Genomic DNA, 144,179 nt, shown 5'->3' on the forward strand with positions numbered 1-144,179 from the left:
GGTACACTTTAAAAGGGTCCCTTTGTGATTGTTAGTTAGTGCATTATTAAGCATTAATAAACTGTTAAATAAAGTATTAATTACGTAATGAATTACTAAGAAGACCCCCTCCTCCTGGCTCTTTGGTCTAACATAGTTAACAGTACTGAGAACCTTAATGAAGGGACCCTTTGTTTAATAATGCTTAATAAGGCTCTAAGTAACATCAATAAAGGCACCGTTATTGCAAAGTTTTACACATTGTTTCAATCTCAGTGACCTTTTCTCATAGCCTTAGGTATATACCATTTTTAAGACAGCACCATGGCATATCTATGTACTGTGAATGAAGTTCTTCAATGCCACATGGACGAGGAGAGGAGAGGCCAGGAAACCGATGATGAAGATGTCATGGAATATAATCCAGACCAAGAATTAGATGATGAGAGGGAATCCAGTGATGAAGAGAGAAGACCATGAATGGGACCTTGTCCTGGTCTTCACCCCCACCTGAGGAACAAGCTAGCTTTCTGAGGAACATGTCATCAGGATGACTCCAGGTAAGTGTACCTCGTCCCAGACAGATGACATCAAATCCTGCTTTGACTTGTTCCTGGCTGAGTCCATTGTAACCGCCGTAGTGAACGTGATGCTTCATGACTGAAATCTGTTTATGAGTTGTCACATGTGGCTGTTGAGGTTATGTTTTTTCGATTATCAGGCAAAAACTCATCTGATTAGATGGTTATTGTGCTTCTTATTTGCTTTTAAATAATACTAATACTGGAATTAAGTGTCACGTCCAGTTTTGGGATGATTTATTTTTTAGACAATTAAAACATCCATGGATGTTGTTGACCAGGAACTTTAACCTAAACCAAAGTAAACAGTGGACCATGTTTACTGTTTTCTAGAAGTTCACAAATTGTTAGAATCACTTAAAACGATTAAAAAGTCTAATATAACAAATAGAGATATTATGTATTAAAACAGTATTTATGGTGAATCTAGTGGAATGGTCATTTTTGACTGGGACCACAAAGTGGTTGAACACAACATGAGGGTTAATATGAAATAAGAAAACATTTATTTTTAAAACTCCATCCATCTTCGGCCGCTTATCCGCGGTCGAGTTGTGGGGGCAGCAGCCTAAGCATAGAGGTCCAGACTTCCCTCTCCCCAGCTACTTTGGCCAGCTCCTCCGGGAGAATCCCAAGGTGTTCCCTGTCCAGCCATGAGACATAGTCCCTCCAGCGTGTCCTGGGTCTTCCTTTAGGCCTTCTCCCAGATGGACATACCCAGAAAACCTCACCAGGGAGGCATCCAAGAGGCATCCTGACTAGATGCCTGAGCCACAACAACTGGCTCCTCTCGATGTGGAGGAGCAGCGGGTCTACTCTGAGCCTCTCCAAGAGGACCGAGCTTTTCACCCTATCTCTAAAGGAGAGCCCAGACACCCTGCGAAGAAAACTAATTTCAGCCACTTGTATCTGTGATCTCGTTCTTCTAATCGCTACCCAAAGCTCGTGATCATAGGTGAAGGTGGGAACATAGATCGACCGGTAAATCGAGAGCTTTGCCGTCTCGCTCATCTCTCTCTTCACCACAACAGATCGGTACTGCAGATACAGCACCAATCCGCCTGTCAATTTTGTGCTCTATCTTTTCCTCACTCGTGAACAAGACCCCAAGATGGCTGCGGGACATTATTCCTGACCTGGAGAAGGCATTCTACCCTTTTCCGACTCGAGACCATGGTCTCGGATTCAGAGGAGCTGATTCTCATTCCAGCTGCTTCACATTCAGCTGCAAACCACTCCAGTGAGAGCCGGAGATCATGTTCTGATGAAGCCAGTGGGACCACATCATCTTCAAAAACCAGAAACACAAGCATTAGACCACCAAATGGATCCCATCAACTGCACCAAGCAATCTTGTCCATAAAAGTTATGAACAGAATCGGTTACAAAGGGCAGCCTTGGTAGAGTCCAACTCCAAACAAGTCCAACTAGCAATGTGGACACAAACTTGTCATGTAAATAGCTGCATGTGCTCAGTGGTACCACGAAGAGCTTAACATTCAAATTTGAGCCGATCAAATAGGTTTGGGTTGCAGCATCCAGGTCTTCACAAATCTTCATTAGCAAAACACAAGTTGTAAAATACTAGCATAGTCACTTATCTGAATCTAGTAGAAAACTGGGACTGAAATTCATTATTTTAGGGCAAGTTTTGGGTTGGTTTGTCTGATTGTATCACCTCAGAATGCTTCCACGAATCAGACCTGAATAATAAGTGATTATTTTCATAAAAATCCTGTTATGTTGCTCACTACTTTGCGAAAAAGCAGATGCTGCAAACAAGAGACTCATCCACAATTATGTCAACTGACACGGTTCTCTCTCTTATCGATAGTCTTCTAAACGTGTAACGCTCATCTGTTAGACACATCAGGTTAGGGTGAGACATCAGTTCCCTGATTGGTTAACATTAAAGCTCGACTTTAAACAACAGTAAAGCACAAGTGTGACATCACAGTCTGAGCAGCATCACTCACGTTGATGATGAGGGTCAATGGTTCTCCTGAATGGTGCTTAATCAGCTTCTCCTTGTTGGCTGTGAAGAACTGAGGGTCCTCCACATATTCTAACAGGAAGTGACCTTTGTGAAGATCCCCATCCTCTTCCTCCTGCTTGTTATCAGAGGAGGAAGGGCCGTCTCCGGTGTAGAGGACACCGTTCAGGACAAACTGCACAGAGGTTTCCTGGGACTGAGTGGATGCCGGGGATCGACAGATGATTGTAGACGAGGAGAGCACCAAACAGTCCTGCTGCCAAGAAACCAGCCAACGTGACGCCAAAATTGATTTCACACTTTTAAATCACTTAAACAAGATTTTTCATGTGAAAAGGATAACTACTTGGCTGATCGCTCACCATTTGTCCAATTTCTCGCACTTGCATGGTGACACTCTGCACCAGATCAAACCCCCGGCCTGAAACGGTGATGGTCCTGCCACCGCTGTGACACGCAGGAACAGAAGCATTCAGCCATGACAAAAGATGCGTAACAGCCATAAAATGCATTAAATTATTGTTACTGATGCGGCCCTGGGGATGAGAGAGGAGCTGTTAAGTTCACCCACCTGAGGAAGCTCTTTTTCGGGTGGATGGAGCTGATTGTGGGGTTCTTCTCGTAGGTGTAAATAGTGCTGAGCTCTGAATTCTTACAAGGATGGTCTTCAAACTCCACACACACTGCCACTGACTCAGTGAGTGCCTGCAGGGCCGGTGGCATGACGCATTCAATCATCTCATCTGTTTTCCTGAGTTAAAAAATCAGATGAGGTAAACACTCTACTTGTGATTTCTAAAATCGTCTAACCCTAAAACATTTTCACGATTACAATTGGAGCCATGTTTATTGCAGCTTGGCAGACTTTCACAGAAGTTGCGGAGCTATTTTGGTATGCAATGTGGCGGCAAGTAGAAGTGCTGAGTTTAATCTTGCGAGCGAGATGTGCAGGTCTTGCAAAGCCATCCAGAATGAATATTTAATTATCGCCTCATGCATTCAAAATCCACCATTTAGAAAAAGAAGCTATTAATACATGTAAAGCAAATGAAACAGTAGAAATAATTTGTAAATTTAATGAGTGGAATAAAAAGTCATTAAGACTGCCGCTGGAGGAGTTTCGATGATGCTTACTCTGTGATGGAGCACTCCAGTGTGTCATTCACCTTGACTCTAACCTGAGAGCCAATATCCAGATGTTCCCCTCTGAGGGTCACCCTGGTTCCTCCAGCTCGAGAGCCCTTCTCAGGCTCCATGGACAGCAGCTTTGGGACCTGGATTTAGCAAAGCAACACAGCATCCAATAAACAAAACTTCAGATTCATCACCAGCCATCGGACAGCTTCCACCAGTGGAACAAGCAGACGTGTTCATGCTGATGTTTTCATCTCTTTTTGATGGCATCACTCCCTTCATCCTCTGAGGTTCAAATGTCCAGTTTTTACAGACTGACTGAGGCAGCTGCTGACTACAACGTTAGTGTGGTGAAGAAAACTGCGAAGACAGCCCAGGCTGCATTATGTTATCATGCTGCTGAAGCTAACAGGTCTTAGGGCTCGAGCCAGCAGGATAGCCCTACTGTAACTGTACCGCGGTTACATGAAATCCTGCACACACACACACACACAAAAGGTCCTCGAGCGAAGATGATTATCCCAATTCAAATCTGCAGCTCCCAGAATCAGCATTCCTGCTCTTTCTAAACTTTCAATCCCCTCCATGACTCTCCTCCTCCAGGGAGGCCTCTTATCCTCGCTGACAGGATTCACTTCCTCAGTGAGCGGTGATGGGGCAGACCTATTGTGTTTCGGTGTGTCAGAGTGGGTGTAAGGAGGCAGATGTTTCCTTTAAAATTTTTGGAGGAAGGAGATGCAGTTAGAGTCACACATCCTGTCTCCAAAACAGCTTTTCTGTTTCGTTCCCCCTACATCTACGTCCCGTCAGCCGCATTAAAACTGAGAGATACACAAGGAAAGCCAGAGAGGAGTTCCCACCGCAGCTCCCAGATTAATGTTTGTTGTTTTAGAGGTTTGTTCAGCCTCATGTTTAAAGTTATGTACCGAGATCAGGGTTATATCTCAGTGGGATGATTCACAGACAGACTGTTCCAGCTCTGAATTATGAAACACTCTTTGTCTGTGAAGAAAGAGAAACAAAAGGGCTTGCAAGGGTATTTCCACGGGTTAAACGTTCCGATGAGAGACTGTGTGGGTTGAGGTGAATTGCCCTCAACCAGTGAAATATTCAGAGAGAAGGACGGCCCAACAATCAACATGTTTGTTTCTGTTGGCGGAGAAAGCGAAATGACAAAAGTTCTTCTCTCAGATGGACGTTTGAAGATTCCCACACACTAGCATTCCTCTGAATTATTAAATGCATCTGTTAACACTCAGCTGACACTTGGGAAGGCATTCCCGATGGGGAGCAAGGGAAAGAAAAGAGCTCAGTAGAAGAACAAGCCAGAAGAGAAACAGAAAACCAGCAGGAGGGCGGAGAGGATGGAGAATACTCACTAAATATGAGAACTTCTCTTTGGACGCTCCCGTCCCACTCTGGTTCACATCCACGCGGACAAATTCCACGCTGTCACGTTCAGACCTCCCTGTGCGACACACCAGCCTGAGGACAGAAGCCCCCGATGAGGGATCAGTTAATAAAAACACAAAACGGATCACGCTCACACAGAACACGGCATGTAATTTTGATTTAACAGAGATTTATATTACACCAAATTACAAGCGAAGGGAATCTGATTGTGACACGAAACAAAGACGCGTAATACGTTTTAGCTAATGGTGGTCATGAACTAATTCATCAATCCCTATTGCATTTACATTTGGTATTAAATAAAGCCGGGGGGTCTCAGATATGAACAGATGTAAAGTTCAAAGCTCCTCTGACCAAATGTGTCTAGCCACAGAGGAGATCAGGCGCTGCTGAGGCTTGTTCTCCTCCTCCTGGCTGTGATTAAACCCCGTGCCACCGCTGCACGCTCTACAGGGACGCCTCATATTAATGGCACATAGGGGCATGGACACATGAGGACCTACTGTTCTGGGACCTGAGTGGGATAAACGTACCGAGGGTGGGATGCAGCCTTTATCGTCTCACACGATCCCCCGTCCAGCCTGACAGCTTGTCGGTTTACTTAGTCAGGTTCCTGCTGCTGCGAAGGTTAGAAATTCTCAGCTAGCGACCGCATGATTGACAGAAGAATCGCGGGGAATTTATAAAAGTCAAAGGAGCATCGCTAGGCGTAGAGAGGACCTGTCAGGATGAGCGGTGAGATGAGGCCAGGCTGGACAAATCTGAGCTCGGATGGGGTCAAGTTAGCAAGAGACTTGAGAGAAGTGTGTGTGTGTGTGTGTTTTTAACATTGGGCTTTATCCAGCTCACACAGACACGGGCTCCGTGATTACAGAATCTTAAACTGAACCACTGAAACATTTAATGAGACCAATTAAAGTGTAAATTTGGTTCACTGGGTCTGAGTAGCTGTTGAATAACCTGCAGTGTCTGCAGAGCCCGCTGAGGTCTGTGCAGCTCATTAATAACAAGAGCATCAGGCAAAAGGATGTCATTACCCTCAAATTAAACCCCTGACAGGTACCTGGCACGAGCGCACTCTTTGAGGCAAATGCATCGTTTTATGTGCTTTATTTTAGGGAGAAGAAAGGTGTAGGATGTAAAATTAAACATGAGTTTTCACAAGTTTGAGCCTGAAGGGAACACAAGACAGCGGAGCCTGAATCAGCCGTAACATGCAGGACTGCTCCAGGCTGCAGGCGCTATCACAGCAGCATCACATCGTATGCCGTCTGCTCCTGGAACAGATTCTGTGTAAAATCCTTTTTAGTTTGGGGGGAAATGGGATTAGGATTAGAAAACTGCAACAGAGACAGGCTGCAGCTTTGCAACACCTTGGGTTCATCAAAGTCTGATTTGTTTTATTATAAGAAAGCAATGAAAGTATTACATCTAGTCAGCAATTGCAGGCTGACTTAACCTGGAAGTATTCATTCTAAAGTTATTATTCTAAATGTTCACCGTGTTCTCTATTCATTGTGTTCTTCAGTGAAAGAAAAAGGTCACCTAATCGTATATCTAGCTCTGCTTTTGCCTAAATAACACAATAACAGATGGGTAAATGAAATAAAAGGCCAAGCGTTCCCTAAAGGAATGCGTTTTGATCTTGCATGATCAGTTAAGGCTCAGATTGTGGGATGAATGAGTCTCAACTGCAAATGTAATCTTATTATCCTTAAAATGACCTGAATTACACCCAATGATGTGTTTTTCTAAGGTCACAGCGAGAGCGGCCAACTTGAGTTGAGTTGTAGACACGCTGTTTTACGGTTGGGGTCATTGACTGGAATAGCACCATAATTGAGCTCAGTATTACTGAGGTTGGTGGACTTAAAGCATTTAGCTAATGTCGAAAGGCTACAGTTGCCATTTTGAATCGGTTTGACTCCAGACACGAGCCAGGTGTGAACGTGTGATCAGTGAGGTCCTTCTCAAACTAGCGTGTGTTTGGCCTGACTCTCAGCTGTTAGCATCCCAGATCTGACCTTCTCATCTGTTTCCTGACAGCATTCTCACCATGTTTGTGTTTGCTGATGTTGATCTTCTGAGACAGCCATCTTGAACTGACGTTCACTCACTGATTCATTTTTGAGTGTTTCATTAGCATATAAGAATCACTGATGTATTCGGTGCCTCGCTACATCTCTGCCTCAATTATAAAATTATTAATCCTAATTAAAATTAACAATGATTATCTGAACAAGTTAAATAGTTAAACTGCATCCTGAGTTTGTGCCGCCTGTGGTTCTGGCCTCCCCAGGTCTGTTGCTGGGGTAGTGTGAGTAAAACTCACCAGTGGAGTGACTGTCCAGCTTCCCACACGCTCACTCACTGTGTTGCAATCCTCCTACATTTTTATCGGAGCGGTGTTTCGTACAGCCAGCAAGCGCTAACGAAAAGCTGCAAAACTTCTGCTGGATCTGCAAAAACCCGGATGGGTATTTTTCCGCGTGATTCCAGTAAAAAGAACGCGCTGACTCCTAGTAGGAGCAAACCGAGCCAGGCCGACCCCTGCCCCCAGGAACTGTTGTGGGTTTACGAGGGCAATATTTGGGCAAATACTGGAGTGCTTCTCATCATTTCCCTGGAGTGGCTGGTGAGGATCATCAACAATCCAGTCTGTGTGTGTCGGGATGCGAGTGCTGTCTGGGTGTTGATAAACGGACAGGGCGAGAGCCACTCAGGGTTCATTTGAAGATGATGGGAAAGGTGGCATGGAGAATTTGCGCCAAATATCAAGAGACACACTTGAGTAAATGAGGTCCGCCCACGCTGACTTTGCCATTAATTAACATGTCAACACCGAGTGAGAGGAGAACAGCTTCTGCAGGGGAGCTCACTTTCCTTTGGGCACACAGATGTGAACTTTGACCTTTCTGCACACAAGCGGACGCCTGTCTCAACAGCTCTGGTGAATGAGGTCACATGTACAGGTGTGTGATTACCCCCTTGTGTGTGTGTGTGTGTGTTAAATTAGTAAAAAGGCGTGATTGGTTTAAAAATGTATGAATGACGGTGGAGGAGAAAGAAGTTTCTTAGGTTTGAAACGATGTCAGAGTAAAAGGGGAGGTAATGTTGATTTATTGAGTTGTCCCAGCAGCATGTGTGTGTGTGTGTGTGTGTGTGTGTGTGTGTGTGTGTGTGTGTGTGTGTGTGTGTGTGTGTGTGTGTGTGTGTGTGTAGGTCGAATGTGCTGACAGAGTCAGATGCTGCGATGTGTTATGATTTGTCGTGCCTCCTCCAGCGGTGAGGATGTGAGCCGCTGTCATCACTGCCAGCCCGAAGGAGCCGATGAGAAATGACGGCACGAGATGAGATCACCCTTTGAGTGAAACGTGGACGCTTTGGGTTTGGGGCGGGGGTGTAACTCGTCAGGCTGCTGGAGTGAGTGGCAGGTAGGAAGCGCAGGTCACCCTGGAACTGGTTTTAAAACAATGATCGGCTCCACCGGAGCGCGGCCAGATAAACAGCTCCTTTCAAGGAACAGTACAAATACTGAATAGAAGTTTGGATGTTAATTGTAGAGTAACGGACTTCCACTGAGTTCTGTTTCGCCAGTGTCAAAGCAGGGTCCTGCTGTCTCCATGGTGACAGTGTGATGGTCCCTGAGCTACAGGGTGATAGCGACAGAATTATTTAAATTGAGAAGTGTGCTGCATAATAATATTTGTGAAAATTAGCCTCATGAATACAAAAAAACGAAACCACATGCAGACGGCTGAAATTCAGATTCTAAGAGCTTCAGGACAGAAGAAGTTTAGTACCTGGAAAAAGTCTCAGGAGCTACTTTATCTTAGCAAGAACAGCCTAACTCACTACATCTTACATCCTTTGTCCTTGAAAACATTACCCAATTACATTTAGTCACTGGTTCACCTCGCGAGCTCAACTTGTGTTTCTTTTGAGGTAAAAACACCAGAAACGCTTCAGAACGTTGTAATTAATGCATTGATGTTACATTTAATGTGAGTTGTTTACTCGAGTTTTAAATCAGCAGCATGCTCCTTTATGCATTTCATTAAGATGAAAAAGCAAATTAAAACCTCTAAATGATGCTTCATGTGCAAACAGGTGAACTCACACTGGCTGCAGCTGTTTTTCTTATTATTTGCAGTTATTTAAAGGTCACTGCTGTCATTTTCAACCATGGACTTTCTGAGTTTGCCATTAATGATTGTTTCCTTATTTAGAAAATACCATCTGTTTCATGAGAACGCGTAATGAAATTCACTTTTATATTTTACCAGCAATGTGAATCAGAATAAAGCAGAAGAAGAAAGACAGCGAGTTGAAATAAAAACTTGGTGCAACGTCACGGCAGGATGGTGAAAATGTTAGAGATGAATTAAAACGATCAGCTGGGGATTGGCGTGGTTGGTATTTAGTATGATTGGGTTAACAGTGATCAGCTGATCTGAAACATAAAAGTCTCTTTTTCGTTCTGTCCATGAACGCACCATCCAATCACGTTTCCAGTCCATGAACGCTCTCAAGCACCAATTCCCTGTAGCCATGCCAGATCTTTCAAGTGGAAGTTTTTACTTCATAAATTGTCTTTTTCAAGTAAATCAGAGAACATCTGTTCTGTATAGATGAACTGGGATTGGCTAAATCAGTGTCAGCTCTGCAACTGGTAACGAATCAGTGCATTTATAAATAGGTGTTAAAGAAATTATCCATCAGAAAAAAGAGGTGATGATCCTTGAGCACTACGAAGGACACTGGCAGTGCAGAAATGAGGCTTTATTACTCAGAACGGGAGAATCATGAAGCTTCTCTTTAGTTTAAATAATATCACAATAATTTTCAGTTACATTACAATAAGGCTCATCTTATAATTAGCTAATATTTATAGCTATGCTATAATTAATCTGTAACACTTCATAAATCATTACCATTTTGCATTAATTCAGGTCAACAAAAGATCAAATTTGGATCCAAATCTTTATCTCATCCAGAAATATTAAAATTTTCAGACTAAGTTACTAGTTTGTGAACACAAGGAGCCTTTGCAAATGTGTTTGTTTTGGAAATAATATTGTACTTTATCACTGCACAATAAATATCCACTACTATCTAAAAGACACGTCACCATTTTTATGATCAATAATAAAGTATTATGTGTAAATGATGTTTTCCCCTCATGCCTCTTTTTCACTTTTCTGCCTGTAGATAAACAACCGGATCGTTGGTTTATGACATCAGAGGCTAATGTTAGCACCGAGTCTGGAACAGAAGCCGTTCACAGAGGTCTGGTGAGATCACTCAACACCCCAACCAATGTTTTTATTTATGAGTTTAGCAGATTTCCCACGGCTTCCGCTGAAGCCACATAAAGCTCCACAGCTTTAATGTTTCACTACACAGATCCACCAGTTTCCCCAAAGAACTGGGAGCACGGGATACAGAGTTCAGATTATCTTTGGAAACGACGGAAGGCTGAAATTAGAGATATTTGAACTTGGTAGCCAATCCTGCAATGATTTTAGAAGCTTTTCGTTTTTAAATATTTTCTGAAAGTGTGGGCGAGCTTGCTTCCTGTTTTCAAGCAAAGCCGGCAGCTCTGACCTTCCTCTCTGATTTAGGGGATTTCAGGGCCCTCAGTGTTATTACCCAACATGTCAGCAGTTCCTTCTGTTACTGTGGCTAATCTTCCATTTGCTTCGTTATTCAAATTTTATTTCCGTGCATGTGTGAATGTCTGTTTTCTGTTTGTCATCCACCTGAACACTCACCTGCCTGAAAGCATGTCAGGTTACCATGACAACAGGTAATTGTCACCTATTATCGCAAGTCCTGGCTGCAAGATTACTGCATTTTTTTTATCAGGTCTTTAAATAAGAATCCTGTTTTGCACACGGTGGGGACTTTTCTCACTTTAATCGTGCTGAAAATGTAATTAAATAAGTGCAAAGTGCTAGAAGTTGAACGGAGACACCAAAACACCCTCACGCTCGGGCAAACATGCACAGACAAGTTGTAATACTTACTCGACAGAGACGGTGTAATGCTGAGGAAGCAGATCACACGGAACATCTCCTATAAAGATCTTGACTCCTGCAGGCCTCTGACCCAGGTTCCTGCCTTGTACTGTGAGCAGCGTGCCTCCTTCTGTCGGACCCCTCAGGGGGGAGATCTGACAGGGTGAAATAATGAACAGAGAGAAAGACATGACTGTGAAGATGTTGTAATATGCACAATAAATTAGAGCTCGTAAGTAGCTTACCACCCGAAAATTACTGAAATAATGAAAGGTGATAATTACCACGACAGAGAATAAAGAGAGCGGAAACGCTGCGTCTGATTGAGATGCGGAGTGTGGCGCTGACTGAGACAGGGATCCAACTGAACAGACACATGCTTTAGGTGTGTATACGCACAAAGCAGACTCTTAGCTGTGCCTGTCTGATACTCTTCAGCCTCTAATCCTCTACAGCACATGCAAATAAAGAGAAGGCTAAGAGCCCCCTTCACATCCCACAAGAGACAGACGGAGTGGGAAAGTGAGGGCTGGAGAGGCGAGGTGTAGAGCGCTGCAGAAAGGTGGATGAGTGTGGAGGCAATTTAGAGAACCGAGTGTCGAGAGGAGAGCGAATGCTGATGGTGGTGGTGTGAGAGCAAAGCCTCAACAGGGGAATTAACGCACAGAGCTTTTCCCTTTCATCTGTTTTGCTGCGTCTGCTCCGTCAAATTCCTTAGCCCTGTCTCTGCGGCTGTTCAGAGGCACACTCTCATGTGTCATTTCAGCCCTCGCCTTTGGCCCCGCAACTTTCTGCCAGAGGGCCGTGGAAAAGATGTGTGTGTGTGTGTGTGTGTGTTTGTGTGTGTGTGGGGGGGATCTTCTTCAATCACTGCAACAACAAAAAAAAAAAAAAGAAAAGAAAAACCTTGAAAGATAGCATCTCCCAAACACGGACAGAAGAAATCTAGAAGGGTGTACCGCTGCAGCAGAGCTTCCTCAGCAGCCGGCCCATTTCTCATAATAAACTCCAGGCTGAGGCGAGGTCGCGGTGACCCCTCTGAGTTATTAGCATGGCTCCGGCTCTATCGGAAACCGGGCCCAAAAATGAAAACAGCGTTTGTGTTTGGTCTAGGTGAGAGGTCCAGATACCCATGAGGACCTCGCCGTTGCATCAGCACACATAAATAAACCAGCTGGAAGTAAGAGCTGCAAAGAAGGGATGTTTAACTTTTAACACAGTATGGAAACAAACAGCTTCTTTCTGTGTGACTGGCAGCACAGGAAATACGATGCTTATATTCTGGGTTTGTTTAAAAGTCCTGCATGTGCGACCAGCTAACCTCCTTCATGTTCTGCACCTGATCTGTGAAAACAACCCATTTTCATCTATGTGTGAGGAGAGTTAAAGAGGCACCTATTAAACCGTATATCTGTGGTACCGTTGGGCGCTGATATTAACATCAGACTGAGTGCTCTTCATTTACACCTCTCACAAGTCTACATGTCTTGATTTACAGCGCTAACTCTGCCAGGCCTCCTGGGAGATGGCGGGGTGTGAGTACACCTCTGCAAAAGAAACTTCCAGACTCAAAGCTGGATTTCTGTTAAACACACACATTTCTAAATTTAACATGCTATTAATGCCGCGCGCACACACACATGATGATGATAAAATCCATATACTTTCTTTTTCCTGTTCTGAAAAGATTGTTCCACTCAGCACTTTCATCTTCCTCCTCAGTCCGGTCGCTGGGCTTCGCGCTAATCAAGGCGGACGTCAAGACAAAAACAGGAAAAGCTCCTTGCTTTATGCTGCACCCTGTCCAACTCGCTCTCAGCTCTCAGCTCTCAGCCAGGCCCCTCTGCTCTCTTTCTTTGCGTGTTGTGGATAAACTGTGTTTGGCACTTCCTCGTTTTGGACGCCAAAGTATGTTTTCTTTTACAGCGGCAAAGTGGCCTACACACAACGTGAGAGCAAGGAGCCAGCGGAGATAATAAATGTGTCCTTTGTCTGCTGCTGGGGCGTTGAACAGAAAGCATTTTTCATAATTAGGTGGTGGGCACGAAAGTTTAGCAAATAATAAAGTCCTCCATTTTAATATTATAGTATGGCACAAGAATCGGGTGATGGAGATTGTCTGTGACGCTGGAAAGTGAAGACAAACACGTTTCATTATCTCTGCAACGCCTCTTTCACTACGACTATATAACAAAGAGCTGCTGCAGCGTGTGTGTGTGTGTGTGTGCGCACGCACGCGAGTTTAGGGAGATTGGATCTTTTTGCAGTAAGCTGGAGAACTTGGGCTCTAACCCCTGCAGATTCTCTGGGAAAACACGGCTGCCAAAGTGTTGCATCACACACCCGACTGAACCACAGCCCCTGAATCCTCTCCTGCGAGAGCCAGTGGGGAGAATGTGTGTGAGAGCTTTGCAGCAATGGTCTACCCACACAGACACACATCTCTGGCCAGCTAACGTCAGTCACGTAAGAAGTCCACATGAGTTAGGCACTCAAAGAGCATCCTTTTAGTCACCGTTTGCTGACAGCTACAAAGAAAGAAGGATGAATCGCGAATGCTTCAATATGGCCAGTTTGTGTGACAGATTGTGGGCTTATGTGTGTGTGTGTGTGTGTGTGTGTGTCGGCCTGCTTTGTTCTGCCTGCTTATTTTCCTGGGGCTGACCAGGTTTTATCTACAGGAAGTTCAGGCCGACTGGCTCTCATGTGAGCCGTGCTTCCCATGACCGCCTACCGTAGCTGCACTGATATAAGCTGCAGGAAAAAAAGGCTTGTGGGATCATTCTGAACACAGCGGTTAGACAAATAATGCAAATGAGCTCCATTAAAGGGAGGGGCCTTTAAGCAATTGTCTTGACATGACCACAATCAGATCCCGTGCTGGATAAAGGCACTTTCATTTCTTTTACTAATGTGGTTTTGCTTCTGTTGCGGTTAAAAGTCCTAAATCCCTCATGGCGCTCTTTTTCAGCTTTTGTGGTTTTGCACATCAAGGGTTCAGCGTATATAGCTCCCAGATCACAGTTCACACAGTTTACACACACATTTTGTTGTTACACAGGGCAGAAGGTGTTCCCATGACCCCCTGACTGACTGCAGGCTCTCTCAGCGGCGCCCCATGAGCGATGCGGCTGTGTGAACCATTTTAATAAAAATCTCCTCCAAAAGTCCCTCAACAACTGACACTGGACAGACAGGACATGGCATCGTGTGAGTGACCACACATGATGCACCAGTTAAAGAAATCGAACCCCAGCAGGAAACTGTGTGTAGGGGGAGGAGCCAGAGGATGAGTGAAGTCCAAAGTTATCCTACCTTATGGATTTCTGGAGCAGGACACGGATCCGTGATTGGCTGACAATCGTCCCGCGGCCTGCAGCTGTTTTCACACCAGCCACAGAGGTGTCCCTGGTCCTCGCGGCCCCAGCACTGAGAACAGTCTGAGCTACCCACTCCGCAGTTATACACCTCCACTAGAGGGACAAGGGAGACACAGAGACCAATGTAAAACAGCCAGAGGTAGACAGTAACTCAACACTGTTACTAAAGCCCTGTGCAATTTTGGCAAACTTGTACTTTAATTGAAAATCTGTCGGTTTCTGGCCAAGAGATGACAGCATTCTGGTTTTGTAAGCTTTTAATAGCATTTTAGAGTTCTCACTTCCAGGAAAAACTGTAGAAATGTCGACTTTCTTGGACTTTTACATCCCTCCTCGAAGACTATAAATTACATGGGAACAAACAGCGCCCTGACAGCAGTTCTCTGTGAGATTTTAAACATCGGCGAAGCGGTCTCCAACTTTCTCAGCTCCTGATGTCTCACAAAAGAGAGATGCTTTCTTGTTTTACACAAAACCATTTCTCGTAAAGCATTTCACATGGAATTAAATAGCTTTATTTATGCGCTCGGCTAATTATTGTGATTTTTGTGACAAATGAAGCGTGTCTAAACAGAGTTTGTTTGGACTAACTGAAGGTGCACTCATGAGGTCTTTTCTTTTATTGCTTACATGCACCATATGGTTTGCATGCTCTAAATAAACAGAATAAGCATTTGGAGGATGATATATGCGAGGCTGTAAAAATAAACTGGGGAAGAAAAAGAGTTGGTGGAGTGGATGAGAACAAAGCCAGCAAACACAGATGATTATGTTCTTGTTCCAAAGTGCCTCCCAGCCAGAGGTCCCATTTGTATTACTGCCTGCACATCTGCGCGTGTGATTGTGTGCATATTATGGTGTGTGTGCCTCTGCATGCATGTGATAAAGCGTGTGTCATTTTAAAATGTGATGACGGTGCATGCTGTGTGTGTAGCAGAGGGTCTGGCAGCGGCCCAGGCTTGCTGTTCACTGAACAGCGTATCTGGGCCCAGGACAGGTGGTAACTTTGCTTGTTGTAACTGAAGACGGGCAACGTCGCCATGGTCAACAACGCACGCCACCTCCCATCACCTCACTCACTGTTGTCATGGAGCTCAAAACTGTGTTTGCAACAATAGCTTTGGACGCTGCTTGTATAAGAGGCCGCGATAACACCTTAAATTGCAGCTCCTCATGTTCTGTAATTATTACGCGTAATTAGGCGTTCGCAGAATAACATTGCGGTAAATTACTGGTTGTTGGCAAATGATGTGTTGTAATTCCCAAACTGCTTTCATTACGAGCGAAAGACAGGCTAAAATGGTCCACTCGTATAAAAAACTAAAAAATTTACAGGTTTGATCACTTCCACCCATCTCATCAGAAAACATCTGTGGACGAGCGAGTTCAATTCTCAGAGCAAAGGGGTCGGAGCTGTCTCAGCATGAGGCTGTGTTCTTCATTCATGTCTATTTAATCATGGGGCTTACGGCTTACCTTTCATGGGCTGAGGGCTGTCCAGGAATATATCCTCCGGCTGACTGGTGAAGTATCCTCTCCTCCTGAGATTGAGGTGGTAAACCTGACTTCTCTGAGCAGTGGACAGCTAAACCAACAGAAACGTGGGCGGAATCAGCAAGACGGGTCGCACAGATCCACTTAGTGCTGCACCTCCTAATGACGGGTTCTTCTTCAGCTCAACAACAAGGGTTTAACATAATTACACAAGCTACAAATAAGTTTCAGCACAACAATAATGAGCAGAAAGAATAAGTAAATACACGGTAGATGAAACCTCACCAGTTATTATGCAGCTACATCATGTTTTTGCCTCTGTGCGTGTGTGTGTGTGTGTGTGTGTGTGTGTGTGTGTGTGTGTGTGTGTGTGTGTGTGTGTGTGTGTGTGTGTGTGTGTGTGTGTGTGTGTGCACTTGTCTTTATGGGTTTGTGTGGACCAACCCCTGACGGGAGACCAACATTGTGTGGACATTTACCCGGTCCACACAACCAAAATCCTAGAGGAAGCTTCCTTTGTCCCACCTAGAGTTAAACATAATTTTTGCACCATTCTGGCTATAGTGGAAGTCAGAGTCCACACAAACAACTCAGAAAACGTAGTCCACACAAACCCATAAAAACACGTGTGTGTGTGTGTGTGTGTGTGTGTGTGTGTGTGTGTGTGTGTGTGTGTGTGTGTGTGTGTGTGTGTGTGTGTGTGTGTGTGTGTGAGTGTGTGTGTGTGTGTGTGTGTGTGTGTGTAATAATCCACCTGGTGCATACTAATAAAAACTCTCAAGAGTAATCGTTGGATGAACATCTACATCTGATTACATTTTTGGATAAAACCCATTAAAGATGTCCGTCACAGCTTACCAACCTCAGCAAACACAAAAGTGGCTACAGCTCAGTTCATCTGACAGATTGTGAGCTGTTGAGGTCTCAGCTGAACGTCACATACTGATAACTGATTGCACCAGATCCTAAGTAAGGTCGTGCATCACAGTTTTTGACCAAAACAACAGCACAACCATCTTTTTCCAGCAGTAGATGATCCCTAATCTCCTTTGCTGGACCTTTAATGTTTATTCTCTATTTACTTACCACAACCCCGCTGCACTTGACAGTTGAGTTGTCCAGCCATGTGGCCTCATAGCGCTGATCAGTCCCAAAGTCACACTCCAGATCCTCCCTCTGTTGTGCAAAACACTTCTTACAACCCATATGAAGGATTTAGACAACAAACAAGTGATACTGTGCCGTTTCCACAATGAAACTATCCTCATGTTACAACAAAGTTACTCTCAGAACACTCATGTCTGGCAGCGATTGTCGAGTCTGAAAGAGCACCAGGAAAAAAAAAACCTCCATAATAATTCTGTCTGCCAGAAAAGACGTTCAGATTTCATATTCATAAACATCTGGACTCTCACACCTCGGAAACTCATCTGGGAGTCAGAGTAATGAGTGTGAATTTATTCTCTACAAAATAAGTGCCCAGAGTTTCACTGAGCCACGGAGAGGCAGAGACAGGTAGGAGCAGAAAGGATAAGTAAGTGGAAGAAGTCATTTGTCTGTAAATCCAGCCAGCTTAAAATGCTCTGCTTTGATCGGCCTCTCCGTGACTCCGACACCTTCCTGTGCTTCCTGACACCAGAGACAGATGATGTTTTTGGCTGCCGGCAGGTTATTGTATTCCTGCCGTACTGTGAAAATTTCCCTGGAATATCTTCGGAGTGAATGGGAATATAATGGATGACAACACTGAAAGTGTTTGCTTATTAGTAAAATGCAGTTTTATTTTATTTTCAGATCAAAAACTACATTTCCCCCTCCGTTGCTAACATATGCAACAATTTAGCAGGAATCCCAAAAGGAGCTGAGAGACGGTGATGAGAGGCAGAGTTTGATTGACAGCACATTTCCTGCTCCACTGGCTCGTACGAGATGAAGACGTTGGTCAAACAGCATCCGTTTGTGTAAACTTTCTTAATTAAGAGCAGCAAGAAGGGCCAATCACATTCAGGCTATCCTGAGGAAGTGTGTGTGTGTGAGTGTGTGTGTGACTCAACGTCTGTCACCATAGCAACACACCAGGGTACTTCTGGAAAGGCCAGCCGGGGTTAGGCGTGTGACTGACCACGCCTGGCAACCAGTCAGCACTGGAATTTTTAGCGGATCTGAGTTGCATCCTGTGCATCCTGGTTCTGATTGGTGTGGGATCACATTCTGAACTTCTCCATGTGGATTAACCACGAGAACGGGAGCTGGACAAATATAAACGAACGTAAGCGAAATGAAGCCCCTTCCTCGTGCGCTGCCTCGGACCGATGCTGACAAAAACACAGCTCAGCTCATCACCGCTAGATAACCAGAGACCCGGTGTGCCCAGACAGCCACGCAGAGAGCAGCATTTGCATAAAGATATATTTCAGCTCATTCTCCATCACCTCCTCTGTCTCTCAACACTGACGATACACAGACTCAGGTTTCACTCATTGACCCAAATCCCCCAAACAAGAAAATTCATCTGTGTTAAGCTCAGCTTGAAGCAAGCACACCATATGCTTCTGTTTTATTCCAATCATTTTCACAACATGCATGTTGGAGGACTTCCAATAGCCAGGGGCTGTCTGTCATACCTCCTGGATGTTGCTCAGGGACAGCGTGAAATCTTGGGCTGCTCCTGATGGTGATGGAGGAACATCTGAGGCAATCAGGCTTGGGCAGGAAGCTGCGCTCTGGTGGTGCAGAAGGGGACAGGAAGTGACATCCAGGGGTTAAAGATAACAATGACTCCCCCTCTGATACACACATCCACCACCAAAAATACCTGTCCTGTTTATCTGGGCGAGGAGGAAATGGGAGGGTGAAGCTTTGCTTTGAGGAGAGCAACAATAGCTTCAAATAGAGACGATGATGGGTTAGAAAAACAGACTCACCAGACAGAAACACACTTCCTGATGACCTCATGACCTAAACCTTAAAAAAAAATCTTATGTCTGTAATTTAAATACCCGGAGCAGCTTTAAAGCGCAGTCTTTACTTGCGTTTGCCTGTTTGTGGATCTGAAACATCTGATGGAGATTAGCTTCACTTGCTTTAAAGATGGAGTCATGTTTTCATGGAGCTGTGTAAAAGAAAGGATGTGTGATTTAAAGCTAATCATGAAACAGTCATGGAGCTAAAATGCTGAGAAGACCGCAGAGCAGCTGATCACTCAGCTGTGAGCTTTTCTCAGAAGGGTGAGTGTATTCAGAACTGGAGAGGGAAAAAAATAGATCTGCCGGGCCACACGGGCCATGGGACTTGGCTCGGTACTAAAACTTTAAACGGCGCGCAAATAATTTAATAGCTGATTTAATCTTGATGTTGTCAGAGAAATTTCCAAAAGGATGATGGTAATTTGTTTCAGTGAGGCCGAACTTATTTCGGATGAGCTTCCCTCTTCTGCAGACGTTCTGATTGGGCCTGTAGACTTCTTCCCCATGCTACGGTTCAACTTACTCAATACACATCTACAAAATCTATTTCTACAGGCGCCCTCTCCAAACAAAGGGATAAATACAAGCAGGCTCGACGTTTGGATATGGTTGCCTACACAAATATGGGCTCAGTGAATCTACTCTTACACTTCGTCTCACAAATCTGCCAGAAAATGAAACTCGAGAGCAGGTCAGAGGGGCTGTAAAGTGGCACATTACCATTGTGAAAACACAACCTCCTGGGATTTTATTGCTGGTTTCAGCATTTCTCCTTTTTGTAGCTGAGACATAGTAGCATCACAGTGATTCATCCGGGTTTGCTCAACCAGTCTGGAGTCAGGTTATTAAAGAAAACCTGTATTTTCCCAGAAGAGTCTGGTTTTTGTCTGATGACACTGACATCATGTACTCCTCCAAACTTCTGTCTTGATAGATTAAGATGAGAGCTACTGACCTCCAGCAGGTTTTCCTTTGTCTCATCTTTACTGGAGAGACAGAGGTGGTTCTCCTGGTCCCAGTAACACTTCCACCTCGTGCTCAGGCAGCTCATACACCTATCATGAAATAGACACACATGTCAGCGTTTCACCCTTCCCCTCCTCTTATCTCCCTGTGATTGTTCTTTTAAAAGCAGCGGAGTGTGGGGCTCATTCTGACTCATTTATGAAGAGCAACACAAGCGGAGAGGCTGAACTGATTACAGGCATCAAAGATAGGCTTTAATACAACAAAGTAATAATTAGTCACAGTGGCAGACGCACATTTTCCCCGGATACAGCGCAGTCAGTCGGCGGCGAGGTCAAAGCAGTCCAAGTGGGCTGAGATCAAACTCTCTAGTTGCTAAATGATGATTCATGCCGCCTCTCAGGCTCACATCGCTGCCGTATTGCTGACTGGCTTGTTTCTGCACTAAAGTTAGATGTGACACAAGGCAGCATTGGTGGATAACCTGAAGCTGATACACCACCTAAATAAAACTCTGAGTGTGTGAGAAAGAAGCGAGCATCCCTGAGTCGCCTCTGGGAAGAGACAGATGTCCCACACAGGGAGAGAGAGTGCCTGGAGTGATAACAGAACTCTGAGGGGGTCTCTAGATTATAAAGGGATGGGAGTAAGAGGATGCAGACGTGTAATTGAAATGCGTGTGTGTGTGTGTGTATGTGATTGTGTGTGTGTGTGTGTGTGTGTGTGTGTGTGTGTTCTGATTAGTAGCAGACGGACTCCTTAAGGCTCTTACTGACTGCAGCTTCTCTGTTTTTCCTGACTCCCTTTCTGTCTTTCTAAAACACCTACCCCTATTACCCCCTACACACACACACACACACACACACACACACACACACACACACACACACACACACACACACACACACACACACACACACACACACAGTTTGCATACACACACTCTTTCTGCTTGACCAAACTCTGAGTGCAAATACCTGGTGAAACTGCCTACCTCTGGTCATTATGACCATGTGCACGCACTTGTGCATGTGCATGCATGCACAAACACACACACGTACACACACACACACACACACTAAATACACAGACTCCCAGGGCCTCTCAGTGGACACAGCAGTTAAACACACATCCTCAATCAAGTCTCTGTCAAAGAAAAGTATGTCCAGGAGAAAGGATCACTTTCGGTGGGGCGGGTGCAGTTACCACAGAGCAACACTTGAGTAAAGAAAGAAAAAACACAAAAGAAATGTGCTAAACTTTGAATAAAAACTAATAAATCACAAAGGAACAAATGTGTGTGAGGTGGAGGGAAAGAAAAGACTGAGACGTTAGATGTTTGTCCTTCTGCGCTGAGAGGCAACTCTGGAATGCTATCGTCCAGTCGTTGCTAACACTTTACCCAGTGACCACTTCCAGTGTGCTGAGGGAGAGCTGTATAAACACACTCAGTTCACACACACGCACACACACACACACACACACACACACACAAACACACACACACACACACACACACACACACACACACACACACACACACACACACACATACGCACGCGCGCACACACACACACACGCACACACACACACACACACACACGCACACACACACACACACACACACACACACACTCAGAACAGTAAAGAATATTTGCTCTCTGCAGACAGCTCATCTTTAACATATTTGTCATTTTTATTACGGTTGGAATCAGTCAGAAGGAGATCCAGCCAAAAGTATTGTAGCACATTTTGGTTCATCATCCCTCCTTTTTTAAAGGCTCAAATGAAAACAACATAAAACACAAAATAATAATTTCTCTATCATCCCTGGAAGGCATGCCCATCAGCTGCAGGAACAGCGTTTCACACTAAGATCCTTCTAAGCTGAGACGCGTTAACACCGGCCTGTGATGTGGTTCATAAACTCTCGGCTACAAACACACTGGCTGAACTAAAGCCATTTTTATGATTGCTAATATGAATCAGCATTGGCGGCCATCTTGGATCAGGTTGAGTTTAACCCTTTGATGCATAAATGATGAAATCTTCGACCAAGATTTTTTTAACAATTGTTTTCATTCATCTTTAGGTGTGAATGAAACAAATTTCAACAGATGTTTTTGTAACAGTTAAAAATTTACAAATAATTTATTACATGTCCCCTCAGTGGACAGCGTGCATTCTGAACATGAAATATGTCTGCTTGACTTACTGAAGTCCAACTGGAGGAGGGGCTCAAATGCAATAAAGTCTTCAACAGCTGTGCTTAATAGCAAAAACAAATAAGTAACAATTTTGAGTACCTGTCCACTGTAGTGACCATTATGCATCAAAGGGTTAATCAATATTAATTTTCAAAGAGTTTCGTTAAACTTTGTTTAGTGGTTAATGAGATATGTTGCAGACAGACAGAGAAACAAGGATGCACTCTCATGTCCAGGGGCAAAAATATTCATACCTTTCACTTGCCTTTCAGCTGCAGCCAATAAAAAATGAACGTAATCATCGACTAAATGGGGCACAGCATGGTCTGAATGGCTGGTCGGAATCGAGATATCTTAATTCAAACCACCACCAAACTGGAACTCCACACAAAACTCTATTTGGGTTTTTACTGTTGTGTTTCAGCTGTCCAGTTTCATTCAGACCAACAGGAGAAGCAAACTCACAGCTTCAACATAAATATAAGGACACGGTGACGGTGGCACAGGAGTTAAGTGCTCGCCCCGTAATCGGAAGGTTGCTGGTTCGAGCCCCACTCAGTCTGTCGCTGTCGTTGTGTCCTTGGGCAAGACACTTAACCCACCTTGCCTGCTGGTGGTGGTCGGAGGGACCGGTGGCGCCAGTGCTCGGCAGCCTCGCCTCTCACAGTGCGCCCCAGGGCAGCTGTGGCTACATCGTAGCTCATCCCCACCAGGGTGTGAATGTGTGTGTGAATGGGTGAATGACTGATTTGTGTTGTAAAGCGCCTTGGGGGGTTCCAAGAACTCTAGAAGGTGCTATATCAAATACAGGCCATTTACCATTTTTACAAATACTTCAGCAGATTGTACAATCTTCACATGTTACAGGATAATAAAATCACATTTACGAGATTATATGTTACAATATCTACAACAAAAAGTCTGATTGGTTTTAAAACTATGAAACGATAATTCAGTGAATCTAAACATAGAAACTGACATTTGCGCACAAAGTGTAAGCCCCAAATGCCCACAAAAGAAAAAAGATCTAAAAACTATGTAGATGTTTGAATGAAAAGTTAAATATTATTCATTTGTTTCATCATTACCGTAATATTATTGCATTTTTAAACCCTTGATGGCCCAAATGCTGTGTTGTTTTTCATTTGGTGTGGACCCCAAAGGGTTGAACCTAAACTTGTGACACAATAATTTATATTTCACATTTAAATCCTTAAAAAAACATTTTACTTCAAACGGAGAAACATCTGATGATTGTCTCATCAGAGAGATTCTCTGCTGCCCCTTCACTGTGCATCTATCAGCCTGCTGATGGCTGTTTTCATGGGGAACCAAACAAAAGCTCCACCTGTCTTTCAGTGTAAGTGTATCACAAAAGTCACAATTTAAAAACCAGCAGGAAGGGAATCTGATCACAAAGTAAAGCCATTCTCCACCTTCCAGCGTAATGCTCATCCTGTGAGAACGGCGCTTTGCTCATTATCACCTTCAACAAGCCGCCGTCTAATTTCACACTCCTGGACCTCACCAGGCGCCGGGGCAACGTGCACATATTGGGTTCAGCGTTGCACGAGTATACCTGCGACTGCTGCATTCACACCTCGAAACTGCTTTCAAAAAGTGAACAAAAGGGAAAAACCAGTGTGTTCTGATCTGAGAAGATCAGAACACACACACACACAAAGACACACACGGTGATGGAGCTTTAAGCCTAAGATCTGCCCATCAGATAGAGCGGATCCTCCGACATGGTCCAACATGCAGGAGGAAGCCAGCTGGATGGCCTCCAGATATGAGAAAACCGTCTTTGTGACCGGGCCATACCAGTCACAGTCCTCCACAAAAACAAACACCACTGATCAACCACACACACACACACACACACATATCTAATTTCCTTTGGCTTAACATTTACAGAATATCAATCCAACATTTGATCCTGCACTGAGAAACCTTGAGCAAGCCAAACACATGATAAGCTCTCCAAGAGGACATGTTGGCGGTGTTTACCCAGCGTGGCCTAAATAGAAAGCAGCGGAAAATATTTGATGAGGAGACTGGGGACGCAGAGGAGACAAACACAGAAGAGAAGCGTTGCTGAACAGCTGTGTGTTCAGCTCCAAAATACCAGGAAGATTAAAGGCTGACATTCTGGTTTAAGTTTATTGGTTATTCAAGCTCAGTTTGTTGGTGTTTAGTCCTCTAAGAAGGCGGGTGTAATGGAGTGAACTTAATATTCTGTATCTGTGAGAAAAGGAAATATTAATAAAGAGATATTTGTGCTAATAATCTAAAAAATGTATATGAATAATCTGGTGTTTTATTGTTTCATTGCAGATGCAGCTTGTTTGAGCATGTTCCTCTACAGTTAAACACCGATCTACAGGAACGGGTTCATCTGAAACAGTAATTGACATTTTGAACTGGCTGTAGTGGAGGTGTTAAAAGGAAAGTCAAGTGCATTTGGATTTTAAACCATAGATCACATCATTGAAAACGTTTCAATGTATTATGTGGTAAAAGGTTGGGGGTGTAAGGAGAATGTGTTTGCAATCACGTATGAAAGTTCAGACATTGTAAAATAGTGCATGACATCATCACACAGTTGAAAAAAATCTGAACTGTAATTGTTTAGAAGTCATAAAAGATGCTAAGATGACTGTTTAGACCATGGGTAGGAACTTCCAGTTCTAGAAAGCCACTATCCAGCATGTTTTAGAGGTTTCCCCGCTTCAGCGGGCCTGAGTTTCACCAGCAGGTGATTAACGTGCTTCTACAGAGCCTGGTGAGCTGCTGAACACCTGAGTTAACTGTGTTTGAGCAGGGAAACAACTAAGACATGCTAGATAGTGGCTTGTCAGGACCAGGGTTCGCTGCCCCTGGTTTAGACACGTTTAAAGATGTGGTAAACTTGTTTAATCAATACATTTGTGGTGGTATCTGGTAGAAATGAATGCCTTGCTAGCCGTACTCAGGGCAAAAAAAGCCCAAAAATGTCCGTTTCAGCGCAGACAGATCTGCAGCAACACAACTCTACCACTGACTCCGTTTGCTCTGCAATGTTGATGTTTTACAAGCCTGGAGGAGATTCTGCCATGTGGTGGAGTTGCTAATGTTAATGGTTAGCTTGCGATAACTCTTGTTGTGAATTGGCATTATATAAATAAACTAAACTAAATTAAATTCACCAAAATCTTGGATACTTTTGTAACTTGAAATCACATTTGTACATTTTATATGCTGTCCAACGTGCCGCTACCAACGGTTACAGCTCACCATCCCAGCAATAATGCGTTTCAATACCTTAACAAAATAAAACTTGAATCTGAGTCTAATGTGATCCAGTGAGCCTCCAGCCTGGCCAAGCATCACTAACTCCAACAGCGACATCAAATCTGAGACTCACGATGTCTTTGGGTGTATGGCTCCAGTCCTCTCGCAGTCATAGATGATGAAGCTCCCAGATACCACAGATGTGCCGTTCACTTTTATGGCTACAGAAACAGTCAGGTGGTCTGCAGAAACAAAAGCCCGTTTTTTTATCACGATCATTTGGAGACAACGTTGCTTCTACGAGACAAGCTAAACATTTCTGCAACCTGACGCTGCACACATTTTGCTGTATTATGAAACACAAAAGAGGAAATGACATCTGTTCCACTGAAAAGATGAATCATACACAGTAACTGTGGAAAGGTGTGTTTGACATATGGAGGTGTATCTGAGAGTCTTGCCTGTCCTTGGGGGGATTGGCCGGTAGTTCTCTCGAGGAAGAAGGGGGCATGTCTGGATCTGGGCGGGACCGTAGTCCAGGTGCAACGTGGCAGCAGTAGAAATTCCAGGTCTGTATTCGCACTCCACCCGTGAGCCAATCAGATCAGGAACACTGCCATTTATCAGGATGCCAACATCCTACATCACACACAGAAGCAGAAAAAGCATGTTGATGGGAAAAAAATAATTATTTCCAATTCGTCATACCACAAATGCGTTATTCTGGTGTAGTTTTGGTACACTTAGTCACTGAGAAGGTGGATGGGCTTGGATTTAGTTGAAGAACGCTCAGGAGTTCAGGAAAATAGAGGAACCACTGTGTAATGAAGAAACAGATGGCAGAGTGCTAGTTTCACATCTAAAACTGGGAACGAGATGAAGTATGACAGATGTATAATGAGAAACATAACACCTCACCGGCATGTTGGATTTGTAACTAAATGATTTCAGTGTGAGAAGAAATGGGCGGGGTGGGGAGGTGGGGGGGGAGGCAAGAGTCTCGGCAGGTAGGAGCTGAGGTGGACAGCAACATGTGCTGACGTGTTTTCAAAAACCGTCTCTATTGTTTGGTGGGATTGATCATTTCCTGGCTAAGGCGCCTACTTCCTGCCTGCTACTTCCTGTTTAGTGACAACCATGAGCTGAGCTCCCTGCTGACGACTCAGTCAGTCGGTGAAGCAACTGCAGCCTGCTGAGGACCATCCTCCTTCACAAGCAAATATTCACAATTAATGAACCAATTAATGACCTGTCATCTCTGACTTGCATCAAATTAAGATCTTTAATTAAAGGTCAAATATTTTCCGTGTGGCAAAGATCCGTGATCCGATCATGGCATTGCTGTCTCTCTGTTATAGGATACACTGACTAGCAGGAGTGATTAACAACAACAGTTTGCATGTCAGACTAATCAGGCACCTCTTTGAACCCAGATCCATTATCCTGCCAAGACTGATTAAAGCAGACCGGTGGCTTCAAATAAAACCGACACTGTTGTTGTAGATAAAAGTGAAGAGAAGGCCTTAAATGAATGACAGAAATGGATTATTTCTGCCTTCAGGTGCAGCAATAAAGCCACCGTTTGTTTCTACGCGTTACAGGTTCAACTAAAACCCAAAGTCGACGGCGCAATATTTATTTGCAGAACATAAACTGAAGGAATGAAGACCTGGATCACGAAGGAAAGCTCAAAAGTTTTCTACAGAGGATGAAACTCCTCATAGGAAGGAGGCTGAAATGAACCAATTTTGTTTCTTAGAGACAAAATGCATTCAGCGTTTTCCTCCACCATGACTGGCTAGAAGTAAACAAAAACACTGCAGATTACCAACTGACAGTTTCATAAAAACTCTCATAAATAGCAGAGTGGAAAAATGATTTTTTTATTAAAAAAAAAGAAATCTGAGATTAAAGACAAGAATCGCGTATTTGTTTCAGTAAATGGCACACACACACACACACACACACCAGTACTAATATATTCTTTTGTTTTTCCTAAAATAGCTGACGTGTCAGCACACATCAAGCAGCTATAGACTGCATGTCGACACATGAAAACACACATAGAATAATCTGAATATTTCTGGATTACTGTTCATCAGACAGACGTGAGAACAACGCTGTGCAAAAACCACTCATTTCTGTATATTTTGTTGCAAAAGAGCCAAACGTTCTGGTGATGTTTAACAGTAGTAGTTTTCAACTAGAATTCTCCAGGTGCTCCGTAGTTTCTAAAGAGGTTTTCTCTTGACTTTAGTTTTTGCTATTGCACTTGGCCAGGACAGCATATTTTATTTTATCACATGCTCTGAAAATATAAGGAACCTGAAACATGGAGGACAGAAGAAAAAAAGAGGCTGTTATAAATCTACAGATGAGCAGAATCTGAAAGTTGGGTCTTGATTAAACACAGCAAAGCTTTTGGATTTTACGCTAAAATAACCATTTTTTTCCTGTTAAGTTCTGTTTTCTGTGGATTTTTTTATATATATTCAACCAGCAATGTAATCATCTTGTCTTTTTCTGCCAAGCTGCTGTAACAAAGTGTTTAAAACTCGTGTTTTTTATTGCTATAAACAAGCTGAAACAACCACCAGGTAATGTGCTGAGTTCAAGAGCTTTTCATGTCTGAATGATTCATAATTCAGATTTAAATTATTTCACAAACAAGTATCTAAGGGTCTTGTTCACAAGTGAGGGAAAGATGGAGCGTGAGATTGGCAGGCGGATTGGTGCTGCGTCTGCAGTGACGCGGGCGTTGTACCGGTCTGTTGTGGTGATGAGGGAGCTGAGACTGAAGGTAAAGCTCTTGATTTACCAGTTGATCTACGTTTCTACCTTCATCTGTGGTCACGAGCTTTGGGTAGTGACCGAGAGAACAAGATCACGAATACAAGCGGCCGAAATGAGTTTTCCCTTCTAGGTGGCTGGGCTCTCCCTTAAATGGGAGGGGTGAGAAGCTCGGTCATCCGGGGAGGGCTCAGAGTAGACCCGCTGCTCCTCCACGTCGAGAGGAGCCAGTTGAGGTGGCTCAGGCATCTGGTCAGGATGCCTCCTGGACGTCTCCCTGGTGAGGTTTCCTGGGCACGTCCAACCGGGCGGAGAGCTAAATGAAGACCCACGCTGGAAGGACTATGTGTCTCGGCTGGACAGTGAACATTCCCCCAGAGCAGCTGGCCCAAGTGGCTGGGGAGAGGGAAATCAGAGCCTCTTTGCTATTCATTTCTGGGACTTGAGGGCCGGTATCCAGCATGTTTTAGTTTTACCTCAGCAACAACACATCTGATCTCGATCAGCAGGTGATTAACAGGCTTCTGCAGAGCCTGATGAGCTACTGCACTGGTGACGCAAGCACTCAATCTAGTGTGCTGGAGCAGAGAAATCACTAAAATGTGCTGGAAACTGGCCCTTGAGGCCTGGACTTGAGTAGCCCTGTACTGGATTCAAAACTTGAGACAAAGCAATTTCCCTTCAAGTTTACAACAGTGGTGTCCAACCCTGGGCCTTGAGGACCCTTCTCCACCATCTTTTAGAGGTCTCTCTGCTTCAACACACCTGATTTATATCAGCAGGCGATCTACAGGCGTGTGCAGAGCTCAGTGACACGATGAATGGGTAACCTAACCAGTGAATCAGGAAAACACCTAAAACATGCCGGACAGGGTTCCACACCGCTGGATTACAAGAAAGTTCGACTCCTTGGAAACAGACTGAAAACTTTTGCACACTCGTGTAAACTCATGATAAATATTCACCATTTTATAACAATAATCTCATTTTCACATGTGACCAAATACATCCTCCATGTTTAAAGGGCCCGTGCTTCAAGGAATTAAAATTAGAAGGAGATAAAAGGCAAGTTTCAGCTTTAATTACAGAGAGACCTGTGTGGCAGTCCTTTAAACACACTGTTCACACTTGAGAGGTTCAAAAGCCAACACACACCTGGCTACTACAGGAAATCTCACACGTGGCTCACAATCGAGACATGCATACAAAGTGAGAGTGGTGTGTGTGTGTGTGTGTGTGTGTGTGTGTGTGTGTGTGTGTGTGTGTGTGTGTGTGTGTGTGTGTGTGTGTGTGTGTGTGTGTGTGTGTGTGTGTGTGTGTGTGTGTGTGTGTGTGTGTGTGTGTGTGTGTGTGTGTGTGTGTGTGTGTGTGTATGTGTTAGCTGAGTTATATTAATAGGCTGGGTGATGATAACAGCGTCCCGTTATAAATGTTTTTGAGAAATCAGCTTTAAATACGGTGACCCCATTGCTGCCGTGCTTCTCTAAAGACCAGCAGCCACGTCTGGCTGGCTCATGAAAAGGTCACGGTAACAACGGCATAAAGAGAACTGACGCTACCTTGATGTTGGCAGAGATGCTGATCTCTGGGGGTGTCAGGGTAATGGAAGGACACTGCTGGGGGCCTTCACCCAGGGTGATCCAAGAGCGAGCCAGCAGCCCTCGAGCACACTCCTTCTGGATGGTACATCTGGACAGAAAGAGGAAATGTTAGTGGTGTGCAGCCGGAGATAAGGTTACCCAACAAAGAGATGTGACGGTTTCACGTGCAGTAATGAGCAGTTGGACTTTTCCTCCTTTGAAGGGAACTTCTCTCGTCCCATCTGACATTATGCTCATACAGTATATAATAATTGCCTGTCACTTGTACAGCTAATAACAGAGGTTGCTGAATGACCAAGGTGAATGTGCAAAGAGCTTTAAGGTCAATGCTTCATCTTTTGCGAGGAACACACAAATTTTTCATTTCATTTTCATTTCATTCCAGAACTTGACAAAGTCTCACCGTTGGGTTTCACTCTCGGCTTCCCGTAGATTTACGCGGTGCTCTGGTCTCCTAATGTCACAATCGGACTTCGCCTGTCAGTCTGCCTGGCTCAACACAAGAGACTACTTGACTCTAGGTCACGTGGATTGCTATGGTAACCCATCCCACAGGCACCAAGATCAGAGACCAGTTACAGATATCTGACTAACAAAACCACCACCCGACTCACAATCTGCAGGGACCGGCGTCCATCCATGAGCAAGTGTGTGTTGTTTGCACGGACACACACACACAAAGCTTACAGTGTGTGTGTGTGTGTGTGTGTGTGTGTGTGTGTGTGTGTGTGTGTGTGTGTGTGTGTGTGTGTGTGTGTGTGTGTGGTAATCTGTGAATATAATGAGCGTCCAGGATGGAGGGACTGCAAAAAGGCATTGAACAAGCAAGGTGGCCGCACACTCTGACTTCTGTTTCACTAATGAACTTCACTCTTGGCTCTGAGCTCAGTTCATCTGCAGAGCAGATTGGAAGGACAAAGTGACCTCAGAGTAAGGAGGATCCGAAGAGGCACCATTTACAGGCCACATAATGAGTTTGGCACATCCCACTTTCTGTTCACACTTTCATAGTTGTTTTAAAACACAGTGTGTGTCTGTCTGCCTGCGAGTGTTTGTGTTTAGGGAAAGTCCACATTCTCAGCCCCTCCATCACTCAGGGACCCATAAAGGCCGTGAGGTCTGCTGCTCCGCTAAAAATAAAAAATGACGGGTCTCAAAGCAACGGGGGGAAAAAACCAGACACAAACAAATTAAAGCTGATGAAACTCCCAACAGCACCACTAAAACATAGTTAAAAATAGACAGTCTGATTATTAATTCTTGTGGAGTTTCTGATTAAAATTCCATTTTGAAAGGTTTTTTGCTATTTTGTAAGAACGACTGGGAATTTAGCACAGCTTTTAATAACGGTGCAAAGATATCAAAGCAACAATCTCCTAAACATTCGGCACAGTTGTGTCGTTTGTACTAAATCAGGTTACATGTTCCTCTTTTATGATGGTGGGCAGGAATAACAATTATAATAGGAGCATGTTGATATAGTTATGGCAATTTACAGCCTTGCTGAGACTTTTGTGTGTGTGTGTGGGGGGGGGGGGGGGGGGGCAGTGCCGCTTCCCAGCTAGGAGGTCAGGGGTTCAGCTCCCACCTGGGACTTCTCCATGTGCATGTTTAGCATGTACTCTTTGTGCATGCATGGGTTTTCTCCAGGCAGTCTGGGTTCCTCCCACAGGCTACAAACATGCATGTTGGGTTAATTAGTGACTCTAGATTAGCCATCAGCCAATGGCCCCTGATCAGCATCAAGCAGGTATAGAAAATAGCACGCAGACATGTTTTTGGTCACAAATTACAGAAAGCTGCATCCAGCCAGAATCCTTCAGGACGGACACAGTAAGACAGACTATTCCACCCGCTTACACCTGCAGCCCATTCATACCCAACCCAACAAGCATGTTTCTAATTATGGGAGAGCATCACTAAAATCCAAATGTGACCCACTTTTCAACAGAAGAAAGATGTAAGTTGACCTCAAAGTTCTAACCAAGATGATTTTTTTATTTAGCCATTTCTAAGAACTGTGACAGCTTTCCTTGTTTTCAGTCTGGATGAATGTATTTGGCTCGTCCAGCGAGGACTAGATTTCATCTTTTTAGTGCTGAATTCCTCCTAATTGGAGGAAACTGAAGCAGGCATCCAGGAAATTTCATCTTACATCTCAAAAGAAGAAAACAGCCACTCGCAGGTGAACATCAACAAACTGTGAGCAAACACACACACGCACACAACTCACTCAGTTTATTGTGTTTTTCCACGTCTCTAATTTAAAAAAAGAAAAAGAAATATCCCTAAAATGTATTCATACCTTCCCTGCTAATTCAAACAGCGATTTGATCAAATGCTGCACTGTGAAGAAATTAATTCAAAGTACTTCACATCTTCCCGAAAGACTAATGCTCATGCAATAAAATACAGTAATAACACACACACACACACACGCACGCACACACACACAGCTCCTCTTCCTCGCTGCTCTCTGCTGACTTTAAAGCTTTTCAAAAAGCTCCTTAAAATAAACAGAGTCAACGTGTGCAGCTAAAATATGACCTGTGAAAACTCATCACCCCCTAAGTGTGTGATGAGGTGGGAAGCCAGCGAGGCTGTTAAACAGCAGCAGAACATATGCGCCTTGCCCCTGCTCCAGCCAAGCCCCGTTTCCCCAGCAACCACAACCAGCTCACCATCAACCTCATCCAAACCACCTGCCTCACATTAACTCCTCATCAGCTCCACCTGCAACGCTCCCTATAGATCACCAGGACCAACACCAAACCAGCGCCAGATTATTGAAAGCATTTGCCAGAAGATTCTCCAGCACTCTTGGCCCTCTGCTCTCACATCTCGATCCTGTTCTGGACCTTTGGATTACCCCCCTTTGCCTGCACCCTGCCTGGATTATCTCGTGCATCTGATTACCTGGATTTCTGACCTTGGACCTGGATCCTGGATTCTGCCTCTTGCCTGCCCCTTTTTGGAACATCTCTGATCTCCCCAGCTCTGACCCCCTCTCTCTCCTCCTGACCAAGCCTCTGCTACAGCCCGTCCTTCAGACTGGTAACATTCCTGTGTGTTTCATAATAAAAACTTTAAAGCACCATACTGTGTCTTGTTTGTCTTCACGGGTTTCTCCAGTCTGGTCATTAAAATATGAGCTCCTAAAGTACACACACACACACACACACACACACACACACACACACACACACACACACACACACACACACACACACACACACACACACACACACACACACACACACACACACACACACACAACACAGTCGCTGTGATTAAAAACATGCAGATAAGCATGATCATTTGTGAATGGCTACGATGACATGTCATGCATAATTTGATTCAGATAGCGATATTTAAGTGCTTTCTTGTGACATGTGGCAGATTAAACCAGCGCCGGCATCAAAAGGAGTGATCAAGGACCATGCTTTATCTCGGGAAGTGGAGGTAGCTCTCACTTTCTGACAACAATGCAGTCTCCAACAAGTGAGCAGACATGTCTTCTTGCTCCCTCGCTACATGTAGACATGCTGGGAGACGTCAGAGCTGTGCATAAAATCAAAAAGGCCCCCACAGAGACTGTGGTGGCTTCACAGATTGTGAGATCTACTGGCTCTTTTCTCCAGTGTCTGTAGTTAAATCAGACAGTGAAGTGATGGAAGAGAGCATCCACCCCCACACTACCCCCCCCCCCCCCACCCCCCACCCCCAGGCCCTGAGTACAGGCGGCCAACCCAGCGGCCGGCAGGCTGGCTGGCCGGGCACAACAGCTCATCAAACACACCAAAACATTCATGACATCAGCTCCCTGGCCTCCAAGAGCCAGAGAACAACACACACTCACACCAACACTCACATGCAGCCTTACACACTTTGACATTTTCTGGTAAAAAGAGCCAGTGTGCTCTCTCTCTCCCTCCTCCCACCACCGTCATCATCACAATCAACACTCCTTTGTGGAGGGATAGCGATGGGGAAGAGGGCACTGGGGGGAGGATAAGACGAGAGATAGGAGCCGAAATTCTCTGAGCTACTGGAGAATCCAAGGGCAAGAAATGGAAGACAGGGAGAATCACAGAGCGCATCGAAGCGCGAAAGGGACTGGGATAAAGAGACAACAGATAGATAAATAAGGAGAGGAGACAAGGAGATGACAGTCAGATAGTGTGACCACATACACTCATCATTTCCACTCTCCCTGCACTGAATGGCCTCTGGCAATACCAGAAGCCTCCAGAGCTGCAGCTCAGTTCATCACAAAACTCACTATCATGTCTGATCTGCTTTAATCACCAAGCAACCAAGCAAATCACACACACACACACACACACACACAACTCAACGGTGCACATATTCTCCCCGAAAGCGAGCAAACAGCAGAGAGCCAGTCCTGGCAGAGCCACATTAATCACAGTGTACGTTCACCCGCTCACAGCTCCCCTCCAGCCAAGTCACTGCTCGCTGGGCGCTCCCAGCCTGTCACTCCCACCCCTCACAGCCACAGAGCCAGGGTGCCGCTCCAAACAGTGATGTTCCTCCCACGTCTGAAGCCCAATGAAAAGCAAATCAATACCGATCCAGCAACAGCCTCTCCGGCCCAAAACACACTCCGCTACTGCCAGCACTTAGTCAGCAGGGTGGCGTTTTAACCTGAGAGCGACAAAGCAAAAATCTGTGGTTTTACTGAGTCAAACGCTTAAAGCATCACAGCGACAAGCAGACATGATTTTACTGTACGATCGATCTTATCTTCTACAGATCTGAAATTCCTATTAAGCCGAGTCATTCGCTGATATAAGCAGCTCGACTCTGAAACAGACAGCAGAGGAAGTGAACACTTCCACAATCTGGGTCCTGCTTTCTGATTACATCAGAACACATGTGGCTTGAGTGTGGCAACAAAGCAGATGCTCATTTGATTAGATGAAGGAAGAAAATGATACAAGTCAGAACATGTATAGACACACAGGCAGAAACCGGGGAGGAGGTGGGGGATCTCACCTGTTCTCTAAAGTGCACCACCCACAGTGGGCGTCGCCCGCTCCCAAACAGCTGCTGCAACTCTTCCACTGGTCACATTCAGCCACTTTGACCCTCAGCATCTGCCCATCACCAATAACAAAACCACAGTGTCACAAAGATGAAAACAGGACTTTTCTTTCATGAGACATGAGAAAATCATCAATTATGAAACAGGTGGATGAACTAAAACCCCACACGTCTCATCGTTTTCCTTCTCAGATCTGTTGCTTCTCTCTGAAGTCCTTTTTTGGAGCTTAACAGTCTTTATTGTTTTGGCAAAACAGTCAACCTTTCTGCAGCGATTCACGCAGGTAGCAGCTCTGATATAACCGTTCACAACTGGTAAAAACTCTGGAACAGTAATAATATGCAGTCATTAATTACTGCATTGATTTTATGTCTAATTAGGATTAACAATAAATGCATTTATCACAGGTCAGTGTCAGAGCTGATGCCGCTCAATGTCAGAAAAAAGCATAACTAATTATTTTGGCCAACATCAAAATCACAATTTTGAAACCAGATTCCTTATCGAGTTGGGAAAACTTTACAGAGCTCACTTTTTCAGGAGACTGCAGACACCAGTCAGGAGGTAGAGTTCAGGTTACAAGACTGAAATGTCATTCATCACTCTAGAATCAGCATAGACTATCATAAAATACAAAGGCCCATTTAATTTGAGGAATAAATGGTAACACTTTACAATAAGGGTCCCTTTATTAACATAACTTAGTGAATTATTAAGCATTAATAAACCAATGCTCCCTTTATTAACGTTCATGATATTGTAAAGTAGAGTTGGGCGATGAATCAAAAACTTATCGTTATCGAATTTCTGACTCTTTAAATATCTTTGGTATGTTCTTGCTCTGTTGCTTTTCTAACTGCATTGTTGAACCAACAATGCAACTTCTGACTCTTATCGACATCATTATTCCCATGTCAATAAATTAAATAATAAAAAATGAAAACGTGTGTAGGCTGGCAACGTTCATGTCCCTTTAAAAAGCTGTACCACCTTGAGTCATGTAAAAATTTAAGGTAATACGCGTGACAGCCCCATTTAGTGGACAACTTTTGTTTCTGTGCATACCTGTAGTTGTCGTCCATTTATCTTTATCAAGGTGAAATCCTCAATATATCGTGATATGGATTTTAGGCCATATCGCCCAGTCCTACTATTAAGTGTCCTTAAGGTAAGGACAAAGGGTCAGGGGGGTGTCTATTTAGTAATACATTATATAATATGGTTAAATAATTAATACTTTATTTAATAGTTAATTAATGCTTAATAATAACATTATTAAAGGGACCCTTATTGTAAAGTGTTACCAGTGTAAATACCTCTGTAACATTCAGACAATCATTTAAATCACATCTAATCTAACTGAACCTGTTTTTGCTGGATTGATCAGCCACATGATCAGCGCTGCTATAAAAGTATAGAAGAGCTGCTAGAGGAGCCCAGATGTCCAAATAGGAAGTTGGTGAGCATAAAATAGTGGTCATTTAGCCTGGCCTGCCAGACTCCTCCTCTGTTTAATTCTGCTCAGAGAAAGGGTCTGGGAACTCTCCTATTCAAATAACCCCACCCCCTGAGAATTCTATCCGAGCCAATCAGCGCTGAGTATCGTACGTCACACACCACAACTCCGAGTTTGTCATAAACATGGCGACTGAAGCGGAGTTTGCTGCGGCTCTTTCCTCTGCTCTAAATGACTTGGGCACGTCTTTAAAACAACAACAAGTAGAAGCGCTAAAAGACTTTCTTATAAAGAAAAATGTTTGCACTGTCACCAGACGCCATATTTGACTTTAGCTAAAAAAACTACAGCGTCGCGGACGCCACACACAGCAACGCTCAGTTTCTCATAAGCAATGAAGACAGCAGCGAAGATCGCTGCGGCTCATTCCTCTGTTCTAAATGACTTGAATGTCTTTAAAACAACAAGTAGAAGCACTAAAAGTCTTTCTTCTAAAAAAAAAAAAGATGTTTGCGTCGCTGCCAGACTCCCTTTTTTACTACAGATAAAAAACGACAGCGTTGCGTGGTACAGTCAGCATTTCCGTCTTTTTTGTGATTGGTTATTTTTGGGCTGCCTAGTCCCGCCCCTCATATGCCTCTCTGCGTGTGTGTTACCAGACTCTTTCTCTGTGCAGAATTAAACAGAGGACGAGTCTGGCAGACCAGGCTGTTTTTTAGTGTTCATGCGCATTAAAAATCTGTCTGTATTCCCCACAGTGTATTTAAAATATACAAACTGCTGATTTGAACGAAACAATATACCTGCTTTTACATTCCAGAGGCAGAAATCACTTATTGTTGCTGCTGTTGTCTGAGAAATAATGTTGCTGTTAGTAGTGCAAGCAAGTGCTGTGGGCAGTAAGTGGCTTTGTGCTTCATTTTTCTTTTTTAACCAGGCCATGGCAAACTGGAAGCATCCTTCACTCCCATGGCACCAACAACACACGTGTGGATTGCAGGGTTGCATTTCTGTCATTTTTTGAGACTCTGAAGGGAATTGCAGCATGCATAGCACGCCAAGAGGCACAGAGGTCTTACTGAATAAATTAAAATTAAAGCTGATGATAAAGGGCGGTGCCTGCATGGTGGCGCAGTTGATAGCACTGTTGCCTCGCAACACGAAGGTTGCAGGTTCGAAACTCGGCTGCTCATCAGTGTGTTTCTGGATCAGATCTTGGTCATCTACTGAGATGCACTGGTGCTGGAGGAGCAGGTGCATGCTGCTGTGAGCAGAGCAGTTTTGAAATGCCGGTGTGAAATCTACAGAGCCTCTGCGCTTTACCACAGATGCTGCTGTGTTTGCTAAACAAAGGTGTGGAAGATCTGCTGGATACAAGTAAATGTGTTCTGATTGTGGTTCCTGTGGATTACTGAGTCTGACTCAGTAAATCTGTGCAGAGGAGCTGCACACATCAAACAACAGAAGCCTTGTCTGTGTAGCTTTGTTCTTACGTGGTGAGAGGTCATGACATAAAGAAAGTTGCTGTCGTTGGGGTCGAAGGTCATGATGTGGTGGACCGCTTCGCTGGCTGGCAGCTTTAGTGTCCTCTGATAGGCCAAGGTCATGTTCAGCAGGAGGGTCAGCTGTAAGCAACAGAGACAAATTACTGTAAAAATAGGCAAAATTAAAGGAATCACATCAAAGTTTTAATTAATCTCGTCTTTTTCGGCACAAACGGATTTGATGTTATAGATGAAACCTTCAGGGATTTTGGAAAGAGGACGTTTCTACCTATAGGAACTCATTTCTATAAGACTTCAGTAACAGAACGATAATGGAGCTAGAAGGGAAAATTTAAATTGTAGATTCATGACGGGAACATAATAGCACCAAACTGATCCACGTGTTGTTATTCAGCCATTCTGAAGTGTTTCTGTCCAAAAATAAAACAAATAAGGAAACTCCTGCCCATTTCAGAAAGCTTGTAATAGTTTGCGTTCCATTCTAAAGGACTGATAATCCAATGTTTCATCTGCCACCTTTGAATAACTTTAACCTCCAACATGTCTGTATGAAAATTCTGGTACCAGAGCTTTTAGACAGCTGCAGTCCAATCTGGTCCTGACAGTCTGACTAGCCATTAGCTCAACAGTGTCCTAAACTCAATTAGTCAAAAATAATAAATAAATAAATAAATAAATAAATAAAAGAAAGAAAGACTAACTGGCTCTCTGTCCAGGGTCTACCTCGACTGATTGCCCATTGTCCACTGGAGATGGGCACCAGCCCCCCCCCCCCCCCCCCCCCCCCCCCATCCCCCCCGCAACCCTACGTGGACAAAGCGTGTTCAGACAATGGATGGATGAATAAAAGACTACATTTGGTTTTTAAATAAAAGTTTTTATTTATTTATTTATTTATTTTTGCTTTTAAATGGAAACTCACATCTAATACGGCCAAAAAATATCTTTATGCTCAAAAGGAGAGCAGATTTTGTAGTTCTGTGGCTCAAGCAACAAGATTAAGTAAAGTGATTTTGGTTCATTCCTAAACATGTTCTAGCGGTACACACTCTCCAACACACTCTGGGAGGTTGTTTGTTCAAACACTGAGCCTAATCTCACTTTTGCTGAGCAGCAATTTATCTGCACAGTGGCCTTCCTACAGCTCCGGATAATAAAATGGTGACACGTTCTCACGTATGAGCAAACGCATGCGCGCACACACACACACACACACACACACACACACACACACACACACACACACACACACACACACAGCTCTGTAGGAAAAACAAACAGTGCTGAGTGAGACTTCCTCTCATGCAAACAGTCCAAGCTCTTATTTCTACGATTTGTTGGGTCTGTTTTGGACATCCTGTCATCCTGAAGAACTGGCACACTGACTGGCATCTGGGCTGTATCATTTCTTCATCCATAGGACACACACACACACACACACACACACACACACACACACTGTTAAACAAATAAAACACACATGAACAAACCAATCAGCCAGACTGAGACCTGCTGGTTAATGTTAAACCAGAGCAGGCAGAAGCTTAACAAATCTGTTTTCAAATATTGCAGTCGTTAGTTTTTTATTTTGTATAACGCCCTCCACCAGAATACATGTACACACACTCAGTGGAGACAGTGAGCAGCTGCGTTGTGTCCTCAACCCCAACCCCTGCGACCAGGAGAGCACATGCAGGGTGATACCGTGAGGAGCAAGTCAACAGCAGCCCACACACCTGGACGGGGGAGAAGAAAAGGAGCTGGGAGGAGGAGGAGTGTGAGGTGATCTATGGCACAAAGCGGTCAGCCAACAAAACACCTGCTGTACCAGCAGGTTGCTCTGACTTCATTCTCTGTCTATCTTCATGCAGATGAAAGGCCCCATTCAACCACGGAGTGCTCAGCTGCTGTTTGTCTTGATGCAAAATACAAAGAATAAAGATGGGTGAAGGTGTGGCTGCACAGAAAGAAGGGAGACAAAGAGATAAAGTCTGTTTGCAGAGTGAATCAAAGGCTTTTTTCTTCTTTTTTTACTTTTGAGGTGAAATAAAAGCAGAGCTAAGTGGGAGGACAGCGGGCTGATGAAGCAAGAGATGGAGGGAGCGAAATTTGGATGTGAGTGCGTGAGATAAAGTCTGGCGCTGCCAGACGCTGAAAATGGAAGTCAGCTGTAATGTAATGGGGTAGGGAGAGACTTCATTAAAAAAATGCATGTAATTACAAATTACTTCACTGAGGGCTCTCTGAAAGACAGTAAAAGAGGTCTAACTTAATCTGAACCACTGCTCCCCTGTGTTTCCACTGAGCCAAACTCACAGTCAGAATCACATTACACACACTAACAGCACCATTAACCTCTGTAACAGCTCTATCCTCCAGGCACACACACACACACACACACACACACTCCCAATCACCACCCCACACACAGATACACAGACAAACAATGAGGGCTGCATGCAGCCAAAAGCACAAAACAAGTTGTTACCCAAGGTCACTCACTCACACACACACACACACACACACACACACACACACACACACACAAACACAGCATATAATCTCAGTGTATAAATTCATTTGAGTAAACACATGGAATCACTAAGCCACAAGCATTGGCCTGCAGACAAAGTCAAACACCTCAGAACACAGGCAAACCTACAATCAAGCCGACAGACACATAAACACTGTCAACCCCGCTGCTGCTTACGCCATCCTAACCAATGTGGTGCATCTGCTGCACAGCAAACCATCCCAAAAACAATTACAGCACGCTCAGCTGGGGCCAGAGCAGAGCCTTCATCTCAGGGAGCACAACAATGAGCTCTTTTAGAGGCTAAAAATCCCTGCAGCAGCGAAGTTTTCATGTTGTAAAAAGGTACCAGGCTGATGCTAAAACACACACACACACACACGGCTGTAGAGCAGCTTGTTGCAGGGAGCTCGGTCAGGGGTGACCAGGAATGTGGCTGAGACAAGAATTAAGGAATGCTGTTAATTGCACAGGAAAAGTTTTCACAAGGCGGACCATCTGCAGATGTTTTTAAAAGCAGAGGTCGCTCATGGACCGACACATGGGAGTGCTGAGTCATGTGTCTTCTACAAGTCTCGTTAAAGAGCTCTCTGTTGATCCCTGAGACAAAAAGCAGGTCTGAGGAGCATTAGAGCACATGATGAGGGCTACTTAGGGATGACCCACGGACGAATGAACCAAAGAGGAGAAGAAAGGGCCGAGCGACGACAGAAGCTAAGATGAAAGCAGACATTCCTGCTTGTCCTGAAGCGGCTGTAAGTGTTTCATCACACACCTAGCGTTGGTTTACTCTCAGCAGACACAGAAGCCGTGTGTAACTCTGATTGTTCCAGCTTTTCCAGCCTCCAGGGCTCAATCACATTAAAAAGATTAATTCCATACAGAGGAGACCTTATTACACACCAACAATGTTATGACCCGAGGACAGTTTGGCTCTCAATCACAAAGAGTTGTGTACGATTACGGTATCGCTGCAGGTCTCACCTTGCAAAGCCGTCCATTACTGGTTCCCAGAAAAACCACAGTGTGGTTGTGGACGCTGTCAACTGAAACTGAAGTCAGGCCCTGGTTTTCATAGAGAGGACTGGCCCTCAGGGGCCTCTGTAGAGCCAAAGGATGCTGCAGGTGGGCCGCGCCACAGTCCAGCTGCTCGGGCTGCAACTGGAAGGCAAAATCAAAGAGAGCTCAGTCTTCAGTCGGATTAAAGACAGGACAGGTTAAAGCACAACAAGAGCAGCGTGTGATTAATGTGTCCTGAAAACAAGAAGTGTGTGATTGGAGCCATCACGCCGCTGCTGCTCATTCTTCTAAATGACTTTTAGCCTGGTCACTGAATACTTGAAAAGGGATTACAATGGTCTTCAACACTCATAAGACTTTGCTTTTGTCAAATCCTCGGTGAGCAGTGATAAAACATTAGTGCCACGCTTGGATGAGCACCAGGATCTACTGGGAGTTCTCGGAATATTTTAGAGCACGTGCACGCACAAGGAAGGAAAAAAAAGAAAGAGAAAGAATTAGGCATAGTGGATATTTGTGGAGCCGTTTCCCACGGGCCCTTCTGCTCACAGACTCATCGCTCTTATCATAAATTGTGTCTGACTTTCCCTCGGTGGCGGCCTTCAAACTGTCAACTGCAAAAGAAATAATAAAAAGTAAAGTAAAAAAACAACTAAATCATGTGTTCACTGTTGCTAAATGCAGCAACAAAGAGACAGAAGTTTTCTTGTGAGTGGTAGTTTTGTTTAACATCACGAGCAGGAACAAAAAAACAACCCAGCTCTAAGTGTTTTTGAACTGAAAACTGGTCTATAATGGGATGCCAGTTGGGATGATAGGCCTATTCAGGAATCTGGTGATGGGAGGAGCTGCCCTGCAGCCACAGACAACAAGGAGGGAATACTCTCTGACCTGGCGGCACAGCAGAGGCCGTGATCCGTCTCTTGACCTCACGGGTTTAGTAGCACCAACATTAATAAAACCGCAGTTTTACTGTCTCCATGCTTTCATTATCAGACAGCAACCATGCAGAGGGCAAATATATAAAATAGTAAAAGGCATAACCAGTCTGGTATGTGAAGATATCTGACCACGTGATGGCAACAAAGCAGCCATTTGTCCAAATGTAGCAAATCTGTGGTTGGGTTATACTTAGCAACACAAACCCAATAACAGAAGGATAGAGTAAACTAATAAGTCTTTGTCCAGTTATGATCAGACACGATGATGATGATGATGATGATGATGAAGACATGAGAAGAGTCTGGACTTTCCCACAGCCTTCCAAGTGGATCTTTAATGACTTTTACTCCTTTGAAGAGAAATAATCAGCTCTGAGTCATGAGACTGGACATTTTTGGGATAAATAAACACCACCAGCAGCCATGATTAAAGATTTATCAAAGTCAGAACATAATGTAAAAATGTTGCATTACTGAGAAATAAATAATATGGAAAACAACAAAATTAATTATATTTTTATTGGAATTGCTTCTTTGGCTTGTGGCGATTTAGGACTTGTTTTTTTCTGTGTTTAGAAGAAATGAGATGTTTTTAGGTCCTCACCACCAGGTTCCCCTTCTGGATGCAGGCGGCCCCGGAGCCCTGGATCACACTGTCCAGGACCTGGACGTCGCTGCTGGGGGAGTTGGAGCAATTCCTGCGCGCCTGTCGGATCTCCTCTTCTATGTCTCTGAACCTGAACGCGCACAAAGCAGACTCTCTGTCCGCTTTGGAGAACACTCCGAACAGGTATGACTCCGGGCCCCTCCCGGGCCCCGCCTGGATCTCGGCCGGGTACACGGACAGCAGCCGGTTGTAAATGTCCCCGTTGGAGCCGCACTGTAAAGGCATCTGGATGTAGGACTCGGTGAGCTTCCTGCTGTCCGGCCCGCTGGACTTTCGGCGGCTCTCGGTATCCAGACAGATCCTGGAGAGCATGCTGTTGGGCTGGCTCTCCTTGTGACCCATTTTTGCATCATTATTAAAGGCAATGTATGAATAAGTCTTCTGGATGAATGCGTGGACGAAGTTCAGCTTGTTTTTGGGTTTGACCTCTTGTTTGATCTTGAACACGTTATCCTCTGACGGGTTGATGTCATAGGTGAAAAGTCTGGATAAATCCTTGATGTTTAAGGAGCGGATGGCGATCTCAGGCGTGTTCTCAAAACGTAAGTCTTCCTTGCTGTGGTTTTTGGGGAAGAATTGGGTCCCAGCTCCGGTGTAGGTGGCCCCAACCAGGAGCCGGGTGTTTCCCCCGTGGCTCCTGAAGATGAGCCCGACTGTGGACGCGTTCGGGTGGTTGGCAGCGATGTTGAGCATGCTGGGGAAAACTGTCTTTTCTCCTTGGGGTGGGAACTCCACCGCTATCTCGGAAACATTCCCCATTTTCCTCAGCTCGCAGAAGCCCTGATACACGGATCCACACACCACCACCACCCCCTGCTCCCGGTCCAGCTCCAGCAGCTTATTGTAGTTGTCGGTGAGGGATTTGGGATGCTCGCACGGAGCCTGAGGCAGCTGTGGCGCATGGCACAACAGGTTGTCCTCCACCGGTCCTGTCCTCTGTTCCACCTCCAAACTCAGGGTCCCGTTGAGCTGGTAGACCGTGTTCACTGTAGCCAGGTAGACCTTCCTGGACACCGGGTCCACTACGAAGTTATTGGTGTGGTTTGGAGACGTGAACGCCTGTTGGATGTGCAGCGCGCTGGCACTCCTGCGCGTCTCCAAAGCCAAGACGCCGAGAAGCAGAACAGCTATCTCCATCGAAGGAGGCATTTTTCCTTCTGACTGGCTTCCGCGTGTTCTGTGCCGAGGGGTGCATTGAGCAAAGACAAAAATGTGTGTTTGTTCCTATACGGCGACAATCCAAGAGGAAAGGCTGCTTCCTGCTCAACGCCTAAACCCAGAATGACGCGATAAGCGAGTCGTGCTTCCTTTTGCAGGCTGCCTTCTCTGCCTCTGTCCCTCTCTGCCCGCTGTGCAGCTCAGCAGCCCCTCTCCCGAGACTCACCGAGACATCAAAATAAAATGTGAATGATCTTTTTAACAATATGCGCAATCTAGTCAGCCATGTTACTATTTTTACGCAATTATTTTATGAAGGCACGGGGATAAATAAAACGTATTCCCAGTCACGTTTCAGTCAAATATTGATTAACAAAGTAAGACTAGTATGAAGAAAAGCCCATTTTCACGAGAGCACAGGGGTGCATCTCATTAGCCATGACGAATGGCACAGCCTCCCCGTTATGACACGCGTCCCATGAAAGCGCAGCCTGCTGTGATTGATCATTACTTCATATGTTTAATAATTTCTATTATTCCCAAAATACCAACTCAAATAAAACAACTTCAAAATCTGGTTGCATGAAGGAACATCTGATGGCACCCTGACGCGTCCACCAAGATGACACACTTGTGCGTCTCAAATGCTGTGGTTCCGCTCATCCTGGGGTTAATGTGGGGTCACCGTCCCACCTTCTGCTCTTCAGTCCCCCGGCCTTCAGATTAGTTCTGCAGATGCGGACGGTTCCGTTTTGGGGCACATGCGGCATGGCAAGAGGTAAGAAGCATGAAAGTGCAACCAGATGGATGCATCAGCGCACCGTTCCATCTCGTGGATTGCGTTCGGCTGACCAGCAGGCTGAGTGTACCTAGGGCAAGGCTACAGAAAAGAGGGTTTAGATCTTTCTCTGTGGCAGGCAGCACCGACTCTGGAATGCGTTGGCTATCTCCATCAGGCAGGCGTCATCTGTTGCCATTTTTTTAAAGTTAGTGAAAACTTCTATTTCACTCGAGAGCTTTTACTATTCCTTGATGACTTGGTAGTCCTGGTTTTTCTTATGCCAGATTTTTATGGATTGTTTTTTTTATGTTCAGCACTTCGCTATAGGCTAAATAAACGTGATTTGATTTGATGACCTCAGAGATCCACAGAAGGACGGCAAAAGGATCTGAATGATAAGCAATCGTATGGGTTGCATTTTTGACTCTGGGTGGATTAGGGTGTGCATATGCTCCCACATCTCTCTGAATGAATGTTGGTTGTGGTGTGTGTCAGACGCTGAATAAATCAGCTTGCAGGCGAACCACAGAAGTGTTATCTCTGAATACATGCAATAATTAAAGTTGATGCTAAATCGCGTGAATCGCCCGTGCCAATTTACTGTGGACTTCTCATGGGGACATGCTCTCTCTCCCTCCAGCTTTCAGCTGGGCAAGTGCGGCGCGCGTTTACCTTGGCGCATGGCCACGCGCGTCAAGGAAGACGAGGCAAAGTGATCAAGTGCCACATAATAACCCCCTCCCTAAAAAAGAAGAGTGAGCTAACTGTAGGCAAATCTTATAATGATGAGGATTGAAAATGGAGCAATAGTGGGTCAGATGTGTGCCATGACACATCCACGGAGAGAGACGCGCGTGTTTTAACTTTCAGCATTAACATCCTTCCACCAGCCTGTTTCCTGTCTGATAAGGAGTGACACCTATTTGTGTTGGACCCTTCGGTTGGACCCAGAAACTAACCACAGCTTCTCACACGCGACAGACTCACCAGGCAAAAGAGCTCCATCTAGTGGCTTCGGTGAGTGTCTGCAGCTCAAACCCGCTCCAAGAGCAAGACCACCACCACCCTGCAAGCATTAGAGGTTTCTTTTCTCCACAACACGTGGGTTGAATCAGTTTGTGATTATCAGGCTCCTGCAGAACGTGAGGAGGACACACAGGTAATTACACCACAGAAGCAGGGAAAAGTTGCTGGATAAAGGAACAGAGTCTTGTTTTAGATCCAAAGGTCTAAATCTTCATTTAAAGTACCACTGGTGGTACTCAAAATACATTTATTATCTGATAATATGTCCATTAACTATTATAAACTGATGCAAAGCGTAAGCGCAGAGGTGGCCAAAAAGGTTTCGGCTCTAAGTGTTTTCTCGAAAAAAGAAAGAGTATTTTGAGAACTTGTGATCAAACTAACAGGTTAACCAGTTAGTTAGAGACTGCACCCACTAAAGCAACACCAGGCATGCTTCTGCAGAACCAGTGAGCACCAAAAAGTTAAAAAAAAAAAACCTGAGAGGAAATTTCATTTAGGAGATCTCAAATTCAAAATTGAATGGTAGAAAAAAGTCTAATCCACAGTGAATGTGATGCTGATCTCAGCCATGAACACATGAACCACACATTAGGCCTCATCCACACACACACACACACACAAAACATGTTCTCAAACGGGGAAAAGGAAAGCACATAAAAAAATGTAAAAGATGAAGAAGACTGGTGCACGTGAGGACTGGTCATGCCATGGATGACACCACGACCACTGTTATGTGGACGAGACCTCAGATTATTCACACTGGATTGGGGTGTACCCAGTTTGTTTCATTATGATGGATTATTAGGAGCACCTGTCACATAGGGTGAGGTACCGCTCAGGAAATGTTTGAGAAGTTTTTGGCTTCAGTAACCCAAACTCAAAAGGCTTAGTGATAAAAAGCCTCCTGAAAACTTGAGAGCACACCGAGCAGGTAGTCCAACCGCCACCAGGTGTGTTTCAGCAGGGAAACATCTAAAATGTGCAGAGGTGTCTCAAGGACTTAGCCTAGTGAACTAGACCAAATTCTTGCTTTGCAAAGTTTGGTCTAGGCACGCTCCATTGGAACCTCAGCAGCTCCTACCAGGACTCTGGCTAGCCAATCACAGCCCTCTATAGGGGTTTCAAACACATAAAGAGCTGTGATTGGTCCATAATGGTGGGCCAATCATAGTGCTCTATCTGCTTAGTGAACAAATCACAGAGCTTTATCCGCTTTGTGGGCCAATCAGGGCACTCTATATGCCTGGTGGGTGGGATGATGCAACAGAGTGAAACAAGAGTGTGTCACATTCATTGTCCAGTGGAATGCGGAGATCATTTGAAAGACAACGGTAGAACCCGCCCCACAACCGAGAGCCGTCAATGGAGCATGGCCAGACTAAATAATACATTTATTTAGTCTGGCTTGCCAGGCTATCAAGGACTAGGATTAGACTGAATTAGGGGGTCATCGAAGACTGATTTGCATCATAAACTAAAAAATGTTTAAAGATGATGATGAAACACAACTTAGTTGGGAATGAACTTTATTTATTCCACACTTAGAAAAGGACATCAGAAGGCACTGAAGTGGTTTAGCACACAACCCTACATTACAGGTGTTACTGAAAGGGCATGCAAGGTTAAAGGTCAGAAACAGATCAATAATTAAATCCAGTTTAGGGCTTTTTGTGGGGAGCTGCCTCTACTCCCATTTTAATGTCCTCTTCATTTGTTTTGGACAGAGATGTTGGCGATCTTGACCTGAGTCACCTCCTCCTGATGAAGTGTCAACGTCTACAGCCTCTCACGGAGGTCAGCCTCAGTCTGACCCGTGCAACCACGCGCTGAGCTAAAGTGCAGCTGTACAGTTTAAATAATCAAGCCATCAATCAGCGCCTGGGCATGAGACACGGGCTGCATAAGTCAGCGCGCTAGGACATCCCAGAATGCCTTTGACTGGATGGAAACTAGAAAAAACTAATGTATGAGAAAGGCTGTTTGCTGCCAAGTCAGAGACCCAACAGGGCAAAGTGCAGAACAACTGAACATCTGGACTGAAGCCACATTCAGACGGCAAACAGCTTTCTTCTATTGCAGAAGCTACATCTCCCAACAACACGCATCCTTCACGGCCTAAAAAACATTCATTCATGAAGAATGTGGAAAAGGAGTCGGCCCTCTCCGTTTGCTCCCAAATCCCTGTTTTACCTCAAGTTTGGCACTGGGTGATGACACCTTCAGATAAGTGCTTGTGTATGTGTATGTGTGTGTGGGTGGGTGGGTGGGGGGGGCAACGAAGGGAGCTCTAACATGAAGAGACAATGTGTTAGTGCACTATCACGTTACAGGCAGTGTGTATTTGCATGGCAGTGGAGACGATTCGTACTGTAGATATGAAGCAGCAGCGTGATCCCGCCGAGGCAGAGCTGGACGAGCACCAGTGGTCTAAACGGATCACATCAAATATGGCGGTCGGGAGGCAATTATCCAGGCAAATTGATTTTACATGGACAACGGCGCTTTGTCGCTGCTTTTAAAAGCAAAACTGGTTTGGGTGTAATTTTCTTAACCGCAACATGCAGCATTGTAAACGTTTCAAATATGGCAGATGCTTGACGTTCAGTCTTCATGTGCAGTTGTTTTTGTGGTGAGCAGCATGTCACTGGTGTTTATTATTTTAGTTTGTTTTTTTTACTTTTGAACATGAGATCATTAAAAGCAGCTGATCTGCTGTTACAAATGCTAAAGAAGAACATCCCTAGTCATCGAGACAAACGTAACCATCAGTCCTTCAAATTCATCACAGCAAGAAAAGAAGCACCTCCCATGCAGATTTTAAGCAAAGGTTCAATCTAGCAGTCATAAAAAAAGATAAAAGTTCTCTTCTGAAAAGCAATCAACCCCATTCTCACATTTGCAGGTCTCTAAAATTAGACCGGACCTTTGGGGTGAGTCACCGGCCCAGTTTCCTGACTAACCTCCCCTCCACAGAGGAGCATAATGCTACATGGTACTGAATAAAATAACATTGAAAATATAATAATATTAGAAACAACATTACAATTGATTAAACTCTATGGATAAAAACAGTAAAATGCTGCATCCGGTGCGGAATAACACATCATTTTCCAAAATGTAAACAGTCTTTTCCTTCCCCAAATGAGTTTTTTTTTTTTTTTTTAAACTTTGCTCCATTTTTTTGCCTCTTTATTCCGGGCTTCATCCGGAATGTGCTCGGCGTGCATGGCCACACAGTCATCCTAATGCAGCTGTGGTCCTCAACCCTCTCCATGCGTGGCTATAACAGCGTTATCACCCGGCGACACCAAAGCAACACGTGCTGGCGTCAATCCGGTCACCCCGGGGGCTGCAGAGCTCGGTGCGTGTACCCCGAGAGAGCATCCCAGTTTCTCCACAGGAAGGCCAGCAGGAGGATGAGGAGGAGGGTGGAGAGAGAGCGGGAGCGAGTCTTCATCAGGGGGACCACGCAGTTGGCCACAGTTGAGACAAAGACCAGAAGGACAGCCATGAGAGCCAGCAGCACATTGATAAGTTTTCCCAGGAGGGTTCGCGCCGTGGCATTTTCCAGCCCCTCCAACTGGACGACCTGCTGTTGCTGCTGCTGGAGCTCCATCTTGGAGATCCTGGTCTGACACGCTTCTAATGCTTCCTGTGGACACCCGGAGCAAAAACAAGTCAGCTTTGTAACCATCTTCACACATAACAGAAATAAGTATGCAACCTTCCCTTTGATGTTTCATTAGAAACACTTCTCACAAAAAATAGCACTCAACATTTGAATGGTTTAGAAATTGTTCATTTTGTGGTTTAAGTTTTGGAAAGGTGACCCTAAGTGCACTCTCTAGTATTCTGTCACCCCCTGCTGTCAGCAGAAGGAACTGCAGCATTGTTCTGAGGAGGCACACACGAAACCACAAACCCTCACACACACAACAGGAAGGGATGCTCGTTCTCGACAAACCGGTTTTGTTTTTGAAAACAGGAATGCTGATGGGACATTCCTTGGACAGATTTTCCTATTTACACAGTCAACATCTACAGTCTTAAACGCGACTCTGGTAAAGCCATGCTGAGCAGCTTTGAGCGTCCAGCTGTTTATCACAGGAAGCTGCGCACACAGACATGTTCTTTACTCAAACGCAGGATCGAATTAAACAAAACGGGATGACGTCCTCAAATTCTGTTAGAGGACAAAGTAATGACTGAAAATCCTCCTCAGATTCCTTTATTTAATGGCATTTGCAACCCTGATGGACACAGTAGATGAGATAAGAGGTCAGAAATAAAACTAAACCAAAATCACATTTACCTAAAAGGACAGGCTTTAATCAGAGCCTAGGGACCATTTTGCTTTACTGAACATCAAAAGTGAAACTTATCAAAACTTTAGTCTAATTATCAATCTCTACTTTGCTGTCATGCACTAAAATAACTAGTGTTATTCCTGCACACGTGTGTGTGTGTGTGTGTGGACACAAGGCTAGCAGGCAAACCTGGATGTCTCTGGCTCTCTCATACGACTGGTAGGCGATCTTCTCCTCCATGCTGGCCAGCTCCTGTTTGAGGTTCAGGATCTCGTTCTGGTGAAGTTCTGTCAGGTCGTTCAGCTGCTCCTCCAGACGCTCACACCTGAACACAAATAAGGAGACGACACTTGTGTGGGTCTGAGGCGTAATGAGCTAAAGCTCCAGAAGCACATGGGGGCTTTAGCGGAAACAGGCCTTGGAGGTGTCTGACAACATGGCACCTGTCTGGGCTGATGACTCGCCCTGATAAGATTAGGATGTGCTCACTCATCTGCTCATCTGACTGACCAATCACAAAGCCAGTTAGCAGTGTGACACTGGCCAATGAAGAGAGCCCAGCACTAGGAGGGGGATTTATCCTGGTGCTTGTTGCAGCAGCCATTGACATTTGGTTGGACAACAGCAGACAAGAGTGGACATGAGACAGCACCTTTACGTGTTTGTTTTAAAGGTGGATTCAACCAACAAGACACATTACAACAACACCACATCAACTTCCTCAAAAACCTCAAAACTAAAATATTTACCCATTCATTGAGAGACAACTCTCAATAAACACGGCTAATAAAACAAATCATTATTTACAGTCGTAACCTTTAACCGAGGTTTCATGAAAAGTGTGACCATGGACCAAAGTGACGTCATCCCTTTAAAGGGTTCATTCCAGTTGAGGTTCTCTTTTAGGAAACTTTTCCTTTGGGGAGTTTCGTTTCTGCCTTTTCCTTCCTTATTCCTGCTCACATCTCAGTTATACCGCTGCTGAAACGTTAAATCAGTGAACTCAGGAAAGTTCATCTCTGATCTTTTTGTTTCTGTCAAAAAAGGATGGATATAGTTGCAGAGACCCTACTTCGCAACATGACTTATTTATGAATAAATATACCCCAGTGGGCAAGCTGAAAGGAGCTTGGTGGCCATACTTCCTGGTTGGAAAAAGTTTTTGGCCCCAGAGGAATCAACAAAGACTGCTTTGGACATTTTAGGAAGAAAAATGTCCAAAATACGTCCTTATCGTCGTGCTCTGGTGTCTGAACATTCTGGAGGGATGTGACTGAGTTTAAAGCCTGGATATTAATGTGGGGCAGGGACCAGAGCTGAAAGCAGGGTTTAGGCACTAAGAGGACTATTGAACTGTCCAGGTGTCCGTCACCTTTGTACTTATGCTCACTTAAACATGAATTACTGTTTCAACATCTTACGTCCTCTGTGATCTACAAGTGAGGAAAAACAGCAGCTAAAGACATGTGAAAGACCCAAGAGCCAACGGTGACCTTTATGTCGGAAGTACAGTATGCGTGGTGACAGCAGGTCAAGGGTTCTGCTTTTATCTACCGTTTGTCAGCTCTGATAAAACCACGCCATCGGCATCTAGAGCTGCCCAAGACGAGACGTCGTCGGGTGACAGGAATTATCAGCGTGATCGTGTTTCTAAAAGTGGCAGCTCCTCTCCAACACACTGAAAAAACGGGGGATTTCCTCACTAGCACTTGTGTGAAAATGTCTCAGGTATGCTGCAGCCTGTACCTGAAGCGTTCCTCTTGCAGCGCTTGCATAACCACTGTGTAGTCTTTCTGATAGTGGCTCTTCAGACTCTCCAGGCTCTCCTCTAACCTCGCCTGGCCCTCCCTCAGTTCTTGCATTTCCTGTAGCAGCACGTCCAGGCTAGAGCCCTGGCTCCTCTCCAGTGTGTTACCCTTGGAACTGGGGGGGCCCCCAGGTGCCCCCGTGGTGCTGTTGGCCCCAACTGAACCAGACGTGGCACTAGAACAGTCATCTTCGCTACCGTATTTGGGGCTAGATTGGAAGTGGTGGCTAGTGATGCCCAGAGAACGTCCACCGCCCACCGCCACACCCTCCTCCACTGAGGGGTCATCCAGCGAGTCTTTGAGAGAGGGGATGTTCTCAGCGCTGCCATATTTGTTGCGAATAAGCGTGGAGACGACGGCTTCGGCGGCAGAGTGAGTGGCCTGTGAGAAGCTGGAGAGGCCCCCCTTAACGCTGTCCACCACTCCTTCACTGAAGCCACTGACTTTAGCCCCGACGTCCTTCAGGCCCTGCTGCATGTCCCGCAGGACATCCTTGGGTTGGCGTGGGATACCGTTGTGCTCCACTTCCCGTAGCTTCCGGTGGTAGTGCTCCAGTTTCCTTTGCAGCTGCTGGATGGTCTGTGCAGACTTTTGATTTTTCTTCTCAAACACCTTGGCAGACAAAAAAAAAGTTTTTTTTTATAGTGATATTTTTAATTATACTTCACAATAGTTACCAAAAACCTCTCCTAGCCACAAGGTGCAAAGTGATCCAACAGGTTCTGATGTGATCTAGTGATCGTGACGGCATACCATAAACATGCCACAGCTGCACCAGGACACAGAAGATTTTACATTCACCTGTTTGATTCGTGCGCTTTGCTGTTTGTCAGCATTGTTGGCCAGTTTGAGGTATTCTGCGACATTATCGTCCCTGGCCGTCTGCTCGATCTTAATCTGCTCCGTGAGCTTGAGGATTTTCTGTTGCAGCTGGGCGATGGCTTGCTTGGTGCGCTGAGGATCCGGGGCGCCGTCCTCACCCGCCGGGAATGAACCGTCTGTCCCACAGGAAACAGCGAGGGGTGTTTGGCCCAGCCCACTCACTTCCAGTCGGTCAATCTGAAGCAGAGAGGGGGGAAAAACAGCCAGGGAGATCAGAGAGGGTACATGACAGCGGGAAGGACATAAGGAATTTAACAGGAACATAAAAAAGGGGGGACAACAGGGGGGACCCGAGCTGCATATGGGGAGTTCTTGTTCTTTTTGCTGACATGGTAAAAAATGGCTTCTGCTTTTTTTTTTTTTGTGGTCTGTTGCCAGGAAAGAGGGCAAAAGTAAATCAGCTGAAAAGCCACTAATGGTCAGTTAGTTAGAAAAGTTGTAAGTTATTAACTTTTCATTTATAAAGAAAAGGAAGCAGGAAAGTCATTCGTGTGAATTATTAACGTCTTTAAAACGGCATCTTAACGTCTACTTTACAGCTGATGGAGACTGAAGTGTGTTTCGGTTTTCAGACACTAGATGATATAAAATGACCTCTTTGGTCAGAGTGTACTTGCAGAAGTACTTACTGATACTTGCACATGAATCACAGCAACATTAGTTTCTCCTTTTCTTTTCAGAGACAATAACAAACATTCTGCCACAAGCAGAGGAGGTGAGTCATTTACATAAACACCTCAGTCAAAAGAAACATTCAACTTCAGCGATGCAAACCAAAACTCAGTGTTGCTTCATCAGGTAACAGCATGAATCAGAGGCTCACCTGCCCTGCCCTGCCCTAACAGGGACAGTCAACACCTTCACCAGGGAAGGAAAACAACGTTTTAACGCGAGCAGCACCCTAATAAGTTCTGTTTGACCGAAACCGGAGCTAAAGCCGCGGCTCACCTTTCCGTTGGTTAAGCGGAGAAACTGTTCCCAGTGCATTTTCCTCCCGGTGAAGAAGAACCGTGTGTGTTCATCTGTCCCGACTCTTTCCAGGAAGCTTTATCCGCTAAAAGCTCCCTGTCGCGCCGGTTCGGACGCTTCTCACACTTCGACTTCCACCCGCCCGGCTTGTTGTGAAGTTTCAGGACTTCACCTGAAAGTCTGAGCGAAGCTCCGCCCACACAGTTGGCGCGTGACGTCACCTGTGCGCTGCACCGGCCCGCAGACGGACTGAACCGGGGTGAGATAGCGAGTCTATTAAGGACCGTAAAGTAATCCACAGCTGTTTGACATCTCAATGAACTGTGGAGTATTTTTAACACTCATACAGTAAAACACCAACAAAAACTAATAAATCACCTGCTGGTGGGATGTGTCAGCGAATAATCTTTTATGATTATTCCTGCTGCATCATTCTTTTGTCTTATGAATAACTGGAAATCCCTTTCCTGAGAAAATCATTTATAGCGGACTTATTACGCATAAAAATGAACTGGAAAGCAAAATATGTCAGAAATGTTGCAATAAATAAACTTTGTTTAGTAAAAGCCAAATATTTGTCTTTATTTAATAACGAGATTTACATTGAATAAAGAAATAAAAATAAACGGCAACTAGAAAATGACTAAGATATTTGTATCCCTTTTAGAATGGTTTACTAGTTTGTTTTGGTTTTCAAACCAGCAACGATTTGGTTACTTTTCCACAACATTTACCATTTATGGCGTTGTGTTGGACATGAACCTGTTTAAAAAAGGACAAAGAAGAACCAGTTCCTTCAAAACTGAGACAGCACAGCTAGTCTCAGCTCTCCCTGTGCCTTTCCTGTCAGCCAATAGAAGACGGGTATTCAAAAGGCAGAAAAACCAGTTGGACATCTCTTTAAAAGACAGACACAGACACAGACACAGACACAGAGAGACAGAGAGAGACAGACACAGAGAGAGAGAGAGACAGAGAGAGAGAGAGAGAGAGAGAGAGAGAGAGAGAGAGAGAGAGAGAGAGAGAGAGAGAGAGAGAGAGAGAGAGAGAGAGAGAGAGAGAGAGAGAGAGAGACTTAGCCATGGCACATTAAACATATGGAAACCCCCTAGTAATTAATCCAAATTATAACTTTAAATGTTTATATTTTTGTGTTATGTTTCAATCTGTAATAAATGGTAGAAGATACACTCATGAGTCGGTCTATCACCAATACGTTGTTTACAGACAGTGTAATCGTTACAAATATTCCTGCTTGGCATCCGAGGCGTTCAGATGAATCAGAGAACTGGGACAGCCTGCTGGACAGGCTCTCGGTGAGTCAGGAGGTGACGGCTCCTCTTCGCTATAAAAAAGTTCTGAGGTAAAAATGTAAATGAAGCTCTACTCCATCCTCAGGAGCACTGCTTTCTCCTTTCTGACAGCTATCTCAAAAACCTAAAGATAAAAGAGGACAAAGGACAAGTCAGCTGGACTCTCTGAATTGCTTCTAACTGTAATGTGGCACAGATAGTGTTCTGCTGTGATAAGAAGACCCGAGACCAGAACAGGCTGGCACAGAAACTACACCCTTTTATTGGTCGGACAAGTAAGCAAAACATCCAAAAGAGTTTGAATGAAGGCAACTGGACTTCTTTGGTGTTACGATCCCTAGTTTCATGTCTCTGTACTTAGTTTTGTTTTGCCTGAGTGTACAGCCCAGCTCTCCATATTCTTCAGCCTGCAGCCCAGGGGATTCAATTGGCTCTGTTCCTGGTTCCTCCACCATCACCTGGGACCAGTTGGGAATCATCCAGCAATCAGCTGCTGGGTGGCTTATAAGAGACTTCCTGGTCTGCCTGCAGTTGGGGAGCAGCTGATGGTGTGCTGTTTCCCCACTTGGTCAGCTTTGTTGGAACTTTGTGCTGTTAGACTACTGTGGAGGATTACTGGTGTGGTATTGTTGCTTAGAAGCTTGGTTAGACCTATAGGTGGTTTGTATAGAGAGTTAAAGCTCCTCTGGTTGGATTTAGGGGTAGTAAATGTTATGGCCCTCTTTCAGTTGAAGTCCTTCTGAGCCGGTGTTTTTTGTTTGGTATATTCTCAGCTATGAGCGCTTTAAGTTAATCTTGTGAATGCTCTGTTTGTTAAGGTTTTTCTCTGTTAGTATTTATCTGTGCCATTCTGTGTATAGTACGTTTATTTATCTGCTGTTTTTCTTTATTACATGCATGTACTCCTCCCACTCCATCTGGTCACGGGTTTGTTACCTCCTTAGCATCGCCAGGACGTAACATTTGTTTTCTTGAAGATGTTTCGCTTCTCATCCGAGGAGCTTTGTCAGTTCTGACGGAATATGGGAATCAGAAGCTTAGTGATGTCGTTTATGCGGTCCACTGTAGTGAGGACCGCCCAGACCTTCACATGGGGAAAATTAAACCACTACACAAGAGCATGACACAACACAGGTCAAGATCCTGTAGTCCACTTTGAGAGAGGAGTAAAGGTTTCAAATGTGAAAAACCTACTTTAAAATAAATTCAAATAAAAATCCCAGGTAAGGCAGGTTGGTCAGGTGGTTTTCTGGGATGCACCTCATTCCTGACATCCTAACTGAATGGTCATAACCCATTTACTAATCACTGACAGGAATGTTCCAGTCATAGCAAAGCAATGCTACACACCAAACAACTGTAACGATCCCAGCAATCAGAGCCATCTACAAACCGTTAAGGTCCTCTGTCACTAATCATGCGTGTAATTAAAGACTGTGAGCTAATTCCCCAGGGTTCACAAAGCCAAAGACGATGTGAAGAGTCATCAAAGAAAAACACGATGGGCTTTGACACTGGAGGCTGCCTAGCCTGATGGGAGAGTTGTTTGTAATTAGGGGGCCTGTTGATGCCACTTGGATATGCCGTCCTCAGTAAAAAGGGTAACAGCGAGAAGTCTACAGCTGCTTCACACACTCTTGGAGGAGAGTTTTCTCACTCTACCTACATTATACCCTGATACTGGTCCCGCCTGCTGGTGGGCTCTGCTTGGGCAATAGCCTCTGATCCCAGTAAAGCCGGTTAGAGCCGTGATATGGCAACCGGCTTACTTTGCATCCCAGCAGAGTCCTGGGCAAGCCAAGTTAAACCGGAACACCAAACACACCTCTCATAAACAGGCATGTAGAAAGTCTCATCAACACGCTTCACGCTTAATTAAATACATCAAGTATTTTGCACAATCCAGATCTAATCTCTGCCAACCACCCAGAAGAAACACGTCCCTGATTTGGTTCTGTTCTGTGTAGGTTACACAGGCTAATGAGGTGTTTCAAACTAAAACATAACAATCACAACATCTGTTGTGTTGAGAGTAAAAACATTATTTAGTATAAACAATGATATCAATGTGCTGACTGTTTTGAGTACGAGCTTGAAACCTCTAAGCCATTTTCTCCACGTCCTGCCCTGACCCTGTTAAGTGTTTGTCTGTGCAAATAAAAAGGCCGGCAGCTGGCTGGCGTTTATGCCGTGTGTTCCAGCTGAGTCACTGGTGAGCTTCCAGCGCACTCTGCGTGTGTTTCTAGAAGCAGCAGTTTCAGGTGCCAGGATGCAGGGTTGTACTACGATAGCATCAGGGTTTTTTCTCAGACATCAGGCATGCGTCACACTTCTGTAACAGGATTTTCTGAAACACGGGAAGGGTGCAGCGCAGCTTTGTCAAAGCATGTGGAGTAGTTTTAGAAGCAGGCCAGGTCTGCTGGCTATCAAACTCTGCTTATCCCCAGAGTCTGACATCCATGAGTGATGAGAGTTTGGAGACACAGAGCATAATCGAATGAGTTAGTCTTTTAGGTGTATGTTCTGCAGCTTCCACTTCCAAACCTTCACTTTGAACTGGGGAACAATAAAATATATCCTAAAGTTTGCTGTTGTATCTCATCAAATCAAATCAAATCAAATCGCTTTTATTGTCACGTCACATGTGTAGGTACACTGGTACAGTACATGCGAGTGAAATTCTTGTGTGCGAGCTTCACAGCAACAGTTGTGCAAAATACAATAACGTAAAAACAAGCTAAATATAAAAATGGCTAATCTAAGTAATAATATATATAGTATGTAAGGTATATACCTTACTAAATGTGTGTGCTATTTGTCTCAGGACCTCATTTCCTGAGAACATTACATCCCTTTTCTCACTAGGCTAGTTGGAAAAACAAATGTTTATTATTATTATTATTATTATTATTAATAATAATAATAATACATCAAACTTATATAGCACTTTTTAGGCCACTCAAATACGCTTCATAAAAAGACAATAAACAAATATTGAAACAAAATGTGCTGCATGGTGGCGCAGTTGTTAGCACTGTTGCCTCGCAGCACGAAGGTCACAGGTTCGAAACTCGGCTGCGGCCTTTCTGCGTGGAGTTGCGTGTTCTCCCCATGCATGCGTGGGTTTCCTCCGGGTACTCCGGTTTCCCCCACAGATCACAACACGCCCTATAGGTTATAAATTGTAAGTCGCTTTGGATAAAAGCGTCTGCCAAATGAATAAACATGGCCATAAAAATGTAAAATAATGAACAAAACTGGGGTCATGCTGGGTTAGTATTAGGGGAAGGCCAATTTGAAGAAGTGGGTTTTAAGTAGTGATTTGAAAGAAGAGAGAGAAAGAATCAAATTTTTTTCCTGATCAGATTCATAATTTTTCTTTATTATTTATATTTGGTCACAACTCAGCCCCTTAGTTCCCTTATATTTCTTGAACCTTCTGACGTGCAGTAACTGAGAACAGTTTCTAGTGAGGTACAGAAGCTTGCAATGACTTAACGCGGCTATTACGAGAGGAAATTTGTCTTGCAAATGTTTTGAACCTGTTCAAATTTAAGCAACAGCCAACTTATGCAAGCAAACCAAAAACCCTGATGAATGTTTCGAGTCACTCTGGAAACCCTGTTGAATGCCATTCAGCTCAGTAACATCCAAAGTCCATTTTCTCCTACCGTTGTTTGTCCATTCCACAGCAAAGCTGGGTGAAAAAATAATGGTGAAATCATCTTTTAGTTTGCTTTAAAGTCAGCATCTAACTGTGTTTGTGACTGCTAACAACTAGTTAGGCACAGAAATACAAAACGTTCATCACCTGTAATTTCAGATTTAAAAACATTTTCAGCAAAACAACAAACATTTTCTTGTTGCAACGCATTTTAAAAGTATTCTGCTTATGTCTTTATTCTCTTTTGTAATTTATCTTTAATCTAAATGTGTTGTGCTCCTATCACTTTCTTTTGTTCGTCTCAATTTAGCTTTATTGGTTGCCATCTCCTCCCAAGCTAGTCTCACATTTCTCACAATTTCAGACACAGGAGCTAAATCGGGAGCCTAAGCCACGCCCATCTACTTCCAGACCATGGGTCAATGGAGCTAAAAACACTATTTTCTAATCCCGTTAGTGATGTGCCATGGATTGCACATAAGATGTCGGTGCGATCCAAGGCGTAATGCAAAGCAAATTAGAAAATTGCTCTTTACCCTGTTGACTTGCATTCATTTTTTTGTTTTTCCAGGGAGCCGACAGGAAAGGAAGGAGACTTAAGCCGGGCGTACACTGTGCGACTTTTTCACTTTTTTGAGGCGATTTTCCACTTGTGCGAGAATCCACGAGATCGGGGCGAGTTTTGCGCTGAGCGTCGTGTAGTGTACAGGGGGTTACGAGAGGCGATTAACACCACGTGACCAGCTATCGATCAGCAATCGTGAGCTCACACAAACTTCTGGCGTGTTTAATACTTTGCTCGTCCCTCGTGAGGGTATCGCACTGTTGAAGCGGCGCTGCGAGCAGCTGCGACCCAAAAAGTATCAGAACCACTCACGGCGCATGCGCAATCCTGCGTCACCACCGCTCGCCCGCTATTTCCCTAATAACACACGTTGTTCGTTTTTATTTCTACACGTTTTTTTTTACTCACAAAGATTGTCAAGAAAGCGTGTTTGTCGTGTTCGTGTCAAATTAAACTGATCACAAAACACAGATTTACTTTCTTTATTTCGTTTTCCTCATCCAACCCCCATAAATCCCCGTGTGTCCCCCTGCAGCACTCCTGATGGACAACAGGCAAAACAAGACAAAAAAGTCTCACGTGTTGAGTAAAAACGGCTATTTTTAGCATATTTTTAGGTCCGACGTGTTGCTACCAGACGTACAGTGTGAGCAGTCAGGTCGCATCCGAGAACTGGGTCCTACAGTGTGAGCGCATGACTCGTGAGATCTGCCCTGCGAGGAAGTCGTACAGTTTGAGCTGAAGCTTAGTAGCCTGGCAAGCCAGACTAAACAGTGTTGCCAGATCCAAAATCCCACAATATCGTACAGAGAGGCTTAAATTATCGTGATTGGCCCACCATTATGGACCAATCACAGCTCTTTGTGTGTTTGAAACCCCTCTAGAGGGTTGTGATTGGCTAGCCAGAGTCCTGGTAGGAGCTGCTGAGGTTCCAATGGAGCATGCCTAGACCAAACTTTGCAAAGCAAGAATTTGGTCTAGTTCACTAGGCTAGAAGCTGAGTGCTACGAGTGAAAAAGTCGCACAGTGTACGCCCGGCTTTAGGCTCCCTATTGGGATGAGTTTGCATCAGCCTCCAGCCTCCTGCTGTTGCCGTGATTCTATTTTGAGAGAAAATTGATTTTGTAACTTTTCTAACATGTTGAAAATTTCTGAAACTAAATAATGAACACAAGCGAGGAAACTAAGAAACCTTGAAAACGTTTCGAGACCTCGTGGAAACTCCCTCGCGAACGCCGTTTACAATCTGTCACCAACAACCACAGCCCAGGGAGATGCTGGTTTAATGGGATCCAGTTTGACAACAATGTATCCCATTCATATGCTGAGCACTTCATCCAACGCTCACAAGTAGCTACAGAAAATGAAGTAAAATGGCTACAAATTTCAGCTTTTGCCTAGTTTTGTACAAAAATGTTGTACTAAGTTTGCCTCGACACTTTTAATGATTTCAACACAACATCCCACTACAAAGTAGATTTAGTCTAAAAAAGAAAGAACATGAGAAGACTCACAGTGGTGGGGGTATGAAGCAGAGAGGTTTCAGAAGTTAGCAGGTTGAGGATGACCTCCATCAAGGTGAAACTTATGTAAGCTGCTCGGACAGGAAAATGGTCTCCATCAGCATTTCTGTCTCTCAGGAGAGACGTATCGTCCTGTCAAAGCGCTCATCACTTAGGACGTTTCTTCACAACAAAAGTATCCAGAATCTTCTGGGTGAGCAGCAATAAAATATTACCGATGATATGTGCTGTGTTGGGTTGTTGTTTACAGAAAGAGCAAAGTCTCAAAGCCCATCACCGTGTTTTCAGAGCAAACACAAGATCCACAGAGCCACAGAACCAATGGGGCACTTCCACAAGCAGGACTTCCACTGACAGCATGCAGAGGAGGAGGAACTCCTCTTCGAAAAAACACTCCTTTGATGTGAGTTTGAGGTGACAGAGCAGAGGCGGTAAAGCGTTTGGAGAATCGCCGGGTTGGATGTAAGCAGGAGCGCAAGAAGAAAGAGTTCACTGTGAAGTTAAATGTTCAAAAAGTTCATTCAGCATCAAAACCCAAGAGGGTAAAAAGGGAGCCAAAAACCCACAGGACAGATGAGAGGGGAGTCAGGGAGGAGAAGAGCCCACCAGGAGCCAACATGGTGGAAGAGAGGGAGCAAGGAAAGAGGGGTAGTGAGAAAGCCAAGGGAAAGGAGGGGAGGCTATTTTCTTCTGATGGAGTTTATAGGTCAGTTAAGCTCCACACACAGCTGTTAACTCAAGCAGAAAGGAAGGAAGGAATATTTTCACTCCCTCATTTCAGTTATTACACAGTGTGATTGTCGCATCCAATCTGTTTTCAGGCCGGGCGATCGTGTTGGTATGAATCACCTTCTGCTGCCTGAGAGCGCCGACACACATTTCCTCCTTCTGCTCACGAGTAAACGAAACTGAACTGAAAGATGTGAGTTGTTTAACAGCTGGATCACTAAAGTATGCAGAAGCAATGGAGAGGATGGTTTTGGTTTAAGGCAGAAACCTGAAGGAAACCCCCAGATCAGAAGGTCTTTAACCACGGGCTTGAAGCTACAATGGCAAATGTGGAAAACAAATATAAGTTTAAAATGTTTTTTTTTTGTGTCTCTTATCAACATTCTAACAAAGTATAGCTATAAATATATTGTAGATATGAAAAAAACATTGAAAAATTAATAAAATGGTTCTCTCAAGTTTGTCTAAAAACCTCCTCCAATAACACGCCTCAGGCTGAAAGCAACTATTGGACCATCCGGTTGTCGGCCTTGCCAAACCGTCACACTTCCCTGGGTCCTTCATTCGTCACGCACTCACATATTGAGCAACAGAACACCACTGGTGTGGGAGGTTCTCGGCTCTATAACACCAGAGAAGGAGAAACAGCCGGCTGCTACCACTTCAACTTTAGGACAAACTACCAGAGTCCCACAAAAGAAAAACACCATTTGAAGTCATGGACAACAAAAGACGTTTGGACCTAGAAAACGGTATCCGGTGTTTAGCGCTATCGTGTTTACTCTGGCATTGCAGGTTACTGGTTCGCGACTCAGGGAAGATACCCAGGGTTGTTGGGGGGGGGGGGGGGGGGGGGGGGGGGGGTTCGTCACCGTGTTTGCATTCAAAACCTGCTAGTTCTGTAGATTCGCTATAGCAGCTTTAAATCCAAGAGCAGCAGGAGGGCGTGAACCGGGCTGTTTTTTTTTTTTTTTTTTTTTTTTTAATTCAAGTTTTTATTGAACTTTCTTTGAAGGGCTGGTACATAACAGTCTCAATAGATACTAAACATGGAGGGATTAAACATACAGTTATAGCAGTTGATTTTGAATACAAGTCCCAATCATATAACTCCTGCAGACACGTAAAGTTGGAACAACAGCAGTCACATAACATGCTTGATTTCACCCAAGGCCTTTGTCTGTCTTTAAGAAGTTCCAGAATCCATCCCAGTGAGAAGTTCCCTCTCTGTTGTCTTCACTCATTTTACTGAGCATGCATTCATATGATGCAGATTCGGCCATTGCACAGACCTATTCCTTAACCTCTGGAGATTCTACTGCTTTCCAGTGTCTTAAAATGACTCGACTGGCTGTTATTAACCCCACTGAGATGATTGAAAAACTACACTTATTTACATTAGGCAACTGAGATTTATCTCCCAATAAGCACAGTTCTGGGTTAAAAGGGATGTCTGTTCCACACCAATTACTTAGGATCTTGACAATACAGGTCCAAAAACATCTGATAGGCGCACATTCCCAAATACAATGCATGAACGTCCCAATACTCGTTTTGCATTTCCAACACAAATCATCATCGGGCTGCTTAAGTAAGTCCAAACCACCAATCCCAACAGCATCAAACAGCTACATTAAACAGCTAATTTATATATTAGATAGAGAAATTGAACGTTTTGCATTGCTTTTCTGAACAGTGTTGGTCTTTTTTCTGGCTGATTTATTAAAAACTCAGTTTGTAAACATCTCAGGGCCTCCTTTGATATATGTTTAATCTTAAATGTGTAAATGCTTTTGGATGCAACAAGTTCACACTCAGACATTTTTACTAAAACATGCAAAAGAAGAAGTTTGGCAAAGTTTTGCTGAAAAATGAAAATCTGCTTCCTCTGAAGACACATTTGAAGGATGAATGTTTTTTAAAGGATGCACAAAAACCCCCAAAAGGTTCTATGGCTATTTTTATAAAGTCTGCCACTGCATGTGACGGGCCATGGCCCCGTGCTGTCATTGCCACATGCCGTTGTTCTGCTGAGTTGCACAAATGAGGAAACACCAAAAGTTAAAATTGACAATGAAAACATATTAAAGAAAATAAAAATAGAACCCCACAAGAGGAAAGCCAAGGACAGTGCTTTATTTTCTCAAATAACCTACAGAAGATTGTGTTTACATGATGCAAAAGTTTGGGTTTGGGTTACTCTTCTTCTGGATTTCCGTATAAATCGTTGGTTGTTCTGATAAAACATTTCAGTTAAATATATCATGGAGACACACACAGTGACATTTGAGAAATGAAACAAAGTTTATAGGATTTACAGAAAGTGTGCAATAATTGTTTAAATTAAATTAGGCTTGTGCAGAAATCTGGCATTCGTGTTTTTAAGTCCAGGCACTTTAGGTTAGCTTTAATCTAATAATGTTTTATAGTTTTATTTCTTGTTTTACATGATTACATTTTATTACTGGCTTTGCATGTTTTATAGGATTATATTTTAGCACAGTTTCATTATTTAATTACATTATTACGTTTATTGTCCATATGATTATATTTATTATTTCTTTTCTTACGTTAGTCATTTATATTAGCTCTTTTATTTTCATATTTTTACTCATTTTAATCCAGTCTTCTCTCTGTGGAGGCCCTCTGCCCCAGGGACGGTGGTCAAATGTTGCTTCCTGGGCGCTCTTCAGGTAGTGTTTGAGTGGAGGTGGGGGTCTATGCTACCCCTCCTCTGAGCGCCCTGACTTAGTTGCTGTGGAACACCTGATGCTGCCGGGGCAGATGGCTCCTCTGATGGTGTTTCCTTGCCTTACCTTACTTGGTTCATCTGGACTCAGCCGAATTTAAAGTTTTAATGATGTGATTGTGTGTGTGTGTATGTATGTGTGTGTGTGTGTGTGTGTGTGTGTGTGTGTGTGTGTGTGTGTGTGTGTGTGCGTGTGTGTGCTTACTTCTGTTAATGCTTGTAAACTGTTATGGGGATTTGGGGTCATTTTAATTCTGTAAAGCACTTTGAGTCACACTTTGCTTGAAAAGTGCTTTATAAATAAAATCTGATTGATTGATTGACTGATTGATTGATTGATTGGCAACACTGTTAAGCTCTCCAGCGCCCAATGAGGCGTCTACGTAATCATGTCTGTGGTCTAGAGCTACTTTCTCCTCCAGCTGACTTCTACATCCTCAAACAGGAGAATCTGAGCTTATTTTCCCCAGAGAACAACTTACAAGACATTCATCATTAGAAACAATGGTCCTTTGAACCATAGGATTTTAAACAATTATACGAGCTAAAAGTTTCTGACAAAGGTTTCAGACATCAAGTTTTATAGCTGACCAAAGAGCGAAGACATTTTTAGAACTCTAAACAGGTTTGTCTGGATAAAAATATTCTGAAAGCTTTCAGTGGCTTTAAACAATTCAAACATTCATAAATAAATCCTGCAAAAGACCGAAATAAGGAATTGTTTTGCACCCATCTTCATTTCTGCCCTTTTGTAGAAAATCCCATGGATCTACCAAAACTAAGCCTGAGTCTTATTATGATGTAATAGTCCATGTCTGCTTTTCTTCATACATGACAGCAAATTGTGTTCGGACTCGTTTTGTTTTTGTTAAAACTAAATCATTTTGTTTCGATGTTATGAGTCATTTTAAAAAATGTGGTTTTAGTACACTTCTATGTGTACATTAAAGCCTTACAGATGTTCTCATAAAACATGAAATCTGGTTAGTTTTTAACATTCATTGTTGGGAGTTTTTCGTGTTCTCAGAAAAAAGCCAGAGCTCCTTTCCAATTATCACTGGTTTGTTACCATTTGCACAATAGTTGTACTCTTTGATTAATCTACATTTGATGGCTTCAAAACTTGAATGGTGGAGGCTGTTGTCTTTCAAAACACTTCAAGTCTTTCAGAAACATTACAGTATTTTTGTGCAATAAATTGAAATCTAATTCCATTTTCTCACCCTTGAGGCTCAGTTCACCCTCGGACAGACACCAGACACGGTGTGCAATTAAGATTTTAAATTCTGTTAGGTCCCTGTATGACCACCATCAGAGCTTGGTCCGCATTGCCGGCAGTAAGTGGGACTCGTTTCCAGTGAGAGTTGGACTCCGCCAAGGCTGCCGTTTGTCACTGATTCTGTTCATAACCTTTATGGACAGGATTTCTAGGTGCAGCCAAGGTGTGGAGGGGATCTGTTTTGGTGGCCTAAGGGTTGAGTCTCTGCTTTTTGTAGATGATGTGGTCCTGTTGGCTTCATCAGAACGTGATCTCCGGCTCTCATTGGAGCAGTTTGCAGCCGAGTGTGAAGCAGCTGGGATGAGAATCATCTCCTCAAAATCCGAGACCATGGTCCTGAGTCAGAAAAGGGTAGAATGTCTGCTCCGGGTCAGAGATGAGGTCCTGCCCTAAGTGGAGGAGTTTAAGTATCTCAGGGTCTTGTTCCACGAGTGAGGGAAAGATGGAGTGCGAGATCAATAGGCGGATTGGTGCTGCATCTGCAGTGCTGCGGGCGTTGTACCGGTCTGTCGTGGTGAAGAGAGAGCTGAGTCAGAAGGCAAAGCTCTCGATTTACCAGACGATCTACGTTCCTACCCTCACCTATGATCATGAGCTTTGGGTAGTGACCGAAAAACAATATTGCGAATACAAGCAGCCAAAATGAGTTTTCACCACAGGGTGTCTGGGCTCTCCCTTAGAAATAGGGTGAGAAGCCCAGTCATCTGAGAGGGACTCGGAGTAGACCCGGTGCTCCTCCCCATCAAGAAAAGCCAGTTGAAGTGGCTCGGGCATCTGGTCAGGATGCCTCCTGGACGCCTCCAACTGGCAGGAGACCCAAGGGAAAACCCTTGACACGCTGGAGGGACTGTCTCATGGCTGGCCAGGGAAGAGCTGGCCCAAGTAGATGGGGACAGGGAAGTCTAGGCCTCCCTGCTTAGGCTGCTGCCCCCATGGCACAACCCCAGATCAGCAGAAGAAAATGGATGGATGGAAATCTATGACTCTAAAACCAAACTTCTGTGCATCTAAAGTACATTTAAAAGCCTTGATTAAGAAATTATGTGAAAAAAATACAACATTTAAAGTATAGGATCAATAAAGACAGAGATGGACAAAGGATGCACCAAAGCTCAGCTGTCAGAGCCTTAAAAAGGATCAGAACTCGATGCACTGGACGGATTCTTCAGCAGAAAAATGTGGAAACTACATAACATTAAAAATGAAATCTTTAAGTGCCGCATGCAGCCCCCCCCCCCCCCCCCCCCCGCAGGGACACTCGAGCTCTCGGGGTGACTAAGTTTCTTCACACATTGTCTGAGAGAATGACTTACATACCCCGAATAGCACAGTGGCTACACAATCACAAAATCTCAGAGGGGGGTGTACTCATGTCCTGACAAGTGACTGACACTTGAAAAGAAAAAGAAGAGTGATTTTGGCCTCAGGGGCGTATTTTCCCCCATGAGCTGATCCAAATTAGGAGACAGCGAAAGTAAATGTGGTTGAGAGAAAGTTTGATTTAAATGTGAAAATCAGTCGTGTTTATAGGCAGTTTTCTAGTTTAAATACATTTTTAGATCTCAAAAGCACAGGAAGAGTAAATAAACTTACTCGTCAGACTTAAAGTGACTTCATAATATACTAGTTCAACTTTTACATTGAACACATTCATGAATAAGAAATGAAGAACAGATTTAGGTCATAAATATTCTCATCTAACGCAAAATGCATTTTAAAAGTGGTCATCAAACTTTGTGGCATACGGACCAAATGTTCCACTAGTTCTTCTGCAAGTGGGTCTCATGCCTATGAAGTTATCACCAATGAGGTGTAGGAGACACACCTAGACCCTCCAAGGGTTTCGCCTCCTTATTGGACCCACAGAGCAGCAGAACTTTAGCTACTGCTACAACATCATGAAGTTGTTTTGTTTACATGAAACCACTAACATTTCCCGGTGTTGTGCACTATTTATGACCTCAAGACATCATCTGTACCTGCCAACTTTCCTCCCTGTAGTCACTTCACGATGATAGCCTTATTGGATCAGTGTCACAGAGGAGCATCACTCTCACGTTGGGCCAAACAGCAGACAGTATTAATGAATAATGGATGCAAACAAGATGAAGTCAAGAGGACAATGTCCACTGAAAGACGAGGGGTTAATGGCCTGGACAACCGTAGGACAGCGGTATTAAAACATCACTTTCTGGATCTTTTTCTACACCTGCAGCAGCAGCCTGCATTAACTGAGCTCTTCTGCCCTCTAGACAGAACTGTAGCAACCAGACTCGCAGCAATAGCTTTATTCTGAGTGGTACTGAACACTTACTGCAGCAATAATAAAACGAGTCTGACAAAGACTCGATGCTCAGAGGATGAAAGACGATGCCGGTGCTACCCGGCCAAATTTATCTGGATGAATTCAGCGACAACTAAGTTTGTTGTGATGTACAGTGATCCCTCGTTTATCGCGGTAGATGCGTTCCAGACCTGGCCTCGATAGGTGAAAATCCGCGAAGTAGGGACACCATATTTACAGTACAGCACTATATTGAATTATTGTATGATCACATTCTCTTTTTGTGGGTAAAACTCAAGAAAAAATTTTTTACTTGTTTTTTTTTTGTAGTTTCATTACAAAAAGTGCATTTTATGATGAAATTGATGAAAAAAACAGGAATTTCTTGATATTTCGCATAGAAAAATACCGCGAATCGGTTAAAAATACCGCAAATTGGCGAATTTCCCTTGAATAAGGCTCCATATAAAAAATCCGTGAAGTCGTGAATCCGCGATAAACGAACCGCGAAGTAGCGAGAGATCACTGTAACTGAATTGTGTGTGTGTGTGTATGTGTGTGTGTGTGTGTGTGACTGACTGTTACTCACAGAGTGCAAAAACATTTAAAAGTGAACGTGAGGTCAGAGATGTTATGATAATTTAGACAGCTCTGTCTGCAATTACGCTTTTAGGCACAGATTCAACTGAGAAATGTCTGCATTGTGCTTTCCCCACAGTCCTGTTCATGTGACAGTAAATGGTGATTGTTGTGCCGTTTAGTCTGGGGGGGTGTGAGAAGTTATGTAAAAGCAGAAGAGTGAGAGCTTCGTCTGCATGGGGGACTTGGATCTGAGAGACGAGCGTGGCTGGAGGTTTGGATGGGTTTCAGCAGCATCTTCCCATTAAAAAGCTTGTTTTCCAGCTTGTCTGCGCTTCAGTAGAATCAATGGCCCCATTAGCGGTTACATAAACCATGAGGCTCTTGTCCCTCAAGGGCCTTTATGGACAGGCAGCATGTGTGAAACATCCAATACAAACTACAAGAAAGAGGAAAGCAGGAGGAGAGAAAAACAACAAAAAACAAATAAAACCAAAACAAGTCTTCATGTTCTGAGTAAAATTTCATGTTTACTAAAGGCCAGTTTCTATTAATAAGCAAAGAAAACAGCAGATTGATTTTTTTGTTACCATCATAACTAGATATTTGCCTTAATGTGCTTTATACAGTGAAATAGAGCAAAACTTCACTGAGATAGTTTAAGTTCACTTGTTCTGTAGTTGAATTATAGAGTAGACCTGCCATAAATAGGGAAAAGGGTTCAATTTGAGCTTCAGAGTTTTTAAATCTCAGGTGAAGAGCAGAGTTTTGGTGAAAAAAGAATAAAATGCATCTTAGAAATGTTTAAAACCTGAGAAAAGTATTATAATAATCAAGCTGACTGTGTGACCGGGAGAACGTCAGCCTAATTTAACCTCGGTGAAATGGCTCTCAGGAGGGCCAGGCTGATAAGGTGGAAACTGCAGAACACAAGTACCAATAATCACCCGGAGGTAATTTAAAAGCAATTTACATTCCAATTATTATAAAGGTTGACAAAATGTGATTTTACATTTATCACTGCTGAAAAAAACCATATAAATCCAGTTACGCAAAACCTTTACTGTGTTACTTTTGGGTGTGGAGATGAACATGTAAGGGACTTGAGTTTTATAAAGAAAAGAGAGCTCACATAGATAAAATGTGCTCAGGTGAAAGCAAAGGGAGGGAGACAAAAGGTGGCGGGGGGCATTTTGGGGGTAAATTCCATTTCAGCTGAGCCTAAACTGGTTATATAAGCTGGCAACAGAAAAGGGTACTGGCCCCAAAACGCAGCGTTGATCTTGCTGGGCGCAGAATACTCAGTGTACCACAGGCCAGGATAAGCCCAGACACGTCCAGATTATCAATCAGCAGGAAGATAACATTTCTAGAAGAAAACAGCGCCAGCTTTTGGTCCTGGAAGATTGTTTGATCTAACCACTGTGACCTGACCTGTGATGACCTCAGAAGTTGGTTGGAAGCGCCTCTTCACTCCACAGTTTAAATTAGGTTGATGTGCAGATGCAGATTTCATAAGAGGAAGTAGGTTGGTTAGAATGTTATTAGGAAGTTCTCGTTGCCAGCTGACGTAACTAAACTTTAGAGGGTTTGTGTAACCTGCAGGAGATTTCACAGAAGCACTGGCATGACTGGTTTTTCTCATTCTGTTTCCTAGAACATCTAAAGCAACAGGAGGGGTTACAGCGGGGCTTTCCTGCTGTTTCTTTTTCCCATTACAACATGCTCTATAGAGTAGAGCTGTTGGGAAAAAGCATTAAAAAACTATGAAAATCGATTAGAAATTCCCAACCAAGTTTTTCCAACCAACAGCACAAAGCATCCACTAGAGGAAGCTAGAACACAAATTATTTATCAGCCACCAGCTGAGGGGAGACTCCAGATTTTCCGGCTGGTCTCCCATTTCCTGCAATGCTTCCTGCCAATAACACCCCCCACAAACACACAGACACAAACACAAACACCTCCTCCAGATGTTTGCTTCTTGCTGCTTTCTTATGTTAACACACACTCCCACAGACAAACCTGCAGCTCTGTCCAGGTGGGACGAGGCTTCAAAGGTCATGATGGGTGACAAGTAAGAGCACAGTGGCCTCCATAATCCTTAACTGTAATACATTTGGGAAGATCAGAACCCTTCCTAGACTTCAAATTATGTGCTTTTCTGTCAATATGGGGTGTGTGCACATTAACAAGGGAAAATGAATTTAATTGATTTTAGTAACCATCTGTCAGAGTGCCTATTTATACTGCCTGCAGTGAAATAGCTGCACCTCTGATGTGGAAATAAGGACAAGGTGATAAATTATTCATGATAACAAAATAACTGGAACAGAGAAATGTCAGCAGGTGCTCTGATCTCGTCTCGTCTCTTATCTCATCTTCTTCCGCCTATCCGGATCCGGGTCGCGGGGAAACATCCCAACCAGGCAGTTCCAGACTGTCCTCTCCCCGGCCACCTCCATTAGCTCCTCCGGCAGGACCCCAAGGCACTCCTGGGCCAGTCCGGAGACATACTTTCTCCAACGTGTCCTGGGTCGACCAGGGGGTCTCCTGACGGCAGGACATGCCTGAAACACCTCCCTGGGGAGGCGTCCAGGAGGCATCCTAACAAGATGCTCAAACCACGTCAACTGACTCCTCTTGATATGGTGGAGCAGCGGCTCTACTCCGAGTCTCTCCCGAACGTCTGAGCTCCTCCTATCCCTAAGGCTGAGCCCAGCCACCCCGCAGAGGAAACTAATTTTGGTCGCTTGTAACCGCGATCTTGAACTGATGAGTTTAATTCTGAAGTATTTAGTTGTAGCAGAAAACTTCAACCGTGGTACAATGAGTGTCTGCAGGTGACGGCGAAGAGCTGCGGATGTTCCTCGGAGGTTTGAAGCTGCATCTTTGCAAATGGGAAATAGTCAGAATAGGGTTCTCTCAGGTGGCTAGAACTTAGATTCTTATTCTGTTCATTTACAATTTTATTAAAGCATTTTCCTTTTACATCTGTAAAATACTTTTCACATTACAAAGACAGGCCATTTACCATTACAGTCTCTATTCACACACATGAGCTGTGCGGGATATTTAAAGCTAAAAAGTCAGCGGAGGGAAAATAAGAAGGGTTTGGGTCGGATAACATGGAGGACTAAGTTCTGTCATTTTAGGTGGCAGGAAGAAATTATAATGGCCGACATGAATGAGAAATCAAAACATAATTCTGGTTATTAGTGGAGAGAAAACATGCAGCTATTTCCCAGGAGGGTGTGATCAGATGTGAAATGTCCATCCGTCTGTGCTGGAAGTGGGTCAGTAGAGCAGAGCTGAGCTCAGCGATCTATGGCCTCATCCATAATTTATCAGTCACACAAAAGATAGAGACTGACTGAGCCGGGTGTGGCCGGGATGCAGAGTGTGGGTTTTCTGATTCTGTCTGTCTGCTGCCTCCACTCACAGCCCGCTGATGCCTCGGAGTCAGGAGAGCAGAAGCAAAAACACGCAGCAGTCATTTGATTTGGCAAGCTGAAAAATGCCTTCAATGAATTTACAAGGGGTCAAAATCTGAGAGATGTGGGCTGGGGTCGACAGGAATGAACGCTGTGTTTGAAAACTCTAGAGCGGCTGTGAAAGCATTAATGCAAACTCTACAAACACGAGTACAAGCATGAGCCCAAAGAGGAAGGACCAGCTGCAGGCCAAAAATAAACACGCAAAGGATGACCCACTGTGAGTCACCGCTGACACATGCATAGACTTTCACCCCTACACCCCCTCCCAAAAAAAACAAAATAAAGAATGAATGAAATATCAAACCTGGAAACAGAGAAAAATGAATAAATGATATTCAGTAGAGAATACTTTTTATTTGCTAAGACAGCAGATTTGCTCATTACTGGTTCTGACATGATTCTCACAATAGATTTATAGAAACAAGAGAGACGTCTTTCTCATTTACACACACATCAGAGACGCAGAGAGGAAAAATGACCTCCATCTCACCAAAAGACTTGATCTATTCTGAGCCCTTAATCAGCTCATCTTACACCACAGGGATAACGGGTTTTCTATCCAGCATGTTTTAGTCGTTTCCCTGCTCAACACACCTGATTTAATTGGCTGAATCACCTGATCAGCAGTTCATGAAGCTCCTCAGACGCCTGTTAATCACCCACTGATTTAAACCAGGTGTTGGAGCAGAGAAACAACTAAAACATGCTGGGCAGTGGACCTCAAGGACCAGGATTGGTTAGCTCTGTTATACCAGCTCATGGCTTCACACCAATCCCAAACACATCTATACTGGTTTGCACTAACATGTTCTTGTGTGTAAGTGAGCGTGTGATTCGTGTAAGGACCGTTTCCAGCAGCTGGTACCTCCTTCAGGGCGTTGACCTGCATGTACAATATGAATATTCAACCGCCTAATTAAACAGGCTGGGGCGGTGCATCAAAGCGAATACAAGAAGTTGCTCAAAGTATGCCAGAGACCAGCGTTTGGTTACAGTCTGCACCTTAGATGCAGATTAAAAAGTACAACATACTAGTTTAATTTACGGGGAAACTAAAACTATTTTGTTTCTACAGGTCACCATGAGGACCAGGATAAGAAGAGCTTCTTTAGATGATCTTGGACAAACACACAGTTTAATTTTATACTCTTATCCTTTTCTAAGAGGGCATCTCTGCACCAGGCAGGCTCTTAAAGTGGCTGTGAGACAGTCGGTGAACCTGTGAGAATTCCACTGGGTAAAGACACCTCGACCCCTTTTGAACATCACCCTGTTACCATGGAGACGTGCTCCACTGTTTGTGCATTGGACACAGATGAGAAGGAGAGCAATGCAAGAAGAGGTGAAAGCTAAAAATAAGGCAGTCTTAAAGACACACAGTGAGAAGGTAAGAGGAGTAATGAAATAGAGGTCGATGGAAACTCGCAGGACAAGCCGAGTAGCGGATGAGATGATCGAAGGAAGAAGCTCCTGTTTCAGGAGATGACTCACAAATGCTTGCTCAAGATTTAAAATATATAAACTAAAGTAATGATAAATTAAAAGATTCATAAGCCACTTAAATGTGAGAACATGGTGATATTATTTACACCTGGTCACAACGCACACCTTCAATAGCAGCTCCCTATGAAAACACAGAATCTGGTTAGAAATTAAAAAGATCATAAGTTGATATTCACTCCTAAATGTGTCACAAAGTACCAGAGGTAAATAAAGAACATCTTCTATTCTGGTACTAAACAATGCTGACTTCAGCTTTGCACCTAAAGGAAGAAACGAGTGAAACAGAAGATCCTTACAGGACCTTCCCCGAGGATTATGAGTGCAGGTTTGTCTTCATTCATCTCTGATGTTTCTACAGCCCTGAGCCTTTGCTTGTGCTGTGGTGTTGCAACTAGCTCTTCTCACAGGGTTTGCACCTGACGTGGGAGGATGAATGCTGCACAGAGGACAAGCGAACGCTGCAGAGCTCCAGCAGGAGAGCGCTCTTTGCTGTACTCTCTACAGGTTAGTTGCTGCAGCATTGTGGCAGGTGGCAGGAAATCCTCTCCAAACCTTCTCAATTTAGTTTAGAAAGTGAGAAAAACAGAAGAACAACTTGGGAGGGATTGTGGGCCAAATACTGAATTCTAAAAAAAACAGACAATTTAGAGAGTTTGAAACTAAACTTTGACATACTGACCTAATTTCTTAACAATTATGTTGTAACCCCAGGTGACACACGCATCAGTGCTGATCGAGAAAATGAAGCAAAGACAAATCTAGTTTCTCCTCCTCCTTGAACCGTAACCTTATCGTGGTGGAGGAGTTTGAGTGCCCTAATGATCCTAGGAGCTATGTTGTCTGGGGCACTTTGTGCCCCTGGTAGGGTCTCCCATGACAAATTGGTCTTAGGTGAAGGATGAGACAAAGAGTGGTTCACAAGATCTTTCATGGATGTAAATTCAAAGAGTCGAAGTACCCGGCCCGGAGGGTTACCGGGGTCCCACCCTGGAGCCAGGCCTGGGGTTGGGGCCCGTGAGCGAGCGCCTGGTGGCCGAGCTTTCGCCCATGGGCCCCAGCCCGAACCGGATACATGAGCTCATCCAACTGTGGACCCAACACCCGCAGGAGGAACATGAAGGGTCCGGTGCAATGTGGATCGGGTGGCAGACCAAGGCGGGAGCCTTGGCGGTCCGATCCCTGGACTAGAAAACTGGTTTTTGGGACATGGAACGTCACCTCGCTGGCAGGGAAGGAGCAGGGGCTTGTGGCAGAGGTTGAGCGGTACCGGCTAGATATAGTCGGACTCACCTCGACACATAGCATTGGCTCTGGAACCCAAGTCCTTGAGAGGGGTTGGACACTCTCCTTTGCTGGAGTTGCTCCGGGTGAGAGGTGGAGAGCAGGGGATGGGTTTTTGTTAGCCCCAAGACTCTCTGCCTGTGTGTTGGGGTTTCCCCCCGGGGACGAGAGGGTAGCTTCCCTGCGCCTTCGGGTCTGGGAACGGGTCCTGACTGTTGTTTGTGCTTATGGGCCAAATATCAGTTCAGAGTACCCACCCTTTTTGGAGTCCCTGGGACGAGTGCTAGATAGTGCTCCATCAGGGGACTCCATTGTCCTGCTGGGGGACTTCAATGCTCACGTGGGCAATGACAGCTTGACCTGTAGGGGTGTGATTGGGAGGAACAGCCCGCCTGATCTGAACTCGAGTGGTGTTTCGTTATTGGACTTCTGTGCAAGTTGCAGTTTAGCCATAACGAACACGATGTTCGAACATAAGGATTCCCATCGGTACACTTGGTACCAGGGCAGCCTAGGTCGCAGGTCGATGACAGACTTTGTAGTTGTATCATCTGACCTGCGGCCATATGTTTTGGACACGCGAGTGAAGAGAGGAGTGGGGCTGTCAACTGATCACCACCTGGTGGTGAGTTGGATCAGATGGCAGGGGAAGATGCCGCGTAGACCTGGCAGACCCAAACGCATAGTGAGGGTCTGCTGGGAACATCTGGCAGAAGAACCTGTCAAGACGGTCTTCAACTCGCACCTCCTGCAGAGCTTTGACCATGTTCCGAGAGCAGTGGGGGACATTGACTCCGAGTGGGCCTTGTTCCACTCTGCGATTGTTGAGGCGGCTGTTGCTAGCTGTGGTCGCAAGGTGGCCGGTGCCAGTCGTGGTGGCAACCCCTGTACCCGCTGGTGGACACCAGAGGATTGGGGAGCTGTCAGGCTGAAGAAGGAGGCCTACAGGGCGTGGCTGGTCTGTGGGTCTCCGGAGGCAGCAGACAGGTACCGGATAGCCAAGCGGGGTGCAGCAGTGGCAGTTGCCGAGGCAAAACCTTGGGCGTGGGAGGAGTTTGGTGAGGCCATGGAGAAAGACTATCGATCGGCTCCAAAGAGGTTCTGGCAAACTGTCCGGCGCCTCAGGAGAGGAAGGCAGCAACTCGCTCACACTGTTTACAGTGGGGATGGGGAGCTGCTGACGCCAACTGGGGCTATAGTCGGAAGGTGGTTGGAATACTTTGAGGAGCTCCTCAATCCCACCTATGCGCATTCCGAGGAGGAACCAGAGCCGGGGGACCTGGGGATGGACTGTCCAATCTCGGGGGCAGAAGTTGCTGAGTTAGTCAAACAACTACAAAGCGGCGGAGCCCCGGGGGCGGATGAAGTTCGTCCTGGGTATCTCAAGGCTATGGATGTTGTAGGGCTGTCATGGTTGACACATCTCTGTAACATTGCGTGGTCATCGGGGGCAGTTCCTGTGGAGTGGCAGACCGGGGTGGTGGTCCCCATCTTTAAGAAGGGTGACCTGAAGGTGTGTTCCAACTATAGGGGGATCACACTCCTCAGCCTCCCTGGAAAGGTCTACTCCATGGTACTGGAGAGGAGGGTCCGATCTCAGATTGAGGAGGAGCAATGTGGTTTTCATCCTGGCCGTGGCGTGGACCGGCTCTATACGCTTGCAAGGGTGATGGAGGGGGCATGTGAGTTCGCCCAACCAATCCACATGTGTTTTGTGGATTTGGAGAAGGCTTATGACCGTGTCCCCAGGGGCACCCTGTAGGGGATGCTCCAGGAGTATGGGATGGGTGGCTTTCTGTTAAAGACCATTCAGTCCCTTTACCAGAGGATCGTGAGTTTGGTCTGCATAGAGTACCAAATACCATAAGTCGGACCTGTTCCCGGTGAGGGTTGGACTCCGCCAGGGCTACCCTTTGTCACCGGTTCTGTTCATTACCTTTATGGACAGAATTTCTAGGCACAGCTGTGGTGTGGAGTGTGTCGAGTTTGGTGGCAGGAGAATCTCTTCTCTGCTTTTTGCGGATGATGTGGTCCTCCTAGCTTCATCCAGCTCTGACCTTCAGCTCTTGCTGGGTAGGTTCGCGGCCGAATGTGAAGCAGCTGGGATGAGGATCAGCACCTCCAAATCTGAGACCATGGTTCTCGACCGGAAAAGGGTGGCTTGCCAACTCTGGGTCGGGAGAGAGGTCCTACCTCAAGTGGAGGCGTTTAAGTATCTCGGGGTCTTGTTCACGAGTGAGGGTAGGAGGGATCGGGAGATCGACAGGCGGATTGGTTCAGCATCTGCAGTGATGCGGATGCTGAGCCGATCCGTTGTGGTGAAGAGGGAGCTGAGCCAGAAAGCAAGGCTCTCAATTTACCGGTCGATCTACGTCCCAATCCTCACCTATGGTCATGAGCTTTGGGTAATGACCGAAAGAACGAGATCGTGGATACAAGCGGCCGAAATGAGTGACCTCCATAGGGTGGCCGGGCTCAGCCTTAGAGATAGGGTGAGGAGCTCGGACATTCGGGAGGGACTCGGAGTAGAACCGCTGCTCCTCCGGATTGAAAGGAGCCAGTTGAGGTGCTTTGGACATCTGGTCAGGATGCCTCCTGGACGCCTCCCCGGGGAGGTGTTTCGGGCATGTCCTGCCGGCAGGAGGCCCCCGGGTCGACCCAGGACATGTTGGAGAGGTTACATCTTCAATCTGGTCCGGGAACGCCTTGGGGTCGTGCCGGAGGAGCTGGTGGAGAAGGCCGGGGAGAGGACAGTCTAGAGCTCCCTAGTTGGGATGCTGCCCCAGCGACCCGGACCCGGATAAGTGGAGGAAGACGACGACGAAATCTAGTTTCTCCACTTGCTCCATTTATCTGGTTACACACACACACACACACACACACACACACACACACACACACACACACACACACACACACACACACACACACACACACACACACACACACACACACACACACACACACACACACACACACACACACACACACAGCACCTGTAAAATGTAAACCATGTGAGGAGAGAACCACAAGCCTGAACTAAAGGACTAGAAACAGAACATCTATTGTACTCAGCCAATATCAGTGTTTGCTTTAGTGATCAATGGCTCTCTAAGGCATCCGTATAATGGGTTTAGGTTAAAGAACAAACCCAGAAAAGGTGCTTTTTTATGCCGTACTGTTCTCATAATAACAAATATATGGCTTAGGCACAATTGAAAATTATGATGAAAGAAAGTTTGGGTCTGTTTTATAAGTCAGCATAATTCACAGCTGCTGAGCTGCCAAACTCGTCAGCGGCTGTGTGCTATGGCACTTTAATTCTCTAACACACTGCAGTATAATCTCCGTTAATGCTGACTGACTCTGACCCACATAGCATCCGCGTGCGTGCGCACACGTGCACACACACACACAACCTGAATTACAACCTGCTATGAGTTTTAAACACACATTAGGATGGCATCAACTGCAGAATACACTAAGAACACCCCCCCCCCCTCCCCCCTGTCTCTCATGGAATAATTTCTTATCAAATTAGAATATGAATGCTCAAATTAATTAATCAGAAAATGTTCAGTTTGGGGCTTTCTTATTTTTAAGAGACCATTCTCATGAATACCTCTTATTATCTAAGGTATGCAAACAGAAGTACAGTGATCAGCAAAGATGAACAGGGAAGCAGGTGGGCTTGTGGAGACATGGCTTGAGGAAAGAAAAGAAGGTTACTAACCCAACCCACATCTTCTTTTCCAGAAATCCTTATCATCTCACTTTTGGACGGAACAACTTGCAGACGTGCCCTGAGGGAAGCTGTGATGGCTAAAAACAAACACAGCTTCAGCCTCTCTTGAGCACAAACATCTTATTGAGTAACCTGAAGGTTTGGAGTTGGTTTCTCCTGCTGCACCTCCCGTTGCAACTTGCTGACACAAAAACATTTAGCATCAAGTAGCAGTTCACACCCTCTACCTGTGTCTGTACCTCCTTAATTTGATCATCCATCTGGGATAAAATTATGTCATTGGGCTCATATTTTCCATGTGAAGCCAGGACTTGGCTGTAAAGTGTTTTGTGCAATAGACATGCTGTAATGTGTGCCTATGGCACACTTTTATCCACTGCACAAGTAGAGAGTAAACACATATTTAAAGTAGATTTTTTTAACAAAATGTATAGACAACTGCGTGATAATTTATCACTAATAAATAAAAGCTTGATTTGACCTTTGAGCTGACCTGACTGCAAACATTGATGCAAGGAGAATACAGCAAGAAGAGTGAAAGGTTGGAAAAATAGTTCACTTATGTTAATCTACTTAGAAACAAGCAGACCACAAATACCAAGCCTCTAATTTATTGACTTCAGAAAATATGATGCCATAAAATATTTTAAGAGTAGGAGTCAACACCTCTGTAAGCATTTTATGTTTTGATTTATAAATGTTTGCTTCATTGCAAGGTTGAGGGTTGGGAATCTATCAAATTCATGCCACACTCTAATCAGCTAATTAACTCAAAAGAACTACAAAAGCCTTTAAATGGTCTCTCAGTCTAGTTCTGTAGGCTGCACAATCACAGGGATGACTGCTGACTTGACAGTTGTCCAAAAGATGACCATAGACACCTTGCACAAGGAGGGCAAGACACCATTGCTAAAGAGGCTGGCTGTTCACAAAGCTCTGTGTCCAAGCACATTAATAGAGAAGTGAGGGGAAGGACAAGATGTGGTATAAAATGGTGTTCAAGTAATACCTGAGGAGGATTTTGAAACTAAACCCATTCAACAATGTGGGGGAGATTCACAAAGAGTGGACTGCAGCTAGAGTCGGTGCTTCAAGAACCACCATACACAGATGTATGAAAGACATGGTTTCAGCTGTCACACTACTTGTGACAAGCCACTTTTGAACAAGAGACGACGTCAGAAGCATCTCACCTGGGCTAAAGACAAAAATAACTGGACTGCTGCTGAGTGATCCAAATTTATGATCTCTGATTAAAGTAAATTTTGCATTTATCAAGGTCACAGAGTCTGGAGGAAGAGAGGAGAATCCATGTTGCCTGAGGTTTTATGTAAAGTTTTCACAGTCAGTGATGTTTTGGGGTGTCATGTCATCTGCTAGTGTTGGTCTATTGTGTTTTCTGAGGTCCAAGGTCAATGCAGCCATCTACCAGAAGTTTAAGAGCATTTCACGATTCCTTCAGCTGACCAACTTTATGGAGATGCAGATTTCATTTTCCAAAAGGACTTGGCACCTGCACACAGCGCCAAAGCTACCAGCACCTGGTTTAAGGACCGTGGTATCTCTGTTCTTGGTTGTCCAGCAAACTCGCCTGACCTTAACCACATAGACAATCTATGGGCTATTGTGAAGAGGAAGATGCAATACACCAGATCCAACAATTCTGAAGGCCACTATTAAAGCTACATGAGCTCTCATAACACCCAAGCAGTGCCACAGACTGATGGATCAGGCCAAAGTAGCCCCAACTAAATACAGAGTGCTGTACATGCTCATACTTTTTATGTTTGTACTTTTTAGTTGGCCAACATTTCTAAAATCCCTTTTTTGCATCGGTCTTAATTGATAATCTAATTCCTGAGAGATGTCAGTTTGAATGATAAAAATTACTATTTTGTAATAATGTTCTAATTTAATGACAACCACCTGTATTGCACTACAATTGGTGCTGAACTTACTTAGCTGAGGGGGTAGCCCTTGTACAAGGTGGGGCGTCAATCAAAAGTTTGAAGGTAATTTGATGATCCTAAAGAGATTATGGCGAGAAAGAGATGCTTCTGAAAGAAAATTTGAATTTTTTGAGCAGTAAAATATGCTTAATTTTAAATGTAAGAGTAGGACTAACAGCAATGTGAATGTGTGTGAGCATAGGTGAATGACTGATTGTGTTGTGAAGCACCTTGGGGGGTTGTAGAACCCTGGAAGGTGCTTTACAAGTACAGGCAACCATTATTGTGTACTATTATTGGATTCCTGTGGATGTTAAGATAGACTGTTTGAGATGGCTTCAAGGATGAAGCTGCAAACTGTGAGTTAGACATTATTTTGAACTTTCAAGTTTGACAAAGTGTTTAAAGTGTCATGGTTGTACCCTTGCTTCATTAGAATCACACAAATCCAAGCTTTCAAATTAAGTATGACGTGTACATGTACATAGAACGAGTGTTGCAAAAACACGCTGATTTCACATGGATGTTTGAAATGTCCCATCTCAGAGAAAATGATCAGCAAAGGGCTTAGACTATCGCCACTATTGTCTTTGTTGTCTCAAAAAACAATGAGACTGCGGGGTACAAAACAAGTTCTAAACGTTTACCGCACTCTGGCACACTCAAATGCTGTTACACTGGAGTTGAAGAGAAAAGTTAGTATTTCTATTAGAAAACCCTATGAATGGTCTTTAGAGATTCTGAAACGTCCCATAAAATCAGGTTTATAGCCGTTGGTAAATTACAGGTTGCAGATTATTTACGGCTTGCTTCTCTGCACTGTCTTGCATTGTGGACTAACTCTGAGCATTGTTTAAATAATTTTAGAAAATCGTGTATTGCCCCTTCTATCTGCAACAATTCTGATTTGAAATCACATGCTCATTTTCTGCTTTAGTAAAAAAAAAACTAGCATAGTCTGATAATATGGATCTCCTACAGAAATCTGCATCATGAGTTCAATAAAAAAAATGTGAGTCAGTGAATTAATCAGTAGTAGATTGTAATTAATACAACAGGCTGCAGACGAATAGCAGGCTCTAAATGAAACTATAATCCTAACCATCCAGACTCTTTACCCAAACAACTATCTGGGCACAAAGCTGAGAGTCATTAATGTTACCTCATCAGAAACAATCAAAGCTAATGTGTGAACCTGAATGGCTGCAGCTCTTATCCGCTCAGCATCAGATAATGATCATCAAATCTAGATATGTCGGAAATCGGATCACTAATCCAAGGAGTAGATTACCAAAGGGGAGCAAACATTTGTGGATAAATGATGAAAAAATGTTCCCTCCTTTAAAAAACGTGAAAGGTGAAAAGCAGTCTTGCTTGAGCTCAAACTTTTTATCATTTTTTGCAAACGCATAAACTTTTTATTCTTTAGTTTGCTACGCGTCGCAGGGGCAGTAGCCTAAGGCGAGAGGCCCAGACTTCCCTCTCCCTAGCCACCTGGGCCAGCTCCTCCGGGGGAATCCCAAGGCGTTCCCTGTCCAGCTGAGAGACATAGTTCCTCCACCGTGTCCTGGGTCTATCTTTAGGTCTCCTCCCGGTTGGACGTGCCCGGAAAACTTCACCAGGAAGGCGTACAGGAGGCATCCTGACCAGATGCCCGAGCCACCTCAACTGGCTCCTCTCGATGTGGAGGAGCAGCGATTCCACTCCGAGCCCCTCCCAGATGACTGCGCTTCTCATCCTATCTCTAAGGGAGAGCCCAGCCACTCTGCAGAGAAAACTAATTTCAGCCGCTTGAATTCACGATCTCGTTCTTTCAGTTACTATCCAAATCTCATGACCATAGGTGAGGGTAGGAATGTAGATCCACCGGTAAATTGAGAGCTTCACCCTCTGACTCAGCTGACTCTCTTCACCACGACAGACCGGTGCAACGCCCAAATCACTGTGGATGCAGCACTAATCTGCCTATCGATCTCATGCTCCAGTTTTCCCTCACTCGTGAACAAGACCCCGAGATGCTTAAACTCCTCCACTTGGGACAGGACCTCATCCCTGACCCGGAGAAGGCATTCTACCCTTTTCCGAATCAAGACCATGGTATCAAATTTAGAGGAGCTGATTGTCATCCCAGCTGCTTCACACTCGGCTGTGAACTGCTCCAGCGAAAGCTGAAGATCACGTTCTGATGAAGCCAACAGGACCACATCATCTGCAAAAAGCAGAGACCTGATCCTCAGGCCACCAAAACGGATGCCCTCCCCACCTTGGCTGCGCCTAGAAATCCTGTCCATAAAGGTTATGAACAGAACAGGTGACAAAGGGCAGCCTTGGCGGAGTCCAACTCTAACTGGGATCGAGCCCGACTTAGCGAACCAAGCTCTGACACCGGTCATACAGGGAACAGCCTGTATCAAAGGGCCTGGTACCCCATACTGCCGGAGTACCCCCCACTGGGCTCTCCGAGGGACACGGTCAAACGTCTTCTCCAAATCCACAAAACACACGTAGACTGGTTGGGCAAATTCCCACACACCCTCCAGGATCCCCCTAAAGGTATAGAGCTGGTCCAGTGTTCGACGACCAGGACGAAAACCACATTGCTCCTCCTGAATTTGAGGTTCAACAATCCGACGGACCCTCCTCTCCATAACCCCTGAATAGACCTTGCCAGGAAAGCTCAGAAGTGTGATCCCCCTGTAGTTGGAACACACCCTGCGGTCCCCCTTTTTAAATAAGGGGACCACCACCTCGGTCTGCCAGTCCAGTGGGACTGCCCCCGATGTCCACGCGATATTGCAGAGCTGTGTCAGCCAACACTGCCCCACAACATCCAGAGCCTTAAGGAACTCCAAGCGGATCTCATCCGCCCCTGGAGCCTTGCCACAGAGGAGCTATTTAACCACCTCAGTGGCCTCAGCACCAGAGATTTGAGAGGCCAACCCAAAGTCCACAGACTCCGCTTCCTCACTGGAAGACGTGTCGGTGGGATTGAGGAGGTCTTCGAAGTATTCTGCCCACCAATCCATAACGTCCTGAGAAGAGGTCAGCAGCACACTGTCCCCACTATAGATAGTGTTGGTAGCGCAATGCCCCCCCCCCCCCCCCCCCGAGGCGCCAGGTGGTGGACCAGAATTTCCTCAAAGCAGTTTCGGAAGTCTGGCTACATGGTCTCACTGAACTCCTCTCATGCCCGGGTTTTTGCCTTGGTGACCACCCAAGCCGCATTCCGCTTGGACTGCCGGTACCCATCAGCTGCCTCTGGAGTCCCACAGTCCAAAAATACCTGATAGGACTCTTTCTTCAGCTTGACAGCATCCCTATCGCCGATGTCCACCAGCGGGTTCGGGGGTTGCTACCACGACAGGCACCAACGATCCTGCGACCACAGCTCCGGTCGGCCGCCTCAACAGTGGAGGCAAGGAACAGGGTCCATTCAGACTCAATGTCCCCCGATCATCGAGCTGCGGCCTAAGGTATCCTGGTGCCAAGAGCACATATGGACACTTTTATGTCTGAACATGGTGTTCATTATGGACAGTCCATGACTAGCACAGAAGTCCAATAACAAAACACCACTCAAATTCAGATCGGAGGGGGGGCGTTCCACTCAACCACACCTCTCCAGGTCTCACTGTCATTGCCTACGTGAGCGTTAAAGTCCCCCAGCAGAACAAGGGAGTCACCGGAAGGAGCGCTTTCCAGCACCCCCTCCAAGGTCTCCAAAAAGGGTGGGTAGTCTGAACTGTAGTTTGGTGCATAAGCGCAGACCACAGTCAGAACCCATCCCCCCACACGTAGGCCGAAGGAGGCTACCCTCTCATTCACTGGGGTAAACCCCAACGTTCAGGCACCAAGATGGGGGGCAACTAGTATGCCCACCCCTGCTCAGCGCCTCTCAGTGGGAGCAACTCCAGAGTGGTAGAAAGTCCTATCCCTCTCAAGAAAACTGGTTCCAGAGCCAGAGCCATGCATTGAGGTGAGTCCGACTATATCTAGTCGGAACCTCTCAACCTCACACACCAACTCAGGCTCCTTCCCCACCAGAGAGGTGACATTCCATGTGCCAAGAGCCAGCTTCTGTAGCCGAGGATCAGACCGCCAAGGTCCCCGCCCTCGACTACCACCCGTCACACACAGCACCAGACCCCTTTGCCCCCCCCCACGAGTGGGTGAGCCCATGGGAAGGGGGACCCACGTTTCTTCTTCGGGCTGTGCCCGGCCGGGCTCCACAGGTGAAAGCCCAGCCACCAGGCGCTCGCCAACGTGCCCCACCACCAGGCGTGACTCCAGAGGGGGGCCCCGGTGACCCACGTCCAGGTAAGGGAACACGGTTTCCATTTAAATAACTAATCACAAGAGGTCTTCGGGCTGCTCTTTGTCTGATCCCTCACCTAGGACCTGTTTGCCATGGGTGACCCTACCAGAGGCAGAAAGCCTCAGACAACTTAGCTCCTAGGATCATTGAGACACTCAAACCCCTCCACCACGGTAAAATTTCTGATAAAAACAACTAAAAAGCTAGATGAAAGAGTATAAATATGAAAGAGCAACAAAAAGTTGCCAACAGTCTGGGTCTTTTGTGTTTGCTGAAAGCTTACCTTAGAGTATTGTCTACGGAGACTGAAGCGTTGCACCATCCTCACTGGCTGACTGACAGATCCACAGATGGAAGCCCTGTTCTACTCCACCTAACTGATACCCCTCTAATGTCTACATTCACACACACACATGCTGAAGGCACACACACCCACACACATTGCCTTCCTCTCTAAACCGCCATGTGCACACACATTTCTAGTCCACTCTGCCTCCCTCTGCTATGCAAACACAAGAGAAAGGTGAGGGATGAAAAAAAGAGCGCTTCACAGTCAACTGAGCCGCCTCACACTCACAAAGTCTCTCTCATGGTTGCACAAATGATTTTCAGTGGCCACAAAGACACGTGGAAGACGGATGAAAATGAGATGTTATTCACTCATGCACCCCCCTCCACATCTTCTGAAGAAAGAGCTGGAAACCCATCCACACAGCTCCCACTCATCCAGCACGAGGTGAGGCTGCCTCCTGCTTCCTGTCAGCCAGCCGAAGGGTGGGGCGGTAAGCAAGGAGGTGCTGGTAGAGATTGAAAGGGAGGAGGGGGAGATAGAGGAGGAAGAGGAGGGAGCCAGCTGACTGCTTGCATTAGCTCTCTCTGGGGATAAAGAGAGGGAAACAGAGAGGAGAAAGAGAAGAAAACCAGGGTCAGAGGAGGCAGAACCGGGGGAAATAAAATAATGGGAAGGAAAAGAAATGAGATCCAGAGAGCTGATAAGGGACACAAACTTCAAACGAGCTTCAGAGTGTCACCTCAGCACACAGCAGGATGTCACACCTCCAAGGTCAACTATGCTGTTGCTATAGCAACAAACTATAGATTTAGGCAGCTTGTCGCCATTTTCAGGGTAACCACAGCGACGGCTTGGAGTGCCCTAATGACATTGGTCTGTTGCTATGCTGACACAGGGCTGTGGTGTTCGCTACAGAAGAGCAAGGCAGGTTTCAGACCTCAGAAACACACACACACACACACCTGGTAACTCATGTGAGGTCGATTACACACATAAGGAGTCTCACACACCAGACTGAGAATTAACACTCATCGCTGAATGATGAAGCAAAATTCTATCTCTCACACACCGTGCTTTGTCCTTGACACTGATGTTTTCATTGACCCAAGGATCGGCACTGTTTACAACAAGCATGAGCTCAGAGAGCAAACATCAGGTCCACATGAGCCAGCAGGGTTGTAGGTCTGACACCACCCCCTCGTGGCACAGAAAACCAACTACAGGCGTGTGTTTGAATACCATAAGGCAGATACTGCAACATGCCTCACAACAGATTACATTTGATGGCGGCAGTGTTGACAAGGCAACTCTCCAAAGAAATAAAATGTTTGCCAACTGCACGATTCATGTTTAAAACAGATAACTGAAATAAATGCAGCAGTGTTTTTTTTTATTTGCGCTGAAACAGCAGGAAGTGTTGCAGAACACCATCAGCAAGATGAACCTCAGCTGCAGGTTGACAGCTCACTGACAAACAAGAGCCGGCATCAGTAAAAGGGGGAAGCAGACACATCAATCAGCCTGTAAGGAGACGATGATTAATGGCTGCTGTCACTTACCCTGTCTGTCTCCTCTGTTGACTGGTACCCTGACGACAGCCCCAAATCTCCGCAGGTGTGTCCTGGGACCGGGCTGCTGGGTGAGGTGTCAGTGGTGGAGGAGGAGCGCGGGCGGCTGGTGTGCTGCTGTGGATCGTGAGTGTAGCGGCGCTGTGGGGCCTGAGGACTACCTCTCAGAAGGGGATCCCGGTCTCCACTCCCAGACCCCTTACTGCGCCGGCTCTGCAGGCTGGACCCACGCCTCATCATGCCTGCAGCAGCGGCAGAGCCCTGGTCAGCTGCAGAGGGAACCACAGGAGCAGACAGGCAGTTAGAATCAGGAGAGCAGGAGTCAAAGAGGACTTTTGGGGCACAGGAAGATTAGCCACCTGCTGAAACCACAGATAAAGACAAGGAGGAAGATGATGAAGGGATGGTGGAGCGAGAGGGAGCGGTGTGGACGCGGCTGCTGGAATAGCTGTCAGGCCCTGGCCAAAAACATCCATGCTCTCTCTGGTGTTCTGCCCCTTCTTAACAAAAGAAGATTTTACTGATTGAGCTGAGGCCCTCCTCAACCCTGATCTGAGTCAACCCCCTGACTCTCCTCCACTTCCAGAGCTTGAACTGGGGCCCCTCCCCTCTGGCACCCTATCACTTTTGTCCCTCTGCAGTATGTAGTTCTACTGAAACCACAAAAATGCCTGGGATGAATAACCCAATTCAATAGTCTGCTTATGCTTCTCACCCTGACTGTCAGGCATGTAGAGGGTCAGATGTGTTCAATAACTGAGAGAGAGTAGAGCAAAAGCAGCAAAAGAGACTAGAGTTGTGACTGTGATGATGGATCAGCTCAGGTGCCGTCTGAGGAATGGATCCAGTCTTCATGGTCTGACGCTAAGAGACAGGAGATGGACAATGAGAAGCTGAAATGCCACTTAGACCCAGTGACCATCATGCAAGAACTACAAAAGAGACAAACATGCAGATGGAAATGTAAACAGCACTCCCCACCATTACACCAGAGCACAGGTGAACATGTTTCTATCTGCAATAAGCTCAATGATTTCTGCATGCAGCCATGCACTCAAGTTAGTATCTAAAGCCATGTTGTGTGCACTGGTGACCTTTGATTTGTTAAAAACACAATCAGCCTGGAGTCGCATGCAGTCAGAAAGGTGGCTTACATTTAAAAAATGTAACAAACAAAAGAAAACAGTAATGAATGAGGGAGGAAAAAGCCACCTACCATCAGCCCAGGTGTAGCCCTAGCATGGCGGATTGCTGAGTACCTGCATGAGAAAAGGATACAAACAAATAAGATGATACTTTCAAAACATCAATTATTACTCAAGCAACATAAAAAAATCCATGAAATCTGGAACATGTAGGAATCTTGTTCTCGTTTAGGAACACAGAAAGGTCTAGGTCTGATAAAAAATAAAAACCAGGAGGGAAACCTCGGGTCCTGGCCTTCAGGGATTCTGGGTTCAATCCCCTAACTAACTAGTTATTACAAAATAAAAGTTACAGTTAATCGGAGAGGGTGTTCCATCAGAAGCACATTTACTTTCCTCAAAGTTATCCTTTTTATTGTCTTGAAGAAATATCAGGAGGTATATACATTAGACATTACTAACAGCATCACCCAATTACCACACACTACTTCCTGTAACCGCTAAAAAGTGGGTAAAAAGACTGATTGGTAGACAGCAGGCAAAAAATAAATAAAAGCAAGCCCCCTTTCCCCATGATGGAACATAAATGGTGGTGCTGTGGTGGCCTTGGTTAGATCAAAGGACAGGAAGTAAGTCCAGGTCCCCTGTAGCATCAGTAGCTGTCCCCATTGAAGAACATAAAGCAGGCAAGTTATTGAGTTCAGGAGCCTGAGAAGAGACAAATAGTCTCTGCAGTCGTTCAGCATCACATAAAAGAATAAAACTATAAAATCAACCGGTTCTGTCTGTTCTCAGCAGCCTGTAAACTCATACTGCAAGCTGATCCTGACTGAACCTGCAGCTTTACTCCAGGAGACGCAGCTTAACTCACACTCTGTGCATCAACAACGTGCTGTTATCTATGGTTTCAGGTTTCATTTAGCAGCATCTTAGCCGGCTGCTGCCCCAGTGCAAACTGTGAAATGTGCATTCAGACCAAGAATAAAACTATGTCAATATGAAATACAAATCTGAGCCGTTATGAGCGCAGAGTGGACTTGGGTGTTATTACCGCATACAACCGGTGTTAAAAAACAGCAATGTGTCAGTTCCGGTACCATCCTGATAAAAAACAGTGGACGTAGCAGACAAAGATAAAATAAAGAATTAAATAAATAAGAAAAGTCATTTCATGTATAAAACAGAGGTGTGGCTGAATTTTCAGTTTTACGTAAATAGTTGAAAATGTTTTGTCAAAATTTTAGTGATGCTCCATAAAGTTTATGATTGTGATGGGGGGGGGGGGGGGGGGGGGGGGGGGGATGGCAGCTCGTGCACCAACTGTGTTTGTGTGTTTGTGTGCGAGTGTGTGGGTGAGTGTACCTTGGAAATTGGTTGCGGGAGGGGAACTGCAATTGTCAATTGTTTAATACTTGGGGTGGGGGGGGGGGGGGGGAATGGGATCTAAGGGGCCATTTTAATCTGTGAAGCACTTTGAGTTGCATTTTTTTTTGTATGAAAAGTGCTATATAAATAAAGTTGATTTGATTTGATTTGAACTGACTCGGTGTCTACAAAGAACACAACTTCTGCAGTTTGGGAGTATTTTGGGTTTGAAGCAAAGCTAAAAGGAGAGCCAGTTAACACTGATGAGGTCATTTGTGCAAACAAAAGATAACCGTGAAGGATGCAGGCCCATCAGCACAGGAGGGCGCTGAAATAACAGCCTAGCCTGTTAGTAACAGAGACAACGCAAAGCCTTCCCCAGATTTTGCGACTAGCCTCAAAGTACCCGGGTGGGTTTTCAGCTGGCAGGCCACAACGTCCTCCGTTGACGCCAGTAAAGGTAAACGTGGTTTAACAGGCAAAAAAATCGTTTTATAAACCGCCTTTTTTAAGTTGTTACTGTTATGTTATTGTTTTAGTAAAAATGTTAGTTGTTCTGTTTCTGAACGGTGAAACCAACAGTTTGGTCATTCCATTCGAGGCGTACGTCATCTTAACGTCACGCTGGTAATTCAGTACTCCGTGGTAAAACGTGGAGAAGGTTGGACGGTTTTACATTTGGCTACCATCCAAGCCTAGCGCATGGAGCTGCATGGTGGTGCAGTGGTTAGCACTGTTGCCTCGCAGCACGAAGGTTGCAGGTTCGAAACTCGGCTGCGGCCTTTCTGCGTGGAGTTGCGTGTTCTCCCCATGCATGCGTGGGTTTCCTCCGGGTACCCCGGTTTCCCCCACAAATCACAACACACCCTATAGGTTATAAACTGTAAGTCGCTTTGGATAAAAGCATCTGCCAAATAAATAAACATAAACATCTCTGAGACGTAGCTAAAACTGCTTGTATTGTAATAAATAATTCATTTTGTCTTTGGAGCTCAAACAATCATTAATTTGCATTTTGCACACCCAAAAAAAGATTAACTCACTTTTTACTATAATTAAGTGCAAAAACATATCGACATTAACAAGCTATATTAAAGCTTTGTATTGTTTAATTTACCGTCCATGCTCTGTATGTAATAGAAATGAAATGTAGTTCTTAATTTTGGGGTATTTTACTATAATAACCTTATAACTGTATCTGTGGTGTGATGTGTAAACATGTCAGCCTTAAGTAAAAACGTTTAAAAGTAAAAAGTTGCTTCTTTAATTGAAGTTTCCGTGCTTACTTGATGGTGGATCAACCCCCTGACTGAGTGAGATTCATTATGATTAAGCTCTATGCTGTTGTTTCAGAGCTGACGAGCTGGGGGCTAAATCTAAGTTAATCCTGTCCTAAAGTCGGAGCTAAACCTGAGGTCCTGTCCTGTTCCAGTCCCTAACCCGCCCTCTGTTCCAGTAAATCCCCTCCCTCATCCCCCAGGATGATGCCAACCCTGGATTGGAGGTCTTCTTGATTGCCTGCTTCTATATTCAAACCAAATCCTCTTTTAAGATCCTTTAGAGAACACACTGCTTCTATTGTCAGAGAGAGAAAGAGAGAGAGAGAGAGAGAGAGAGAGAGGAGAGAGAGAGAGAGAGAGAGAGAGAGAGAGAGAGAGAGAGAGAGAGAGAATGATTCTTTGCTCAGTTTGAAGCATGCTGGGGTGATCCACCTTTGTGACCTGATGACGTAACCTAAACACCAGATGGATCTAAAAAGACAAGCATCGTTTTCTGACAGCAGCAACTGAACAGCTGGTGACTTCACATCCACATCAGCATTTTGTTTAAATGAAACAAATGTTCACTGAGAAGTAATCCAGAGCAGGATGGCCAAGAGGAAACAAATGTCTCAAATAAATAATGTAGTGATGTTTTCTAGAAGCAAGTACAGCACAGGCCAAAAGCTGGACACACCTTCTCATTCAATGTGGTTTATTTATCTTCATGATCATTTACATTGGGAGATCCTCACTGAAGGCATCAAACACATGTGGAGTTATGTACTTAACCAAAAAAGGTGAAATAACTGAGAGCATGTTTTATATTCTATTTTCTTCAAAATAGCCACCCTTTACTCTGATTACTGCATTGCACACTCTTGATGAGCTTCAAGAGGTTGTCACCTGAAATGGTTTTCCAACCGTCTAGAAGGAGTTCCCAGAGGTGTTCAGCACTTGTTCGCCCCTTTGTAAATGGTCATGGGCATGAAAATAAAGAAAACACATTGAATGAGAAGGCGTGTCCAAACGTTTGGCCTGTACTGTATGTATATTATGGTCTGTTTCCCTGTGATTAACTGTATTAGAGCCTGTTGTCTCTGCCTCTGTGAACCAGCATGTCTCTAAAATATTTCACAAAACTATCAAAAGTAAATAATAAACAATCACATGATCACTAGATCACTCATGCAAATCCCCCCCCCCCCCCCCCCCCACACACACACACCCAAACACACACACATATATATAAGAGCTGGACCAAAAGACCAGGTGGTTTAGGTTAGGACAGCAGCAGTAGGAGGTAGAGGAGGTTTAATTGGAAGGTTGTAGGTTCAATCCCGGCTCCCACCAGAGACTGCTGCTGTTGTGTCCTTGGGCACACCTAACCCACCTTGCCTGCTGGTGGTAATCAGAGGGGACAGTGGTGCCAGTGTTCAGCCGCCTCGCCTCCATCAATGCGTATATAAAATACAGTAAAAGTAAAAAGAAGTAGAAGTACAGAGAAAGTATATAAAATGTATTTTTTAAAAATCATATTTACCGCATTTTGAAAAATACAGTTTAGTATACTATATACACCATCTACTATGAGCGAAACAGTAATAGTAATTACATACAAATAAAACTTGCCACCTGCAGTACCTAAATCTCTCACCAGAGGGAAGCAGAAAAGGATAAGAGTCAATACAGCAGGAAATGGTCGGAGGAACATACTAATCCTGTTAAAGATGTAGAGGGCTTAGAAACTCATAAAAAGGAGAAAAAGAACATTAAGTCCTTAACTTGGACTTGACACGAAGACAACCTGTAACAATGATGAATAATGAAGTCTGTCGTCGCCTTCTGATGCGTTTTTATCTTTGATGCATATTTTATAGCGGGACAGTGCACAGTGAAACAATTCTAATGCTCTTTCTTCTACATCAACTTATTGTTAATATATTTCTCCCATGTTGTTAAATAAAAAAAGTCCAAATCCTAAAACAGAGCTTGAGACAGAGGTCATGCTGGCCTGTGTTCTGACCCCTGAAGTAGCCATGTTGTTGCTTTTTGCTGAACATACAGTCCATGAATTCAAAATATGGACAGAGCCTAAACAAGCCGATGCAGTGTTTCCAGAAGAGTCTGCAAGCTGGCATGGAATAGACCGCTCTTTGTTTCCTGTGAGCCCCACACAGGCCCATCGCTGCTCTTTGTCCCGCATCTCTTTCACTGACAGACACACATCAATAAGAGCAGAATCAGGCCAGAGAGTTTGCTCCGCTGTGCTTGAGGGCATGCACAAATATGTGTTTGTGTAAAATGAGCAACGACCAAAAAATAAAGTATAAATAAAATGTGTAAATGAGGAAAAATTAATCAGAGTGGATATGAGAGTATCGTCTTTGACCAGTAGAAACAGGAACATGTCTCTTTTAGCACATGCAGAATGACAGGACAGCCAGGAAACAGGAGCAATCGTTATTGTGTGTGTGTGTGTGCGTGTGTGTGCGTGCGTGCGTGTGTGCGTGTGTGTGTGTGTGTGTGTGTGTGTGTGTGTGTGTGTGTGTGTGTGTGTGTGTGTGTGTCTGGAAGGCAGATAATGGCACGGTTGTGCCAGCTGTGACAGTAGAGCAGATGACTTCAGTGCACTGCAGAGTCTGATACGAGACACCAGTCTTTGGATCAAATGGTTACAGAGACTTAGAGCAGGGTGACGAGGGGTAACTAGGGTGTGAAAGAGGTCACAATTGATCAAAGACATCTAGTGGTCCATGGCGTGTTTCACCTGGTTGTATCAGGTTCAACCCGGGCACAATGGACACAGCAGGTCTAATGGAGGAGGTAAAGGCAGGTCGTTTGCTAAAAATGGGAGGTACAAAGCTCTATTGTCCAAGACAAAAACCTGCAGGGGAGGTCCTCGTGCCAACGCTGAGCTCAGCTTTCTAGGAACAGGCCAAACCAGACGATACAAGATAAATCAACTCCCAACATATGTAGATGTAAAGAATTACAAACACAAATGTGGGGGCACACGCATGCGCGCGTGCACACACACACACACACACGGGTCTTTAATGTTGTTTTGTGTCCATCAGACACCTTTAAAACTTGACAAGATAAAAACACACAAAGAGAAAAACTCTCACTGACTCAAAACCTGCAGCAGCCACAACTGGTGTTACAGCGAGTGTGAAGCAAGTCGGAGTCATCTGAGCGTGCCAAATAAAAACCAAGACAACTGTTATGCTGATCTGCTGTAATTGTAAATAGTTTATATGATCTGTTTCATAATAATGGAGCATAAGAGCACAGCAGCAATGTTACATGGACATGAAGCCTGTAAGTACATTTTATTTATATAACACTCATCACAGACTTTGAATCACAAAGTGCTTCAATTGATAAAATAAATAAAACATAAAATCATAAATTCATGATGATCTTAAAACATAAATAGATTCAAATTAGAATAAAAGTCATACAATTATTAAATATCATCAAACAAATGAAAGATGATTACAAATTTGAGCCAAAAATAAGAAAATAAAAGATTTTGGTAAAAGCAGCTTTAAATAAAAGGGTCTTTAGCTGTTTTTTAACGTGTCCAGACTGTCAATGCTATGTAAGGATAAAGGAAGATCATTCTAAAGTTGGGATGCAACAGTCTGGAAGGAGCGATCATTTCCACTTTTATTTCTGGTCTTTGGAACCTCTAGAAGGTTCTGGTGTGTGGACCTGAGGGCTCGGGTTGGAGCATGAGGCTTTTAACAGTTCAGTAATATAGAGAGGAGCTTGACCATGTAGATTCCTGAAGGTTATGGTCAGGATTCTAAAATGAACTCTAAAGTTAACGGGTAACCAGTGCAGAGGCATTAGAATAGGAGTGATGTGTGCTCTTCTTTTTGCTCCAGTTAGGAGCCTCACTGCAGAGCCTTGGACCAACCGAAGGCGGTCAAGGGCTTTTTTGTTAAAACATGTGAAAAGTGGTTACAGTAATCTAGACGGGAGGAGATAAAAGCATGGATAACAATTTCAAGTTCATGTTTTGACACTAATCTTTCCAGTTTGGAGATATTTCTTAAAGGATAAAAACAGTTTCGGACCAACGTTTTTGAGTTGCCTTCAACAGACATTGATTGGTCAAAAATAACGCCTAAATTCCTCAAGTTTGTCTTGACGGCAGAGGAAAAATGACCAAGTTTTAGACTAATCAGGGGAACCATGCTCTCAGGGGCAATGATCCGACATTCTGTCTTTTCAGAGTTGAACGGAAGGAAGTTATCTTCTAGCCAGCTGGTAATAGCTGATACACTCTTGTAGTTCAGACAGTTTATAGAAGTCCCTAAAGGAGCAGTACAGCTGAATGTCATCTGCATTTAGGTGATAAGAGACATTATGAAAAGAATCAGTTATCTGTCTAAGAGTGTATGTACAATAGAAACAAGAGTGGACCCAAAACAGAGCCTTGCGGTACCCCACAGAACAGATCAGTAGAATCTGACATGATTTAGTTTATACAGACACTGTAACTTCTGTTAAAAAGGTACGATCTAAACCAGTCTAGAACAGTTCCAGAGATCCCCACGAAGTCACAAAGTCTGTTAATTAAGGTGCTGTGATCAACAGTGTCAAAAGCTGCAAAACGATCTAACAATACTAACACTGTAGACTCTCTGTTGTCTGCAGCCATCCTGATGTTACTAGAAACTTTAAGTGAGCAGTCAGGCAGCCTGCACCAGCATGCAGAAAAGGTTTTGGGTTTACAGAGCAGGTTTTGTTTATGGAACACTGTATCTGTGCTCAACACCACAGGAAGTGTCCTAATCAATAATGTACACCCTTGTAATAAAAATGAACTTGTCATCTGTTGTATAATTGCTTTATACAAGTTATTGATCACTACTGTTTGTCAATCACACTTATCATGAGGATGTAATCAAGGAGAGCCGAACATAATGTGATCATGAGGATGTAATCAAGGTAATCCTGGTGGAGGTGTGCAGCTTTGCACGCACATCAGGGAATGTATAAGGAGCAGAGCAGAGCTCAGAGCTGTTAGAGCTGTTTGAAGGATTCTATTTGACGAGGTTCATGGATTACGTTTTCTAACTGGGGTGTTCAGCTCTCCACCCATAAGCAACGGTAAGAGAAATGTTTTGTTCATGATTGATAACTTGTATGAATGCTGGTTGAATAAAGCCTTGTTGTTCCTCTAATATTCAAGTTGTGTTTCATTGTTTCTGGCGTCGACTTGACAAACGATCCTGATTAAATAAATATAAAGTGTAAAAAGAGACTTTGAGTCTTTTAAGGTAATTAAAATAAAATAAAACATTTTATTTTAGAACATTTTTGGCGTCACGAACAGGATCAGTCAAGCTATTCCAGCAACAATGAAGTGTTTTTGGAGAAGCAAAAAGGAGCCGAGTGCTTCTGGGGAGGGAACGCCGATTCCCGTGCCGATTCCCGGCTGGGAAACGGAGGAGTTCCGATCCATTGGTGATATGTTAAGGCAGCGCGGTGGACGCCCTGGGCCGTGGGGAGAGTTAAATGGAGTGGTCAGCCCCGCCGTGGTGCTGGACCGTTTGACGCGGATAGAAGTTAAAAAAAAAGCGCCGCTGGCAGGAGTGAGAGATATGATGTGGCTTTTTGCAGAAGCATGGAAAAAACAGGAGTTAGAATTGAGCAGTTGTAGAGAGCGAGCGGCGCAGGAGAAAATCCATGCTGAAGAAGTTGAGAAATCATGCTCAGAGTTTGAGCAGAGAGTGTGTGTGATGGGGAAAGAGCTAAAGCATGCTCAGAATGTTTTGGATAAAACGCTGACTTTTGTGTCTCGAGCGCAAAGGAAGGAAAAGAAGCGACCTCGTAGAACAGGTCCTGCTCAGATCCGGGCGTTTGTAAAGAATGTTGGTGAAGATTGGGACCCGCAGAAATGGAACGGGGATCTTTGGGGGGATGATGAGGAGGAGGAGTGGGTGATTAAACCTGACCCACCACCTCAGCCCTTGTATCCATCATTACAGAGGATAAAGATGTCAGAACAAAGACCTATTACTAGGCGTCGGCGAGAACAGCAAATTATTCCACCAATACTGGTAGATATGGTGGATGATCAGGGACGGCCGGAACTCGATGAGGCGGGTAATATAAGAAGGATGTTACAACAGCAGCCACAACCCGCCCCTAGGCTGCTAACAACGCTAGAGGATTATTCACAAGATGAGTTAAATCACATGAATGGGAAGCTGAAACAGCGCCCAGGCGAACCAACTGACTCCTGGCTTAATCGCCTTATGGAGGATGGCGCGTGTGATATAGCCATAGATGCCGGTGATGCCATGAGATTTTCAGGATTAAGTACTGATGCACAGATAAATGCTGAATACAGGGCTACAGTCCGGGCATTGCCAGCTGATGAAGATTTCAATGTGGGGGATGCATATGCTCTGGCATGTCATGTAATCTATCCTACCACGGCGGACTGGTCTGAGATTAAAGGGCAATGGCAGACAGTGAGAGATGCCATTCAGCGGCTCACCAGACTCACTATTAGAGAGCAAGTGGCTCGAAACGGGGGAGCTGGAGTGGTGGACTGTAACATCTCTAAGGCAACTAGAGATCACCTCATCAGACATGCCCCACCACATTATAAACCCATGGTGACCAGCTTGTTGTTTGGCGCGGCAGACCAGACTTTTGCCGCGATAAAAGATCGTCTTGGCGAACTCACCACGCTGGGTGATTGGTCTGAGACGAGGAGAGAGGGAGCTAGAACTGAAAATAAACCCAGGATTGATCCACATTCAAGGGGTCGTAAAGGGGGGGCAATGGGCCCCTCTAGAACAGATCTGTGGAGGGCACTGCGACAAGCGGGAGTGCCGTTTGAGGAGATTGATGGATTGCCCACTAATGCATTGATGGAGAAATGCAGCCAAATGGGACTGAAGGTCCATTGTCAGTTCAGACATTGTCCTGAAAAGGACGACAGGATGTCTGTGTCAGAATTGGTTGGAATGTTGCAGAATGTGATCAGGGAGGTGGCGTCGAAGCCTGCTGAACCTTCCGCCCCTCCCAAGGAATCTTCAGAGGAGGAGAGTTCAGATGAGTGTTATCAGGTGGCGGCAGTGAAGCGTAGAAAGAAAAAACAGCACCGAAGGGAACATGATGATGAATAGGATGAAGGTCAAGCTCGGGTTGTTGCCAGTGCCTCAGGATGGTCAGTAAATGATATCAGACCACATGTGGAATTACAGATTTATTGGAAAAAATCAGTACAGACAGTAATGGCATTGGTTGACACTGGGGCGGAGGCCTCTGTAATTCATGGCAATCCTGATAAAATAAAGGGAAACATTGTACCTTTGACTGGACTTGGGGGGCAGATGTTAGTAGGAAAGGGAGTAACTTTGCCCTTAAAAATAGGAAATCAACCTATTAGAAATTACAGTGTAGTAGTGGCTCCTGCAAAGGAATGGATTATTGGAATGGATATATTGGCCGGAATGACTCTTCATCTGAAACATGGTCGATTTTGTTTTGGTATAAACAGAATCCACACCATTTTGGTAGGCAAGGTCAAAATGACACCTTTTCCCATTCCTGAAGCAACACAGGTGGTATCACAAAAACAATACCGGTTGCCTGGGGGTCAGAAAGAAATTACGGACACTATTAAAGAATATCTGGAGGCAGGAGTTTTGAAAACATGCACCACACGGTGGAATAATCCCTTATGGCCAGTGAAGAAATCAGATGGTTCATGGAGAATGACTGTGGATTATAGAGCGCTGAATAAACATACTCCTCCTTTAACGTCTGCGGTTCCGGATGTTATCACGATTGTGGAAAGGGTGCAGCATCACTCTGGTACATGGTATGCGGTGATAGATTTGGCCAATGCTTTCTTTACCATACCTATCCCTGAGGACAAGATGGAACAGTTTGCCTTTACATGGGAAGGAAGACAGTACACCTTCACCAGATTACCACAAGGGTATGTGCATTCACCCACAATCTGTCATAGGATAGTGGCTGAAAATCTGTCGACTTTAAAGATCCCATCAGGCATATTGTTATCACACTACATTGATGACATCATGATTCAGGGAAACACTAAAGAAGAGGTTGAGCAATTGCTCCCACTTCTGATAACACATATGAAGAATCATGGATGGGAGATAAATCCAGCGAAAGTGCAGGGACCTGCACAGTCAGTGAAGTTCTTGGGAATTATCTGGAATAGAGGGGAAAGAGAAATAACAACTAAAGCTAAAGAGAAAATAGCACGGTTCCCAATACCACAGAATAAGACAGATGCTCAGCGGTATATTGGGTTGTTTGGGTTCTGGAGACACCACATACCTCATTTAGGACAGATCTTGCAGCCTCTGTACAGATGCACTCGGAAGAAGGAGCAGTTTGAATGGGGGCCTGATCAACAACAGTCATTTGAACTAGCTAAAGAGGCAATCCAACAAGCTGTTTCTTTGGGGAAGATGTTGTCAGGACCAGTGGAGTTACAGGTTTCTGCAGTAAATGATTATGCTAACTGGAGTTTGTGGCAAAAACAAGATAGGTGCAGAAAACCTTTGGGTTTTTGGTCTAGGAAATTGCCTGATGCAGGACAGAGATATACTCCATTTGAAAAACAGTTGTTGGCATGTTATTGGGCTTTGTTGGAAACAGAAGCCCAAACTGTGGGGCATGAAGTAATGATGAGAACACATATACCCATTCTAACTTGGGTCATGAGCAATCCTACAACTCACCGCATAGGGGTAGCTCAAGAGGCTAGCATCATAAAATGGAAGTGGTATGTTTCTGAGAGAATGAAACCAGGAGAAAAAGGAGTATCAATGCTCCACGAGCAAGTGGCAGACGTTCCAGAAATGGATGAAGTGCCTTTTGAGGTAAAACCAATCCAGGATTCTCCTGTGAAACTGGGGGTAAGATGGAGCGAACTCACCCCAGAGCAGCAGGAGCGAGCCTGGTTCACTGATGGTTCCTGTCAATATGTGGCAGGAACCAGGAAATGGAAGGCTGGGGCATTTAACCCTGGTACACAACAAGTTATGGAACTCACAGGGACAGGAAAGAGTAGCCAATGGGCAGAGTTGAAAGCAGTACACATGGTAATAATGGCAGCTGGGGTGCAGGGAGTAAGTATTTATACTGACTCCTGGTCAGTAGCCCAAGGAATGTTAACTTGGATGCCAACTTGGCATGCTACACAATGGAAGATACATTCAAAAGAGGTTTGGGGAGCTGACCTATGGAAGGACATTTGGGAGAAATGCCAAAATATTCCTGTGTCAGTATTACATGTGGATGCTCATACTAATAACAATGATCCTGAATCCCTGCATAATCAGACTGTAGATAAGATAGTGAAAATTCAGGCTGTAAGACAATCAAGTCCTGGATTAGCCAAATGGGCTCACGTTACTGCTGGACATTGGGGTGTGCAGGGAACATTGAAATGGGCGAGGGACAGAGGAATAGATCTCATCATTGATGATATTAAAACTGCCATAGAAGATTGTGAACATTGTCAGCATACAGGTAAAGAACCGTTGGTACTGGAAAAAGGAGACAAGATAGCTCAGTTAGTAATCAAACGGTGTGTAATGTCCAAAGTTGAAGAGATTACTAAACCTACCACTATCACTCAGAGGGGTGAAACTGGGTTTGAATCATCAGACTTTACTGCGGGGGCAAAAGTGTGGGTGGAGCAGCTCAATGGTCCTCCCAGAGCTGGAGAGATTATTGCACAGGGAAAAGATGCTGTGGTAAGTGTATTGTTCCCCGGAGAGGAAAAATGGATTAATATTCCGATAAACAAATGTTACAGGAGAGAAAATTAATGCTTGTCATTCTATCTGCAGTTTTGTATGTATCCCATAGGCGGGTGTCTGAGTGACGGTGGTTGACTGGGTCCCCTTCCCCTACAAAAGGATTGAACCTTTGTCGAGGCGATGGATGGGCTCCGCGGACCTGGTGGTGTCGGATGTTTGGTCATCGTCCTCCATGTCCTCGCTGTCATCGCACTGAGGGCACATTTCTGTTGGGGGCTCACGGAAGGACAAGTGTTGGAAGAAGGGGTCATGGGCCATCTGGAATTGGTTAGCAGTATGTCCAACCGCACTCAAGGCACATTCACATGCAGAGCAAATGACGCTTGCTACTTGGGAAACCTAACATCTACCGGTAAGATGTACCGGTGCAGAGGATGTCTTAAAATCCGAGGAAGGGTGATCAGCCCAGGGGTGTTGGTTCAAGGATCAACAGTAACCTTTAATTCTGCAGCGTGCATCTGTGCATACCATCAGGGGAATGGTACTTGCATACAAAATGGCACAAATTGGAGTATGAAGGTTGATCGCGATTTCCGGATCAGGAATGGAACTGTAATCACAGGAGGACGCGCCTATTTGTACATATTCTGGGTGCTGCCCGACACAGCTAGAGCTACGCAGACAGCTGTAGCTCCCCTGGTTCACACTTGTCAACAAATGGGACAAATAAGGGTAGCCGAATATGTGCGATGGACTGTGAAATTCCCTCCTATTCCGCCTTGCAACAGGAGGAGGCGAGCATGGTATGACACCGTGCTAGGAGGAACTGGAACTTTGTATGGTCTGGCTAACACAGCAAACAATGAGGTAACACGAACTATGCTGTCCAACACTGGAGAATACACCGCACAAGCTGTCACCAAGACTGCAAGATGGATGCCTTCGACTGTATCTAGTCAGCTAGAAGGAAGTGATGTGTGGAAAAGTGTATTTAAATGGAATCTAAAGCTTTGGAATGAAACTTATGATGCATTGCATAATTTGTCACACATAGGTAATTGGACAGTCTGTTCCTTGCAGACTATTCATGCTGAGACACAGAGAAATAGGTTTCAAATACAGGTAATGAGTAATAACTATCATGCATGGCGAACATTATGGAACATCAGTAGTTCATTATGGCTACAGCTACATGCAGAAATGACGATTTGTAATAAATCTATGTGTACTGGATACTGGGATCAGTATAATATGACATCAGTAATGACTGTGTGTAGATATCAGATACTGCCGGTGATAACCACTAAAGGGTTTTGGTATCTCCATGTTAGTGGAGAGTGGTGGGATGTTAAAACAAATCGAACATATGAAGTAAAACACTGTGATGAGACTGATAAGGGTTTAGCCTGCCCATTGGTAAAAGGACATAGCAATCCATGTTTCACTGATTCAAGGGTCGTACTCTGTGATTGGACGGTCACACCCCCAGAGGAACAGTTTTGGCAGGTGGGTCCTAACACCTTATGCGTGGCTACAATGACCAATTCCCCACAGGTACCTTCAGTTCCCTTTTCAGGTTGTCTCAAGGGTATACATATGTGGGAATGGAATAACGTGACCTATTGGTTGAGTAATTACACTGTATCTAGTCGGCTGACTAAGATACAATGGGAGGTTTTACACTCCCCTTGGACACTCTCACTGGAACGATTCAAATGCGCATTGGATGGTTCCACTGAAGTGGCAAAATTGATTGACTCTCATAGGTCCAACCTTTCCAGGCTTATGGTGTCTACTCTTGTGGCACAAGGGGAAATAAAACATGTTGCTACATTGATTGAACAGGCTTCCGCTCATCATTGGTGGGATATATTTACAGGCATGTCGAGTACCGCTAATAAAGTGCTAATTCCACCTATGATTGCAGCATTAATTATAATCAGCATTCTAACATTGTGTAATCTTATTATTTGTTGGTATGTTATTCGATTAAGAAGAGAAATAAATTGGGTAATAATGCAAAGACTACGATGAAAATTAAAGTGGAACTACAAGGTATGTTATAAATGACGTTGGTTTTGATGGGGAAATGGTGATGGATATGTTACATAAATTAGATGAAAAGTTCAAGAGTGGAATGTAATAAAAATGAACTTGTCATCTGTTGTATAATTGCTTTATACAAGTTATTGATCACTACTGTTTGTCAATCACACTTATCATGAGGATGTAATCAAGGAGAGCCGAACATAATGTGATCATGAGGATGTAATCAAGGTAATCCTGGTGGAGGTGTGCAGCTTTGCACGCACATCAGGGAATGTATAAGGAGCAGAGCAGAGCTCAGAGCTGTTAGAGCTGTTTGAAGGATTCTATTTGACGAGGTTCATGGATTACGTTTTCTAACTGGGGTGTTCAGCTCTCCACCCATAAGCAACGGTAAGAGAAATGTTTTGTTCATGATTGATAACTTGTATGAATGCTGGTTGAATAAAGCCTTGTTGTTCCTCTAATATTCAAGTTGTGTTTCATTGTTTCTGGCGTCGACTTGACAAACGATCCTGATTAAATAAATATAAAGTGTAAAAAGAGACTTTGAGTCTTTTAAGGTAATTAAAATAAAATAAAACATTTTATTTTAGAACAACCCTGCACAGCACTGATACTGGTCCACTACAACTACAACACCACCACTGAGAGCAGACCAGGAAACATGTCTTCATGTGGGACTTTTCAGTGGTAAACATGGGCTTTGAGCTCAGTGAGTAAAATATTTAAAGCTCCTAATTGAGGCCTTTACTTACTAACCTGATCGGTGTTTAACAGTGTTACCACAGCTCATATTACAGCGGTTTATAGAGCTCCATCAGCTGTCAGCAGGCTGGAAAATCACCTACTCACCAGCTGAAAGCTCATATCAGAAATCGTGTTAAAGACAGAGAGAATGACTATGGTAGCAAACGCCAGGGTTACTCCAGACTTAGTAAAACAGATGAGACTATTTGACTCAGTGCTGCCAGCAGTCAGATCTAGGCTCAGGGGACCACCTTTATGTTACAACCCTGAGTTTGATTTTATCCTAAAATGCTGAGCTCAGGTGATAGAGTTTGGGTCAGGTTTAGAATCCATCCATCCATCCATCCATTGCCTGAGCCCGCTTGTCCATGTAGGGTCGCGGGGGGGCTGGTGCCTATCTCCAGCGATCAATGGGCATTCAGGCGGGGTACACCCTGGGCAGAGTGCCAGTCCATCGCAGGGCAACACAGAGACACACAGGACAAACAATCACACGTACACACACTCACACCTAAGGACAATTTAGACAGACCAATCAACCTAACAGTCATGTTTTTGGACTGTGGGAGGAAGCCGGAGTACCCGGAGAGAACCTACGCATGCACAGGGACAACACGCAACCACTGCGATACTGCAAAGCCCAGGTTTAGAACATTTGATGAAATTAAAAGTCAACATAAGTCAACATACCCTTCCATCAAGTTGAAATAATCAAACAATTTTAATTAAATGTTTTCCCTCCACATGCTGAAGGCTTCTTAAGAGGTCATGGTTACATCACACAAAACTCTTTTCTCCAAAAAGGTTTAAATGGTCACCTGACCGCCATCTTAAGGGTTTGTAAACTTCAGAGCCAATCGTTTCACAGTAAAACAAGCGCCTCAGTCTTGTTTCAAAGGGCAGACTCTTGTGGTGCTGCGCTTCCTCCTCAACCTCGTTTCTGTAGGAAGGGATCAGAGGGAGGCAGGCAGCTCGTTGCCACTGGAAACAACAGCCTTTATAAAGGAATTTCACCTTCACACTGGAAGCGTGGGAGTTTGTAGAGAAAATGAAGCAACTTTTTCTTGAGTTTAAAGTTTCTCTGCAGAAAGGCTTAAAATTTTTTTGATTTTTTTTATTAGTCTAAACTTATAATGAATTAATAAAGGAAAAAAAGGACTTATGGTACTTACTAGAAATAAGAAATGACAAATAAATAACTAAAAGGATGTCACACAGCAGGACAAAGATCCAAGAACAGCAGAATGTCTAGAGAAAATAAATCATGGTACTGAAATGGTATAATTAAAATAGAGATTCAGACTTAAAGTGGTCTTCGTCAGGAGCTAGGGTGGGGAAACAATGCCCCCCACTTGGGTATGGTACTCCAGAGTCATGATGGAGAGCACGTATACATGCAGTTTCTCTCTGAATGAGATAAAATGCACAAATTTATATGTGAAATGTAATTCATGCCTTGAAACAAAGTGTTTTCTATCTCATGAATGGTAAATGGCCTGTATTTGATATAACACCTTCAAGGGTTCCACAAGCCCCCAAGTTGCTTTACAACACAGTCATTCACCGACGCTGGGATGAACTACATTGCAGCCACAGCTGCCCTGAGGCGCACTGACAGAAGCAAGGCTGCCGAACACTGGTGCCACTGGTACCTCCAACCACCACCAGCAGTTAGTGACACCTCTTATTAACGCAACCTTCAACAAAGCTGGTCGCCAAGAACAATGCTAGCAGGGACTGTCCCACCCAGGTGAGACTAACATTAGCTTGGTAAAAACAAGAAGATGGATCTTCTCCACAAGCATCTGTAATGCAGACTAAATTAAACAGAAAGCTGGGAATGTTATTTAAATGGAACGGACAGTCGAGGAGGGGTAGGCTCGCCACACAGAAAAACGACAGAGCTGCAGCAACGAAGATGTCGTAGGCTCCATTACGAGGGGATTCACATTCTTTAACGTATTTAAGCAGTTTTTAGGTATTTATCATGGTAATTAGTTACTTTTATAATATTGTAACTCCATTTCAAACTAGGTTACTTGTTTGAAATAGTAATTAGTTACTATAATTACCTTCTTCTTTTTTACTTGCCCAAAACTGCTGTTGTAGGGAGCAACTTTAGCAACCCAGCAGTGGAACAGATGCTGTGTTGGTAGTCAGGTTTTATCTATATAAATAAAAGCTCCTGATAATGGTTTCATGAATATTGTTGTTAATGGATACCATATAATAAACTAATTGGTTATATTCATTAAGCAAGAAACACTAATGATGCATGCAAACTGTCATTTCCTTGAAGTCACTCAACTTTTTTTTTTATTTCAAATGTTAGGGCGCACCTTTCTTAGCAAGGACTTGTGCAGTTAAATTTGAAGATGAGCTGTTCACCTGTTGTAAATAAATATCACGATCACAACTATTTTAGTAAATACTGAAATGACAATTATGTTAATTTTTTATTTATTTGTGTTTATTATTACTATTTAGCACACATACTTATTAAGTTGGGAAACACAAACAAGAGTTTTTTAAGGAGACTAGAAACATAGATGTACATCACTGGGTGGTAAACGTGTGATGTTTAAAATTACTTTTGTTATAACAGAACAAAATATGGTATTTGGGAGAAGGAAAACCTCAAAAACAGGTTATGCGATTTTTAGACATATGTTTAAAACATCCAGAATAATTAAATGGTAAATGCCCTGAATTTGATTTAGCACCTTCTAGAGTTCTGGAGCCCACCAAGGTGCTTTACAATACAATCAGTCATTCACGCATTCACACCCTGGTGGTGATGAGCTACATTGTAGCTACAGCTGCCCTGGGGCGCACTGACAGAGGCGAGTCTGCCATACACAGGCGCCACCGGTCGCTCCGACCACCACCGGCAGTGGGTTGAGTGGGAGGACACAACGACAGCAATAGATTGAGCGAGGCTCGAACTTGCAACCTTCCGATTACGGGGCGAGCACTTAACTCCTGTGCCACCGATGACCCATTGATTAAATGTAATTTTAAATGTAATTTTCTACCTGGATTAGTCACAGGAACGAAACATGGACAGACAGTGCTGCTACAAAAGTAGAGAAGAGCTAGTATTGAACTCTAGACTTAAGTCTACTTCACACTGGAGGCATCAGAGGCAAGAACGTCGCTGCTTTGAATAGAATCAATTATAGTCTATGGGGTTGAGACAAACCAGCCGCAGTGCGGAAATTTCCAGGTGCATCCCAAGCCCCCACAATGCAGTTCAAAAATTGAGGCCAACCCCGAAATACCAAAAATTGCAGTTCCACCCTCATCCGCTGGGGGCTGGTGTCAGAAGCGAGCAAATCCTCATTGACTCCCATGTTAAAAATACCAATTTCACAGCAGAAATAAACATGTTTACAGCCTGGTACCAAAACATGTTTTTAGTTTAAATGATCTAGTTTACACTCATGACAACTCTGAGGGGGGTGAATTTTTTTCTCATTCTTCTGTTTAAGTGTATTAAAAGCCTAAAATTCTGTATAATTAATGAGCATCCGACCCATGTGACCACAGAGCTAGCTCCGTGGAAAGGCCTCAGAAGAGCTTCGATCTGTCCTGGAAACTGTTCCGGGATTTTGATTCTCTGTGTTTGTGTATTATTTTTTGGATATTTTTTGTGCAATTGTTGGACAAAATGACTTGCTGTGGCATTAATTGCACTAATAGAGCGTCCAAGGAGTCTCCACTTCATTTTTTTCGGTAAGTAAAATTATATTTATGTATTTTAGGTTACTGCTGAGCTCAGCTTAGATTTTAACATGTACTGTTTAACCATGAACTTTAAATGTAATAGAGTAAAACCCAGTGCATTTAACATAATGGTGCACTTTAGAAAATGGGTTGAAATATAACATGCTGGTGGAGCTGGGTTCCGACTATCGGCTTGTGGAGCTCTCGAGAGACCGATGTTTTCCACCCGTTTCTCCCCTCCCCGCAGCTCGGCGCATCTCTGTCTGATCGCGTATCGCGTCAGACCCGTGCCACAACCCGTGCACGCGCATTGGGTCCACAGCGCGCGTGTGAACGGGACTCGCGAGCGAAAATATACATGGCAGCGCGCGCGTGAACGGGACTCGCGAGCGAAAATATACATGGCGAGAGGTCATTTGTGCACTGAGAGGGAGCAAACTGTGTCTGTGAGCGCACAAGAATGTGCACAAGTGACAAACCTGCGTGCGCGCGTTGCCAACGAGCACACGGCAGAGGAAAACGTGCGCGCGCGGCAGCCTCTCTGCGCGCTCGGCAGCCTCTGCGCGCTCGGTTTCTAATTCCGCTCGCTCGGCTGTGAGGGCGTTTGGCACTCTGGAGGCGTGGCCTGTGGCAGATCTTCCCTGTCCTCTGATTGGTTAGTTTACCCCGCACTTTACTCTCTACCTATCTATATAAAAAAATCTGAGATTCAGCAGTTGTTGTCATAGCTCAGCTGCGAGAGCGGGTGACTCTCACTCTGGAGGATCCAGGTTCGAGTCCGGCCAAGGAACATAGAGTTGATGTCATATTATTCTTTCCTAATTCCTGTGATATTATTTTACAGTTGTGACCGTTCAACTGTCATTAAACGTCCGAATGTTTGCTGGGCAGTGTTTTAAAAAGTGCACATAAGCTAGATGGTTTTAACCAGGTAAAAATAGACTTGTGGGTGTAGGTATGCTCAAGTTTAAAAAGTTCTTGCCTCATTAATGTATTGTTTATTTTTTTCAGCATTTAATTGACAAATTATCCTTTCAAATAATTAATTGATGAGTTACATAATTGTCCATTTAGAATTGTTGAATGGACTGAGTCAAGTTTGGTGCACTTTATATATTTCAAAACATGTTTTTTTATTTTAATTATGCATATAAATAATTTTAATGTTAATTTATTGAAATATTTCTATTTTTTCATTACCTCACCCTTGTTTTGACAAAAACAAGACCTTGCTGGATAATATCACGGAGAAACTATTTGTTCACAGTACATGGCTCAGTGAGGATCTGTATACCAAAGGAGGAGATACTCAGAAATCTGTCTGCAGATTGTTACAACCCAGACTGGAAGTGGTGGGCTGTAATAAGAAAGGAGACCAAACAGAGGAGTGGGGGGTTCAACAACTGATTTATTTAACCAAAGTAAGTGAGGTCCCTGCTGAGGGACATCCGAGTAAAACCTTGAGATGGCCATTTTCTGTTCACTAACTTGCTTTAGTAAATCCTTACTTTTGTTAAATAAATCAGTTGTTGAACCCCCACTCCTCTGTTTGGTCTCCTTTCTTATTACAGCCCACCACTTCCAGTCTGGGTTGTAACAATCTGCAGACAGATTTCTGAGTATCTCCTCCTTTGGTACACAGATCCTCACTGAGCCATGTACTGTGAACAAATAGTTTCTCCATGATATTATCCAGCAAGGTCCCGTTTTTGTCAAAACAAGGGTGAGGTAATGAAAAAATAGAAATATTTCATTGAATTAACATTTAAATTATTTATATGCATCATTAAAATAAAAAAAACATGTTTTGAAATATATAAAGTGCACCAAACTTGACTCAGTCCATTCAACAATTCTAAATGGACAATTATGTAACTCATCAATTAATTATTTGAAAGGATAATTTGTCAATTAAATACTGAAAAAAATAAACAATTCATTAATGAGGCAATAACTTTTCTCTCTCTCTCTCTCTCTCTCTCTCTCTCTCTCTCTCTCTGGAAGCCCCACTCTAAGGGAGTTTGCAGTGTATTAGTGAGTCATATATTGTACAACCACAGTCATAAAGTTTTCAATCAGTAGTTTTATTTCAGTATGTATTTTTCCAGTATCACAAAAAATGTAATTTTATATGGTTAAAACCATCTAGCTTATGTGCACTTTTTAAAACACTGCCCAGCAAACATTCGGGCGTTTAATGACAGTTGAACGGTCACAACTGTAAAATACCTGAAATTAAGAAAAATTAACATGACATCTACTACATTTTCCTTGCCCAGACTCGAACCTGGATCCTCCGGGGCGAGAGTCACCCGCTCTCCCAGCTGAGCTATGCCAGCAACTACTGAATATCAGACTTTTTTATATAGATAGGTAGAGGGTAAAGTGCGGGGTACACTAACCAATCAGAGGACAGAGAAGATCTGCCACAGGCCACGCCTCCAGAGTGCCAAAAGCCCTTACAGCCGAGCGAGCAGGAGTCAGAAACCGAGCGCGCAGAGAGGCTGCCGAGCGCGCAAAGAGGATGCCGCGTGCGCACGTTTTCCTCTGCCGTGTGCTCGTTGACAAAGCGCGCACGCAGGTTTGTCACTTGTGCACATCCTTGTGCGCTCACAGACACAGTTTGCTCCCTCTCAGTGCACAAATGACCTCTCGCCATGTATATTTCCGCTCGCGAGTCCCGTTCACACGCGCGCTGCCATGTATATTTTCGCTCGCGAGTCCCGTTCACACGCGCGCTGTGGACCCAATGCGCGTGCACGGGTTGTGGCACGCTTTAAACGCCATAATCGCGGCTTCTGTCTGCTGCGTGGGCTGACGACTGGTTCTCCCCACAGCTCGGCGCATCTCTGTCTGATCGCGGCTTCTGTCTGCTGCGCGGGCTGCCGGCTTTCAGCAGCTTTCGGGAGACCTCTGTGTTCCACCTGGTTTTACCCAGCGGTCAGCCCGGCGTATCTCTGACTCAGAAGCTCTGGTGTTGTGCACAGCTAACTCCGGTTGTGGCTAGGTTGCTACCTCCGTTAGCTTAGCTCCCACCTCCGCGTTAGCTTTGGGTTAGCTTCAGGTTAGCTTGTAGCTAGTTCGACCGGGTGTCGTCAGTTGATCCCGGCCTTACAGCCACACCCTCAGCTCCACCTCTCTTCCCTTTTGTGGAATTGTCTGGGCTTGACGGAACCTGTGACACGGTCAAAATGGCGGTGGTGGCCACCTCCCATTTAGCCTCAAAAATGAGTTATTGGAGCCTATGGAAAGGAATTGTCCAGTATATATGTCGATGGTGCATCCCAGAAGCAGCTCACCGTGCCAACCTAAAACAGGTTTATGAACCAGGCTGTAAATATGTTTATTTCTGCTGTGAAGTTGGTATTTTAACATGAGAGTCAATGAAAACCTGCTCTATTCTGGAGCCATCCCCTAGTGGATAAGGGGGCTACTGCGATTTTTGTCACCTCCCATTGGCTTGACTTTGGCAGGCAGAGTTTGCGCCTTGTTGCGGAGACAGTTTGAAAGACAACCGTAGATTCCGCCCCATGACCGCGCTCTGCTGGCTGAAGACTAAATTTTTAAATATACAGGATGACTCACCAGGCTAGAGAGGAGCTGCTGTAAGAAGGGAGCTAGCATTCATTACATTTGTTTAATCAGAAATGTTCACAGTTAGAAATAGAAACACGACAACATGCTGTGGCATGAAGTTTGTCAAGGCTATAACACATTTTTGATGCATGGCATATGACGCTGGTGTGTTTTGCCTTCGCTCTTCCAGTTTGCATGGACTTTGCAATGCAGAACATGAACTAATTTTAGCTGTAACTGTTTGTCTATTGCATTGCTTTAAAGCTGAAATTGGAGTTCAGCATCTTTAGGTGCCTTTCTTGAAAAATAGAAATACTAAATAACTGTTCAACTGCTCCTTTCTCTGTAATTAATCTAATCCAGTATCTGCAGCTTTGTTGTGAGAAACAGACTTCCTGCACAATCGGAACTACCAAATCCTTCTGAAAGCCAAATGAGACAAAGAACAAAGTGTGACTTCTCAAATCTGATCTAGTATCAGCACATCTTCCACAAACCCAACATTACAGTGTCTCCAAAAGCTGAGCATCTATCTGGGGATGAAGCAACTCCCCCTTTGGAAGCTGCAGCATCCTGTACATAATACAAAAATGCAAACATACATCACATCGATACAAAAAGCATGCATTCTGGCCCTGGCTTGAGAGAGAGAGAAATAAACAGCGTGAGTGCAGCAAAGACGGTGGAGGGGGTTGTAGTGTCATCGTGGTGGTCTGATCGTCTGAGTGAGATGTGAATGGCTATGCTGTGTTTGCAGTGCCCTGAAGGGGCAGCCTAGCTGAACAGACAGTGAATTGCATCATGCCACGCCAGATGCTTCCAGGCCACCGTACGTACTTCTCTCTGCTGATGGAAACAGTGATCAGAGTGTATGAGAGGAATCAGTGGATGAGCACAAAGCTCCAATCCATCACAAAGAAGCAGAGGGGAAATTCACTCCTTCACACCTGTCACACCAGGTCCATAAGTCTTCAAAAACAAAAGAGAAAATATAAAAGCAAATTGAAATCCAACATCCTCTATCAGACATGTCCAAACGGCAGCCTAGGGGCCGTTTGTGGCCCTCAGAATGACTCAGTGCAGCCCCCAGTTGCCTTTCCAGAATGGTTTATTTTGTCTCTCTAGCAGGCTGCTAATGCAGATCGGCATCCTCCAACATTGTTTACGTTGTTTTTGAACATATATGAAGGGACACAACTTCTTTTCTAAATCACCATAAAAAATTAATATTTTAAAATGAAAAAGATGCTTTTGAGGACAAATAATTTAACCTTATTGGCCCTTGTTTTCAAAATCCAGCCAAGAGCTTCAAAACTGTATTCACCGGAGGAGGCCCTGGCTGAAGTTATCATCAGCATATTTCTATCTTCAGTAAATTATAATAATTTGTTTGAATTAAAATTTAATCTGCCACATGGCACATTCCATTGTAAAAAGTGTGTATAATAAAGCATGTTAGATAAACTTGTGGAGATTGTCCATAGCTTAAAGCAAGCACCATGAACAGTTACCAGTCTGCAAATGAGCAGTGATGACAACGCAGGGAACGAAGGATTTACAGAAGAGAACATTTATTTTATTCTAGTGAAATTACATGGATGCAAACGAAAACAGCAGAGCGAAAATATCCATAGACGATGTCTGTGTCAAACGTTCTTCAGTCCACAGCAGTGGCGACAATGTTTTAAACAGACTCAGGTTGACAGTCCCGTTAGTGTGTGTCATCGTGACAGAGCAGCTGTTGACGTCGACAGAGACTCAACACGCGCCAAAAACAAACACAAACAGACGGATAAACAACACAAACACACAAAAGTAGAAGTGGAAAACACACTTACACACAGGAGCCGCACCGAACTATGGGCGCTGACACCGACGTTCAGGCAGAAACACCCGGTCAGTCAGAGCGCCTCCCTCCCATCTTCACGTCACAGATGTGGAGACCAATGGTGTAGACGTACCGTGAACTGACGCTGCCGGCGTAGCAGTGGGCCGCCATCTTGGATGGGTTCCCACTCACCTCCATTGCATTTTTTTCTACGCAAGAAGGTGTTCACCCAACTAAAAACACATTTTATTTTGATTTTTTAAACAAAAGCAAACACACTGCGCCATGATAATGAAAATATAAATGAATCTGAATGAAAATTAAACAAGGTTTATTTTTCGTTCAAATTTCTTTTACTCACCTAGTCACACACACACACACACACACACACACACACACACACACACACACACACACACACACACACACACTTGGCCCAGAGAGCTAAGACCCTTGAACAATAACCTTTTGCTGACCCTCACTAACTCAGTGGTAGTTAATACGGCGATGTGGTGCAACCTTACTTTCATAGACAACAAAGGACACAAGGGTTGTCTATGCCGAAATATTAGCAAATTGGGATTGAATGATTTGGTTTTCATTTGAGTAGTTTGTACATTCATTGGGAAATAAAAATACATTATTGCTTTTCCTGTTTAAAACATAAATGTGAACCTTTTAAAATGAATGTCTGTATGAATCTCTTTGTGTGTGTTTATCAGATGTATTTGGGTATTTATTGGTGTTGAACTATACTAACAGATTTTATGTTTTCAGAGCCAGATATTAAAGGATGGAGTTGTCAAGTTTCCATCCAGTTGACCTAAATAAAACATATAAAGCTCTAACAGACAGAGTATGTGGCCATCAATCAAATGAAATGACAAATTACAAATAATTAAATGAATGATTACGTTTTAAAAGTGTGAACCAGGGATCCATGTGTCGACCGGAAGGGGAGGAGACTTGGGCTTTCTAGTGTAAAAATACTTTCCTCTTGTGCCTCTTCTTCTTCTCCATCATATTATTTTATTGTTCCCAGGAAAACAAAAACAAAGATTAGGACTGTTTCCAGCTCTTTAAAGGTAAAGTTGTTTAAGGTTCTTTGCAGTATCTTAGCTATTTCTAGAAATGTTTTTCTTATAGGCAGAGATCTCTGAAGTTTTGTCTAGGATCTGTTGAAGCCACTTTTCCAGGTCGGGATGCTCTAAACACCACTGACACTACAACGTATTTTACTTTCCACAGCTCCTCATCCTTTGGTGCTTCTCAACAACAGGCAGGAAACATGTGTTGATGGACTTTGTTCCTACCCTTCAGCTGGCTCCTCAGGACTCTTTGGAGGTATTTGTTTGTGGCTGACTTTCTTGCAGCCTCATCATGATTGTCATTCCCTGGGGGATCTTACAGTTTAACTTCAGTTGTGATCACCTTGTTTCCAGTCCGGATGACATTCCAATGTGTTCGCTGCAAACCCTGAAGGTGGATCACTGACTTGACATCTTGCTCATTTGTAGCGTAAAACTTTGTGTCATCCATTTATGAAGTTGTGGCTGTCAGTGGTCAGATATAAAACGCTCAACAGTTGGAAAAGAGACAGGAAACTTCTTCTGTACATTCATTCTGTGTCTCTTTTTAACTTGTATTCCTTGGTTCTTTATAAGCACAGCAGAAGAAAGTTTTCCTTAACCTTAAAATTTCAGCTACTTCCTGTGGCCATCCTCAGAGCCGTGACGATGCTGGCGACATCACTTCCTTTTCCGATTATCTGCAAGCAGCAGAGGATGGTGTCGCCCTCTGCTGCCTGCTCCCTCCTCGTCGATGACACACACCCGTGCATGATCTAACGTTTAAACTCCATTGTCACTGTTCATGGGTCCGTCTCCACATCTCACTACTATTACTTCCTTAATCCATCTTTTGTGTTTTTGTCGTTCTGTGTTTATGATCTGTGTTCTGGCCCAGTCCATTATATGATGTTCTCTTGTGCAGTCATCTGTTTCAGCTGATTTCTTTACTGTACTTTCTGCTTCATGTTTTGCTGCTCTTGTGCGTCTTCGACTTGTTTCTTTCTCACATTCTTTTCTTTGTTTTATTATTCGCGTGTTGAGCTGGCGTCTGGTTGCTCCTATGTATGTTTTATCGCAGAGTTTGCGTAGGATTTCATTAACGACTATGTCCTGCTGACATCTTTTCTTTGGGGTGAACTAGTCTCTTTCTAACTGTTGTGTATGGTTTTGTTGGTGTGTTTATGTTGTGTTTTTTCATTGTTGCTGTTATTTTTTCTGTCATGTCTTTGATGTACAGTTCTTTGTTTTGGTTGTTCTTATTTTTCTGTTGTTATTTTCCTTTGTTTCCTTTGTTTATTGTCAATGTTGTGTATTTGTGTTTTGTATATGTTTGCCGTCATGTTTCAGGTCTTATTCTTCTGTTATTATGTTTGCTCGGTGGTATAATGTTCTGATCGCTGACATTTATGTAGAGTAGGGTGTTCTGATGTCAATAATAAGTGTTGGTCGGTGTTTTGGTTTCCTGTATGAGTTTATGTTCAGGGTCCCGTCGTTTTATCTAGTTATGTTCATGTCCATAAATGTTATGCTGCTTTCTATTTCTTCTTCATGTGTAATTTTTATGCTGTTTGTGTCATCTATGTCGTGTTCTGTTATTGTCTCCATTTGTCCTTTTGGTACGAATTCCAGTATGACGTCCACGTGGCGTTTCCAAAGAAGTGGCTATGGCTTTTTGTTCCAAGTCCTGCATGAAAAACATTATCAGCAGTGGCGTGTCCAGATCTTTTAAAATGGGGTGGCCCAGGTGAGGCACAGCTTTGTGCATGGGTGGCACCAATGGTTATGCTTTTTCTGTTTTACCCCCAAGCCATTTGTGGACAACGAAAAGCCTATTTAAAGGTAAATTAGTGTGGTGGCACCTGGGGTGGCCAATCAGATTCCAAGGGTGGCTTATGCTACCCAGGCCACTCCCTGGACACGCCCCTTTGTGCCACCCTTTGTGCATTTTCATGGAGTGTACATGTTAGATCATGCATGGGACTCTGTCATCGACAAGGAGGGAGCGAGTAACAGAGGGCAACACCGTCCTCTACTGCCCTCAGATAAATGGAAAAGGAAGTGATGCCGCCAGCATCGTCACGGCTCTGAGGATGGCTACAGGAAGTAGCCGAAGCCTTTGCTAATAAGGTAAAAGAAAAATTTATCTTGCTGTGGTTAAAAAGAACCAAGGATTACAAACAGGAAACACACTAGCTTTTTTCAGTCTCTCTGCCCACCCGCTTGGTTTATATAATGAAGAAAAATGTTGCAAGCCAAAGTGATGAGTGTGAAGATTCTCTGTCAGAGCATCAGTAGCTATGGAAACATGACATTCATCTCACTGCTACCATTTCTTCTTTCCTTTTTTGTCTTTCTAAGGCTCAACGGGAGTTTAAATCAGAAATATCATCATGAATTTTGTTTTGATTCATTTTTATTTTAAAGACCACAAGTACTGTTACATAAAAGGTTAAAACAATTTAAATATATTCCATCAGAGCCTTGTGTGTAAGTATAGTGTGTGCTGTTGCTTGAGAAAGGCAACTTTTTTAATTTCTGTGAAGTTTTGGATTATTTTATTGTTTCTGCAGTAACTTAACCCACATCAACTGTATTTCTATGATTTATTCATAACGCAGGGATCAGTTTCAACAATTTGAGACAGAAAGTTTAAATCTGAATTCAAAGTCTGTTAATGATGTCTCCACTAGGTGGCAGCATTGGCACAGACATACAGATGAGGGCAGGTGGACTCATTCTAGTGATTTTAACTCCACATCTGACCTGTCATGGGTTGTAAATGATGAAAACAGTTAACCTCAAACGATTTCTAAACTGAAGAGTCACTGGTTTACTGCTAAAACTTAGAACACGAGATTTGGAGAAACCAGTGGTGAATCTAGGATTTTTCTTACTGTGGGGCCACCCAGGGGCCCCAATATTTATCGAGGAGCCCATTAGTATCAAAATCTTTACACACAATCCCTGTACTTTAATGTAATTGTACATGCATTTTATTGTACACAGACATCATACTCACATATCCTTTGAGAAATATCAGCATCATATTTGTTTATTTACCACAAATAGTGAAATAAAACACCCAAATTTCTTTTTGACTCATTAGCATCACTAGCGTTTGGACTTGGGATTGCATCTTCCCACTGATCATCCTGCAAAAGATAGATGAGTGACAGGACTAGGGGCCAATCAGATTTCAGCTGGACCCCCTGCTGAACCAACCAGAGGAACAGGGATGAATACAACAGTTGTTTTATTTTCTGTTGTCTTTTCTATTTTGACATTTTTATCCTTCTTGTTCTTTTAAAGTGACAATAATATTTATTAGTTGGAAAAAAAAAACAAAATCTGAACATTTGCCTAAAATGTAATCATGTGAATGATAGAACTTTAAACATTTGGAGTTTTTAAAGTCGTGAGATTGCAAACATAACACACACTACATTTTTACAGCTTTTTTGAATGGTTATTTGAAAATGTGCAGTGCAAAAATGATCTGCAAAAAGTTTTACATTTATTTCATTCATTCATAGCATATTATAGAGTCCTACAAGCCTATATAGTCATGTATGAGTATTCATTAGAATTTTAAGTGTACAAGTGAGACTATAGGTTTAGTAAATATGGAAACATATAGAATATTGACTATTTAGGGGGTACTGCACTTTTTGTGCAATTCCCAAGAATTCTTTATATTACAAATCTCTCCCAACATGGATGATTTGCTTTGACAAACAAGACACAAGACCATCAGAATTTTTCAAGAGGAGACTATTTCTGGAATAGTTGGGGAAAGCCTTGCTGACCCACCTTCAACAACATCAATTCCTTCCCTGAACACCAGCCTCAGCTGCATTGGTAAAGAAATCCAGGGGCAAGAAGCAAGATAAGAAGAAGAGGTTCAGTCTGTGTGCACTAAAATATATCAAAATAAGCTTTACATGCCACAAATGTGATGCATAGATTTGAAAGAGACAGAAAAGACCTGTGCTCATTGTCCAACGTGTGCAGGATTAAAAAAAACACCAACATTTGAGCCAACACACTCCACTACGTTTTGATATCGGTTAACTGTTTTCTCAGCCTCACTCTCTGCTTCTTTTTTGTATTTTATGTGAGTGACGACACTCGTGATATGGCCAATATGGCGCTGGTAGGAACCGCCCATTGGACTTCAGTTCAGCTCTTTAGAAACCTACGGGTAACGCCGTTGTGGAGGGTCCGTCCATTATTTCGACAGTTAATACAGCTTTTATGGTGAATCCTAGTGGATTGGTCATTTTTGACCAGGAAACAACATTGTTTAACATAAAATTAACACAGCATGACGGTTCAGTCATCCCTGGTCAGGGTTACAAGAGGCGGGGCAGAAGAGCTGCATGTGACTCCAGACCCTGGGAAAATAGTTTTCTTCGTATCCACACGTATAATTTACTCAGCTTCTGACAAGATGTGGTTTTATTAATAAGACAGTTAAGAAACATGTTGCAACTTACCAACAGTGATCCAGCTGTTCCTCAGGAGTCACACTATTGGTCTGGAAATGAAGCCCATAACTGAGATGCCAACAAGAGCATTCAGCAGCGTTAAAGGGGAGGATTTCTCACTCCAGCCATCCAGACTATTAGTGGCCCTGCCAATGATCATTTCCATGCTGCAGATTGCGTTAATTCCTAAATTAAATGTTCAATCATAACAATTAAAGACTGAAATTGGACATATGAGTGGTTTGAATCCCCACAGTCGTTGTAAGTGAGGGTGAGCACACTGTCGTCCTCAGTGAGACCGATGCAGCAGATATACTGAATATTAAGCTGTTAATCAGCCACAGAAGTTCCTCATGATCAGTGCTGCTGTGGACAAAACAAAACTGGATGGCATGAAAAACATCACATTTCATAGAAAAAAAAGGTATGTTAGTTTTACTTACAGTGTTTTTGTGTGTCATTCAGTGCAACAGATGGTTGTTTTTCACAGGTTCTCAGAGCCGTGCTCCCATTAGCCAAACTGAAACAGTCACTCACAAACAGAGGCATGCTTGAACGCTTCATATACAGTCCCAGGCAGGCTGTTTTTCCAGCTCCCACAGTAGAGCCGAGGATAATGGGGAAGATTAATGTGAGCGGCTGATGCCTGGCGACCCCTTTTCTGAGAGAGTGGCAGACGAGGATGCTGGCTCTCAGTGGCCCTTGTCAATTAGAGCATCTTCTCTCACAGGCCCGGCCTAATGAAGAGGCCGGAGTATGTGAGTGGAGCCGAGCAGGCAGGGATTGATCCTCAGACTGGTGAGGGCACAGCTGGGGGCGACATGGGAAAGCCTGGGGAATAAGGGACTGCATCTCCTTCTTTTATCATATATCACCCACAAGGAGATATTCCCTTCTTTTGATCTCTCAGCCTAATTATTCACTCTTTTTTTTTTTCATTTATTTAACATCATTCCACTTCTTGATCTTGAAGTGAGTCAGCAGAGCCACAAAGGTCCAGGGTTGGATGTTTTTCTGTTGAAACTTAACTTTTAATCATTTAAACATTATTTTACCTGCATTGTAAAAATGTGACTGCTGAGACTCTTTCCTGTGTTCCTTTAAAAAAATAAAAATAAAAAAATAAACAGAAAACCAGTAAAGTTTCTATATTCTGATCATGCCAGCCGTGGCTTGGTCTTTGATAAGGTCAGGACCCCTCTGTCTCCACCTCAGTGTTTCTGCATCCTCACTGTGATCAGCATGCTAATATGGCTAATTGCCTTTTCTTGTTTTGGATTAGCATGCAGATGGAGGGGTTAGCCAGCAGGGTGGTCAGATGTTCTCGTATTAGTTCTGTCATCTCTGTGTGGATCTCTGCCACCAAATATATACCAGGACCTGATTGATGCTTCTGCTTTTTTCATAACCACCCATTGCTATCAGCTGTAATTCAGGCTGTGCAGCATAAAGGTAAAATTAGCTGTAAAATGACAACATTATAGATTTAATAACAGCTCTTTTATATCATTTTGCAGAACTTTCACGATGAATTTTGTTTCTGTTGGGTTGTGTTGTTTTGTTCTTATTGATTCTAGTTGAATCTTCTTAAGGCAAAAGTTTCTATTCTCACATCAACCTAAGGAAACCAACTGCATGGCTCCCCTGATCTTACTTATGTAACCGCGAGACTCGGCCCGCCTGCCCATTCTCCCCTGTTGCTCCTCCGCCTCCTTCTAAGACTCCTGAGTTTGCACCTCCTCTGAGAAATGCTTCTTATGACTGCAGTCACTGTCCCTTACTGAAATCCATTCAGATCTTTATATAAGATGATCGTCCAGTCCAGTGTATGCACATTGAATCCAGTTGTAAAATATTTTTTGTCTCTTTCATAAATATTTGCAGTCCAGTGAACATTTACCTGAACTCAGAACAGTTTAATGTCTGGAGACATTTTTTCATTGCACAGTGTAGAGTTGATTTTCTTGAAAATAAACAAAAGTGCCCATCAGTTATTGACATTTTTTTCTGTAAATGCAGCTCAGTATTTAGCAGCGGTGGGTCCTCAGGAGCAGTAAGGTATTCTCTGTTAGCCCTGGAAGGATAAAATAAAAGTGCATGTAAAACCTTTTTATGGGTTTTCAGTTGTCAGATTTATTTGTGTAACGTCCACATAATGCCTTTGTTTATTTCTTGCATTTAAACTAGAATTTCCTATGAGATAGGGTCACTTAACACCACTACCTCACTGGGGCCAGCACTGTAGGTACTGCTTACCCGTAGGTTGAAAAAACACCCATTTGATTCGTAGCAAACATTAGTGACAGAATTATCAGCCAATCTAATGTTGACGTCCAATGACAGGACTAGCTTAGCAGCGTGTGGAGTGCTACCCCCAGATTTGCCTCTGCGTAAAAGTGTTGTAGGAATACACGAACGGGAACCTGAAAATCAAAATGGCTGCTTCTGTCGTTGCTAGCTTAGATGTTGTTGCTGATTTATTAAAAAACGCCCTTTTCTAGGCGCTCCTTTACAGATAAAAGAGAGTTGTGAAAGGACGACCAAAACCAAAACTTGATTCATTAACAAGGCCAGTAAAAATTGTGTACGACGTTTTCAAGACAGTAACTATAAAAAATATGAGTGTCTAACAGCTAGCATCGACCACAATGGCCATGTTTGCTTTTCAATACAAGCAAAGGAATGTGAAATGAATGTAGCTTCAGCAATTTGAGCTGTTTAGCCAAGGCATCTGTAAACATCTAGGCTCCGGGCGCCATATAATGTCAATGGTGCATTTGAAAACATTTGGTGATTATCGGGTGGATTTACAGCTGGATGGGCAGTGAAAACGAGAGATTGGCGTCCACAGTGAACGAGTTAAGAAGAACAGCTACATCCTGAAGCGCCTTATTGACTGTGTCCTTTTTGGGGGGCAGCAGGACTTGGCTTTTAGGGGACACGATGAATCCAGGGGTTCACTGAACAGAGGGAATTACTTGGAATTGCTGAGGCTGCTTTCAGAGCATGATAGACTTGAAACATCATATTGACACAGCTACAGTTTTTACTGAAACATCAGAAAAAATCCAAACAAACCTCACACCGGCAGTGGGCGATGCGTTGAACGAGCACTGCTGAAGAGAAAAAGCTGAGTTCTTGGCAGTGACGGTCGATGAGAGAACTGACTTCAACAACACCGCACAGCTCTCCTACGTACTCAGGTATGTGACTGGAACGGGAGTCAAGGAGAAGAGTTACGGGATACATTTTGATCTGAACAGACTCAAGGCTGAGCTCAAAGTAATGTACAACATGTCAAACTTTAACAGCAAAAACATAAATGACCTTCTGACTTTTCCGACCAGGACTGGCCTTGAAGACAGTGTTTAGGGTCTGCCCTCATGAGAAAATTACTATGCAGTAATTTTCCCAAAAGACTGTGCCAAAGGAAACGCCCTGAAGCGTACAAATAAGGCATATTAAACATCAGCGCCAGCTACAACTTCATTTCCCATGGGTCTTTGCACCCGGAAGCAGTGTGATGACGTCACCAAAGCGGAGCACGGGTTTTTGCGCATGCGTCGGAACCTACCGCACTGTCCAGCCCCTCTGGACAGCTGAAGAGTAAAAAGCGAGGCGAAGTGAAACTTAACTCGTCTTTTGTCCAGTCCTACTGGTGTGAAGAGACACTCGTTTGTCCACTGGACAGCGTGCAAGGCCTGACTGCTGAAGTGGACGACGCCGAACTGTGGAGGAGCAGCGTAAAATCACATCTGATCCCCCCATCCACACTGAGGTGACATGCGCTGCTTATCGTGGCTGCAGGAACTGAAGTAGGGATAGTCCCAACCCACCACCCCACCTTGTCGACACTTATGTTGTGTTGTCTGAAGTCTGTTGCATATATGTTTGAGGTGTTATTTTGCAGAGCAAAGCTGCCCTCCTGGTGTGAGGGTAACTCTGAAGTGCCTTTTTATTCCCTCCACCTGAACCAATCCTCATGTAAACCCCTCTTATCTCTATCAAGGTAGCGCAACTCAGGGTTGCGAAGGACCAGTCACGAATTCTTGTCATGTGTCTTGACTGTGTATGTCTGATCTCTGAATTGTGTGTACTGAAACTAATTTCCCTCTGGGATTAATGAAGTATCTTTGATTTGATTCTGCTGGTTCCATTGAATGAATGCTATGCCCCTTTGGTTGTGATGCAGGGTACCTCTGGGCACCAAGGTGGCCCCAGAAATGGAACGATACACAAAACCATATCACTGATGCTCCAGTGAGGTGATCAGTCCGTCTTCCTGGTTTGATGCTGCAACTACTGACAGATGTCTGCAAAGAAAACTGCGCTCTCCTTCCAAAGACAAAACATGTGCAACATCTTGTTACAACCACTAAAGAGATTTCCACAATATTATAATTAGAGTGGGCGTAAGCTGCAAGAAAATGTCAGGAGCTGAATGCGCAAATAATTACGATCTGGCAGAATAACACTTTAACATGAGAAATAAACTATTTCAGAGTCCAAATTTGTCAGAATTCAAAGTCTGACAATAGAGCTTGACTGTGTAACAAGATAATCACCCTTTGATTGGTCTGATGTGACAATTTGATTAACATACAAGCATCTGCGGAAAACCTTCAGTTTAAGCCTTGCTGAAAGATTGCACCATGGCTAAAATGAAAAATTGCCCTATTACCTGACAAGATGAATTGGATGGGAAATTAATTCTCTATAGGAGCAAGAAATCCACATGAGAAATAAAAAGTTAATGGTCAATTTTCGATTCATGGTCTGCAACACTAAATAAAACCAAATATTCTCAGGGTGGGTGCAAAGTCATTGACAGTCACGGATCAAAAGTGAAGAGTCTTCAGATATATTTTAAGAAATACTGTGAAAATGAACCCTAATTGGTTTTCTCTGAATCTGGGGCTCGTATGGGTTTCCTCATCATCAGGGAATGGTGCTACAAAGACTATGCTACAGCGTGAGTCATGAGTCCAACCACATCTCAAGTTGGATAAAAAGCGTTTCCATTAATGAGCCTCTTTTCATTACAATATTGGACTGTGGTGAAATAAACAAGAGAATAGCCAAAATAGGTGCTTTAATCAGTGATTTCTTAATATCCAACCACTTTTTGTTAAAATGCTTGAGTTGCTTTTTTCTTTGGATGACTGGGGAGGCTCATCTGGCCTTTAACCTCAGTATAGAACCATTACAGTCTTTGCTAATGTGGCATACAAAGAGTAGCTCCATTGATCTGAGACAATGAGAGCAGACTCCAAATGGCACCAAACTCAATGCAAAGGGTTGATTAGAAACAGAGTGACAACCATGGTGTAGCCAAGGGAAAGTTGTGTTGTTCCAGACCATTAAATCAATGCATACACACCAATATCTGGATTAAAGCCATTTGTCAAATGCCTTCACTAAGTAATGAATTCTAATACATTTATTTAAGTAGCCATTAAAAAAACAATAATCCTCTTAAAACACTAAAAGCAACAAATTCTCTTCATATCAGGTCCTCTGCATCAAACCTTCCCTTCAATGCAATGTTCAATCCAGAGCAAGCACGGTGTAAAAGGCGACTGTAGAAAGGAAAACTTCTTTTTATCAGAAAGAATCCTTCTGCAGTTGGACACTGCTGTGTCGTGTCTTCTTCTGAGAAAATTCATTATAGTGATCTTCTGAAACGGACTCAGAGGTAACCTCAGAACATACCTTTGTTAGTTAGAAGTAAATGTTTTAATTCAATTCTAAATTTTACAGACATAACTCTCATTTAAAAGGCTCACAAACAGTTCAATCAGGCCTCTAAAAGCATTGCTTCTCTTCATCTCTAAAATCTGAAATCTTTAAACATAAAAATGACTCAAAAGTCATCCATTTTTACTTCCTAGATTTTTCTTAATGTCTTAAAAAGCCAATAGTTTGAGGAACTGTAGCTTTTTTTGTCTGAAAAATAAAATAGCATCTGACAATTAAATACGGTTTTGCTCAAACAGTGGATGCTTCATTCCATATTGTCTCTTTGTCAACGCTGTGCTAATACCGCATACCAATTTGTGTTTAAGCCTTCATCCTTCACATGAAACTCCTGTTCTTATGGCTGATAAGTCCTGTTAGGATCGAATAGCAAGAGCAATTAAAGCCACGCTCTGACTGCCACAGGAAAAGCTTTCTCAAAGGACTTACCAGCACTTTATCTGCAGCTTTAAGCTAACGTTCTCTATTAATTGCCACAGCTACTCCTGGCTTTATTGTTACTTTTATTGCTTCATCATTTATAGGCAAAGTGCTACAAAAAGCTCAAGGTAAACCAGTGTGAACTCAAATTTAAAAATGATCAGTTATGATGAAGAGAGATCATTTAACTCGTGTTTTTAGGCTGTGAGCAGTCCTGACGAGTGGTTCGGTTCGCTCCTTTAATCCCAGGATTCTCACAGCAGGAACAAGTCATCATCAAGAAGACAGCTGTGTCCACCAACAAACTACAAAGTACAAAACCAAAACACTAAACCAGTGTTGCTACCTTTGATAAATCAGCTGATCTGTTGGAATCTATCTGACAAACATAACCAGACATAGGACGATGGTGCATTTGGGGACCGATACAAATCGTTAGTCTGTCTGTGGCTCTTTGGCTTGTTCTGTCAATTTGGCTCAAGCTGAAATATGTACCGTCAGGAAATGTGGTTGAGAAAGAGCACAACGGAAGGCAGCCAGAGGAAGAATAAACCAATCTAATGGAAGAAAAGACAAACAAAAGCTGCCGCTTCAACAAGAAATCCAGAGACAACACTAAATCACCGGAGCTAACAGAGAACAAAGATGGAGAACACATCAGGTCTGGTAGGAATAAAGCACATCTGAAAAAACAAAGATCTAATGAGAATAAACTGTAATTGACAGGATGCAGGTGTGAGGATTAAGGGATTAGACTTTACTTCTGTGACTGATAAACGAGTGGCTATGGTGAGTTCACTTTCCTGTTCTGGAAATGAAGAACATCTGATATAATCAGAACTTTTCGTTACCTGATAGAGAGATTTATAACCAAGAACAAATTCTCGTCTCTCGTCTCGTCTTCCTCCGCTTATCCGGGTCCGGGTCGCGGGGGCAGCATCCCAACTAGGGAGCTCCAGGCCGTCCTATCCCCGGCCTTGTCCACCAGCTCCTCCGGCAGGACCCCAAGGCGTTCCCGGACCAGATTGGAGATGTAACCTCTCCAACGTGTCCTGGGTCGACCCGGGGGCCTTCTGCCGGCAGGACATGCCCGAAACACCTCCCCGGGGAGGCGTCCAGGAGGCTTCCTGACCAGATGCCCAAACCACCTCAACTGGCTCCTTTTGATCCGGAGGAGCAGCGGTTCTACTCCGAGTCCCTCCCGAATGTCCGAGCTCCTCACCCTATCTCTAAGGCTGAGCCCGGCCACCCTACGGAGGAAACTCATTTCGGCCGCTTGTATCCGCGATCTCGTTCTTTCGGTCATTACCCAAAGCTCATGACCATAGGTGAGGATTGGGACGTAGATCGACCGGTAAATCGAGAGCCTGGCTTTCTGGCTCAGCTCCCTCTTCCCCACGACAGATCGGCTCAGCGTCCGCATCACTGCAGACGCCGAACCAATCCGCCTGTCGATCTCCCGATCCCTCCTACCCTCACTCGTGAACAAGACCCCGAGATACTTAAACTCCTCCACTTGAGGTAGGACCTCTCTCCCGACCCGGAGGTGGCAAGCCACCCTTTTCCGGTCGAGAACCATGGTCTCAGATTTGGAGGTGCTGATCCTCATCCCAGCCGCTTCACATTCGGCCGCGAACCTACCCAGCAAGAGCTGAAGGTCAGAGCTGGATGAAGCTAGGAGGACCACATCATCCGCAAAAAGCAGAGACGAGATTCTCCTGCCACCAAACTCGACACACTCCACACCACGGCTGCGTCTAGAAATTCTGTCCATAAAAGTGATGAACAGAACCGGTGACAAAGGGCAGCCCTGGCGGAGTCCAACCCTCACTGGGAACAGGTCCGACTTACTACCGGCTATGCGGACCAAACTCACGCTCCTCTGGTAAAGGGACTGAATGGCCCTTAACAGAAAGCCACCCACCCCATACTCCTGGAGCGTCCCCCACAGGGTGCCCCTGGGGACACGGTCATAAGCCTTCTCCAAATCCACAAAGCACATGTGGATTGGTTGGGCAAACTCCCATGCCCCCTCCATCACCCTCGCAAGGGTATAGAGCTGGTCCACAGTTCCACGGCCAGGACGAAAACCACATTGCTCCTCCTCAATCTGAGATCGGACCCTCCTCTCCAGTACCTTGGAGTAGACCTTTCCAGGGAGGCTGAGGAGTGTGATCCCCCTATAGTTCGAAAACACCCTCAGGTCACCCTTCTTAAAGATGGGGACCACCACCCCGGTCTGCCACTCCCTAGGAACTGCCCCCGATGACCATGCAATGTTGTAGAGACGTGTCAACCATGACAGCCCTACAACATCCATAGCCTTAAGATACCCAGGACGAACCTCATCCGCCCCCGGGGCTCCGCCGCTGTGTAGTTGTTTGACTACCTCAGCAACTTCTGCCCCCGAGATCGGACAGTCCATCCCCAGGCCTCCCAGCTCTGGTTCCTCCTCGGAATGCGCATTGGTGGGATTGAGGAGCTCCTCAAAGTATTCCTTCCACCGTCCGACTATAGCCTCAGTTGACGTCAGCAGCTCCCCATCCCCACTGTAAACAGTGTGAGCGAGTTGCTGCCTTCCTCTCCTGAGGCGCCGGACAGTTTGCCAGAACCTCTTTGGAGCCGATCGATAGTCTTTCTCCATGGCCTCACCAAACTCCTCCCACGCCCAAGGTTTTGCCTCGGCAACTGCCACTGCTGCACGCCGTTTGGCTATCCGGTACCTGTCTGCTGCCTCCGGAGACCCACAGACCAGCCACGCCCTGTAGGCCTCCTTCTTCAGCCTGACGGCTCCCCGAACCTCTGGTGTCCACCAGCGGGTACGGGGGTTGCCACCACGACTGGCACCGGCCACCTTACGACCACAGCTAGCAACAGCCGCCTCGACAATCGCAGAGTGGAACAAGGCCCACTCGGACTCAATGTCCCCCACTGCTCTCGGGACGTGGTCAAAGCTCTGCCGGAGGTGGGAGTTGAAGACCGTCTTGACAGGTTCTTCTGCCAGGCGTTCCCAGTAGACCCTCACTATGCGTTTGGGTCTGCCAGGTCTACGCGGCATGTTCCCTTGCCATCTGATCCAACTCACCACCAGGTGGTGATCAGTTGACAGCTCCGCCCCTCTCTTCACTCGGGTGTCCAAAACATACGGCCGCAGGTCAGATGATACGACTACAAAATCTATCATCGACCTGTGACCTAGGCTGCCCTGGTACCAAGTGTACCGATGGGCATCCTTATGTTCGAACATGGTGTTCGTTATGGCCAAACTGCGGCTTGCACAGAAGTCCAATAACAACACACCGCTCGAGTTCAGATTAGGTGGGCCGTTCCTCCCAATCACACCCCTCCAGGTCAAGCTGTCATTGCCCACGTGAGCATTGAAGTCCCCCAGCAGGACAATGGAGTCCCCTGATGGAGCACTATCTAGCACTCGTCCCAGGGACTCCAAAAAGGGTGGGTACTCTGAACTGATATTTGGCCCATAAGCACAAACAACAGTCAGGACCCGTTCCCCGACCCGAAGGTGCAAGGAAGCTACCCTCTTGTCCCCCGGGGTAAACCCCAACACACAGGCAGAGAGTCTCGGGGCTAACAAAAAGCCAACCCCAGCCCTCCGCCTCTCACCCGGAGCAACTCCAGCAAAGTAGAGTGTCCAACCCCTCTCCAGGTCTCGGGTTCCAGAGCCACTGCAATGTGTCGAGGTGAGTCCGACTATATCTAGCCGGTACCGCTCAACCTCTGCCACAAGCTCCGGCTCCTTCCCCGCCAGCGAGGTGACGTTCCATGTCCCAAAAACTAGTTTTCTTGTCCGGGGATTGGACCGCCAAGGCTCCCGCCTTGGTCTGCCACCCAATTCGCATTGCACCGGACCCTTCATGTTCCTCCTGCGGGTGGTGGGTCCACAGTTGGACGAGCCCATGTATCCGGTTCGGGCTGGGCTCGGCCGGGCCCCATGGGCGAAAGCCCGGCCACCAGGCGCTCGCTCACGGGCCCCAACCCCAGGCCTGGCTCCAGGGTGGGACCCCGGTAACCCTCCGGGCCGGGTACTCCGACTCTTCGTTTTAACCGCCATGAAAGATCCTTCGAACCGTTCTTTGTCTCACCCTTCACCTAAGACCAATTTGTCATGGGAGACCCTACCAGGGGCACTAAGTGCCCCAGACAACATAGCTCCTAGGATCATTAGGGCACTCAAACTCCTCCACCACGATAAGGTGACGGTTCAAGGAGGAGAAGAAGAACAAATTCACTCAGCTTAATCATTTGTTATGTTCTGGATCAATAACACATTTTGGGAAATCTCTAAAATGAAATCTTGTGTTAAACTGTTTTTACACATCCCCCCTTTTCATCGTTCAGTTTAAAAAGTGGTAAATTTGAAAGTTTTATATAAATGTGTTATCAGTGTTGCTCTTTTTTTCTACTGAATCATAGACCACGAAGTGTCCAGTGAACACCATCATCTGTAAACGTCAGTGGGGATGAAGCACATTTTAAATGTTTAAGGAGGTCCTTTATAACACACAAACACCTGGACTTCATTTTGCTTCCACTTTTTTAATTGTCCAATGCAATCGATGCTGTTTGTTTAGATAATAACTCATGTTCAATACAAACACAGTCTCTGTTCTGTAGAGGAAAGTATGAGGGGTTACTGTCAGACACAGGTGACACAGGCTGTCCCACGTGTTTTAGTGACTTCTCTGTTTCAACACACCTGCTTTCAACCAGCAGGTAAATAACAGGCTTTTGAAGAGCTTGATAAGCTGCTGCACATGTGATTCAACTGTGTTGGAACAGGGAAACAACAAAAAGATGTGGAATACCGACCTTTGAAGACCCTGACCCTAACCCTGGAACCATAACCCTAATACTTACCCTTTGACACCCCTGCTTTAAGGTGTGTGACCAAATCTGTGCAATGAAAATGGACTCAAAACACTCATGTCCCATAATATCACCAGTAAGCTCATCTGATTGGTCTTCATGTTGCTTTGACTGATGAAAAGTACTCAGGCAAATGGGGGTGGTAGCCGAAAGCAAGGACCTTGGCGGTCAGATCCTCAGCTAGAAAAGATATAAGACTAGATTATAGTCGGACTTGTTTCTGGTGAGAGTTGGACTCCACTAAGGATTTCCATTTGCTACCGATTCTGTTCATGACTTTTATGGACAGGATTTCTAGGCTCAGCCATGGTGTTGAGGGGGTCTGTTTTGGTGGTCAAATGATCTGGTCTCTGCTTTTGCAGATGACGTAGTCCTGTTAGCTTCATCAGAACGTGATCTCCATCTCTTGCTTGAGCATTTTGCAGCTGAGTGTGAAGCGGCTGGGTTGAGAATCAGCTCCTCTAAATCAGAGATCATGCTCTTGAATTGGAAAAGGGTAGAATGCCTTCTCCAGGTTAGAGATGAGGTCCTGCCTCAAGTGGAGGAGTTTAAGTATCTCGGGGTCTTGTTCACAAGTGGGGGAAAGATGGAGCATGGTAATGAGCGGATTAGTGCCGCATCTACAGTCAGCAGTGATGCGGGCATTGATCCTGTCCGTCCAAGAAGAGAGCAAAGTGGGAAGGCGGAGTTCTCGATTTATCATTTGATCTACGTTCCAACCCTCACCTGGTCACAAGCTTTGGGTAGTGAACAAAAGAATAAGATCACAAATACGACCAAAATGAGTTTTCTCCGCATGGCTCTAACTTATAGATAGTATAGGGTGAGAACCTCGGTCATCCGGGAGGGGCTCTGAGTAGATCCGCTGCTCCTCCACATCAAGAGGAACCAGATGAGGTGGCTCAGGCAGTTAGGATGCCTCCTGGACACCTCCCTGGTGAGGTTTTCTGGGCACGTCCAAGTGGGAGGAGACCCAAGGGAGAACCCAGGACACGGTGGAGGGTCTATGTCTCTCACCTGGCCTAGGAACAGCTGGGATTCTCCTGGAGGAGTTGGCCTAAGTGGCTGGGGAGAGGGAAGTCTGGGCCTCTCAGCTAAAGCTGCTGTCCCTGCGATCCGACTCCGGATAGGTGGCTGAAAAAGGATGGATGGATAGATAGACATGCACACACAAACACACACACATGCATGCACATCACAACTGCAACAAAATGAGCAATCTTGTTATAATTTCTATTCGTGTATTCATGAATTGGCTCTTAAGGGAGCCTGCTGATGTCAGACAACCCTCCACATGCAGGAAAATGCTGAGATTAGACTGGTTAGCCGCTGGGAGACCGTTGGAACAGAAAAGAATAACTAACACGTATAACCCAAGTGACACAGGAGGACAGCAGAAGGACAAGGGGGACATCGAAGACAGAAAATTATAAACATTTTTGGTTTTTGGTTTCATTTTAACAACATTGCCCGAAAGTTTGATTAGAAGTAAAAAAAATATTTTTGTAACAAAGAAGCTAAAACCAAAATCAGTCCGAGAAGGAAGGAAAGGGCAGCAACAAAGACGGAAGAAGGACTGTTTGTGTGGACGGGGAAGAAGGTGTGACTCCCGTTTTGCTTTGCTGATTACAAATGGAGAGGGCTCTGTGGAGTTGTGCTGCAAGTTCCTGCTGCTTCAGGGTTGAGTGTGCTTAATGATCTTTCTCCTCTATTACAACCCACCTCACACTCACACACACATTCATAACAACAACCGAAGACATCCTGTTGTCTCCTGCAGAAGTGATAATGTTGCCTTTTTAAAGTGAGCATCGTTTTTCTTCTTTGAATAAGTTAATATGTACGTAACCGTTTATGGCTACCAAACAAACCCCTAATTACTGCTCATGTATAATGGAGGGAAACTCGCTCCAAACAGTGAAAGAAACGGTGCTGACAGGAAAACAGCAACACAGATCCAGTTACCATGTGATCATTTGAAAGAATGACAGCTTTTCCTCAAGTTCTTCAAGAGATCTGTGAATTAAAGAAACAAAAGATGATCAAAGGTTTCTTTTTATTCCAAAGTTATTTGAGTAAACGCTTTAAAGGTGTGGAACACTGAAAAAATGATTATTTCTGATTAGAATTGGTCACTCTGAGTTTATATACAACAAAGAGTGACCCTCTCATAAAAGGAAACTGGTTTGGATGTTCAGGAACCAGCAGGAATCAAGCATGAACTACAAACTGCTGGGACACTGTGCCTGTCCACATGGACAAAGACAATAGTGAATAAATGCTCCTGCTTCAAAAACTACACCTTCAAGCTTGAAATTTTCACCTGCCCTCATGAATGAACCACATCTTCAGGAGAAAGGATTTTATAGGCAGCCCAGACAAGACGGAGTTAACAAGAAGTATGTTAGAAGCATCGCCTGTAATAACAGTGACCCAACTGTCAAGCATGGCAGTGGTAGTATCATGATGTTGTACTGTGTGATGCACAAAGAGGAATGCTGAAGTTAAATATACTTGAGAAGTTAAATTTATTGGTTACTAGAATCTATCAGGAATGTTCTGGCAAAGCATTTCAACACAAGCATCTCAAAGTAGAAATCACTGCAACTCAAACACGCGAGTAAATAATTGAATCTGGTTTGAAAAAGAAGTTTGTTATATTTGCACTTTTCTACGTTGAGCATCAGTTATCAGGGTGCATTATCACTCAAGGTGCGTGCCATTCACACATCAGTGGAGGCTACATGAAAGCTAGAGCAATGTCAACATCCGTACATGTCAGTTCATCAGGTTTTAAAATAGCTTCAGAAGTTAAGGGTGGCTTTAAGGGCCCCTTTGGAGCCGGTGAGTCACCCTGAGTGTCATCCTCTTTGTTTCTCAGCTCCGTCAGCGTGGCAGCAGGCAGGCGTCTGTTGGCGGGATGGTCAGGCAGCAGGACAGTGATGGGGTGTCTGACAGAGAGTAGGGACACGAGGACAAGGAGGAAGAGTAGGGATCAGGGCACTCTTCAGAAAGCAGCATCAAATCAGTAGATTTAAAGTAAACACCAGAAGAGAGAAATCACAGCGTAAAACAGTGATAACACCTACATTTAAAAACTAAAATTTGAGTAGTATTAAGTTGGATGCAGGGCTGGCTCTAGGTGATTTTGTGCCCATGGCGAGAGTGCCTTTTTTTTAAATCTGTTCTATGAAAACATGAACAAAATGATCAACAACAGGTGGAAGTGAGCGCATCCATGGGGAATAATTGAAAAAACGTATGTCTCACTCTCAGGTGCTCTTCAGCATCAAATAAATTGTTGAATATGAGGAAGAAGATCCGGTGATCTGAGGCACTCTGAGGATTTCATTTATTAAACAAGGAAACGCCGACTCGTTTCGGTACGACCTTCTTCAGGGCATAAACCTTTATGCCTTGAAGATGACTCACTAATGTCACAAAAGCTAATGTCCATCCTTTTTTTTTTTTTTTTTTACAAATTTACAGCCTAATTGACAATAACATCTTAAGGAGACAATTTCATATGTGTATGTTCAGATTAGTTAATATTCTCAATGCTAAATCAATGCTGCTCTGATTGTGCCAAAAACAAGTGTCTGGTGTGGATTTAAATTAATTAATTTTGCATATCGATATATGTGATAAGCCGTTTAATTTGAAAAAGCCCGTTTCTACTGCTGATTACAAATAGCCTAACAAGTAACTTACTCACCTGGTTCTAGATGCTGAGACTGTAGCTCAGTAAATGTGCTGCTGCTGCGTGATGCCTGGATAGAAGACGCTGCAGCGTAAACAAGAAAGAGACGGCATAAGATGTCATACTGTGTTTAGGCAGTGCGATAGGCAATTCTCACTCCCCGCCACGGCTGCGGCGGTGCCGCCCGCCCGATGTGAAGGACAAAGTTGAAATTTTGCTACACCCATAGCGTTCTTCTGATATGAAAATATTAAATTCATATTGTATGCATACTTAAAACTTGAATCAAAGTTCATAAAAAGGCTGCAATAATACTAAAAAAAAACGGTAAATAATATCTTACACTCCTCATCTTCACAGTGAGACTCAACAGGTGTAGAAGACAGTCCCGCCCCCGTGGTGTCAACAGGTGCCTGTCGACAGGCTGCAGATATTGTCTCACTGCATCTGGACACGACGATTCAAAAGTAAAATTAATTGGTTAACATTACGAGATACTGTATTGCTAATGTAAACAGCTAGCGAGGGTCCGTGTGTGGACCGTGCGTGGCAGGAGAGGCAGTTAGCTACAATGGTAACGCAAAAAGTTCCTTTGCCAAATTTATAAAGTCTACATACCTCTGCTTTGGGCCCGTTTTTTTTTCTTCCTCCTTCCTTTGCTTTGGGAATGCTGATCCCGACGGCTTAGGTGTTCTTTTCATCATAAAAGATATCAAAAGTTTAAACGCGACAACAGGATGTCCTACAGTGTTACCCACGCACATGATCTACGGCAGCCTTAACGGTCAAATGCATCGGAGCGGTGGCCCAAGCGGGAGCTCGTCATGCAGCCAGATTATTAGAATTTAAATATTGATGTTTTAATTTCATGTCATTTCAGAGGGGAATTTTTAGTATGTAGAGAGTGCATTTCATATAACAAACATAAATGTAATAAACTTTTTTTTTTGCGCCCTATCCATCAGATGGCGCCCCAGGCGGCCACCTGTGTCGCCTGTCGGCAAAGCCGGCCCTGGTTGGATGTGTGCCATGTATGTAGTGGAATGACTCAGTTTTCACATTCATTGATTTCTAGTTGTTTCAAACAATTCATGATACCTAAATGATCCTCTGAAAACGCTCTAATAGCTCTTAAAGAAACTCCATCAAAGTTTCAACAGCTTGGTGAGAATCAATTGCAGCAAAGTCATGTTGGAAGACCAGATCAGGCCCGATTAAAAATCATTAAGCTGCATGAACTGTCCCAACCACATCAAACAACAAAAACAGCATCTTACCCTTTAGAAACAGCACAGGTAAAAAAGCATTGGCTTTTTGTTAGAATCAAAGTTTAAAAAAAATGTGAAAGAAGGTTTTTTTTTCTTTGGAGGGAAAGCATCAAGAGAATATTTGACCTTCCAATAAACAATTCACCATACTCAGCATCAACTATTAGATTTTTGCCTTCTTTAGAATTTTCTATATGAAACAAAAAAGTGAACTGGAGCCAGCTGTTCCATTCAACTCCCTATTGTTTCCCTTTGATGGCTTTTAAGCCAAATCAGCTTACTTTCTGAGCAGCTCAATAGAAAACAAAAGGAGGAAGTAAAGATTCAGTTAATCAGTTTAAAGCACATTTATTGACAAACCACCTGAACCATCTTCTGTTTGATGCTCATTGTCTTCATCCTCAATCAAGCTGCCATTGCAGTGACTGAAAGTGCACGTCCACCTGAACCGTGAACGCTGATGATTGATCCTGTGGACTTAGGGTGGAACATTAGCTTAAGGGGGTCCTTTAAACTTTTTTATTTGTTCAGGATTAAAACAAAATACTTAAATGTTTCATTTTAACACTTGAGCATTCTGTTTTGAAACGGTAGATGGTGGTGCCTTCTAAAGTCCTAGAACCCCCCAAGACACTTTACAGCACAATCAGTCGTTCACCTACACATTCACACATGGGAAATGTTTGAAATGTTTTAAAATCAGATAAATTGGGAAACAGTAGAATCCCAAGATGAGAAAAAAAATGAAATGAATAAACCCGTGACAGTTTTAATTATTTGATCTCTTCTAAGCTTCCTTCTCCTTTGAGTCAGGAAAGTAAATGATGGAAAAAGAAACTCTTCATCGAGCAGCTTCCAGCTCTGCATCTGAAGTGTTCCACCTCAACTTTTCTCTAAAGCAAAATCCAGGAATGTCACTGAGGAGAAAAACGCTTTTCCTCTCCACCCCCCACCTAATTTACTAATTTAATCCAACCGACTAGATTGGAACTTCTGAAGGTTTTTTTATTCTTATTTCTTATGTTATTTTAATTAAGTTATAAGGTGGTTTAACTAGCAGCTCTGCTATCAGAGTCAAAATCATTTGAATCTGCAAGAAATCTCTTTTAAATACAAACATTTGGTGTTTCTGTCATGAGATTCTGCTTCAATTTAGAAAAAAAAATCTAATTTCTCATATTGCTGAAGCATTATAAGGACTTATCATAAGAATAATAAATTCATGAGGATTATTTTTTCAAGTGAACAACAGTTTTTCAAACAATAAATAAGTAAAACAGGAATTTTTTGTTGACCAGAATCTTCATTTAAATTTAGACGCCAGTTTGTTTTGATGCATATTCAGCTGAACTGCATCCTACCCTCGCAGAGCTCTGACGGGAGTTCAATCCCAACAAAACATTAACTTCCCCTCAAATCTACTTTTTGCAGTCTGACCTTTCCAAACTCTCCAAACTGCACAAACACAAAGTGTATCTTCATTTATTGTTTTGATGTGATTAGGATGGTGGAGCAGACGAAGCTGTCATTCCTGCTCTTTGCTGTAAACAATGACTGCGGGGTCCCCAGAGACCAGTCTGATACATAACAGATACAGTAGGGTCCAAATGACAACAGCAGCTGGCTTCAAGCGAACGCAACCTCTTTAGCAACGATGAAGCTGAAGAGGAATAACAGCCACTTCATTTGGTTATGCTTTTATTTGGCCCTGATGCAATAAAGAGAATGTTATTAGTACTGATGCAGGAGCATTTCTCAGCAGCGACATATGTAAAAGTATTGTTTTCCAGCACCTTTTCCCTCTGCTCCCCTGGGAGTCAGTCAGCAGGGAGATCAACCACCATCTGCTGCAATCGCCCACCTGGAGGGCTTCTTCTGTGAGTCAAACACCTTAAAACACTCGCAAGGTTGAAAATGATCTCAGTTATAAGTTGGAAATAAGATAATAACTCTAAAGTTGAGCTAGAAACTTCACACTCTGCCTGAACTTAGTCCACGCAGCTTGGACTGATTTCACTCAGGAGTCTTTTCATAGCCGTCGTCCACCAGGGGTCCAAATCTCAGCTCACCCTGCCTAATTTGCCTCATCTGGTGCGGATTAAGGAGTGTCTTATTTCAGCCTTTTCTTGGTGAAAGTGTGTGGAGGGTGGTTACTTGTGTGACATCAGATCTGTGTGTTGCTCATCATGAACACTGAACACTCTCTCACTGATCAGCTGCAGACATAAATAGACTGGTTAGGTTACTTCTGTGAAGAAACTTCTGAGTAAGAGCTCAAAACAGCCACAAAAACACACAACAGGAGCGTGAAGGTGCATGTGAGTAACAGGTGGACAGAAACAGATGACTCGTTGCTGAAATAAACATCCTCATTCATCCACAATGTGGCCCTGCCACAAAGCATCTGTTTAGCTTCAGCACATCTTTTAAAGCTCGTTACTGATGCCTTCATAGAACACGTGTTATTAATTCAAAATAAAGTGAAACGAAAGTTGATGAAGAAAAACATGAAAAGCTGGTTGTGGTAGGGAGACGGGAAACGGTGTGGGAACAAGGGCTGCATGCCACTCCTGCAGCCATGTCTGCTGATCATTCTGCAGACCTCCTAATGAGCAGAATTCCTTCTGAAATGGAATGCAGCTGTCATTATTCCCCCATGGCTTCCCTACTCTTCACAGCCAGGGTTTAGGAAAGTAGCCCAGCAGAGAAGTGAGATGTGTCAAGCTGCTGGGCGGGTTATCGTTGACTGAAGCAGGTGTGGTTAACGAGGTGGAATAAACCAGATCAGACCAGTGCTCTTTATTAGATCGTGTGTCCGTTTGACCAGTACCAGTAAAACTTCCTGTTACATCATTGTGGTCGTTGTTGAACATCATGCTCATTCAGGATCAGTGAATGTACAAATGGCCTCTGTAATAATAATCTTTCTCTGGTTGGTTTGGTTGTTTGAGTTTGTTTTTCAGACTTTTAGTTAGAACTTGCACAGGCTGGTTGAACGACGCAGTGTTATTTCTTTTTACAGCACTGAGAGGTGATTGCGGTCATTGTTTCCATTCTGATCTCTGCAAAATCCACCAATAAGCTCCGGCATGCCCAGAGCCCACGAAGCTCCACAACAATATGTCACATATTACACACGTATGGCTCTCCACTGCAAACCATTCAGCTCTATCCTTCCAAAACCATAAACCTCTATTTAAAATGCTATAGAATGAAAAACTGATTTTCTACACCGAGACATGTCTTGACTTAAATTCTGCAAAGTGTCTGCAGGTAGGTGTCCCTGCCAAAGACAGATGCTAATGTTTCCAAAGACAAGCGTACTGAGATTTCTGTTGGGAGAATGGTTTAAAAGCTAGTTTCTCCTTTCAAATCTATATTTTTAATCATTTAGATAGAAACTGATTCACTGAAGGCGGAATAAAACATCTTCCATGAATTTTGTCAAAAGCTAAAACTCTGCAGCTTTTGTAAAATGCACATTTTCTGTCTGCGTTTAAATAAAAATGCACACGTATTTATGCCTCTGGCCTTTTAATCACACAGGGGACTAGAAGCCAGTTTCCTCCAACAATCGATGAACATGTCTGTGATTTTGTCCACACTTACCGTAAGCTAAGACGGGCAACACCAGATAAGAAGTTCATTAAGCACAGATCTGTGATCGTGTTCAGAAACCTGCACTAAACTCACTAAAAGAGAATTATCTGCACGCGTAAGGGGAAATAAACATTCACAGATGCTCTGATGTCCTTCGGTCCAAATGTTATTGTTTTCTGTTCTGACCTGTTTCACCTAAACTTCTTTGGCTGTTTTAATGGAGCAAAGTAATGTTTTCTTCTTTTATACGTTTTTTCAAAGTTATTTTAAAAGCCTCTTTCTACCTCAGATGAGATTTTTCAGAAAACTGCTGTGCAGGTTTTTTCATCTGTGCAATAAATATGGAGTAAGTGCTTCATTCTGTGCAGAGAAGACAGCGATGAAGAAGATAACAACATTTGCATGTTGTGGCATTCACATTTGGTGATAAATATACCGTTAATACGCTGCCTGCTGCCTGCTGTTTCCTCCAATTAGATTAACTATGCTGAAGGATGCTCAGAGTGGGATACAGGAGATGCTCTCGGCTGCAGTCCCCCTGGTTGCATTCAGGAGATGGATGGTTTACGCCTGATAGTGACACACACACACACACACACACACACACACACACACACACACTAGTGTTAACTCTTGAAGGTTTAAATTTCCTTACAAAGCATTCATAACCAACAAAAAACTATTAACACTCAAGAACTCATGGAAGCAAATGCATTCAAGTCTGAAGTCATGTATGAGTTTTTTTATGCACTGTCTTCTACGTGCTCTCATTTTGGCTCATACATCTTCTCCACCAGCACAGTTGGAGCAAAGCTTGATCGAATTGTTTGTTTGATTTGGACTTTCTCAGCTGTTTGGTAATAGTCTGAGTTTGTGAGAGCTATAAGAATGAACAATTCAGTCGCTGCATTCAGGATGGATGGTTCACATATAAACAGTCTTCATTTACTTTAGGTCAACAACACACCTTACAGGGCTGCACACACACACACACACACACACACACACGCACACGCACAAGTGTACACATGTATACACACACACACATGTACACACAACAACACACACACAGACACACACACACACACACACACATGTATGCACACGCGCACACACACACACACACATACACACACACACACACGCACAAGCGTACACACACACACACACATGCATGCACATGCACACAGACACACACACACACCCGGCCACACACACACACACACACACACACACACACACACACACACACACATGCACAAGCGTACACACACACGCACACACCCACACACACACACGCACACACCCACACACGCACACGCCCACACACACACGCGCACACACACACACACACACACACACACACACATGCATGCACATGCACACAGACACACACACACACCCGGCCACACACACACGCACACGCCCACACACACACACACGCGCACACACACACACACACACACACATGCATGCACATGCACATGCACACAGACACACACACACACCCGGCCACACACACACACCCGGCCACACACACACACACACACGCACAAGCGTACACACACACGCACACGCCCACACACACACACACACACACACACACATGCATGCACATGCACATGCACACAGACACACACACACACCCGGCCACACACACACACACACACATACACACACACACACACACACACACACACACACACACACACACACACACACACACAGAGTATCTTTGTTATAAATTTCCAGTCTATGCACATCACTTCTTCCTCTCTCTCTCACTGATCAACACACGAGAACAACGGGTGCATAGTGCCTTGCTAAAGGACACCTCAACACAAAGAATGGCTGCTAATCAAACCCTCAATCTTCTGATTAAAACCAACCAATGTACCATTGAGCTTAGCCCCCCAGAGGTGATAAACAGCTCATGAAAGGTGAAAATAAATACAAGTTTTAGATTTCAGCCCCTTCAAACCACAATAATCACCTTCAGACTAAAAGCATTGATTCTATTTGCTTCAGAGGTGACATTCAAACACTGTCCCTGTCATTTCTTCTTATTGCCATATTTAACACATATGCAAACATTTTCTTACAAACTGCAATGAAATCCATGTTTCAAAATAATGAACTGACTGATCCAGCATGCTTAAAAGGCCAAACTGGAAACAGTTCTATAGAAGTTTCATTGTTTTCCAGCAGGGTTCTCAGGATTAACGGAACCCTATCACCCTGAGTTTTTACCCATCGGTTATCACTCTTGAAAACATCTGCCCCTTTATTGGGTGTGAGACTAAAATATCAGCTCAGTCTTGCATGATTATGACCGGTCCCAGACTTTACCCGACTGTGAGGAGGCTGTGAATTCAAGGGAGGAGATAAAAACAGGACAAGAGAGAGAGTCACATCAGAGGTAGTACCGATCACATGAGATGAGAAATAATAGGATTGTGTGTGTGTGTGTGTGTGTGTGTGTGTGTGTGTGTGAGTGTGTGTGTGTGTGTGTGTGTGTGTGTGTGTGTGTGTGTGTGTGTGTGTGTGTGTGTGTGTGTGTGTGTGTGTGTGTGTGTGTGTGTGACTCTAAGCGCTCCTACATGTTCAGTGAGATGCTAAATGAGCAAACGGGGCTCGGTGTAGGAAAAATACAATACCAATCATTAATATGTTTTATTATGCATTAATTAAGGGTGAAAAGAAACAAACTAACCTGTTTCTTGTCAAATAGTGATCCTAATGACCTATTTATTTGTAAATCTTTATTGGTCACTAAGAAATGATGGCATGTTATGCAATTCACAGCAAGGATCCCATCAATAATTTTAAAGTGAGACTTAGACATTTTGGCTTGCTTGTAGCACCCCCTAGTGTCATGTTGGCAAATCAAAAGTGAAACTTATCTCCTCACTAGGTGCTTGAATTTTTAACATCTTAATGTAACTGCTGAAATCTTTCCCCAGCCTTTATGTCTACAGGAGTGATTCATCACTAAGTGAAACTAATCAGCTGTGTTCACGATCTATATTATGCAGAAAACGTTTTGGAAGTGTGGCAGTGTGAGCGTCCTGTCACTGTGACCCGACTGATCATGCGCCCTGGCTACTTGGCCAAGGGGATGTCCCTTTGGCTGACTGGTTAGCGCGTGTGACTCTCACCTGGTAGACTGGGGATTGAATCCCGCCCGGTCCCTCGTTTCTCCACCTTGCCACAGAAGCAGACTGTGTAGGCCGAGTTATGTCAGCTCCACCTTCACTAAGTCAGAGGAGAAGGAGGCAGCCCGGCACTCTGAAGTTGCAAATGCAATAATGAGTGAGTGACATTTCATTAAACCATTTTAGCACATACATACAAATGATTTACATACATGAAATATTTGCATCGTATCCCTTTCAAAGTTTCCCTGCAAACAGTCAACGTCACATGGACGTGCAGATCATGTCTATGTTGAGTCCATCAGTCCAGACCACGTCTGTAGGATGTTCAAACTAGGTCTTTGACCAGTGGGATAATAGTATAATGAGTATTAAGGCAAAATAGTTTATGTTTATGTTTATTTATTTAGCAGACACGTTTATCCAAAGCGACTTACAATTTATAACCTATAGGGCATGTTGTGATCTGTGGGGGAAACCGAAGTACCCGGAAGAAACCCACGCATGCATGGGGAGAACACGCAACTCCATGCAGAAAGGCCGCAGCCGAGTATCGAACCTGCGAGGCAACAGTGCTAACCACTGCGCCCCCATGCAGCCCAAAATAGTAAAAGTTTCTTCATCAAAATCATCCTTTCATAATATTAATGTTTATTTTCTTAGTACCAGAAACATCCCCAAATGTCATCAGGAAAGAACAACACAGTGAAATCTTCACACCTGGTTTGTTTTCATGAAACCATGAATGAACGTAAAGTTCCAGCTGGAGCGTTGCTGAGACGTGTTTTCATTAAGATTCAGTGTGATTTTTACATGCAACACTGGTGACACACACACACACACACACACACACACCCTCAGCCAGACTTCTCCGGCTGCACCCCCTGTAAGCTGTCACTCATTCCCCGCTGCAGTGACCCCTGTCAGGCCCGTGTCACTTCCAGAGGATGAGGTTTCCTTGCCAGACTCACAAACCAGCTCTCTCACTTGTTTATTTATTTTTTGTGGCTTTGTTTTGTCGTGTCGGCCTTCAACCTGTCCGTCTTCTACTCTGTGCTCCCAGCACACTCGCGCTGTCACAGTCTTTTAACTCGTCCTCAAACCCCCTCTTAACTTTCAAACTACTAGAAGTTCATCTAAACAAATCTGTTCCTCTGCAAAAGAAAGGCTGCAGAAATGCATCTGTGGTTCCGGGTGTGCTGAGTCAGCTTCAGCAGGTTTCTTCATTCCAGCGTGTTTGTGGGAGAATTCTTTCATCTTTTCTCTGTGCGTGAAAAAGGACCAACGAAGCAGATTCAGTTACATTCTGCTGGAGCACATCCCTGGTCACCTTGACTCCTAATGAAACACCCAGCTGAAAGACTTTTGCGTCAACAACAACCAAGCTGCTCAGTCTGTTATGGAGAATTCATTTCTCCTTCTCAGGGAAAAGTGGCTCAGGAAACTTTTAAAATGCTTCTTTTTTAGTTTTATGTTAAATAATAAATGCATCTAAACATTTCCCAAAATGCATTTCGATTCAGACATGCTCTTATAGAAATGACATCTCACCAAGCAGTAAGATGCTTCTGTCAGCTTTTCTAAATCCCATTTCAGATGTTTCACTTTTGAGAAATTAAATCTAATTCTAGTCCGTCCAAAAAAAAAAAAAAAGAAAAAAAGAACAAAGTCACAGTGAAAACTGTGTGAGTCAAACTCAGTACTTTTATTAAATTGTTTATTTTTCTTCAAAATAACTGCCTTGCAAGGTGTGAGGCAGCACTTTGCCGAGATTAAAACCGCGTTATGAGCTTCACAAGCTAACCGAAGCTAACGACGTTAGAGTTTAATCCAAGGAGAAGTCTTCTTTGCAAAATGTAAGGAAATTTTAATGGAGACAAATGATGAATAAGAAAAGAGAGAAAACCAATCAGAACAGATTAAATTCACGTTTCTGGGTCTGCTATTTGAGTTAGACTGCGAGAAAGTGGAAAACTCCCTTTCACCACTGGTCAAACCCAACATGGCTGCAGGTTTCTCATTACAGAGGTCTATGGTTCAAAGGAGGGATTTGTTTGTCTGAACACGACACCAACACCGGATCAACCTTCCTGCAGGTTGCATAACCGCTCTGGACAGTTCACTCGTGCGGGCGACAGTGGCACAGGAGTTAGGTGCTCGCACTATAATCGGAAGGTTGCAGGTTCAAGCCCCGCTCAGTCTGTCGCTGTCGTTGTGTCCTTGGGCAAGAAACTTAATCCACGTTCTTGCTGGTGGTGGTCAGAGGGACCAGTGGCGCCTGTGCTCAGCAGCCTCGCCTCTCTCAGTGCGCCCCAGGGCAGCTGTGGCTACATCGTAGCTCATCGTGTGAATGTGTGCGTGAATGGGTGAATGACTGATTGTGTTGTAAAGTGCCTTGGGGGGTTCCTGGACTCTAGAAGGCGCTATATCAAATACAAGTCATTTACCATTAGGGACACATGGAGACACACACCTATAGGATGGATTTAGATGTTCCCATGCAGAAGAACCACAGATGCGTGAGGAGAACATGCAGACTTGAGCAAAGAGATGAATCACATTCACTGTTTTAAATGAGTGGTTCAAATGAAATAAATGTGTAAAATAAATAAACTTGTTTTATTTGTACCATTTTAATTCATTTCCTGCTGTATTCTTAAAGTGTTAGCTCAAAGCCTAGTTAAGTGTTTTGTATGTATTCTTCTGTATATCTGGCCGGTTGGTTATCAGAACGCTGAGCTCTATGGTGCAGGTGATTAGAGTTCATCCATCCATATTCATCCACTCATCCAGAGTCGGGTCGCGGGGGCAGCAGCCTAAGCAGGGAGGCCCAGACTTCCCTCTCCCCAGCTACTTGGGCCAGCGCCTCCGGGGAATCCAAATGTGTTCCCGGGCCAGCTGAGAGACATAGTCCTTCCAGCGTGTCCTGGTCTGATTAGATCTCCTCCCGGTTGGAGGCACCTAGAAAATCTCTTCAAGGATGAGTCCAGGAGGCATCCTAACTAGATGCCTGAGCCACCTCAACTGACTCCTCTTGATGTGGAGGAGCAGCAAGTCTACTCGGAGCCCCTCCCCGATGACCGAGCTTGTCACCCTATGTCTAAGTGAGAGCCCAGCCACCCTGTGGAGAAAACTCGTAAGCAACAGTGGCGCAGGAGTTAAGTGCTCGCCCTGTAACTGGAAGGTTGCAGGTTCGAGAGCCGCTCAGTCTGTTGCTGTTGTTGTGTCCTTGGGCAAGACAGTTGACCCACCTTGCCTTCTGGAGGTGTTCGGATTGACCGGTGGCGCCTGTGTACAGCAGACTTGCTTCTGTGAGTGTGCCCCAGGGCAGCTGTGGCTACAATGTAGCTCATCACTACCAGGGTGTGAATTTGTGTGTGAATGGGTGAATGACTGATTGTGATGTAAAGCACCTTGGGGGGTTCCAGGACTTTAAAAGGCGCTATATCAAATACAGGCCATTTAACTCATTTTGGCCACTTGTATCCATGGACGTAATTTTGGGGGGGGGGACAGGGGGGACATGTCCCCCCACTTTTTCCAAAGTCAAGTTTTGACCCCTGTACTTTTTACCATCCAAAAACAATATTACACTATATTAAATTGAC

General features: G+C 44.3%; 2 protein-coding genes across 7 annotated transcripts in view; both read right to left on the reverse strand.

Moving 5' to 3' along the window:
• The window catches only part of plxnd1 (plexin D1), a 77,486-nt gene extending 33,128 nt beyond the window's left edge, over nucleotides 1-44,358 (reverse strand). The window contains exons 1-18 of one of the 2 annotated variants that reach the window (XM_054746113.2): nucleotides 42,922-44,358; nucleotides 41,341-41,517; nucleotides 37,812-37,943; nucleotides 34,814-34,914; nucleotides 29,756-29,885; nucleotides 25,868-26,045; nucleotides 25,540-25,648; nucleotides 19,916-20,015; nucleotides 18,619-18,717; nucleotides 17,081-17,170; nucleotides 15,977-16,085; nucleotides 14,436-14,593; nucleotides 11,130-11,275; nucleotides 5,067-5,172; nucleotides 3,688-3,827; nucleotides 3,125-3,304; nucleotides 2,916-3,000; nucleotides 2,537-2,806 (exon numbers count right to left, since the gene is read on the reverse strand). In XM_054746113.2, the coding sequence (XP_054602088.2) occupies nucleotides 2,537-2,806; nucleotides 2,916-3,000; nucleotides 3,125-3,304; nucleotides 3,688-3,827; nucleotides 5,067-5,172; nucleotides 11,130-11,275; nucleotides 14,436-14,593; nucleotides 15,977-16,085; nucleotides 17,081-17,170; nucleotides 18,619-18,717; nucleotides 19,916-20,015; nucleotides 25,540-25,648; nucleotides 25,868-26,045; nucleotides 29,756-29,885; nucleotides 34,814-34,914; nucleotides 37,812-37,943; nucleotides 41,341-41,517; nucleotides 42,922-44,133 (3,522 nt within the window). In that variant the 5' untranslated portion in view covers nucleotides 44,134-44,358. Of the gene's footprint in view, nucleotides 1-2,536; nucleotides 2,810-2,915; nucleotides 3,001-3,124; nucleotides 3,305-3,687; nucleotides 3,828-5,066; nucleotides 5,173-11,129; nucleotides 11,276-14,435; nucleotides 14,594-15,976; nucleotides 16,086-17,080; nucleotides 17,171-18,618; nucleotides 18,718-19,915; nucleotides 20,016-25,539; nucleotides 25,649-25,867; nucleotides 26,046-29,755; nucleotides 29,886-34,813; nucleotides 34,915-37,811; nucleotides 37,944-41,340; nucleotides 41,518-42,921 lie in introns of both variants that reach the window. The other variant, XM_054746112.2, reaches the window with a different exon arrangement.
• Nucleotides 44,359-49,141: 4,783 nt separating this feature from the next.
• tmcc1a (transmembrane and coiled-coil domain family 1a) lies at nucleotides 49,142-112,329 on the reverse strand. Of its 5 annotated transcripts, none has more exons than XM_015968405.3 (7): nucleotides 112,238-112,329; nucleotides 87,970-88,012; nucleotides 86,745-87,022; nucleotides 52,869-53,126; nucleotides 52,006-52,679; nucleotides 50,449-50,584; nucleotides 49,142-49,604 (listed from the first exon to the last, which is right to left on the reverse strand). In XM_015968405.3, the coding sequence occupies exons 3-7, from the start codon at nucleotides 86,991-86,993 to the stop codon at nucleotides 49,290-49,292; spliced, it is 1,632 nt and encodes a 543-aa protein (XP_015823891.3). In that variant the 5' UTR covers nucleotides 86,994-87,022; nucleotides 87,970-88,012; nucleotides 112,238-112,329; the 3' UTR covers nucleotides 49,142-49,289. The 5 variants fall into 5 exon arrangements, with proteins under 5 accessions (XP_015823891.3, XP_015823890.3, XP_015823895.3 ...); XM_015968404.3 differs by lacking the exons at nucleotides 87,970-88,012; nucleotides 112,238-112,329 and adding exons at nucleotides 87,113-87,253; nucleotides 87,469-87,587; XM_015968409.3 differs by lacking the exons at nucleotides 86,745-87,022; nucleotides 87,970-88,012; nucleotides 112,238-112,329 and adding an exon at nucleotides 85,177-85,343.
• Nucleotides 112,330-144,179: the final 31,850 nt, after the last annotated feature.

Source organism: Nothobranchius furzeri, chromosome 15 (genome assembly GCF_043380555.1).
Source record: "Nothobranchius furzeri strain GRZ-AD chromosome 15, NfurGRZ-RIMD1, whole genome shotgun sequence".
NCBI lineage: Eukaryota > Metazoa > Chordata > Actinopteri > Cyprinodontiformes > Nothobranchiidae > Nothobranchius > Nothobranchius furzeri.

Excerpts from the sequence above, each read along its gene's own strand:
- tmcc1a (XM_015968404.3), bottom strand. Across the intron at positions 53,127-86,744 it reads CAACAGAGGAGACAGACAGG|ATTGACCGACTGGAAGTGAG; the intron begins GTAAGTGACAGC and ends TCTCTGCTTCAG. Across the intron at positions 49,605-50,448 it reads AGAGAGCCAGAGACATCCAG|GAAGCATTAGAAGCGTGTCA; the intron begins GTTTGCCTGCTA and ends GGGTGTCCACAG.